The sequence below is a fragment of the Schistocerca piceifrons genome, chromosome 5 (genome assembly GCF_021461385.2).
Source record: "Schistocerca piceifrons isolate TAMUIC-IGC-003096 chromosome 5, iqSchPice1.1, whole genome shotgun sequence".
In the NCBI taxonomy this organism is placed as follows: Eukaryota; Metazoa; Arthropoda; class Insecta; order Orthoptera; family Acrididae; genus Schistocerca; species Schistocerca piceifrons.
In genome coordinates, this window is record NC_060142.1 from 44,548,553 (window position 1) to 44,692,731 (window position 144,179).

Consider the following 144,179-nt stretch of genomic DNA (forward strand, 5'->3'; position numbering starts at 1 on the left):
ACTCCATCAGGTGTTGGTAATGCTGCCTCACAGGAGTACGTGGCATCACTCAATATCTCACACAATTGAAGACGTTTATTATCCTACCAAACGTGGTAACAACACTAATACGCTCTGGTAGCCATTCTACCTGTCAAAGAGAACTCTGATTCTAATCATTTATATACCCATTTATATTTCTGTACATATACGAATTTAAAATAAGAGCCGATCATGTCTTCTGCGAGCTTCACTTCTATCGTCAGGTAGTATAGTTATTTGGAAGATTTTCTATATTCTCTAATGATTCCTTGTCTCTTCTTTTATCTACTGACAGTCTGGAGATGGCGGTAACGACATTGGGAAATACTCATGCATTGGCGACTGTTGTGTAAGAGCTTAAGAGCACGTGAACACCCTAACTTTTGACGCCTTTTGGAGTTATTGGTTACATTTCTTTGAATGCTGTTACACGTACTGTAGATGCGGTAATCTGAAATACATGGCGCTATACTTCATTGCTATTCCCCTAGACTCTGTGAAACTTGATATCAGGATCGGGAGCACACTTTCGTAGTGCACGTTTTAAAGAGCTTTTGCTCTTGCGCAATTGGTGTAACGTAGTTGTCTTATGGCCCAAATACGTATGGATTTGATAAACAAAATGCATGGTTCACGGCGTGCGCTGCTAGCCCTTACCACTCAACTACAGGTTTACGTCAATGCCACCAGGTGGTAGCACACTGCAGCGGTCTTTTATCCCCATTTGCTTCACATAAATCCCGCTAGACGGCAGCACACTCCGCAGATATTCCGATTAACTTACTACATAGTAAAATTGCATCGGACATCAATACATGTTATAGTTATACAAAAACCTATTTTGTAAGATTATGAATGAGATGATATACATCAAGTTTTGGAGATCATTGTACAGTAATCCATTGGAGGCGCTGAGAACCACAAAGTACACCACCGATTGTGAGACTGTAGCATTTATTCATGCTTCTGACAGCTGTTGATCATATCGTAGGTCAGGTTCATTGCGAGCGATGTGCTTTTGGTCCTACTGTTTCTCAGGGTCTCATTTCGAGTCTAGTCAAATGATCAGGTTGATGGACAGTACTACTTGAATTTAATCATTTCCACAAGCGGCAGTTTGTGTTTGGAGTTGGTTGTTTACTGTGCTGGAATCCGCTTTCACGTGTAGTATCAACGTGAACTCTGTTTTAAGTGCCAACTGGAAAGAAAATTATTAGTAAAAGTTAGCCACACCACCTCCACCAAAACCACCTCCTTCCTGACACCCAATGTGGCTTTCGATCTTTCTTCTCTGCCGATGATCAACTCCTACGCCTCACTCATCTCCTCTCCCTCCAGCTTAACTCCCGTTGCTCCACCATTTTTGTCTCCCTCGACCTAGAAAAAACCTACGACTGTGTCTGGCGTCCCGGTCTCCTGTTCAAACTCCAAACCTACGCCCTTCCTGTCAACTACATCCGTCTGATGGCCTCCTTCCTCTCCTGCCGCCCCTCCTATGTTACCATCCATAATGCCAATTCCCACACCTTCTACCCCTCTGTAGGTGTGCCCCAGGGCTCTGTCCTCTCCCCTCTCCTCTACCTCCTGTACACAGCAGATATGCCCCAACCCCCCCGCCTCCCCCTCCAGTACACCTCTTGCAGTATGTTGATGACACTGCATTCCTTGCCCTCACTCCTACACTGCAATGGCCCCAACGCCTTCTCCAGAAACACCTTGACCTTTTTGCCGCATGGTGTAACCAGCGACTCCTGAAAATCAATCCTTCCCAGACCCAAGCAATCATCGTAGGTCATACCACTCGCTCCTTCTGGCTCCTGGATTTCTCCCTTACCGTCTGCACCCAGCCTGTCCGCCTCACCCCCACCTTCACCTACCTTGGCCTCACCATTGACCGTCACCTCACCTGGATCACTCATCTCTGCTACATCCAATCCAAAGCCTACAACCACCTCCGACTCTTCAAACTCCTCTCTGGCCGGAAATGAGGGTTGCACCCCTCCACCATCCTCCACACCTACAAATCCTTAATCCGTCCTATCCTCTGTTATGCCAGTCCCTCCTGGATATCTGCCCCCCCCAAATTCTATAAGTCCCTCCAGATCCTTGAGCGCCATGCACTCCGCCTCGCCTTCCGTATACGCCTCCCATCCCCCAGGTGGATCCTCTATGACCTCATTCCTTTCCCCCATCTTCTCATATTCCTCGAACATATCCACATCCTCTACACCTCCCGCCGCCTCGACCCCCCTCACCCCCTGGTTGCTCCTCTCCTCTCCCATCCCCACCCCCTGCCACGCCTTCACTGTTGTGTCCCACCTACCCTCCATCTCTTCACCCTTCATCTCCTTTCCCTCATGGATGATGCCCTCTCTCCCTCCATCTATCCCTCCTATCAACTCTGATCCTCACCCCCGCTCCTTTCCTCCGTCCTTTCCCTGGGCTCCCTCTTCCCCGCTTCCATCCTGTTTTCTCCCCGCCTAACCTCTCCCTACCTCCCTTCACCCCCCCCCCCCCCCCGTCCTTTTGTATTTCCCCTGACCTGCCTTCCCTTCCCCACTCCCAGTCGCATCTGCCCACACCCCACACCTCTCTTATGGATCCTCATTCTCCATCAGCTCCTTTCCCCCTCCCCCCTTCTCTTTTCCTCTCCTTCCCCCTTTTTTATTTTCCCATCATCTGTCCAGTTTTCCACCATCTGCTCTCGGCTGTGGTATATTTGCCAACTTTTTAGGGCAGTGTTCCAGTGAATGTTCAGTGTTGTTCGTCTTTACAAAGTGTTGTGAACAGAAACCATGCTGTCGCTAGGTGTGAATTAAACCTTTTGCGAACAGAAACCAGACTGTCGCTGTGTTTTTTTAATTGTCTATTATTTTACCTGTCCGCTTCATATATATTTTATTAGCATCACCATGCCTTTGTTCTATGTTTTAAGTTCCACGATTTTTTTCGCCATGTTACGATTTAAGTCTCCGATTTTACCGTCTGTTTTTATTATTTATTATCTTCATCTTTTTGAAACAAAGTCTGTAGGCTGAAGAGCGGCGTACTAAGCTACTGGCAGCCCGCCCCCTTCGAGGGGAATCGAAATTCAATAAAGGAAAAAAAAGTTAGCCACAAAAGCATTCGGCCTACCAGATCAGATCCGTTGACTGAGAAAGTGACGAAGTCATATAAGTTTAGCTACAAGTGAACAAAGTAGTGTATAAGAAGAGTAAATTGTTGTATAGGTAACGTAAGAATATGTGATTTTCCGACCGCAAGTTAATTCGTTAACTAATACATGTGTTGCGGGTCTTGTACATTTGTCTGAAGTAATAAAAAAGCACGAAAACTCCCAGTTACACAAAAATGCGAAACTGAGGGTAACGAAAGCTTACACGTTATTTCGTTCTTGTCCTCAGCTGTACTTAATTATGTATAAAATAATAAAATTACCCAAAAACAATTCTTTATTTTTTCAGACAACCATGCACATTATTATTATTTTTCTTTCCTTTCTCAGGCGATATGTCTGCTTAAAAATGGAAAGTGACGCGGACTCTGATCAAGCGTGACTTCCTTTTAACTGTACGGTATATGTTACATTGCATTTCGGAACTTTCGGGTAATTGAACATGTATCAATAATTACAGATTTCTGTAGTTGTGTATATACGTTTGGATGTAGCTGTATTGCCTTGATGTACTGGTGGATATTGTGTGGTATGACTCCTGTAGTTGATAGTATAATTGGTATAATGTCACTTTATCCTGATGACACATGTCCTTGACTTCCTCAGCCAGTTGGAATTATTTTTCAATTTTTTCTCCTGTTTTCTTCTATATATTTGTTGTATTGGGTATGGATATTTCGATTATTTATGTTAATTTCTTCTTTTTATTGGTTAGTATGATGTCATGTTTGTTATTTGGTGTTGTTTTATCTGTTATAATGGTTCTGTTCCAATATAATTTGTATTCATCATTCTCCAGTACATTTTGTGGTGCATACGTGTATGTGGGAACGTGTTGTTTTATCAGTTTATGTTGTATGGCAAGTTATTGATGTATTATTTTTGCTACATTGTCATGTCTTCTGGGGTATTCTGTATTTGATAGTATTGTGCATCAGCTTGTGATGTGATCTACTGTTTCTATTTGTTGTCTGCAAAGTCTGCATTTATCTGTTGTGGTATTGGGATCTTTAATAATATGCTTGCTGTAATATCTGGTGTTTATTGTTTGATCCTGTATTGCAATCATGAATCCTTCCGTCTCACTGTATATATTGCCTTTTCTTAGCGATGTGTTGGATGCGTCTTGATCGATGTGTGGCTGTGTTAGATGATATGGGTGCTTGCCATGTAGTGTTTTCTTTTCCCAATTTACTTTCTTCATATCTGTTGGTGTTATGTGATCTAAAGGGTTGTAGAAGCGGTTATGAAATTGCAGTGGTGTAGCCGATGTATTTATATGAGTGATTGCTTTGTGTATTTTGCTAGTTTCTGCTCGTTCTATAAAGAATTTTCTTAAATTGTCTACCTGCCCATAATGTAGGTTTTGTATGTCGATTAATCCCCTACCTCCTTCCTTTCTGCTTAATGTGAATCTTTCTGTTGCTGAATGTATGTGATGCATTCTATATTTGTGGCATTGTGATCGTGTAAGTGTATTGAGTGCTTCTAGGTCTGTGTTACTCCATTTCACTACTCCAAATGAGTAGGTCAATATTGGTATAGCATAAGTATTTATAGCTTTTGTCTTGTTTCTTGCTGTCAATTCTGTTTTCAGTATTTTTGTTAGTCTTTGTCTTTATTTTTCTTTTAGATCTTCTTTAATATTTGTATTGTGTATTCCTATTTTTTGTCTGTATCCTAGATATTTATAGGCATCTGTTTTTTCCATTGCTTATTATTATTATTATTATTATTATTGTTATTATTATTATCCTTGACAGTGACTGTAGTTATGTAAATATGTTGATAAACATAACTGTTATACAGGAGATGCTATTAATTTCACACTCTCGTATTTATCTCGGTCTCAACATTTGTGAACACCGAGAATGTATGCTCACGAGCCGCCATCGTACTCATGTGATTTTGTCGTCAAAAATAGTGAACGTAAATTGTTACACGGTTTCGACAAACGTCGAAATCGTCGCGCTGACTGCGTTGTAAATTTCACATTGCGTAAATGTCTTATCCAAACATAAAAACGTTCTGATATACGCACTTACTTTAATTTACACCTGGAATCGGAGGTTGGACTAAAAAGTAATTCTCGTACTTGCAAAGTGCAGGTCTCTGCCTGCCTCCCGCAGTGAGGTCGGCGGTGGAAGGTCTGTACCACCGCGAAGTGAGTTATGAATGGCCACCGCTTCACGTCAGCCAACACGCTTGCTGCGAGGCTTCGGGAAGCACGGTTCTTCCCCGGAGCCTTTTCTGGCCGGCTCGTGAATATTTGGTGGCCTTTCAGGAGCCCCAGGGTCCGCTGGCACCGGCTAAAGGCTAACATACGACACGTGCGGCGGCTGCGACGCTGGGACCGAGCGCCTTGCCTTCTGCGAAGTTCACAAAGTGCTCGCTTCAAAGGAATCGGCCAACGGCTTGACCGCGTCCCCACCCAGTTACACCCACACGCCTGTTCCTCGGCCTTCTGTGGCTCCGTGAAACCGTGTCCTTTTATCTTGGTCGGTCGCTACACTAACAGGTACCGAAAGTATGGTGGGGTCAAGCTATAACATGGATTAAAACATCCATTGCGTGACGTCACAGACTAAAGCTCCGTAAATATGCTGCTATTGGAATTCGCATCTGCCACAGGAAAAAAACGTAATTTTAATCGACGAAGTCTTTCGCTACCGATTTGATGCAGTAAATATTTTCGGTGCAGTTGTCACTTAAAAGAAAATGTATACACGCCTATGCGCAGGGTGAGTGAACTGCCCCAACCCCTGGGTCTTATGCGACCCGCAATGCCTTCAAATACGATGTGCAAGACTTTCATACACTCTCACTCGCTACGCGCAAACTGTTAATCACACAGAAAAAATGAACAGGACCTTTATGCAGTAAATTTAATGTACTTAAATTTTGTACTGGGATACGTTATCGTTACGCAGGACTGGGCGCTAAACTGGTCGGCCGCACATCCAAATATGCGCGCTATTAGTTACGTCGCCGCGTTTCCTACGACCGCCACTGCGGCACGAGACCGCTACCAATGTGATGCAAGCATCCCCTCTCCGTGGCTCCAGCCGGGGGTATACTGAAGTTCGAACATTCATGGACTGACTCCATTTTGTGTGTTTGCCAGTTGAATAACATTTACAGATTATCATAGTGGCCAGGGCTCGACGTTAATCGAATAGACACTATACTGAAGAGTGATAGGCTTATAAATTGAACTGGTGCATTTCTGGCGCCAGTTTCCATCGATCGTCATTTTGATCTTTGAGTCGACTTCGATGCTTATTTGTCTTCTTCTCATTTTTTGGCGGCGCGTATTTAACGGCAGCGCGTGCGCTCTGCTGGGGAGTTGTGTCGGGATCGGCGGTGAGCGAGAGTCACGTGGGACTGTGTACGTAGGCAGGACGGAAGAGGACGAGCCGGACAACGGAGGAGCGGGGCCAGCGGCTACGACGTGTTGAGTCGCGAGGGCAGATCCACCGCCCACGGTGATTTGGTTTTCCTAGAGGTCGGAAGGACAGGCTCCTTCGAGTCTGTTATAAGCTACGCCTGCCGATTGAATTGGAGTCGGCGAGTTGCTTCGGTGGGTTGCGTGCGGCTTAATTGAATATGCTAAAGTATTAAAAATCCTTTGGAACTGTTTTAGTCGTGACTAACTATCTTGACGGCAGTTCTGGAAGTGTGGCTACTCCCAACCAACCGACATAAAGCGTGGTCAGAGACGTAGCTAGAAGTGCAACGAGTAGTAAGTCCGGCTCTAGCGTTTCAAGACCTGCCGAGATACGTCCTTTATTCTACCTTGTAGTTCATTTGGTAGTTCGGCGTGTGAATGTGCACCGAGATAATTCTTGTCATCTTAACTTTAGGGCATGATTTTTAGCTAACTTATTAATCAAAGTTTAAGGGCTGGTACTGGCCAAGTAACTCACGGAGGCTAATTTGTTTTTATTCAGTTGTATTGATCACCTGTTCCCTGGATAAGATTGTGTAGTTTATGTCTCAGAATATTGTCTGCCGTTGATGTGTGTTGTGTTACAGATAGCTGGCAGCGGTCGATGCGAACTTACTGGGAGCAGAGCACCAGGGTGGCAGAGAGATATTTAAGACCCTGCCCTCTCCTTTACATCTTGGGTTATGTTGTCACTGTTGTGTGATTCCATCTATCCGGTGGAGGATTATAGCATCTGAAGTTCAATTGCAGTGCAAAGTTGAGTACATTTCTATGTCATTTCCTGTATCGTGGATCTCTCGTATTGATTTGAATCCTTGGTCTGCTCCCGTCTATCGCTAATTCACACCCAATATTGATGCAATCTCATTTTAGGAGTATTGTCATATGGTCATGTCCTAGTTGTAATCATTCTAAGAATATTGTTGATTAATCAACTGAGTAAGTAAATTTGAAGATTGTTTTGGTGAAAATTAAAGCACCTCGTTAATTGGTTTAGTCATTTGTATATGGTTTTGTTTAGGAAAGTTGGCCAGCCAACCTTAAAAGATCTGTGTTCTTACCCTTTCTGTTCCTGATTGGAAGTAATGAGAGTTCTAATGGAAATTGTGTGGACATTTGTACTATTTATGTAAAGCTTTACCTGAGTATATTTACCTAATCGTATTCAAATTTCAAGTTGTATGGGTCTTGTTCCGGTTAAAGAAATTTGTCCAAGTGATCTGGCCTTGTAAGGCAGTCTCATGCATTATTGTGATTTTATAATGCTTATAATTGTAATAAAACATGTAGCAACTACACGGATTACTATTGTGATTTTGGTGTGTCACTACCATTAATACACTTCATAAATCTTTTTTGCACTGGTATACGCAGGGTGATTATAATTACAGTTAAACTTTCGAACCGCTGTAGAGATAACACCACTGGTAAGAATGATGTCAAATTGCAACGGAATACTATCGGAGAAGGGGAAAACGTATGGCAGAATAAAAATAAATAGAAACAAAATGTAGCAATAGACGACAATATAAGCATCATAATTTAATAGTGGTCGACTACAAATCACAAATGAATCGTACAACAATGCCTAAGGTGTACGTTTGACGCTAAACAAACTGTACTACTCATTGTGCATGGGTGTACAGGTGTGATAGTGTTCGTTATATAAGCTCATCCCCCACGGCAGGGTCATATCATAGCGGATGGGAAAAATCGGTTTTTAATTGTTCCGCGGCCAAAAAACCGCATAAAAAGCATCAATCACACGGGTTTTTAATTATCATGAACCCAAAATAGCATAAATCAAATCAGATGATTTTTTTCCGTGTGTCTGGCGCAAAACATGTTCAATATGCTGTCCACCGTTTTCTGCAACAAGCTGAGATCGAGAAACAGCATGTTTTACAACTGATCTAAATGTTTCCGGGGTCACGTTCAGAATGTGTTGCGCAATACGTGCCTTCAATTCAACTAAGTTTGCAGTCGGAACACTGAACACAACATCTTTCAGTTAACACCACAGTCAGAAGTCACACGGATTAGAATCGGGTGATCGGGACGGCCAGGCTGTAGGGAAATGGTGGCTGATAATTCTAGCATTTCCGAAATGGCGCTTCAGTAACTGCTTAACTGGATTTGAAATGTGCGGAGGTGCGCCATCTTGCATAAAAATGATCCCATCCACACATCCACGCTGTTGGAGAACTGGCTGCGCAAAACACACTCGTAGCGCTTACCAGTGACGGTACAAGTAATAGGACCGAAAGCACCTGTCTCTTCGAAAAAATATCGCTGTATGACAAATGATGCCGTAAACCCGCACCACATTGTCACCTTTTCAGGACGAAGTGGTACTGGTTGATTTGCGTGTGGATTTTCCGTTGCCCATATTCGACAATTCTGTGTATTGACATATCCTGTCAGATGGAAGTGGGCTTCGTCTGTCCACAAATACTTCCACCGCCAATCATTATCCAATTCCATGCGAGCAAGACATTCTAAAACAAAGGTCTCTCTCTTGCTGGCAGGTCAACAGGAAGCAACTCGTGCACATGGGTAATTTAGAATGGATAGCAAAGAAAGATAGATGTTTTGTAGGATTTTACGCACCGTGCTCACGGGTATGTCGAATGTTCGGGCAATTCTTCATGTACTACATGTTTGGACACCACCACTCGTCTCCTCCTGCGTTGCTGTAGCCACTGCCTCCACTGACGTCGAATCACTTCGTTTCCTGCCTCGACCAGGTTGTACACCAAAAGAACCCGTCTTTTGGAATTTCCGAATAATTTTCTCCAGACCCACAGCAGTCATCGGATCAACGGCTGTTTTCCAATGGTTCCAATGGCTCTAAGGACTGTGGGACTTAACATCTGAGGTCATCAGTCCCCTAGACTCATATCTACTTAAACCTAACTAACCTAAGCACATCACACACACACACACACATGCCCGAGGCAGGATTCGAACCTGCGACTGTAGCAGCAGCGCGGTTCCAGACTAAAGCGCCTAGAACTGCTCGGCCACAACGGCCGGCCGTCTATATTCAAACCCTTCAGTGTCCGGAACTTCTACAGAGCGACGTTTGCACAATCATTCTTGTAACACAAGCTTTACAAGCAGAGCGCGATCCCGCATGGAGACAGACGTGGCGGAAGTCGCAAACGCGAAAGGAGGAAAAGCCGTGTACCCGGCGTGTTTATAGCAACTTCAATTGGTCGTGTGCATGAGAGGTGTTTTCATTTACGTATTCTGACAAATAAAGATCACACTTTTTTCTTTCCCCCTTCTCCGATAATATTCCGTTGCAATTTGATGTCGTTCTGACCAGTGGTGTTATTTATTCAGCGTTTTGAAACTTTAATTATAATCACCCTGTATTTCTACATTCAAATCTACTATTCGAAAGTGACGCTGCAACTTCAGCAACAAAGTTATACATTAATTTTACTGTTTGATATCAGACGTAGAGACGTAGAATAAACTAATATCTGAATTCTGTGTTCATGAACAGCATGTGTTCCTGCTCCCGTATCCACTAAAGAACCACAAAGCATGGAAAGGAAGACATAACACGCTAGAGGCCGTAGTTTTCGAATTATTCAAGAAAAATGTACATAAGTGACCTCGAAACCCTTTTTTGTGAGTAACTCGTAAACTGTGGCCTCAAATGAAAATGTATACCAGTAAAAAATTTAACTAAATTAAATTTCATACAAAAAAGTCCTGTTTGTTTAATTTGTAGACTAATAGTTCGCGCTTAGTGAGCGAGAGGATATTAAAATTTCGTGTGTAGTTTTTGAAGGCGTTGCTTGTTGCATAAAACCTATCGGTAGGGGCAACTGAATCACCGTGTATAAAAGGGGAGTGTGTGTACGTAATGACACACTTTTGTCCACGACGATCTACTGCCACACACTCGCTGTTTCCGTGGTTGATAGTAAGGGAGTTTGGTTGTAGGCAGGTGAAAGTGGTAAGCGTGGAGGGCAAAAAGCGTTTACCCGCACATTGTGTTTATGAGTAGCGTCTAAAATGTTATGAGTGGCGTTTCATATGTCAATTAGGGACAGGGATGTGTCCGGAATTTTCTAGAAAGTTTGTTTTGAACAGCGTTTTTCCAGAAAGCTCCATAAGCTTTGAAGATCGATGTGGCTGATAGTTATAATAATGTTACTATCAACAATGTTCCCAAATTTATTTTCACAGAAAATCTATAATATTCAAAACGTTTTGTATATCAATTCTCGATGATGCATAGAGCCAAATTCTCACAACATTTCTTCAATTTCCAAATGGAATAGAACCGAATGTTATAGAATATCGAAATCGAATATATCAAAGTTCGGTCGTTGATGTAAATCGCAACTAAGCGCGTTTTTGTCAGTCACATTTTAACAACAATCAGGAGAGGATCAAACAGAAAAATACAAGTAAGTAAAACGTGAATATTCGAATGAAAGCGATTTCGAAAATAATTTTAAAAATTCAAATGGTAAAGTGAATCATTCGAAAAACATATTTAGTTGTTTTTTATCCTTTGTATTCAATAGGTTTTTTAAAATTTGTATCCAAGTACGTATAAAACCTTTTTAACTGTTATTAATTACTGCTAATCATTTACTTTTATTTATTAATTTCTTTTTCGTAGCTGTTGTTACAGACAAAATGCGAAATCATAAGACAGTATTTCCACAATATCAGACGAATTCGCAAAGAAGAAAAGCAGCACGTGGAAACGAAACAGAAGAACAAAGGGATAAGGCACCTAGCCAATAGACGAAAATTTTGGCCAAATCATACTGACAAATAAATTGTTTAATATCATTGAAACCTATGAACAGCTCATAAGCAAAAATACCCGGATATCGTCGAAAATTAGACCATTTCAGAATGGTTACGCTAGCGAGTTTTTCTAGCGATGAAAAATGGCAGTGTCAACGACATCAGCAGGGCCATCCAAGAGTTCATTCAAGGGGCAGAGTAAATATACGTGTCAGTCGGTACCACGACTGAAGAACATGAAACTGTAAATTCTCCTAGTTAATTTTTGAGTTCACTGAATGCCTGGATTCAAAGGTTGGTTCGCCAGCCATTTTACTACGGAATCTGTATTCGCCGGAACTGTGTAATGGTTCGTGGCCCTGCACCAGATAACTTCAGCATAGCGTCCACGCAGCCAGTACAATGACTAGCAAAGAAAAAGGGCAGACGGTATTTATACCGCTAATACTTTTAATGTCATCTGGTCCTCCCTTCACTTTTAAGGCGATTGCAATTTCCAGTAAGGCTACCTTACAGCATGACGATAAACAAACCAAAGGAATAAACAAATCGAAGGACCGAACATTCCGATATTGTGGCATTAATGTGAAGGATTCATACTTTCCACGCGGCCACTTGACCGCCGCATTTCCACAAAATTTGTTCGTTTATTATTAAAATTACAAATATGGTGTATAAGAATATAGTATGGAAAACTGAAAATATAAATATGTATTTACAATAAAAATTGAATTTCTTATTAAATTAATATCTTTTGATTTTAACTGTTTTCTTAAAATAGTAATATTTTATCGCGTCGTTGATTAATTAATTAATAATTACACACAATATACATCGCAAGTTTAATAGAGTATACATGTGTATACAAGGTGACTCAAAAGTAACAGTATTCACTTCATAGGTGTAATGTAGGTGCCGGCCGCGGTGGTCTCGCGGTTCCAGGCGCGCAATCCGGAACCGCGCGACCGCTACGGTCACAGGTTCGAATCCTGCCTCGGGCATGGATGTGTGTGATGTCCTTAGGTTAGTTAGGTTTAAGTAGTTCTAAGTTCTAGGGGACTGATGACCACAGCAGTTGAGTCCCATAGTGCTCAGAGCCATTTGAACCATTGTAATGTAGGCATCAAAATAAGCGTAAAATGTTCAATAAATTTTTGTATGAAATTGTTTGATTTCAGAGTTGTGCAGTAGAGTACGGATCTCAAGTGCAGCACAGAATTAACTCTTCTCAGAAAGCAATGGCGTGAAGGGACAAGAAATTCACAACAATTACGTGCTGTAACCCAGAACGCGTTCAAAGTTACATCCATGTACACGAAGGCAGTGACGTGCTCGATGTTTTACGGTTCTCTGAATGTTGCACGCTCCGTTCATCTTATTCTGCACAGCTGCAAAGCCATTTTCAGTTCGCTACTGTAGTTCGGCTACATTATCAGTTGCAGCACCATATACGAACTGCCTGACACAGCCCCAAAGGTAGAAGTCCAGGAGGTTAAGATCCGGAGATCTGGCGGGCCAGGCAACTGGTCCTGCACGACATATCCACTAATTGGGATAATCAACACTGAGATACTCTCTTGCCTCCCGGTTAAACGGTGCAAGGGCTACGTCGTGCAAAAACCATACGTTGGTTCGTGTAGCGAGTGGGACATCATGAAGCAGACAATCTAACTTATATTCCAAAAACTGTCGATACACTCTGCCAATCACGCGTTGTGGAACAGCGTGCAGTCTGAGTAACTGATTGTCCACTATACCACACTAACTGTTCAATACAAAAGGATGTTGATATCCTCGTACTGTAGATTCTCATAGGCCCAGTACCCGACGACCGAACAGTGTACCAGCAGCTCGGCGCTTCACTGGCAGACATTCTTACTTTTAGGGTAATCTAGAGCTGTCAGCTCCTGCACCATCTGCAGGTGAAATGGTTGTAGTTAATGTCTTCGAACAGCTGATTGAGAAAGCCTACAGTGGCACGTAGCGTCCGAGTACGCCATCGTACCGTACCCAATGACTGCACACTATGATCTACCTACAAAATCTAAGTACAATGGCTCTGAGTACTATGGGACTTAACATCTGAGGTCATCAGTCACACTAGACTTAGAACTACTTAAACCTAACTAACCTAAGGACATCACATACATCCATGCCCGAGGCAGGATTCGAACCTGCGACGGTAGCAACAGTGCGGTTCCAGACTGAAGCGCCTAGAACACCACGGCCACAACGGCCGGCAAAATGTAAGTACGTAATGCGTCTGGTGTCACTACACTGCGGCAGCACCATAATGTACAATTGACCACATCGAAGTCAAGTAAACAAAGGCATATTGTGCCAGAATCAACCGAGCTTTGTGGAGGGGTGTACAAAGCAACATCAGTCGATATGCAGGCGTAAACGACGCACCTAAAGCCTGTACTGGCCCATGATGTAATGTCTACCACAAGTGAATTATGCATCGTAACTCTGAAATGAAGCAGTTTCAAACAAAACTTTATTCAACAATTTGCTCTTATCTAACACCCACGAAGTGTGTACAGTCACTTTTGAATCACCCTGTATATCTGATAAGGAGAATGGTACCCATGTCATCAACAGCGTCACATATTCTGGCCCGAACAACGCGGGGTGTTGCAACTAGTTCTCTATAAAAACGTGAGCTTATGATAATACTCACCATTATCGTCACCAGGAAAGCAACTGACTATAAAACTGTGTAAAGTTTCTTTTCCTTATATATTCCTTCCATCTTCCCACATACCGTTAACTGGGTATACTTTGACCGATTTTCAGATTCAAACGTAATGATCATGATTGCTTTTTAACTTCTATGATATTTATGTTAGTGGAAATAGGGGCTTATATGAAAGGATTACATACTAATTAGTACAATATATTTTCTTAAATGCAGAGAAAGTAAGGGGAAAAATTGTAGATGGTCACAGTTAGCATGTATTTGGGGAGACATTGACCGGTCTATACTTCCACCACAACTGTCAATTATCATTCCGTATGTGGTCAAAATTTCAAAAACACAATAAAGTTTTGACCACCCAGAAATAAATACATTGATCTAAAGTTTTCTTAAGTGCATTATTAAACATCATAAAAAGAAAAGCTGGCGCGGTACATAAATCAAGCAGTGGCGAGCTATCACCAAAATTATAAATATAATGAAATGTGCTAGGTTGGAGTACCACACACACACATTGCTTCAAATTTCGTTCAATATAATATATCCAGTTTCATTCATCTTCAACCTAAATCCTCGTTTCAGAACATCAGATCTAAAGCTATTCGTTCTTCATTTATCGAGTCAATATCTGACACTTGTGACCAAACAAATTTCATTCGTTGTTTCCGGAGATATTTGATATTATATTTTGTACCTGAATCACTGCCTGAACCAGAACATCTTGCAATTTGAGCAATGTGTGATGACATTTGTTTTTTTTTTTTTTTTTTTTTTTTGTTTTTGTTTTTTTTTTTTTTTAGTTGTAGGCGCATTAACACCTACAAATGAGCCTTTGTCCATGTACCGATGGTTAACATATGTATTCCCCAGTTCCACATTATCACTGGCATCAACACTATTTAGTAAATTATGTACCTGTAATCATGGAGTAACAACGCCCATTAGTCAAAGTAACGTTGAAACAGAGAAATAATGCACATGACCTCAGAAACCGTAGTATACTTGTAGATATATACAAGGAACACCAAACAAATCAGTGGTCTGTTTTGAGAACTAATCAACTAATATATATGTTATAGTTTAAAACACCGATGGATTTGCATGTAAATGATATTTCCGGAGTTTGCGCAAACAGATTTTAGGAGTCTTTTACGTATACAACTATATGTCGCAGCATGTTCACAACTGTTTCACAAGAAAATCGGCACTACATGGCACCAATGATGGAACTTTACCACCAAATAGCATACACTAAACAACCAACTGAGAGCCAGCAGAGAGCTGTAAATCTTTTGGTGTATGAGCGGTCAAAGTAACCTCGCCAGTGAAAGTATGCCCACCCAACGGCACATTCTCTGCTTAGTACTGGCTTGTCATAATCACGGCTCTTGATGTTCATAGAGCTGCTTATCTTCTCTCCAAAAGGTTTCTTTAATTTACTGTACGCGGCTTGTCTCTTACCCGTAGTTCTGTGTGCTTGTACGAGTTTGCATCTATCCTTGAGTAATTCCTGCTTACCGATTTTTCACCTAGGTCGAATAAATGAACTTTTACTTGCTTCGCTGCATTCTGACATTTTTCTCCTTTGTCGGTTAAATTGAGTATGTCTCGTATTATTCAAGGATTTCTATTGGTCCTTGCCTTTTTGTCTAGTTGTCCCTTAGCGGCCCTGACTATTTCATCTCTACCTTATTATTTCCCCTGTTTCGGTTGGTCGTTGGCTAACGATCCCTTCCAAACCTCCAAATACCTTTTGTTGTTACCAGTTTATCCAGGTCCTACCTCTTTAGTTTGAATTTTCAGCTTCAGTCGGTATTTCATACCCAATTAAATTAAACTCAGTGTCTATATCTGGAACTGAAAAAGTTTCGCAATTTAAAATCTGGTTTAAAAACCTCTGTCTTGCTTTTACTTAATGTATCTGAAACTTTACAATGTTTTCAGGCCTCTTGCGCGTATATCTCCTTCTTTTTTGATTTCTGAACCATGTCTGGTATTGAGAAATTGTGTTCTGTTTCAAAGTCTACCAGGCATCTTCCGCTTTTAATTCTTTCCTCTTGATCATGTTCTATTACTACTTTTCCTTCCCTTCCTTTAATCTTATTGTCGAATTCCAGATCCACGACACAATCAAATTTTCGTCTTCCATAACGTACTGAATAATTTGTTATGTCGTAGAACATTGTTTCAGACTTTTTGTCATCTGCAGGGATACTAGGAATATGCAGGGTGTTTCCGTAAGACCGTGCAAAAGTTTAACAGGACATAGAGGATGCTCCAATGAACAATTTGAGGTAGGGAACCTGGTGTCCGAGAAGCCAGCTTAAGGAGATGATAGCAGTAAAATAACAGTACTTTGTACTTTTTTTATTTACATTAGTTACAGTTAACTGCAGATACCAACACTGACACAATGAAAGTACCATTTGTACTGTATCTTACGAAATGTGCTGAAACTGATTGCCGTCAACCTCAATGCAAGCATAACATCGACGAGCAAGATTCTGACGCACCCTGACAAATATCCCCGGCGTGTTTCGAATCACATCACAGGCAGCTACTATTGCGTCAACTAATTTCACCTCCGTATCTACTGCGGTCTCATGTGAATTTAGCTATCGCCATAGGAAATAATCAAGGTGATTCAGGTCAGCTGACCTCGCAGGCCATGGGATAGGACCTCCACTTTCAATCCAGAGACCAGGAAATACTTCCCAGTAATTAGGTTCGTCGTCCTCATTTCCTTGCACGAGTTAAAAACTGAACATGTAAGTAAACAGCACTGTACGTGTAAACGTGCACACATGTTAATTGTAAATAAGGTGGAAAACAGTAATGCTAGACAAAGCGGTAGACAGGTTTTCTTCCCTCTCTCCCTAAGCTGGGTTCTCTAACCCCAGGTTCCCTACCTCAAATTTTTCAGTGGAGCATTGTCTATGACCTGCCACATTTTTGGACGCTCTTAGGAAAACACCCTGTGTACGTGTACAACAGTGGTGAAACTTTACTCTGTATCTCTCTCGGCTATGATAATCCGTTCACTGTGCTGTTAATAACAGTTCATACGCGTTTCTGTATCCTTGTTCATTATTAGAACTACGACTGCGTTGTCCGTACTTATTCTGTGTTGATAACCCGGTACCGACCTGACCAGAAGTAGAGTTTTTTCTTCAAAAATTGCCACTATATGTAACTTGAACATATGATTTTATCTTTTTCAGTTATTTAACGAATATAGTAGACTAAAGGATATGACGCTCCACGTTCCGACCCGCACAACGCCAGATTTTTATCCCTGGTGTGAACTTACTCCAGAGTAGTCGCATCCGAGATTCGAATGGGGGACTATTTTTCGTCCACATTGTCTTAGCTATTTTCATACAACCGCACAACAGAATTTCAAGTCCTCAAGAAATATACGGCTGGTGTCTCACCTTCCTGAGCTGAAAAGTGAAATGCTGGCAGGGTAGAGTAAACTAGAAGCTGAAATTAAGCCAGAGGAAGACAAATTAGAGGCGGAATTGCGGTCAAATCAAATTCAGTTATACTATAAATAGACTGTTTGAGAAGGATTGGTTGGTTCGAATGGCTCTGAGCACTATGGGACGCAACTGCTGAGGTCATTGGTCCCCTAGAACTTAGAACTAGTTAAACCTAACTAACCTAAGGGCATCACAAACATCCATGCCCGAGGCAGGAATCGAACCTGCGACCGTAGCGGTCTTGCGGTTCCAGACTGCAGCGCCTTTAACCGCACGGCCACTTCGGCCGGCTTGAGGAGGATTGGTTTATTTATGCATGCTGATACGAGTTGAACATCGTCATCTGTTGGCAGCGTTTGTAATTACTGCTTCGAAACGTCTTCATAAAATGCTTACAGCTCTCACAAGAAAGACACTTTCGCGCATTGTTTTATCGATGTTTGATATTATTTACGAGGGGGTACCCAAGAAGAAAGGAGACGGAGCTTGTGTAGAATGCATTTCTGCCGCTAGGCGTGTATAGAGCAACTCATTGCCAGTTCAGTGCCACCTGTGTTATCGATCTAGCACCATCTGCGGTGATTGTTTTTGCTGGCGCTGTTTTGTTCCTGTTTCGTTTTTTATGATGGAAAGTTAAAGTGGACAACGTGCGGCTGTGAAATTTGGTTTTCTACTTGATAGAAAGGCTGCTGAAACTGTTTTAATGTTGAAAACAGCTTACCAAGATGGCGCTATGGGAAAAACTCACATGTACGAGTGGTTCGCTCGATTTAAAAATAGCGGCCAGCCGGTGTGGCCAAGCGGTTCTAGGCGCTTCAGTCTGGAACCGCGCGATCGCTACGGTCGCAGGTTCGAATCCTGCTTCGGACATGGATGTGTGTGATGTCCTTAGGTTAGCTAGGTTTAAGTTGTTCTACGTTCTAGGGGTCTGATGACCTCAGATGTTATGTTATGTTATGTTATCGTGGGACCTAGAAACAACTGAGAGGTTCCGTCCCTAACGCAGCCGCAGTGATCCGCAACCCCACGTGGACTACCATAGTCCACTTCACCCCTCCGCCGCCCCACACCGAAACCAGGGTTATTGTGCGGTTTGGCCCCCGGTGGACCCCCGAGGGAACATCTCACACCAGACGAGTGTAATCCCTATGTTTGCGTGGTAGAGTAATGGTGGTGTACGCGTACGTGGAGAACTTGTTTGCGCAGCAATCGTCGACATAGTGTAGCTGAGGTGGAATAAGGGGAACCAGCCCGCATTCGACGAGGCAGATGGAAAACCGCCTTAAAACCATCCACAGAATGGCCGGTTCACCGGACCTCGACGCAAATCCGCCGGGCGGATTCGTGCCGGGGACCAGGCGCTCCTTCCGGCTCGGAAAGCCGTGCGTTAGACCGCACGGCCAACCTGGCGGGCCCTGAGATGTTAAGTGCCATAGTGCTCAGAGCCATTTTTTTTAACCATGACCCCGACCAAAAGAATGTCGTCAAGTTAAATCAAGCTTCAAAACAATGCTGATTTGCTTTTCTGATGCCAAGAGCGTAGTTCATTCAAAGTTTGCTCCGTCGGGTCAGGTCGTCAATCAAACCTTTAGTTTGAAACTTTTAAGAAGACTGCGCAACAGTGTTCGCCAAAAAAGACCAGATTCGTGTCAGATACGAGACTCACTCTTCCACTACGACAACGCACGAGCACACACAGCCATGTCTGTTAGAGAGTTTTTGGTTAAAAATGGGATGGTTCCGCTCCCCCATGCACCTTACTCGCCTGACCTGGCTCCGTGCGAAGTTTTCTTATTTCCACTCACGAAAAGGATCACGAAAGGACACCGATTTGACAACACTGAAGAAGTCAAGAAAAAAAGGGAGGAACTGCGAGCCATTTATAAAGATGTCCACAAAAAATGTTTCGAACTGTGAGAGCTCCGGTGGGACAAATGTATTAGTTATAATAGAGAGTATTTTGGTGGGGATAAGGTTAGGGGTTGGGTTGTTTGGGGAAGGATACCAGACAGCGAGGTCATCGGTCTCATTGGATTAGGCAAAGAAGGGGAAGAAAGTCGGCCGTGCTCTTTTTAAAGGAACCATCCCAGCATTTGCCTGGAGTGATTTAGGGAAATCACGGAACACCAAAATCAGGATGGCCGGACGCTGGAGTGAACCGTCGTCCTCCCGAATGCGGAGAGGATAAGGTTGTCCTGTAAATAATTTCAAAGTATACAATTTTTAAAAATAATTCCAACTTTTTTCTGGGTACGCCCACGTAATTCTAAAATCAAGGAGTCCTTTGTTGTACATGATGTATCGTCTCCATTAGGTCCGTGCACAGTGACGCACAGTGATGTTAGAATTACGCGTGGGGTCGACGGCACCTGCCACTGAGGACACGCTGTCGGCGGCAGGTGTAGCTTGCTGTGAACGGGCTGGGCGCCCGAGTGTGGAGTGAGGGAGGGTGAAGTGGCGGCTGTCCGTATCGTGTTCTACAGGCGGCACGGCGCCGGGGCGTGAACGTGAACTTGGAGTGGAGCGCCCTCCCTGGACGTGGCCGGCATGCGGCGCGGCTTTGTCCAGTGTCGAGTGCAGACACGGCGGCGGCGGGGTGGCTCACAAAGCACGCAACAGGTGCTGCGCGCCGGCCTTATCTAGCCGCCACTAGCTCTAGGCGCCAACACCCCTCCTGGCATGATGGCCGCTCCAGGGCACTCAAATTACATTACTGGCTGTTAAGACTGCTACACCACGAAGACGAAGCGCTACAGACGCGATATTTAACCGGGAGGAAGAAGATGTTGTGATATGCAAATGATTAGCTTTTCAGAGCATTCACACAAGGCTGGCGCCGGTGGCGACACCTACAACTTGCTGCTAAGAGGAAAGTTTCCAACCGATTTCTCATACACAAACAGCAGTTGACCGGCGTTGCCTGGTGAAACGTTGTTCTGATGCCTCGTGTAAGGAGGAGAAATGCGTACCATCACGTTTCCGACTTTGATAAAGGTCGGATTGTAGCCTATCGCGATTGCAGTTTATCGTATCGCGACACTGCTGCTCGCGTTGGTCGAGATCCGATGAGTGTTAGCAGAATATGGAATCGGTGGGTTCAGGAGGGTAATACGGAACGCCGTGCTGGATCCCGACGGCCGCGTATCACTAGCAGTCGAGATGACAGGCAGCTTATCCGCATGGCTGTAACGGATCGTGCAGCCACGTCTCGATCCCTGAGGCAACAGATGGGGACGTTTGCAAGGCAAGAACCATCTGCACGAACAGTTCGACGACGTTTGCAGCAACATGGACTATCAGCTCGGAGACCATGGCTGCGATTACCCTTGACGCTGCATCAGAAACAGGAGCGCCGGCGATGGTGTACTCGACGACGAACCTGGGTGCACGAATGGCAAAACGTCATTTTTTCGGATGAATCCAGGTTCTGTTTACAGCATCATGATGGTCGCATGCGTGTTTCGCGACATCGTGGCGAACGCACATTGGAAGCGTGTATTCGTCATCACCATACTGGCGTATCACCCGGCGTGGTGGTATGGGGTGCCATTGGTTACACGTCTCGGTCACCTCTTGTTCGCATTGACGGCACTTTGAACAGTGGACGTTACATTTTATATTTGTTACGACCCGTGGCTCTACCCTTCATTCGATCCCTGCGAAACCCTACATTTCAGCAGGATAATGCACGACCGCATGTTGCAGGTCCTGTGCGGGCTTTTCTGGATACAGAAAATGTTCGACTGCTGCCCTGGCCAGCACATTCTCCAGATCTCTCACCAATTGAAAACATCTGGTCAATGGTGACCGAGGAACCGGCTCGTCACAATACGGCAGTCACTCCTCTTGATGAACTGTGGTATCGTGTGGAAGCTACATGGGCAGCTATACCTGTACACGCCATCTAAGTCTTGTGTGACTCAATGCCCAGGGGTATCAAGGCCGTTATTACGGCCAGAGGTGGTTGTTCTGGGTACTGATTTCTCAGGATCTATGCACCCGAATTGCGTGAAAATGTAATCACATGTCAGTTCTAGTATAATATATTTGTCGAATGAAAACTGGTTTATCATCTGCATTTCTTCTTGGTGTAGCAATTTTAATGGCAAGTAGCGTACTTCAGACAATGTATCACGGGTGGTACTTAGCTGTGAACCGCCGGAGTACGACACTATGCGAGAAGTTGTCCAATACACGAAAAGAGTTGCCACCAGCAAAATACACTGACGGAATAAAATCACAACGCCAGGAAGGAATTGTGCGACATGAACGAAAGTTAGTAGGTGCGTTTCTATATCTGGAAGATGTGTCTATTCAAATTTCGTGTCAGTGACATAAGAGTGGCGTTGATAGATATACTACGAAGATGAAAATCAAATTTCCTTCAAATACACGCTATTAACTTTAAGATTGGGCTTGATGAGTTGATGATAGTCAAAGAGTGCCTTTAAGGCGACAAAGACTCCATTGTCAACACCTCACGGTGTTTGAACGACCTCGTGTAATAGGGCTACGAGAAGCTGGATGTTCCTTCTGCGATATTGCAGAGAGGATTTGCAGGAATGTATCCACTGTACCACCACTACTGGCAGCGGAAGTCACGAGAACGTACGGTCGCCAGAGGACGGGGCTCTGGATGGCCATGTGGCGCTACCGAGAGGAAAAACCATCGTTTTCGTTGTATAGCTCCGGCGCATCGTACTGCATCTGCAACATCAATCTGAGCAGCAGTTCGCACCACAGTGACTCAACAAACGGCGGTTACTTGAAGTACGACTCCGAGCCAAACGACCCGTAGCGTCCTTTCCACTGATCCCAAACCAGCACCATTTGCGACTTCAGTGGTGTCAAGTGAGAGCTCATTGCGTTGTGTCCTCGCCAATGGACGCAACCCGAGCTGGCACGCTGAGACAGTTTCCGAACAGCGCCACGGGCGACCCTTTGAAGTTCGCCACCAACCACAAGCGCGGCCCAATCAGCGATCTCCGCGCCGCCGCCAATTAAATGGACTTCCGTGTTGTGGTAAGCGGCGGCCACAGGCAGCAACGGCTGGCTCATGTTTGGCGTTCTAGTACGTAGTTCCAGCGTTGCTGTTCGTAGCTACAGTTCATAGTGGAGATCAGCCTGCGAGACTACAAAATGATTCAAATGGCTCTGAGCACTATGGGACTTAACATCTGAGGTCATCAGTCCCCTAGAACTTAGAGCTACTTATACCTAACTAACCTAAGGACATCACACACATCCATGCCCGAGGTAGGATTCGAACCTGCGACGGCAGCGGCCACGCGGCTCCAGATTGAAGCCTAGAAGGAGGAGGAGGGGAGGAGATTAGTGTTTAACGTCCCGTCGACAACAAGGTCATTAGAGACGGAGCGCAAGGGAAGGGTTGGGGAAGGATAGGGAAGGAAATTGGCCGTGCCCTTTCAAAGGAACCATCCCGGCATTTGCCTGAAGCGATTTAGGGAAATCACGGAAAACCTAAATCAGGATGGCCGGAGAGGGGATTGAACCGCCGTCCTCCCGAATGCGAGTCCAGTGTGCTAACCACTGCGCCACCTCGCTCGGGCAAGCCTAGAAGCGTTCGGTCACACCGGCCGGTGCGAGACTACAAGTGGAGTCACTTACAGCCTCCGCATAGGGACAAGTGTCTACTACAGTGAATGACAATGTGGCACCCAAGACGGACGTAGCCTCGTTGACATTGCATTCAGTAACGCACACATTAAAATGCCACTGCTTAGTTGTTACTGTCCGCAAGCACATCCAACTAGTTGCTGTTCAACTTCAGTTAAACATGGCAGCGCAATAAAGTCTGTATTTGTTATTTATTTACACAAGTTCCGTGGGAGCAAATTAAGTAGCAAATCTCCAAGGCCATGGAACGTGTCAGTACATGAAATTATAACATAAAAGTAATAACGGATAAAAATAAATGTTTATGAACCCAAAAAAGTTAATCCATAAGTTTAAGTAAACGCAATCAACAATACAATAAGAGCCAGCATAATTTTTCAAGGAACTCCTCGACAGAATAGCAGTGACCCATGACGAAACTCTCCAGTTTCGATTTGAAAGCACGTGGTTTACTGCTAAGAGTTTTGAATTCGACTTGTAGCTTATTGAAAATGGATGCAGCAGCATACTACACACCTTTCTGCAGAAGAGTTAAGGAACTCCGATCTAAATGCGGGTTTGATTTCTGCTGAGTATTAACCGAGTGAAAGCTGTTTATTCTTGGGAATAAGCTAATATTGTTAACAACAAATGACAGTGAGGAATGCATATATATTGAGAGGCCAATGTCAAAATACCCAGACTCATGAACAGGTGTCAACAAGAGGTTCGTGAACTTACCCGTTTGGCTGGCTCTGAGCACTATGGACTTAACATCTGTGGTCATCAGTCCCCTAGAACTTAGAACAACTTAAACCTAACTAACCTAAGGACATCACACACATCCATGCCCGAGGCAGGATCGAACCTGCGACCGTAGCGGTCACGCGGTTCCAGACTGAAGCGCCTAGAACCGCACGGCCACACCGGCCGGCTTACCCGTTTCTGAGCCAAAAATATCCCTTTAGAATGGGAAGAGTTACCTCAAAATATAAGACCATACGACATAAGCGAATGAAAATAAGCGAAGTAGACTAATTTTCGTGTCGAACGATCACTCACTTCTGATACCGTTCGAATAGTAAAAATGGGAGTATTAAGTCTTTGAACAATATCCTGAACGTGGGCTTTCCACGAAAGTTTACTATCTATGTGAACACCTAGAAATTTGAACTGTTCAGTTTTACTAATCATATGCCAGTTCTGTGAAATTAAAACGTCAGGTTTTGTTGTATTGTGTGTTAGAAACTGTAAAAACTGATTCTCACTGTGATTTAGCGTTAGTTTATTTTCTACAAGCCATGAACTTAGGTCATGTACTGCCTTATTTGAAACCGAGCCGATGTTGCGCACAACATCCTTTACTACCAAGCTAGTTTTATCAGCAAACAGAAATATTTTAGTGTTACCCTTAATACTAGAGGGAATATCATTTATATAAATAAGGAACAGGAGTGGCCCCAACACTGATCCCTGGGGCAGCCTCCACTTGACTTGTCTGTCAATAATTTGTCTTCTGAGCAAGCCGTTATATCCAGAGGACCTGCACAAATCACTTTGGAGGGCAGGATGGAGTTCTGTTGAAAGATGGTTTTGCCACAGTGCCTGTGAGGCCAGGTGTTGGTTAGGAGGAGGCCAATTGAGGACCTGCAACCAACCTTTCTGCGTGCTATAAACACTGGACCTATACTTGGAGTTATGGTCGAGTGTGCTATTTTGTATGACAGCAGAAGCACTCTCGTGGTTATCCCAAGCACCCTGACTGCAAATCTGTACTTCAATCTGGTGATTCGACTTGTTGTGATGCCGTTCATAAATAGCATTCTAGGATGTGTTTTCCAACAGGATATCGCTCGCCCCCATACCGCTGTTTTAACCCAGTATGCTCTACAGAGTGTCGACATGTTGTTGTAGCCAGCTCGATCACCAGATCTGTCTCCAACTGAGCACATATGGGAAATCATTGAACGAGTACTCCAACTTCATCCACAGCGTTAACCGTAAATCCATCCCACAAACTGACATCTGCCTCTTGTACAACACGATGCATACACGTTTGCATGCTTGCGTTCAACATTCTGGCGGTTACACCAGTTTTTAACGTACCTGATGGCTTATCTCGTCCTTACATTAACCTGTGATATTGCAATGTTCATTAATTTCAGATATGTTACCTAGACAAAAGTATTCTCGAAATTTCATTACTTTACATTAATTATTTTTTGTTGTTGCGATTTTTTTCTGGCTGTGTGTATTGCTTTTGGTATGTGAAAATGTAATAACTCCAATAGTAGTTGCTGATAGGTTTGAATATTACCGAACCATCAGTTTAATACGCCACTATCGCAAAGTACTGGTAAGAAGTATTTACAGAAGTATGGAAAAAACTAGCGTGAGTTAACCCAAGGCATGAGCCATTTGTGTTAAGCAGGAATTGAGGAACGTGCCAGGCAATACTGACCACGCAAATTACCTACATCTACGAGTAACATTTACGTGACTCTTACTATTCTGCAATTCATACTTAAGTCCTTGCCTGAGGCCGAGCGGTTCTAGGAGCTACAGTCTGGAACCGCGCGACCGCTACAGTCGCAGGTTCGAATCCTGCCTCGGGCATGGATGTGTGTGATGTCCTTAGGTTAGATAGGTTTAAGTAGTTCTAGCTTCTAGGGGACTGATGACCTCAGAAGTTAAGTCCCATATTGCTCAGAGCCAATTGAACCATTTTTGAACTTGGGTGAGGGTTCGCCGAACCATCACCTCACTATTCTTCTACTGTTCTACTTTCGAAAAACGTGAGGGGAAAAGCTAAAACTTAAATCTCTGCGTGCGAACTCTGATTTCTCTTATTTTGTTACGATGATCATTTCTCGCTACGCAGATTGGCGTCAACAAAATATTTTTGCATTCGGAGGAGAAAGTTGGTGATTGAAATTTAGTAAAAAGATCTCGCCGCAATGAAAAACGCATTCATTTGAATGACTTCCACCACTGCTCGCGTATCATATCGGTGACACACTCTCCCCTATTTCGCGGTATTACAGAACGAGCTGCCTTTGAACTTTTTCGATGCCCTCCGTTATTGCTATCTGCTATTGCTCCCATAATGCACAGCAGCACTCCAGAAGAATGCTCTAACTTCCCTTGCAAGATTTGCGGTTGTTAGTAGATACAGGAGCGAGGAACAGGTGCTGTTCGTGGACAAAGAATTCAGATATTAATTTATTCTGTATCTACTATGAAAGAGTAAAATTGATAGACAACTCTGTTTTCCGTAGTCGCTGCGTCAGTTGCTAACAGTAGATTCGAATGTTGAAATATGTACAGATTCGAATGTGTACAATTCTGTCTTCAAATGGTTCAAATGGCGCTAAGCACTATGGGACTTAGCATATGAGGTCATCAGTCCCCTAGACTTACAACTACTTAAATCTAACTAACCTAAGGAAACCACGCACATCCATGCCCGAGGCAGAAATCGAACATGCGACCGTAGCAGCAGCGCGGTTCCGGACTGAAGCGCCTAAAACCGCTCGGCCACAGCGGCCGGCTGAAGAAGAGTTGGGCAAGGTATTACTTCGTCCGTCATGTGTCTCACGAAACGACTACGACGAAAAAAATCAGAGATGTGAAAGCTCATACGGAAATTTATCGATAGTATTTCTTCCCACGCAACTTTCGTGGTAGGAACAGATATGGGGGAAAATGATAGTCACAAACTATGAGATGCACACGGAATACACGCTTACTCTGAAGTGACAATGTGGTCATGTGAAAAGGTTTCCGTCATGGTTATGGCCACACAAGGGGAATTAACAGTCTTTGAATGCGGAGTGGTAGTTGAAGCTAGAGGCATGTGACATGCCATTTCGGCAATCGTTAGTGAACTCAGTATTCCGAGATCCACAGTGTGTGGAGAACAACACATTTCAGGTAACAGCACTGACCGCAGACAACGCAGTGAGCGACGGCCTTTTACTTAACTACCGAGAGCAGCGGCTCAGTGCTAACAGACAAGCAACCCTACGTGAAATAACTGCAGAAGTCAATGCAGGACATATGACGAACGTATCCATTGAGACAGTGCAACAAAATCTGGCGTTAATGGGCTATGGTATCAGAGGACCGCCGCCAGTGTCTTTGCTAACAGCTCTTCATCGTCTGCAGCGCATCTCTTGACCATATCGGTTGGACCCTAGGCTACTGGAAACTGTGGCGTTGTCAGGTAAGTCTCGATTTCAGTCGGCAAAAGTGTGCCGATTTTCGGGACGATTGTGTTCCGGCCGCGAGTGTTAAGATCGATATTGGCCTCGCCAGAGATACTGGGGCCCCGAGTTGGCGGCGGGTGGCCCTCTGGCGACGAAGAGTGGGAGTTAGAGAGTACCCAACGAGAAGGACAGAACGGCAGAGTGTTGGATCCGGATGGTCCAAATTGTGCATTAATAATTTTGGCACTCTGTGGTAATGAACTGATGGTGAAACCGTTGGGAATTCATCGCTGCTGTGGAACCATAAGCTGTGGGCTCGGCAATTGTATGGACGCAAGTTACAGTGAGCTGTGGCCGATGTCGTTTGTGGGTGTTGTGCCACGGCAGATAAACAAGGCAGCGTGGGCCCAACACGCTGTGCTGTAGCATGTTTGCCCACAATAAGGATGTCATTAGATTGGAGAAGAAAGCAGTGGAATACGTACGTGTATTAACCTTCAGTGACTTCTGCGGTGTTAGTTTACTTAACTGTTTGGAGATTGAGCAGTAACTGTCACTTTTCAACGGAATTTGCGATTGTGTAAGAGTGTGGCCAATGCCGGATGGGCGTTGTCATAAAGTTATTATATTTCTTATTTGTGAACATAGTTTTCTGTTATCAGGATTACTCATTGTACAGATCTGAAATTGTCAGTTCTGTGCTGTAGTTCAGCGGGTTATAAATACTGGAATTAGACAAATATGCTAACTGTGAGTTTTGGATATGTTTTTATATCTGCTTGTTAAATGTAAGTTTGTAAGGTACCTTTCTCCCATTACGATTCTGTAAATTTTTATTTGGAAGTGATGTTGTCTGCTACTGTTATTGGTTGAGAATTTATTACTCGATTCATCAGATTTAACAGTTATTTAACCAGCCTTTCCATGAAGTGTTTTAAGACTTGTTTTTCAGTGAACTATTATTAATAAATTACGTAAATCAGTAATGTTGTGTAAGCAGTTATTGAAGGCACCCATCTCCATTAGCCAATCAACCATGGCTAGCTGGGAACGGGGATTGATGTAACATTAGTGGACTAGAGGCTATTTGTTAAGTTGTGGCAATGCTAAACCTGTTGTTTGTTGTTCTTGTTGAAGTGTCTAGTCGCCCTAAATTAAATACTAATTCAGCACAAAGGTTATGGTTGGGTTAGACTGTGACGCAGATCCCATGAAGCCAGGGACGCAAGTTGTCGAAAAGGCACTGTGCAAGCCTGTAGTGGGTCCATAGTGGTTTAGGCTGTGTTTACATGGAATGGACTGGGTCTCTGGCCCAGCTGAATCCATCATTGACTGGAAATTATGTTCAGTTACAACAACTTGAGCGAATGATTTGGCCACCCAGGTGACCTGACATTAATTCCATCGAACATTTGTGGTACATAACCGAGAGGTCAGCTCGTGCACAAAATCCCCCAGCGTTAACACATTCGGAGTTATGGACTGCTGTAGAGGCAGCATGCCTCAATATTTCTGCAAGGGACTTCCGACGGCTTGCTGAGTCCATGCCATGACGAACTGCTGCACTACACCGGACAAAAGTACGTCCGACCGGTGTTAGGAAGTATCCCATGAATTTTGTCACCTCACTGCAGACGTATATGCAGACCAACTACAAAAAAATCAATAAATAAATAAATAAATAAATGAAGAAGTAAACCCCTCAACGGGACGAAATGAAATGAACACGTTAACAGGATAAGTAGGCAAAGATTACATTTCAAGGTCATAATGACATACATATCATTAAACGGCTAAAATACTCAACTGGTCACCTGATTCCAGTTACAGGGTGACTGTCTAGCTGTTTCCAGAGACATCAAAAGTTTGACTGTCAGTATTTCATGTAATTATTAACCAGATTGAAAAATTTAAAATGCAGCCGACCTATTCATTAAGAGCTATAATATTAATTTCAGACGTGGCACACAATACATGAACTCCATCCACAGGCCCTGGCGAGCCAATCGGTATCGACCGACCGCCATGTCATCTTCTGCCACTGGTGTCCGTGGGTGCGGACTGGACGGCTCTGGGGTCAGCACCCCGCTCTCCCGGCAGCTGTTAGTTTTCCTGACCTCGAGCCACTACTTATAAATGGTGTAGCTCCCCAGTTAGCCTTACGAGGCTCAGCATATGCCTACACTATTCCGCTCCTCCAGACCAGGGGAAAAATCCATGGCAGTACCGTGAATCGAATCTGGATCTTCCACATAGCAGTGAGCTGCGCTGCTCGTTCAACTACAGAGGCACACGTTTTACTCAGCCATTTCCCGAAAGTTTATCGGAGGGGCATATGTTCTGATAGCCAATCAGTGTAAGCGCAGCGTCTCGTACCGGCGCGGCTTCAGCTGAGGTATTGTTCATTCTGTACTTCTTGTTCCCCCCACTCCATCTCTCTCTCTTCCCGGTGCGTTTTATGATGTTTTCTCCCGTCCCATTTGTTCGTGAGTTCCAGTTCCGTGCCGCGTTTTTTAATCCATGGTTATCGGTCTTTGCGAAAGTTCCCAAAATTTCAAAGAAAGGCTTGGGAAAAGACTGTAAAAGTGGCATGAGCATTTAATGTAAGTATTCTGTCTTCCGGATACTTTTTGCCATGTCATACAATCTTTGCGTAAATTATTTACAGTTTTTCTTCTTTTTATTCAAATTTGTACCTGATGACGTAATTTAAAATTACTAAACCGGTCGTGCCTTTAATAAACGACTTACAACAGCCGCAACGATTTTTATTCAATATGTTTACCCAGTAAATTCAGTAGTACAGTGAGAAATGGCGTTTATGACTTGCGGCAATGTAACCCACGGTATACAATTTACACAGCCTAAATTCTTCCAGTGTTTGAGGATGAGTGCACTTAGTTACTTTCAGCGAACTTTCCACATAATTTCAGACCATTTCCAAATTTTTCTAGCTGGCACCACCACAAAATCGTAAAAGGAAAATACGAGGGCTCTCGCATTTTTTTCTCTCATCCGAAAACAATGCTTCGAATGCGAAACATCACGGCGAGTGGGCGCACCAAGATTCCGTCGCTTTCGACAGATAGCGCAGCTGCACGACAGTTTCAAAATAGCGTCTGTAGGTGATGGACGTTAAAAGCAACGTGCCGTCATTGAATGTCTCTCTGCAGAGAAGGAAACTGTGGGCAATATTCACTAACGCTTGCGCAAAGTCTATGGAGCATCTGCTGTCGACAGAAGTACAGTTAGTCGCTGGGCACGGAGGGCGAGGTCATCAGAAGGCCGTTAGGCGGAGCTCCACGACTTGCAGCGGTCGGTGAGATCATCCACGGCTGTCACACCTGATATGCTGCAGCGAGCTGATGTTGTCATTCGCGAGAGCAGACGCATTACGACATGGCAGCTGGAGCTGCATCTGTTAATCAGCAAAGGAAGTGTGGATGAAATTATCCGCAATCTTGGATATTCAAAAGGATGTGCGACATGGGTCCTGCGGTGTCTAGCACTGGATCACAAATCGCACAAAAAAATTGTCTTGATTTGTTGCAACGTTTTGAAGCTGTGGGGGAGGCCTTGTTGTCCCGGATTGTGAGAGGTGTTGATGCAATCTGTGTTCACCATTTCGAGTCCTAAACAAAACGACAGTCGATGGAATGGAACCATTCCCACTCCCCACAAAAGAAAAAAATTTTCAAAGCAACTGCTTCCGCCGTTAAGGTCATGAACACTGTGTTCTGGGGCTGTGAAAATGTGATACTCATCGATGTGTTGCCAAGGGGTGGTATCATTAATTCAGAAGCATATGTCAACAAATGGTTCAAATGGCTCTGAGCACTATGGGACTCAACATCTGAGGTCATCAGTCCCCTAGAACTTAGAATTACTTAAACCTAAGTAACCTAAGGACATCACACACATCCATGCCCGAGGCAGGATTCGAACCTGCGACCGTAGCGGTCGCGCGGTTCCAGTCTGATGCGGTTAGAACCGCTCGGCCCCAACGGCCGGCATATGTCAACACATTAACAAAACTCAAGACGCGCTTCCGGCGACTTCGGCGCCACAGCAACCCAGGAGACGTTTTGCTGCAACACGATAACGCTCGGCCCCACCCAAGTCTGAGGACAGCTGGACACACCGCAAAACAGTGTTGGACAGCGTTACCCCACCCACCCTACTGCCCTGACCTAGCCCCCTTGGATTTCCACTTGTATGGACCATTAGAAGATACCATTCACGGAAGACATTTTGAGGACGATGAGGAGGTGATTCACATAGTGAAACACTGGCTCCGCCACCAGGACAGGGATTGGTACCGACAGAGCATGCACGCCTCTGTTTCCCGCTGGAGGAAGGCCATAGGACAGGATGGAGATTACGTGGAAAAATAGGGTGTGTAGATAAGACACCATTCTTTCGTGTGTGTAATTCTCATTATGTTCAATAATGAATTATTGAAGAAAAAATTGCGGTGCATTACTTTCTGAGTAACCCTCGCAGTTGAGCGCCTACTACATTTTCGCTGTTCGTGCAACAGGACTGCCGCATCAGGCAGCGCGTTCTAATGCACACAGACGGAAAAAAAACCGTAACGACAAGGAGGAGTTGTGCGACATTAAAAAAGTTCGTAGGCATGTTCCTGCATCTGGTTCAAAATGGCTCGAATGCCTCTGAGCACTATGGGACTTAACATCTGAGGTCATCAGTCCCCTAGAACTTCTTCTTCTTGTGGTCTTCAGTCCTGAGACTGGTTTGATGCAACTCTCCATGCTACTCTATCCTGAGCAAGCCTCTTCATCTCCCAGTACCTACTGCAACCTACATCCTTCTGAATCTGCTTAGTGTATTCATCTCTTGGTCTCCCTCTACGATTTTTACCCTCCACTCTGCCCTCCAATACTAAATTGGTGATCCCTTGATGCCTCAGAACATGTCCTACCAACCGATCCCTTCTTCTGGTCAAGTTGTGCCACAAACTTCTCTTCTCCCCAATCCTATTCAATATTTGCTCATTAGTTATGTGGTCTACCCATCTAATCTTCAGCATTCTTCTGTAGCACCACATTTCGAAAGCTTCTATTCTCTTTTTGTCCAAACTTGTTATCGTCCATGTTTCATTTCCATACATGGCTACACTCCATACAAATACTTTCAGAAATGACTTCCTGACACTTAAATCTATACTCGATGTTAACAAATTTCTCTTCTTCAGAAACGCTTTCCTTGCCATTGCCAGTCTACATTTTATATCCTCTCTACTTCGACCATCATCAGTTATTTTTCTCCCCAAATAGCAAAACTCCTTTACTACTTTAAGTGTCTCATTTCCTAATCTAATTCCCTCAACATCACACACATCCATGACCGAGGCAGGATTCGAACCTGCGACCGTAGCAGTCTCGCGGTTCCGGACTGAAGCGCCTAGAACCGCACGGCCACCGCGGCCGGTCCTGCATCTGGGAGGTGATATCTGTCTGCGACTTCCGTGATGTCAAGCGAGAGCTCATTGGAGGGCAAAGTGGAGGTCTGTTGTGTTTTCTGATGAAAGCCGGTTCTGCCTCTGTGTAAGTGACGACCGTGTGTTGGTTATGAGGAGGCCATTTGAAGGTCTGCAACCAACTTGTCTGCGTGCCAAACTCACTGAACCTAATCCGAGAGTCATGGTCTGGGGTGCCAATTCGTATGACAGCACGAGCATCCTTGCGGTTATGACAAGCACCCTGACTGCAAAGTTTGTGCGACATTCTAGTAATTCGATCTGTTGTACTGCCGTTCATGAACGAAATTCCGCAGGATAACTCTCTCCCACACACTGCTGTAGCAACTCAACATGATCTAGAGAGAGTTGACATGTTGCCTTGGCCTGCACAAACACCTGATGTGTTTCCAATCGTAGACATGTGGTACATCATCGGACGACAACTCCAGCGTCATCCAAAACGAGCATTAATCGTACAGGTACGTTTGCATGATTGCATTTGGCATTGTGCTCAAATAACTGACGGCAATGCAGCAGAGTGAAGTCGTCGATAACGACCGATATATCGATAGGTGCACACCCAGTCATTTTCAAGGCAAAAGTGCAGCAAGTAAGCGCTGTCCAAGAGAATTTACAGAGCAATTCAGGAAATATAACACACACACACACACACACACACACACACACACACAGAGTCACGCTGTAAACACTAACGCCATCACGCAGCCAAAGATGAGCGACGTCAGAAATTATCGACAGTGTAAATAAATAACCAGCGGGCGATGTAGCATTAGCTCTGTCCCTCTGTGGTTTGACAAGGAGAGAGCAGGATTCCACTTAGAATTTAAGCAAAAATTTCCATCTCTATTTACAAGGTTACTCGCTAATTTAATTCCAACTGCTTCCCTAATAGAACTATCCCAGTAGGTGGAAGTACACGCGTGCGTCGTTCTAATGCATTACTGCTTTACTACTAACTCTATTTACAACACATTTTGTGGACAGTATCCACATATCATTCCACCTGCAAAATTATTTGTACCACACATCGTTCAGTAGACGTCACGTCATGAACATTGAGAGAAACGACCGTCATCCAGTGTTTGAAGCTGTTTTATACATGGGAATTCGATCGCTAAGAAAATCGCGGTGGGTGATGAGGGAGTTATTGATACAATAAGGTAGGAAAAAATCAAGAAAGAAAGGATAGCGCAACAGGAAAATGCCTAGCGCTTGATGTATAGAGGAGAAAGAAGAAACAGAAGAATAAGAGAAGAACAAATCATTGCTCGATCGGGCCCTTGGTTTTTTTACTCGATCGGCCCTTCGGTTTCCTTTTATGTGGCCGTGACGGTTACAAACTGCCTCTGCAGCAATAGTGGTGTAGCAGTTAGAGAGAGAGAGAGAGAGAGAGAGAGAGAGAGAGAGAGCGTGTATGTGTGTGTGTTTAGGTAGGGCTCAGGGCCCTGGTTCACCCGCCGACGTTCGCGCCGTGGGAGGGGTGAGTAATCACCGTAGCAGCTGCCTCGTCCATCGATCTGTGGCCTTAGGCCTAACCGAATACACGCCGCCCCCCTCCCTCCTCTCCACTACTACTAGCTGCATCCACGACGTCACGGGTGTCTGCGTCACACGGCCCCCCAAGTCCCTCCGTGTACTGCTGCAAGTACTAGATTTGTGCGGCAGTCTACATTACGTGGCTAACATAGCTTTCATGATTGCATTACACCAGTAACCACCCACCTCACCCCTGACTGTTTGAAGGATTGAACTTCCATGTGTAGTCAGGGATAAAGTTCTAGACATCACAATGAATGGAAGGAAAATAAACCGGAAGACAACTGTAATTGGTGATTTCGTTACTGTCACAGTCGGTTTCACTGCAGAAAACATCGTCCTCAGATGAGCTACAAAATAAGGAAAAGATCTCGTGTAGTAAGTACCATGTAAATGGTAAAAGGAACTTTTAAGAATTTTAAGACTTTTTAAAATATTTTTATAGATCCTAAGTAAAATCATTAAAAAGGCAGAAAAAATAAAAATTAAAACATATTTACAACGGTACCACATTAACGCACCAATACGGCCCCAACGTTCATAGTCGGAAGTAAAGTCCCTGCAGCGGGGAAGTCGTCAGATAAATGAAACAGGACTTTGGGGTGAACAGTGTGATGATGCACAACGAGAAAAAACCATGTATAAGTACAAAGAGTTAAAACGAAAGACATAAATTAGGAAAGATTAAAACTGGGACCTCCAGCGAGCTAAATAAACACCAATTCCCCCTCCCCGATACTTTCTCACACACTCCACCTTTCGCTTACCCTCACACCAATAGATGCCAGGAAGTAAAGCTGATTGAGAAACAAGCCGATAAACGTATCCATGTGAAATCCACGAAATCGAGGGTGCTAAATTAAAACCGCAGCATACTGGCGTAGTTAATGCTACGTTAAAATTTTTTTTATCAGGTAGGCTATATCAAGCGAAAGGGCATAACCATGACAGAAATTCAAGATAATAAGGTAGCAAACGACTAAGATAACTTGAAGAAACATAAAACGAGAAACTATTCATTCCCGTGGTGGTTGCAACGGTACAGCCCGGTAGGCGGTCAGCAGTGTACTAACACGGAAAGTTGACGTACGATGGGAGGTGCTAGTGAGCGACGGTAAGCGCGGAGGGATTTTTGAATACGGAAGGTCGGGGAGCGCTCTAACAGGAAAGAATGCACCCAAAGGTAGACTAGTAAAAAGTTAGAGAAAACATTTGCTCATTCAAGGAAAAGGTAAATATTATGAAGAAAAAATATATCTAAATATAAGTAGAGTCACAAATTAGTTTAAATTAAAATCCACTTTATAGGAAATATGAATTACTCATTCAAGGAAAGGTAAATATAAAGATAAAAAAAGTAACACACGTACAAAGTAGTTGACTTGAGGATGGTGTTTCAATACAGCGAAGCCGGTTGTGGCAGTAACTAAATGACCAGTTACATCTGTCTGGCGGCTCATGTACTTCCATTCATTATAAAGTTTAGCGGCTGTGGCTTCCCCTGTTACAAAGTTCTGTGTCGGAGACATGAGTTTCTCCCGGCGTACACAATGCTCAAAACGGGAATGAAGCAGGGTGAAGTCGTCGATAACCGCCGATGTATCGATAGGTGCACACCCAGTAATTTTCAAGACAAAACTGCTACAAGTAAGCGCTGTGCAAGAGAATTTACAGAGCATTTCTGGAAAGGTAACACAGACACACACACACACACACACACACACACACACACACACACGCACGCACGCGCACGCACGCACACACACACACAAACACACACACACACACACACACACACACACACACACACAAACAGAGTCACGCTGTAAACACTAGCGCCATTACGCAACTAAAGTTGAACGACGTCAGAAATTATCGACAGTGTAAGGAAATAACCAACGGGCGATGTAGCATTAACTCCGTCCCTCTGTGTTTGGACAAGGAGAGAGCAGGATTCCACGAAGAACTTAAGCAAAAATTTCCGTCTCTATTTATAAGGTTACTTGCTAATTTAATCACAATTGCTTCCTTAATAGAACTATCCCAATAGCTGGAAGTGCATGCGAGAATCTTCGTGCTGTAATATTCCACAGGGCGATCGGTGGTGCCAAGACAATGTTGTACAGCAGCAGACTTGCTCGTTTGTTTCAACATGTGTTGATTTGTACTTACTTTTTATTCAATGACCAGTACTACGAGTACACAGATGGAGTTGCGTTGGGAGGCTTCGTTGTCACCTATTAACGCAAATTTGTTTGTGGAAGACCTCAAGAAATGTGTTTTGTAGTCGGCGGATTTGAGACTTGAGTTCTTTTCAGACATGCGGATGATTTTTTGTTGTCTGGTCTCATGGCAGTGAGAATTTGAACGACTTTTTAGAACGCCTGAATTCAATCCACCCGAATATTTGTTTCATGATGAAGGTGGAGAGGATGGGTGTCTTCCCTTCCTCGACGCGTTAGTCACGAGTAAGGGTGATGGTACGTTGGGACACACCGTTTATAAGAAGCCTACTCACACTGACTTGTATTCTGCAGGACCTATATTCTGCAGGCTGATAGTTGTCACCATCTGGCTTAGCGTGAAGGGGTACTTCGTATCTCGGTTCACACGGCCCACACCATCTCGGACCGAGAGTGTTTGTGACCTGAGTTAGCACATCCTGAGGTCACCTTTTGTCAGACTGGTTATAGTGAAAAACATCTTAGACGTGTGTTGCAGTACTGACCAACCGTGCGCCAGGTGAGTGATCATAATATCGAAGTGGCGCCAAAGTCTTTGGCCTTTTCGCCTTACGCAGGGAGCAGTTTGTACAGGATTGGTCGTATTTTGCGGAAATATGATGTGACATGTATTTTTCGACCACCATCGAAGATAACGGTTCTATTAGGTTCCGTAAAGGGTTATCTTCGTTTGCGTAAGGTAGCACTTATCGTATTTCTTGCATTTGTGGCATATCGTATTTTGGTCAGACTATGAGAACTGTGGCGGACCAGTGTATTGAGCGAAACCGTCATACTCGCTTAGAACAGCCGGGAAAATCTGCTATTCCAGAACATTGTCATACTATTATAGTCTATGTATCAACATGGAGATTCTGGCACGAACGTCCAGCTATAGGGATAATGTTATTAACGAAGCAGTTGAAATTAAATTAGCAGGTAACCTTCTAAATGGGGATGGAGGTTTTTGCTTAAATTCTGCGTGGGCTCCTGTTGTCTCCCTTGTCAAAAAGCAGAGGAACAGCGATAATGCTACCTCACCCATTGGTTACTAACTTTCAGTGTCGATAATTTCTGACGTCGGTCATTTATGATTGCGCGATGGCGCTAGTATTTACAGTGTGTGTAGTTATCTTTCAGGAATTGCTCTGCAAACCGACGTTTTAAAGTCACTTTCTGCAATTTTGCCTTGAAAATTACAGGGTGTGCGCCGTCGAAATATCGATCGGCGATTGTCGACGTCAACCGGCTGCATTCCCGTAAGTTATTTGAATAAGGGATTAACTGATTTTCTTACATTACTTTGTGCGACTGTAAACAAGAAAGAGTTTAGAAAATGGTTCAAGTTATTTTTAGAGATTGTTGGAAGTCGGTAAGCGCTCTCATTAACAAACACTGGATGAGTGCAGTCTGGTTAATTCGCGCCCCATTTCAAGAAAAGCCATCTCAATGTTTATCATATTTCGTGCACTATTGTGGCATTTATGCCTCATGTCAGGACATATGTTGTTAGGTTTACAGTATAGAAAGACTCAAACTGCTTTAAGCCAGCAAGCAGTGAAGATCCGCAGCACTCCCCATTCCACGAAACATCATAAGCTTGAGAACGAAGATGTGAGAATTAGCCGCGTCATAATGGAGAATCTGTAAGTTGTCATCCCGCTTAGATTGTACCAAAAATCTTTATTGTTCATGTATCACGATTTCGGTTTTGACATTCTGTCATCAGGAGGTCTGGAAGCTATTAGCCACCCCCCCCCCCCCCCCCCAAACACACCGCCGATGAAAAAGGAAAAAGAGTTACTGGAGAATATTCACACTGCAAGGCTTGGTGGAAAATGTTTAACTTTGTTTAAAAATGTTTACTAAATGCTTATGTACGCCTCAAATAAGTTGATAGTTATGCTAGTCCTACTCATGCGCTTGTGCAACTACACTTGAAAACAATTAGAAACGACAATATTTTTACAGTCTTCCAGTTTTTAAACAAAATTTGTCTATGGAATACAAGCTTCTACAGAAGAAATAATTTTAGGTTAGATTTAACACTTAGTTTACTAGTGGCCAGACATTTTACATCATTTGACAAATGACTACAAATTTTTGTTGCTGCATGTTGAACTCTTTTCTGAGTCACTGAAAACTTTAACAATGGGTAATAAAGTAATTTTTTCCTCTACTGTCGTAGGTATGGAAATCATTTTTTCTCAAATGGTGATAGATTATTTATGACGAATTTTCCGTAGGGAATGTGATGGTGCAATTAATATTCCTAACTCCTTGAATATACGATGACTGCAGCTGAACACCACATATTATTCTTCACTTTTGTGCAATCAATACTTCCTTTCTATGTAATGAAGTACCCCTGAGAATCATTCCATAAAACTTTACTGTGTGGAAATGAGCAAATTATGTCAGGAGATTCATTCGTTTGTTTGCAAGACTGCAATTATACGAACAGCAAAAGTAGCATAACTTATTTGTTTGAGCAGCTTAATAATATGCTGCTGCACAGATTTCGACGTTCTGTTTGTTAAGTACGATTCAGAATGGGTGTGGGTAAAGCCACCTCTTCCATAAAACTAAGGTGTGTAGCCATGTATGGAAGTGAAACATGGACGATAAATAGTTTGGACAAGAAGAGAATAGTTGTTGTTGCTGTTGTTGTTGTTGTGGTCTTCAGTCCTGAGACTGGTTTGATGCAGCTCTCCATGCTACGCTATCCTGTGCAAACTTCTTCATCTCCCAGTACCTACTGCAACCTACATCCTTCTGAATCTGCTTAGTGTATTCATCTCTTGGTCTCCCTCTACGATTTTTACCCTCCACGCTGCCCTCCAATACTAAATTGGTGATCCCTTGATGTCTCAGAACATGTCCTACTAACCGATCCCTTCTTCTGGTCAAGTTGTGCCACAAACTTCTCTTCTCCCCAATCCTATTCAACACCTCCTCATTAGTTATGTGATCTACCCATCTAATCTTCAGCATTCTGCTGTAGCACCACATTTCGAAAGCTTCTGTTCTCTTCTTGTCCAAACTATTTATCGTCCATGTTTCACTTCCATACATGGCTACACTCCATACAAATACTTTCAGTAATGACTTCCTGACACTTAAATCTATACTCGATGTTAACAAATTTCTCTTCTTCAGAAACGCTTTCCTTGTCATTGCCAGTCTACATTTTATATCCTCTCTACTTCGACCATCATCAGTTATTTTGCTCCCCAAATAGCAAAACTCCTTTACCACTTTAAGTGTCTCATTTCCTAATCTAATTCCCTCAGTATCACCCGACTTAATTCGACTACATTCCATTATCCTCGTTTTGCTTTTGTTGATGTTCATCTTATATCCTCCTTTCAAGACGCTTTCCATTCCGTTCAACTGCTCTTCCAAGTCCTTTGCTGTCTCTGACAGAATTACAATGTCATCGGCGAAACTCAAAGTTTTTATTTCTTCTCCATGGATTTTAATTCCTACTCCGAATTTTTCTTTTGTTTCCTTTACTGTTTGCTCAATATACAGATTGAATAACATCGGGGAGAGGCTACAACCCTGTCTCACTCCCTTCCCAACCACTGCTTCCATTTGATGTCCATCGACTCTTATAACTGCCATCTGGTTTCTGTACAAATTGTAAATAGCCTTTCGCTCCCTGTATTTTACCCCTGCCACCTACAGAATTTGAAAGAGAGTATTCCAGTCAACATTGTCACAAGCTTTCTCTAAGTCTACAAATGCTAGACACGTAGGTTTGCCTTTCCTTAATCTTTCTTCTAAGATAAGTCGTAAGGTCAGTATTGTCTCACGTGTTCCAGTATTTCTGCGGAATCCAAACTGATCTTCCCCGAGGTCGGCTTCTACTAGTTTCTCCATTCGTCTGTAAAAAATTCGTGTTAGTATTTTGCAGCTGTGGCTTATTAATCTGACTGTACGGTAATTTTCACATCTGTCAACACCTGCTTTCTTTGGGATTGGAATTATTATATTCTTCTTGAAGTCTGAGGGTATTTCGCCTGTTTCATACATCTTGCTCACCAGATGGTAGAGTTTTGTCATGACTGGCTCTCCCGAGGCCATCAGTAGTTCTAATGGAATGTTGTCTACTCCCGGGGCCTTGTTTTGACTCAGGTCTTTCAGTGCTCTGTCAAACTCTTCACGCAGTATCGTATCTCCCATTTCATCTTCATCTACATCCTCTTCCATTTCGATAATATTGTCCTCAAGTACATCGCCCTTGTATAGACCCTCTATATACTCCTTCCACCTTTCTGCTTTCCCTTCTTTGCTTAGAACTGGGTTTCCATCTGAGCTCTTGATGTTCATACAAGTAGTTCTCTTATCTCCAAAGGTCTCTTTAATTTTCCTGTAGGCAGTATCTATCTTACCCCTAGTGAGATAAGCCTCTACATCCTTACATTTGTCCTCTAGCCATCCCTGCTTAGCCAATTTGCACTTCCTGTCGATCTCAGAATAGACGCTTTCGAAATGTAGTGCTACAGACGAATGCTGAAGATTAGATGGGTAGTTCACATAACTAATGAGGAGGGATTGAATAGATTTGGGGAGAAGAGGAGTTTGTGGCACAACTTGACAAGAAGAAGGGACCGGTTGGTAGGACATGTTCTGAGACATCAAGGGATCACAAATTTAACATTGGAGGGCAGCGTGGAGGGTAAAAATAGTAGAGGGATACGAAGAGATGAATACACTAAGCAGATTCAGAAGGATGTAGGTTGCAGTAAGTACGGGGGGATGAAGAAGCTTGCACAGGATAGAGTACCATGGAGAGCTGCATCAAACCAGTCTCAGTACCGGAGACTAGAACAACAAGGTTTTCTAGGAGAGTAATATCGCCGGCCAGTGTGGCCGAGCGGTTGTAGGCGCTTCAGTCTGGAACCCCGCGACTGCTACGGTAGCAGGTTCGAATCCTGCCTCGGGCATGGATGTGTGTGATGTCCTTAGGTTAGTTAGGTTGAAGTAGCTCTAAGTTCTAGGGGACTGATGAGCTCAGATGTTAAGTCCCACAGTGCTCAGAGCCATTTGAACCATTTTTTTAGAGTAATATCAGCTATGGAACAAAATACTTGGAAAGGTCACAAAAAATATCAACGGGTGATATTTCTTTATTTAAGACTTGTAATATTTGTTGCATTAATGTAGAAATACAATTCTCGGTTGAGCAAAGCTTCTGGCATCAAAAATGGTTCAAATGGCTCTGAGCACTATGGGACTTAACATCTGAGATCATCAGCCCCTTGGAACTTAAAACTACTTAAACCTAACTAACCTAAGGACATCACACACATCCATGCCCGAAGCAGGATTCGAACCTGCGACCGTAGCGGTCGTGCGGTTTCAGACTGAAGCGCCTAGAACCGCTCGGCTACATCGGCCGGCCTTCTGGAATCCAAACTATGAAATGCAAAGTGAATTGTTTCTACTTAAAGGTCAGACTACTATCGACAACATTACTTTTCTAATACTTTGCAGTAAGATGTCAGTAAAAATACATGGTGATAACAACTGAATTCTTTCTTCTCACCTTTCTTGTAAAAATGTTTAGCAATTGCATATTGTAATCGGCCTAAAAAAATTCCCTTTGCCAGTGTTGCATCCCATACATCACTAACGACATTACTTATTAATTACAACGTCACTTTATACTGTTTGAAATTTCATCAACGATATATGATCTTTTTTTAAAATTTATATAATTCTTTTAATTTCTGTTGGTGTGAGTTCTAGCTACTTAAAATTTGCAGAATGACATTTTTAATACACTCTCTTGCTTCTTCAATTCAACCATTTGACCCTATTTAGAAAGTTGTTGTTAAAGGTATTGACAGTTTTTTGAGTTATCAGTTAAAATATTGCAATTTAGTTTAACAGATATGGTATCCTGTCTTCGATTTCACAATATCCCACATTCACTGACGGAAAAAACGGGCAGCAACTATCGGAATAAAACTTCGGGAATATATTTTTCTAGGTAACATATTTAAGTGATTAACATCGTGAGGTCGCAGATTAATGAAAACGTGTCCGCAGCTCGTGGTCTAGTGGCTAGCGTTGCTGCCTCTGCATCACGGGGTCCAAGGTTCGATTCCCAGTTGGGTTGGGAATTTTCTCTGCCCAGTCCCAGGGACTGGGTGCCTGTGTTATCCTCATCATTTAATAATCATCAATCGTGACAGTGGCTAGACTAGACTGTGTAAAAAATTGGACTGTGAAAAACTTGGGACTTTGTGTGGGCGCTGAGCTCCCCACAGTTGAGAGCCCCACAAATCAAACACCATCAGCATTAACTCATGTGCGAGATAAGCCGTTGCAAATGTGAAAGGCTGGTACAGGGACGGTTAATGCCGTTTATGGATGACGCTGGAATTGTCATCCGATGATGTCCCATACTTGCATAATTGGAGACAGATCTGGTGACAGTGCTGGCCAAGGCGAATGTCGAAACTCTGTAAACAACAAAACACTCGTTCTACCTATACTTGAGTATTGCTCATCAGTGTGGGATCCGTACCAGATCGGGTTGACGGAGGAGATAGAGAAGATCCAAAGAAGAGCGGCGCGTTTCGTCACAGGGTTATTTGGTAACCGTGATAGCGTTACGGAGATGTTTAACAAACTCAAGTGGCGGACTCTGCAAGAGAGGCGCTCTGCATCGCGGTGTAGCTTGCTCGCCAGGTTTCGAGAGGGTGCGTTTCTGGATGAGGTAACGAATATATTGCTTCGCCCTACTTATACCTACCGAGGAGATCACGAATGTAAAATTAGAGAGATTAGAGCGCGCACGGAGGCTTTCAGACAGTCGTTCTTCCCGCGAACCATACGCGACTGGAACAGGAAAGGGAGGTAATGACAGTGGCACGTAAAGTGCCCTCCGCCACACACCGTTGGGTGGCTTGCGGAGTATAAATGTGGATGTGGAGTTACAATAGCGGTATTATGGACCAGTGTTATCCTGTTGGAATAAAAACCCTCTGGCATGCTGTTCATGAGTCGCAGTTCAACAGGTCGAATAACCAGACTGACGTACAATTTGGAATCAGGGTGCGTGGGACAACCACGAAAGCGCTCCTTGTCATACGAGATCGCACCCCCCACCGCAACTAACTTTATAGGTGCCGGCCGCGGTGGCAGTGCGGTTCTAGGCGCTGCAGTCCGGAACCGCGGGACTGCTACGGTCGCAGGTTCGAATCCTGCCGCGGGCATGGATGTGTGTGATGTCCTTAGGTTAGTTAGGTTTAAATAGTTCTAAGTTATAGGGGACTGATGACCACAGATGTTAAGTCCCATAGTGCTCAGAGCCATTTGAACCATTTTTTTAAACCTTTATAGGCTCTGAGCACTATGGGACTTAACAGCTGTGGTCATCAGTCCCCTTGAACTTAGAACTACTTAAACATAGCTAACCTAAGGACATCACACACATCCATGCCCGAGGCAGGATTCGAACCTGCGACCGTAGCAGTCGCGCGGTTCCGGACTGCGCGCCTAGAACCGCGAGACCACCGCGGCCGGCTGAACCTTTATAGATCCAGTGCGCCTAGCACGCAGACAAGTTGGTTGCAGGGCCTGAACCGCCTCCTTCTAACCAAAACACGGCCATTGGCACCGAGGCAGAACCAGCTTTTATCCTTCGATGAGCTCTCGCTTGATAAAATGCAAGTGGCGGAGGTTTGTCGTCAATGGAATGCAAGCTACAGGGCATCTTGTTCGGAACTGTCCTTGAAGTAACCGATTTATAATAGTTCGTTGTGTCACTGTGGTACCGACTGTTGCTCAAATTTCTGCTGCAGATGCAGTATGATGCGCCAGAGCCATACGCGAACACCATCGTTTTCCCGCTTGGCAAAACCACGTGGCCGTCCGGAACCCGGTCTTCTTTTCAGTGTTCATTCTCGTGACCACTGCTGCCAGCAGTCATGTATAGTGGCTACAATGCTGTCAAGTCTTTCTGTGATATCACAGAAGGAACATACGGGCTTTTCGTAACCCTATTACACGATCTCATTCAAACTCAGTGAGGTGTTGACAATGGCGTCTTTGTCGCCTTAAAGGCATTCTTGACTAAGATCAACTCACCACGTGTCTCAAATGTAACTAACGTTCACGATCGTTACATTGGGTATTTAAAGAAAACCTGATCAGCATTCTCATAGTGGCGCTACTAGCGCAAGTCTCATACGATTGAAGCTAAATCTGAAGAGACATCATCTTTCGGATGTAGAAATACGCCTACCAGCTTTCGTTTACACCGCAGAACTCCTTGGTGCGGCGTTTTTTTTTTTTTTTGTCTATGAAGTTTTGATATTATTATCTGCGTCACTAATCTCTGTCAGAACCTGCATATTTCTGGACATTTTAATGGCTTTCTTTAGTTACAGTACCGTTATTTGTTGAATGCAAGTAACATCAGATCCTGACTTATCTTGGCCTTCAGATAAATTTCAATTTCCTCTTAAATAAGATTTTAATTACCTTAGTTATCCATGGCTTACTTTTTTTATGAACTTTCTGTTTACCTTTTCAGGAAAGTTGCTATTAAATACTGACACAGATTTACTACGGTATATATTGAATTTCACATTAGCATCTCTTTCTAAATGTGCCTCATCCCTTTACTTCTCATTTAAATAATTTTTAATACATTGTATCCTGTTGTATCCCGTTCTCATTAACAAACCTTACTGCTTCGTTTAAACATACCTCCGAGTTGTAAAGTGCTAGGTTGTTTAATTCAATTAATTTTGCATCATGATAAGACACACATTTTTTGTTAAATTCTGAGCACTGTCTCTCACTGCTTCATCTGTAGGAATTGAGAAAACTTTGTAGAGTAGAATAGGATGTTTTTCAGTGCTCTAAGTTAAAAAATTTGCTACATTCCCTCCACATGTTTGACCTTTGAATGGTAATCATCCTGAAAGTTTCTCTGATTTTTATCGATCAGAGTTTTGCTATCTTGATGCATGCTGTTGGGAAATTTCACTGTTGAAATCAGAATGAAACAGCCAAGTAATGAATCCAGTAATAGTGCTGTTGGAATCTTTTAAGAAATCTACATTAAATCTGGAACTGAGAACTTTATTGAGTGGTGTGTTAGATTTTCCTGTGCACTCTGTTACAGAGTTTCCTGTATTCCCTCCACATGTTTGATCTTTGAATGGCAAAAGTACTGCTTCTTTTTGACCAGTGGCTGAAATAAATCGTACAAAAAGTGAAACATGCGCTGTCTCTTTCATGCCAAAAGACTCCATAACTGCTACTGACAAATCTGAAACTAATTTAAGATGTTCGACTTGCTGGTTGATTATATTCGAAGGCATTTTGTCTATACTGTCTTTCACGGTTGGAGCAGACAACAATAAGTCTTTAATTTTTTGTTAAAGTTCTGCTTTGTTCTTAAATTCCCAAAAGAATGGTTCGGATGCATTTACGAAACAACTTTTTATGCATTCGCCTTTTGCGTATGGTTTTCCTATCCTAACAATCTCTCGAACACAAAATGTGCATATTAAACTCGTTGGAAGACTGCATGCAGTAATTAAATACAGAGTCTGATGTTTCTCCACTCTTATGAAGTTCCTCGTCTGTTTTCTTCCTTGTATCAACAACAGGTTTTGTGGTACTAAATGAGACATGCTTAGCTGTGCAGCAATTCTCAGAATCTGATTTCTTGTTATGAGCCAGTTTTTCTTCTGACAAATAAGACTCGTCGTAAGTCCATTTAAGTCATGAACAAACACAATAGTTTCAGTCCATTCAACTTCCAATTCGCAATTTTCGTCTTCCGATTTTCATCGCTTCAAAAAATGATTCAAATGGCTCTGAGCACTATGGGACTTAACACCTGTGGTCATCAGTCCCCTAGAACTTAGAAATACTTAAGCCTAACTAACCTAAGGACATCACACACATCCATGCCCGAGGCAGGATTCGAACCTGCGACCGTAGCGGTCACGCGGTTCCAGACTGAAGCGCCTAGAACCACACGGCCACACCGGCCGGCTCTTCGCTTCTTCTTTGCAGCCGATAATAACCAGAGCACCTAAAGTGTTTCATTTTATGATAATAAAGCCACCAACACAAAAAATTACAATTCTTAAATTGATGACAAAATACTTGTAAGATTTGCAGTTTGTTGGAAATTGGAAATTTGTGGTAAGTTCTATGGACCAAACTGCTGAGGTCATCCGCCCATAGGCTTACGCACTACTTAATTTAACTTAAACAAACTTACGCTAAGGACAACATGTACAACTATGCACGAGAGAAGATTCGAACCTCCGACGGGGGCAGCCGCGTGAACCGTGACGAGGCGCCCGAGACCGCTCGGCTACCCCGCGCGGCAGTTGGTTCGAAAAAACACAGGAGGAGGAGGAGGAGATTACTGTTTAACGTCCCATCGACAACGAGGTCATTAGAGACGGAGCACAAGCTCGGGTTAGGGAAAGATGGGGAACGAAATCGGCCGTGCCCTTTCTAAGGAACCATCCCGGCATTTGCCTGAAGCGACTTAGGGAAATCACGGAAAACCTAAATCAGGATGGCCGGACGCGGGATTGAACCGTCGTCCTCCCGAATGCGAGTCCAGTGTGCTAACCACTGCGCCACTTCGCTCGGTGAAAAAAAAAAACAAAAAAAAAAAAAAAACGACACACGTAACTTCACGATTCGTCTACGCGTGAAATGCGGACGCGACCGGCACTAACCACTGCACAGTGCGACTGCTGACTGGCTCACTCAACTCGTAACTTGAATCATGAATCGCGCACACCTCCACCACGTGTACAGGCCGTGTGAAACTTTGTGCCCCTAAATCCGTAGAACTTCAGCAAGTAGAGGGGACAGCCACAGGTGGGGGAACCTTTGACGGGATGTAAACTGCTTAAGGCATAGGTAGGTGGAATTGCCAACCAAACCGTCGCGCATTTTGACTGCAGTTCCGCTCTCTCCTGCGAGAACACGCGCTCGTAAGTAAAGAACATGATGCGAAGATACAACATGATTATAAATGTTGGCATTTTATGTTCCTGGAAATGTTTTATCATTAAGTGGCGTCAGAGCATTCGCCAAAAGTTAAACACACGTAAACACAAACTAATTATATAAAAACGGAACTAAGAAAACAAGTCACATCGAAAAGCATTTTTATTTGTTATTACACAAGCTTACACACTGAAGCGCCAAAGAAACTGGTATATGCACGCGTATTCAAATACAGAGATACGTGAATAAGCAGAATACGGCGCTGCGGTCGGCAAGCGTCTGGCGCAGTTGTTAAGAACTATCACTGCTGCTACAACAGCAGGTTATCAAGGTCTAAGTGAATCTGAACGTGGTGTTATAGTCGGCGCACGGGCGATGGGACACAGCATCTCCGAAGTAGCAAATGAATTGGGGATTTTACGGGACGACCATTTCACGAGTGTACCGTGAATATGAGGAATCCGGTAAAACCTCAAATCTCCGACGTCACTGCGGTCGAAAAAAGATCCTGCAATGACGGTACCACCGACTACTGAAGAGAATTGTGCAGTGTGACAGAAGCGCAACCCTTCCGCAAATTGCTGCAGATTTCAGTGCTAGACCATCAAAAAGTGTCAGCGTGCGTACCGTTCAACGAAACATCATCGACACGGGCTTTAGAAACTGAAGGCCCGCTTGTTTACGCTTGATGACTACAATACAAAGCTTAACGCCTCGCCTGGGTCCGACAACACCTACATTGGACGGTTGATAACTGGAAACATGTTGCTTGGTCGGACAAGTCTCTTCTCAAATTATATCGAGCGGAAGGACGTGTACGGGTATGGAGACAACCTCATGAATCCATGGACCCTGCGTGTCATCAGGGGACTGTTCAGACTGATGGAGGCTCTGTAATAGCATGGGGTGTGTCCAGTTAGAGTGATGTGGGACCCCTGATACGTCTAGATACGAATCTGACAGGTGACACGTACATAAGCATCCTGTCTGATCACTGGCATCCATTCATGTCCATTGTGCTTTCCGACGTGCTTGTTCAACTGCAGTAGGACAATGCGACACGTCCAGAATTGCTACACAGTGCCTCCAGGAACACTCTTCTGATTTTAAACACATCCGCTGGCCATCAAACTCCCCAGACATGAACATTGTTGAGCATAGCTGGGATGCCTTGCAAGGTGATCTTCAGAAGAGACCTCCAATCCTTCGCACTCTTACGGATTTATGGACACCCCAACAGGATTCATGGTGTCAGTTCCCTCCAGCACTACTTCAGACATTAGTAGAGTCCATGTCACGTCGTGTTGCGGCACTTCTGCGTGCTGGCGGGGGCCCTACACGATATTAGGCAGGTGTACCAGGGGGTCCTACACGATATTAGACAGGTGTACCAGTTTCTTTGGCTCTTCAGTGTATTCTCATATCACTACCATCATCTGTTTCACTTATTTCCGACTCAGAAGTCCCGAGTTAACATAACAAATGCTTTTCAAATGATCCTTATTTAGTTCACTATTAACATATATTGACGTGACAAAAGTCGTTGGATAAATCTCAATATTGTACCTTACTTCCTTTCACCTGGCGCAGTGGAGGCTCTCGGCTGACATGTACTCTGCAAGTCGTTGGAAATCCCTTGAAGAAATAATAAGCCATGCTGCCTCTATAGCCGTCCATAAGTACGATAGTGTTACCGGTCCAGGATTTTGTGTACAAACTGACCTCTCGGCTATATCCCACAAATGTTCGATGGGCTTCATGTCGGGCGATGTGGGTGGACAAACGATTCGCTCGAACTGTCCAGAATGTTCTTCAAACCATTCTCTAAGAATTGTGGCCTGGTGACATGGCGCATTGTCGTTCATAAAAATTTCATCGTTGTTTGCAAATATGAAGCCTATGAATGGCTGCAAAGGGTCTCCTAGTAGCCGAACACAACTACTTCCAATCAATATTCGATTCAGTTTACCAGAGCACCCACTTCATTCCATGTAAACACAGCCCACACCATTGTGGCGCCACCACCAGCTTGCACAGTGCCTTTTTGACAACTTGGGTTAATGACTTCGTGGGGTCAGCCCCACTGTCATCAGCTCTTACCAACTGAAATTCGCACTCATCTGACCAGGCCATGGTTTTCCAGTCGTGTAGGGTCCAACCGATATGGTGACGAGCCCAAGAGATGCGCTGCAGGCTATGTCGTGTGGTTAGCAAAGGCAGTCGCGTCGCTCGACCGCTGCCGTAGCCCATTAACGCTACATGTCGATGCGCTGTCCTAACGGATCCCTCGTCGGACGTCCCACATTGATTTCTGCTGTTACTTCACGCAGAGCTTCTTGTCTGTTAGCACTGAAAACTAAGCAAACGCCGCTGCTCTCGGTCGTTGAGTGAAGGCTCTCGACCACAGCGTTGTCTATTGTGAGAGGTAATGCCTGAAATTTGGTACTCTCGGCACACTCTTGACACTGTGGATCTCAGAATACTGAATTCGCTAACGAGTTCCGAGATGGGAAGTGACAAAAAGCAGATTACAGAGTACCTGACGGCTCAACACAAAAGTTTTGTCTCAAGTACAGATGGTGTTGAGGATCAGTGGACAAAGTTCAAAACCATCGTACAATATGCGTTAGATGAGTATGTGCCAAGCAAGATCGTAAGAGATGGAAAAGAGCCACCGTGGTACAACAACCGAGTTAGAAAACTGTTGCGGAAGCAAAGGGAACTTCACAGCAAACATAAACTTAGCCAAAGCCTTGCAGACAAACAAAAATTACGCGAAGCGAAATGTAGTGTGAGGAGGGCTATGCGAGAGGTGTTCAATGAATTCGAAAGTAAAGTTCTATGTACTAATTTGGCAGAAAATCCTAAGAAATTTTGGTCTTATGTCAAAGCGGTAGGTGGATCAAAACAAAATGTCCAGACACTTTGTGACCAAAATGGTACTGAAACAGAGGATGACAGACTAAAGGCCGAAATACTAAATATCTTTTTCCAAAGCTGTTTCACAGAGGAAGACTGCACTGTAGTTCCTTCTCTAAATTGTCGCACAGATGACAAAATGGTAGATATCGAAATAGACGACAGAGGGATGAAGAAACAATTAAAATCGCTCAAAAGAGGAAAGGCCGCTGGACCTGATGGGATACCAGTTCGATTTTACACAGAGTGCGCGAAGGAGCTTGCCCCCCTTCTTGCAGCGGTGTACCGTAGGCCTCTAGAAGAGAGTAGCGTTCCAAAGGATTGGAAAAGGGCACAGGTCACCCCCGTTTTCAAGAAGGGACGTCGAACAGATGTGCAGAACTATAGACCTATATCTCTAACGTCTATCAGTTGTAGAATTTTGGATCACGTATTATGTTCGAGTATAATGACTTTTCTGGAGACTAGAAATCTACTCTGTAGGAATTAGCATGGGTTTCGAAAAAGACGGTCGTGTGAAACCCAGCTCGCGCTATTCGTCCACGAGACTCAGAGGGCCATAGACACCGGTTCACAGGTAGATGCCGTGTTTCTTGACTTCCGCAAGGCGTTCGATACAGTTCCCCACAGTCGTTTAATGAACAAAGTAAGAGCATGTGGACTATCAGACCAATTGTGTGATTGGATTGAAGAGTTCCTAGATAACAGAACGCAGCATGTCATTCTCAATGGAGAGATGTCTTCCGAAGTAAGAGTGATTTCAGGTGTGCCGCAGGGGAGTGTCATAGGACCGTTGCTATTCACAATATACATAAATGACTTGGTGGATGACATCGGAAGTTCACTGAGGCTTTTTGCAGATGATGCTGTGGTGTATCGAGAGGTTGTAACAATGGAAAATTGTACTGAAATGCAGGAGGATCTGCAGCGAATTGACGCATGATGCAGGGAATGGCAATTGAATCTCAATGTAGACAAGTGTAATGTGCTGCGAATACACAGAAAGATAGATCCCTTATCATTTAGCTACAAAATAGCAGGTCAGCAACTGGAAGCAGTTAATTCCATAAATTATCTGGGGTACGCATTAGGAGTGATTTAAAATGGAATGACCATACAAAGTTGATCGCCGGTAAAGCAGATGCCAGACTGAGATTCATTGGAAGAATCCTAAGGAAATGCAATCCGAAAACAAAGGAAGTAGGTTACAGTACGCTTGTTCGCCCACTGCTTGAATACTGCTCAGCAGTGTGGGATCCGTACCAGATACGGTTGATAGAAGAGATAGAGAAGATCCAACGGAGAGCAGCGCGCTTCGTTAGAGGATCATTTAGTAATCGCGAAAGCGTTACGGAGATGATAGATAAACTCCAGTGGAAGACTCTGCAGGAGAGACGCTCAGTAGCTCGGTGCGGGATTTTGTTAAAGTTTCGAGAACATACCTTCACCGAAGAGTCAAGCAGTATATTGGTCCCTCCTACGTATATCTCGCGAAGAGACCATGAGGATAAAATCAGAGAGATTAGAGCCCACACAGATGCATACCGACAATCCTTCTTTCCACGAACAATACGAGGCTGGAATAGAAGGGAGAACCGATAGAGGTACTCAGGGTACCCTCCGCCACACACCGTCAGGTGGCTTGCGGAGTATGGATGTAGATGTAGATGCGTCTAGGTGCAACTACGATTCCGCATTCAAAGTTTGTTAATTCTGGTCGTGCGGCCACAATCACGTCTGAAACCTTTTCACACGAAACACCGGAATACAAAGATAGCTCCGCCAATGCACTGCTCTTTTATGCCTCGAGTACGCGATACAACCGGCATTTGTATGTATATATATCGGTATCCCATGACTTTTATTACCTCTCTGTCACTTTTGTTCTTATTCTTTGACCGAATCACATGCTTTTTTTTCTAAACTTCACGAGAACCGGTTCCACTCTCCTCAACGGTATAGATATTCCTTCCATTGCTTCATTTTGCATGAACTTCATCACTTTAGCGTGCACCTGACATCGAAGTATTATGTACGACCGCTTCCGAAGCCACTGTCACAAGCAGCAAAAGCGGTGCAGGTGGCAGTGGAAGCACGTGGTCTGTGTGTTAAGAGAGACCTCAGATTTCACGTACACCCAAGTGTAACGCCACTACTTCAAACTGATTTTCCCAGGTCGAAATCCGACTACTGCTCATTGCTCACGAAGTTTCGTTCGTACAGTACGTGTGTGCCTGCAAGTGATGTTCTGTGGGAGAGCCACACTCAAGGGGCCAAAGAGCTGCAAGAGTCTTGTGACCTGTGGTTTTCCGACCGCTGAGCTAGAGGGATTCTTGGCCGTTATATGCATGGATACACAGTGGGGCACTTCTCAGAGCCATAAATGTTGGATCCAGTCTCTATATCGGTCAGCTACATACGGAAGACCTTAATAGGTCACAATGCGAACACATATCGAAAATCCTTCTACGTAACACGATTGACATGGGTACCCTTCAAGAGACATATATGGATAGAGAGGAGAAACTGAAGCCAAGGGAGAGTAGACCGCAATATGAAGTACTAGGACCCACATTTCACCACATTTTTGCTACTTACACTGATCAGCCAGAACATTACTACCCACTATAAACCCGTTCAGGCGATAGCAGCATCACCTGGCCAGGAATGACTGCTACTCAGACACACGCACGGTGCATGTAGTATCAGTGGACGTGCTGTTCATGTGTAGATTGGGGAAGGCGCGCGATCTGTCTGAGTTTGACCGACGGCAGATTGTGATGGCCCGGAGGCTCGGCACGAGCATTTCGGAAACTGCACAACTAGTCGGGTGTTGGAGTGCTGTCATGAGTGTCTTCTACACGTGGCGAAATCAAGGTGAAACATGTCCAGACGTCGTGGGGTTGGGCGGCCAACCCACTTTACAGATGTCTGACGTCGTAGGCTGGGCAGATTGGTGAAAGAGGGCGGACGATGATCTGTGGCGGAAGTAACATCAGACTTCACGCTGGCCAGAGTACAAGTGTGTTTGGACACACAGTGCACCTGGCCAGAGTACAAGTGTGTTTGAACACACAGTGCACCGAACACACTTAACGATGGGCCTCCGTAGACGACGACGCATGCAAGCGACAGTGTTAACACCACGACGTCGCCAACTACGACAGAAATGGGCACTTGAACATCGGCACTGGACGTTGGCGCAGTGGCAATGGGAGGGTGCGAATCCGTCGTCTTCCAGGGGAACAGCTCCTTCACACCTGTACAGTGGGAGAGAGACAAGCTGGAAGCGGCTCCATGACGCTCTGGGGAACATTCAGTTGGGAATACATGGGTCCAATGGAGTTCGCGCAAGACACCATGACGGCCAAGTAGTATCGTACACTGGTAGATCCCGTACACCCCTTCATGGCCATCGCGTTTTCTGAAGGCAGTGGCATTTTTCAACAAGATAATGCGCCCTGTCACAAGGCCAGGAGTATGATGGAGTGGTTCGAGGATCACAGCGGCGAGTTCCAATTGGTGTGCTGGCCCCCTACCTAGCCAGATCTAAACCCAATCTACCAAATCTGGGATGTGACTGAAAGTGGCGTCAGAGTTCATCGCCCCCTTCCTGGAATTTGCACGAATTTGGTGACGTGTGTGTGCAGATGTGGTGCCAACTCCCTCCAGCGATTTGCCAAGGACGCATTGCTTTTATGCGACGACGCGTCGCCGCTGTTAGCGTGCCAATGGTGGACATACTGCCTATTAGGTAGGTCATCATAGTGTTCTGGATGATCAGCGTATACTCCCAGCATCACAGAAATGCCCAGTTAGTGAATACCAGCAGAGGCAACAGTATCCATAGTATGACTGTAAAAGTTGAAGAAATGTCAGTAACAGATTTATGGAAACCTTCTCAAGTACCGTGTTCTGAAAATGCCCCGATCATTTTGCAATGGACATAAGCGATTTTAATAGCAATGTAGAAATATAATAAAAATGCTTGAAATAGAGACAGACATGCAAAATGGAAGGGAAGAGAGAAATCTAAATCTTTTATTAAATTCTAGATTCTGGAGAGTATTCAAATCAGCAGTATGGGATAGGGAATACAACCCCGACTTGTGTTCTGGAATACAAAATACTCTAAATCAACCTCACGACGTGACTTGAAATGTGCCAGAGACTTCCCATGTAGTTAACACCACTTATTCTATAGAAGAAGGCTGGCTCTGAGCACTGAGGGACTTAACTTCTGAGGTCATCAGTCCCCTAGAACTTAGAACTACTTAAACCTAACTAACCTAAGACATCACACACATCCGTGCCCGAGGCAGGATTCGAACCTGCGACCGTAGCGGTCGCGCGGTTCCAGACTGCAGCGCCTAGAACCGCTCGGCCACCCCGGACGGCATAGAAGAAGGAATACAATGGATGAAAATACACATTGAGAAAGCGAAGGAGAATTTCCGGAAAAGCAAACTGGAGTACCTTCTCACAAGATCTTGAAAAGATATGGATTATAGGTACCATGGACAATTATCACAGTACACAAATATTGTTTTGCTTTAATACTCAAACACGTTTCACCAGTTGTGGCATCATTAGTGGTTTTTTTCTTTTGTTTATCTGAAATACATATACACAGATTTCATCTCTGTTAGGAAATGTTTTACATCAAATTTTGTTGGTACAGCTTCCAAAATCTATACTCCGGTAAAATTGTGGAATATGCCCCTTTTCTAGACCTATCACAGCTGTGTCTGGTTTTTTCTGAGCTGTGGATGGTTTTCGAAAGTCTGGCAAAACTTGTTGTTTTTGTTTTTTGTTTGTGTAATGTAGACTAACCTGTGAACATCGATAAAATTTTGCTGGCTTTGGCATGTGGTGTAGTTACTGATTTACTGAACAAGTGCGGTATTTTAACAGCATCTACTCACGTTTTCTGCTGCCCATTGGTGAATTTAGGATCTTATTATGTTGCTGTGGTTTGGAAACACATTTAACTACACAATTTACGTTTTTGATGCGATATTGAAAGTCATTTGTTTCGCTGTTTTGTTTTCAATTGATTCCCACTGTATCTGAATATGTTCCGTCTGTTTTAACTCTGTGTATCTATTTTTGTTTGGTGTTATTTGATAGTTTGTTTAGACTGCTGAATAAAATTTCGTTGCAGAGTACCGTTTGGCCATCGATGACCTTTCTGCCCTGCGTGATGGCGTTTTGGATGTAGTAATTTTCTTCGGTTGTTCGAAAATGATTCAGATGATTGCTGTGTTATAAGATCTGGAGGTCTTTATCTATGCCACTAGGGTGGTGGTTGTTTTTAATGAGGTAGTCTGCTAATGTGGAATATGTGCTACCACTTTTCAGTGGTCTTAAATGTCCCAAGCATCTTATCCTGAAATTTCTACATGTCTGTCCGATTTATATTGGATCACAGTCTTTGCGTAGTAGCTGGTGTGTACCTCCTTTGTTGAATTTATCTGTGGTAGTGTTGGGTATTTTTAATCTCTTCTGAAGTCTATTGTTTGTTCTGCATACTCTGCTAAACCGAAACATTACGACCACCTGCTTAATAACTTGTTTGTCCGTCTTTGGGGCGAAATACATCACTGAGTCTGCTGCATATCAGGGATTCGACAGTTTGTTAGTAGTTTTGTGGAGGTGTGTGGCATTAGATGTCTACGCACAGGACATCTAATTCGCATAAATAATTGGCGGCTGATCTGCATACTCGATAGTGACCTAGAATGTGTCCCATACGATTTATATGAGGGGAATGTGGTCGCCGAGACATCAATGTGAGTTCGCTATGTTGCGGCCACATGTAGTAAGCGTTGCTTCACGCAGTAGAGAATGGCAAAACAGAGGCAGCCGGCGAAAGTGGCATTGCGAAGTAAGCGCGGCACAGATAGCCTTGCTGACAGTTGCAGTCTACCAACAAGCTGACGCAAGCGAAGCCTGGAGAGTGCTGAGTAAGGAGGAGGAGGCCAGCACGATAAGTTACGCTGCAATATACTGCGGGAGTAATAACAAGAAGCTGCCACCGAGGGTAAAAAACGTCCTCCTGCCGGATTTAAATAGTGGAGCGCAGGCAGCAACGGACAGAAGCCATTAGGCAGCAGTTCGGATCTGAGGACGGACGTGGACCGTGTCCGAATGTTCAATCTTCGTAGGTGACGATTCCGGAAGTCTGTTCCAGCTCGCAGGAGTCATCCGCTCGCCGCCAAATGACAACTTCAGCTCTGGAGGTCGGCCCGAGTTCTGTCGGCACCATGGCTGACTCACAAGTAGCGAGAAGTCGTAACAAGTGGCCATCTGTCATAACAGCTACAATGCTCCTAAAATCACTGTAGCACGGTTTTGGCTCCGACACACGGACAATAATTCTGCTGAAAGATGACATCGTCGTCGGCGAAGACATCAATCATGAAGGTTTGCAGGTGTCAGCGTGTCTTCGATTACCACCACAGGTCCCATGCGAGCGCATAATACTGCTCCCACCACCCTGCGTCGTGGCGCACTGCACGTTTCGAGCTGCCGTTCGACTCAATGACGGCGTCTGTGGAGACGAACGGCGACCTAGTGCAGCAAAAATGTGATTAACCCGAAGAGACGACACGTTTCCATTGATCTACTGTCGAATCCTGATGGTTCCTGCCCGCGGCAATCGTAATTGACGATGTCGTTGGGTCAATATATGAAGACGTAGGGGTAGTCTGCTGCGAGGCCGTGTGTTCAACAGTACACGGCGAACAGTGTGCTCCGAAATACTTGTGCGTGGACCAGCACTGCGCTCATTCTGCAGAGATGCCACAGTCCAGCATCTATCCTACTTTACAGAGCAGACAAGTCTCCGAACCTCACGTTCTGTGAAAAGTTGTGGACGTCCAATCATTTAGCGCCTAGTGGTAGTTTCAGTGTCCTTCTACCTCTTTCCTCAGATGACCACGGGAATAGCACGGGAACATTCGACAAGCTTCGCCGTTTTAGAGATGCTAGTTCACAGGCTATGCGTAATAGTAATCTGTCCTTTGTCAAGGACTCTGATCTCAACGAATTTCCCCATTTATAGCCCATATCTTCGCTAGGGTGATCCCCCGTCCGTGTCTGCTCCGCTTACATACTTTTGTTACCGGGTCACGTGCCCGCAACCCCACCAGGCCGTTTCCAGCATCGCAGTGGGCAGTGGTCATAATTTTTTGGTTGATCAGTCTATATGCCCCATGTATTCCTTGTTTTCTCGTAATGTTTGTTACTCTGTGTGTTATTTTGTTGTTAGATGCCAATGTGTGTTATGTTTTCCTGTTGTTTGTGGTTTCTTCATATTGTGTGGTTTGTGTGTGTTCCGTCCGGAACCGCTCTCCTGCTAGGGTCGCAGGTTTGAATCCTGCCTCGGGCATGGATGCGTGTGATGTCCTTCGGTTAGTTTGCTATAAGTAGTTCTAAGTCTATGGGACTGGTGACCTCAGATATTAAGTCCCATAGTGCTTAGAGCCATTTGAACCATTTGTTCTGTTTTCTGATTGTTGTTGGTGTGTTGTGTTATAATACTGTCGTATGTGTGTGGTGTCTATTGTATTTTTATTTTACGGTTCAGGTTACCTACTGCATTTATTTTGTAAACATTTTCTGTCCAGGCTCTCTAACCGCATTTTGTAATGAAAAGTATCCTGACACCCCCAAAAACATACGTTTTTCATATTAGGTGCATTGTGCTGCCACCTACTGCCAGGTACTCCATATCAGCGACCTCAGTAGTCGTTAGACATCGTGAGAGAGCAGAATGGGGCGCCCTGCGGAACCCACGGACTTCGAACGTGGTCAGGTGATAGGGTGTCACTTGTTCATACGCCTGTACGTGAGATTTCCACACTCCTAAACATCCCTATGACCACTGTTTCCGATGTGATAGTGGATTGGAAATGTTAAGGGACACGTACAGCACAAAAGCGTTGTCTGACAGAGACCGCCAACAGTTGAAGAAGGTCGTAATGTGTAATAGGCAGACATCTATCCAGACCATCACACAGGAATTCCAAACTGCATCAGAATCCACTGCAAGCACTACGACAGTTAGGCAGGAGATGAGAAAACTTGAATATTATGGTCGAGTTGCTGATCATAATCCACACATCACGCCGCTAAATGCCAAACGACGCCTCGCTTGGTGTAAGGAGCGTAAACAATGGACGATTGAACAGTGGAAAAACGTAGTGTGGAGTGACGAATCACAGTAAACAATGTGGCGTTCCGATGGCAGTGTGTGCGTATGGCGAATACCCGGTGAACGTCATCTGCCAGCGTGTGTGGTGCCAACAGTAAAATTCGGAGGCGGTGGTGTTTTTCATGGAGTGGGCTTGCACCGCTTGTTGTTTTGCGTGCTACTATCACAGCACAGGCCTACATTGATGTTTTATGCACCTTCTTGCGTCCCAGTGTTGAAGAGCAATTTGGAGATGGTGATTGCATCTTTCAACACAGTCGAGCACTTGTTCATAATGCACGGTCTGTGGCGGAGTGGTTACACGGCAGTAACATCCCTGTAATGGACTGGCCTGCACAGAGTCCTGACCTGAATCCTACAGAACACCTTGGGACGTTTTTGAACGCCGACTTCGTGCCAGGCCTCACCGACCGACATTGATACCTCTCCTCAGTGCAGCACTCCGTGAAGAATGGGCTGCCATTCCCCAAGAAACCTTCCAGCACCGCACTGAACGTATGCCTGTGAGAGTGGAAGCTGTCATCATGGCTAAGGGTGGGCCAACACCATATAGATTTTCATCATTACCGATGGAGGGCGCCACGATCTTGTTTAGTCATTTTCAGCCAAGTGTCCGGATACTTTTGATCACATTGTGTACGTTTAGTTCTTGTGCGTGGCAATCCTTCTAACTGGAATGCTGTTCAAGGTGTGTAGGTGGCGTCTGAGGCTGCTCTGTCTGTAGGTTGTCGATCGGTTTGACCTGTTGCGAATTATTATACTGGTTGAGGAAGGTTTTCTGCATATTGAGAACTAGTGTTTATGTTTTCATTTTCGTTATCTAGGAAATGTCTTTGACTTTTTCAGTTTCCAGGGTGATGTGGATTTGAGGCTGGTGTTAAAATTTTTGTATATAACAGCAATTTACAAATTTGCGATTTTAAGAGCACTCTTTCACGCTACTGCTTCCATATTTCCACCATGGGGAACGACTGGTGTGGTTGCTTATGTTGGACTCGCCTTCGGGATTTTGCCAATTCAGAGACCCGTTTGAATATCCAGATTTAGGTTTTCTGTTCTTTCACTAAATCGGTTTAGGCAAGTGCTATGGTGGTTCGTTTGATAAAGGAAAGGGTGAAGTAATTCCAAATATGAACTACACCAAAATATCTAACGCGTTAGTTAAAATCACTATAGCGATTTCTGTACAAAAGTAACGAGTACTTTTAAACAAAAACGATAATTACTCGTACAATTTCAGTTCATATAACGGTCGTACGTATGGATCGTAGCACGATTGAACCTATGGTGCGGTAGTCTGAAGTCCTGTATTTCGATTCCAATGCATATTCCATTCTATCCTCTTTTTTGTCGAAATTATTATAGATACAGATTTCCACGAATGTCTCCCAGTCTCTGTTACCTCACATTTATTAGAAGGTTACGAAAAATGTCTCAAAGTGTTCATCCGGCAAAGTATTTGGAATTTCTGCGCTAGGTTATTTTAAACGTCAGCGTTCGGTTATAACGGGAATATGACTAATCACAGTTGTTATTAAGTGCAATAAATTAATACCGCTTCCACAGGCGAAGAGATTATTTCGACTGTCGTATTTCATGCCTACCCGCCAAAACTTTATTCCTCCTGTGCTTGCGTGCTGCACCTAAACTTCTGGCCGGGTACTGTAATTAAAGTGCTTTTAAAGTGGAAACAAAGACCAATGTACAATAGGTTCTTTTCTTTAGCTTTCTTCGGAAGCAACAAATTCTTTTACCGTCTTGTAATACATTTAAGTCGACTTGTGATGAATGGTAGGTACATAAAATACATACATACACACACGAGCTCGCGCGCGCACACACACACACACACACACACACACACTTAATTGTCTCGTATAGACTGCACAGGCGATTATTTCTGAGTGCTTGTATTCCCTTCATAAGAGAATACGCGCGAAGTGTCTATTATGATCCGTGCCAACCGGCATCCTCTCCGTTTCCCCGAATATTCTTTGCATACAAATGGTTCAAATGGCTCTGAGCACTATGGGACTTAACTTCTGAGGTTATCAGTCCCCTAGAACTACTTAAACCTAACTAACCTAAGGACATCACACACATCCATCCCCGAGGCAGGATTCGAACCTGCGACCGTAGCCGTCTCGCGGTTCCAGACTGTAGCGCCTAGAACCGCTCGGCACTCCGGACGGCTTCTTTGCATACACTGAGGTGACAAAATTCAGGGATACCTCCTAATATCGTGTCGGACCCCCTATTTTATGCCGCCTGTATAGCCGTCCATAATTGTGAGAATGCTGCTGGTGAGGATTTTGTGCATAAACCGACCTCACGATTGTTGTTATTGTGGTCTTCAGTCCAGAGACTGGTTTGATGCAGCTCTCCATGCTACTCTATCCTGTGCAAACTTCTTCATCTCCCAGTACCTACTGCAACCTACATCCTTCTGAATCTGTTTAGTGTATTCATCTCTTGGTCTCCTTCTACGATTTTTATCTTCCACGCTGCCCTCCAATCCCAAATTGGTGACCCCTTGATGCTTCAGAATATGCCCTACCAACCGATCCCTTCTACTAGTCAAGTTCTGCAAAAAATATCTCTTCTCTCCAATTCTATTCAATACCTCCTCATTAGTTATGTGATCTACCCATCTACTCTTCAGCATTCTTCTGTAGCACCACATTTCGAAAGCTTCTATTCTCTTCTTGTCTAAACTATTTATCGTACACGTTTCACTTGCATACATGGTATAACACCATAGCTATAATACTCTATTGATTTATTTTGCCTTTTGTTTTATTAAATGTTACATCGTTGAGCTTCTGTAAATGTGGTTGACTGAATAGCTAACACAAAATTGTATACGCCTTTCTTTGTTAAAACTTTGATGTCATGGTTTGATTCTATGCAATGTAGTATATGTGTCATTTAAATTCTTTGTCTCATTTGGAGGAGACAAAACTTACTGTATACATTTGGAATTTGGGTGAATAATTTTTTTGTAGAGTTACTAATATAACGGAACTGTGCAGCGCGCGCAAATTGTGGTTGGCTAGGTATAAAAGGTGGAACAAGAGTCAGTCGGGGACGAGCTGCCAAACTGTGCACTGCCCATGTAAAAGTTGTATATTGTGCTGGTTCCGAGAGAGGCTTTTCCTACCGCTTACCAATGCCTCGGATGGATGGATAAATAGCTGGAACTATTCTGGAATAGGTATCTATCATTGCCACCAAAAAGGGACAGAGTCCATCAATTCTGCCTGCAAATCCACCTACCAACATGCAGTTGCCACCACATTGCGCAATCACTGTAACGGAATACTATAATAATGTACAGTGAAGGATCAGCTCATTGGACGTTTTAGTGTGCACAAATATAAGGTAACTTATAACTGAATTTATGTACCTACCTTGATTTTTTGCCCTATCACAACTCGTCTCAGGTTCCTCTACGTTTGAACTATGATTACCGAGTGTCATAGTTTGTGGGAAAAATGAAAGCCTCAAAGCCAAATAGTGAATTAAATGATAATGTTTGACCTTTGGTAAGAAGGGAGTATTCAAATTTACTGTGGATTTAGTGAAATTGTGGGAGGTAGTAAATGTAGTTATGTGAAAGCCTCCCAGTGATGGAAACAGTCCAATTTAAAGTTTTTTTTGGAGTTTCAAAGTCACCTATTTAATCATTTACTTGAAAGTAGAAGATTGTGGTAATAAAGACAATTTGCTGTTTCTTTTAAAAATTAAAATTCTTAAAACTGAGGTTTATAAAGTTTTGCTTATTTAATGATCATAGTGCTGCCTGTAGTAAATTTTAAAAGGTGAGTCAGTTTCTTGAAAATTTGTCAACATTGTGTCTCACTGCAGTAAAAGTCGCGAATTGCAGTTGTGGAAAGTTGGATGCTTGCTAAGCAGTTGTTTCGTTTGGGTATTGAAAGTGCATATTAATAGTGTGATAAGATCCACAGCTTATCCTTTACCACTATTTATGAAAACAATAATTCCTTTATTCAAAAGATAGTGAGAAGTAATCTGTTACTGAATTCCATTTAACTTTCATTCTAAATAGAATAGTATTTAGTTGAGAGATATTTAACCTGTGACCAGTTCATAATAATGCAGTGAACTACATTTATAATTTTATGTCAGCTAGGAAAATATTTGAACAATAATACTGAACCTATGTCCAATTAATGATTCTGCAGGGAATATTAATTGTAATGTTATGAAGACCATTTAGTTTGAATAGCCCTGAAAGTAATAGTGTGTACTGTTATCTGTTATATTTATGCAAATAGTTTGTTCTGCTCTGTTAGCTTCCTATCTTAACCGTGAACATATGCGGGTGTCAGAGTTCGTTGCATTCGCGTGTGGCAAAATATAGCTTGTGTTTGTCTGTTAAGGTTACTCATACTTAATTTCTTGAACAAGAATGTCAATCATCCTCTTGCCTAATTAGGCTGGCGACCGTTTTCCTTGTTCTTTGAACAGTGTAGATAGGTAAAATATTGTTTGTACTGTTCAAATATTTACGTAACTCTTTCATTTCCGATAAGCCACACCCGTTAGGTACAACACGGTCAACATAACAAAATTCCTCTCAGAAGGTAACACTGCTCTGTTGCTTTATACCATAATTATTTTAACGAGATAGTTTTATTTCATGAGCTGCCTCCAACTTTGAGGTTATGGTATAGCAGTAGCGGACAGAAGTGTTATACGTGGCTTTTCCGTGACAGGACTGATTTGTTCTGTAGGGGCACAGTACGTAATAAGCCAAACTTAGTATTTGATTGTATAAGCTACGTAAATACGCTGTTGAAGTGTTATAATGGCTACACTCCATACAAATACTTTCAGAAAAGACTTCCTGACACTTAATTCTATACTCGATGTTAGCACATTTCTTTTCTTCAGAAACGCTTTCCTTGCCATTACCAGTCTACATTTTATATCCTCTCTACTTCGACCATCATCAGTTATTATACTCCCCAAATAGCAAAGCTCCTTTGCTACTTTAAGCGTCTCATTTGCTAATGTAATTCCCGCAGCATCACCTGATTTAATTCGAGTACGTTCCATTATCCTCGTTTTGCTTTTGTTGATGTTCATCTTATATCCTCCTTTCAAGACACTGTCCATTCCGTTCAGCTGCTCTTCCAGGTCCTTTCCTGCCTCTGACGGAATTACAATGTCATAGGCGAACCTCAAAGGGCCCTGCGGTTCTAGGCGCTTCAATCTGGAACCGCGTGACCGCTACTGTCTCAGGTTCGAATCCTGCCTCCGGCATGGGTGTGTGTGATGTCCTTAGGTTAGTTAGGTTTAAGTAGTTCTAAGTTCTAGGGGACTGATGACCACAGATGTTAAGTCCCATAGTGCTCAGAGCCATTTGAACCATTTGAACGTCAAAGTTTTTTATTTCTTCGCCATGGATTTTAATTCCTACTCCGAATTTTTCTTTTGTTTCCTTTACTGCTTGCTCAATACACAGTTTGAATAACATCGGGGATAGGCTACGACCCTGTCTCACTCCTTTCCCAACCACTGCTTCCCTTTCATGCCCCTCGAGTCTTATAACAGCCTTCTGGTTTCTGAACAAATTGTAAATAGCCTTTCGCACCATGTATTTTACTCCTGCCACCTTTGAAAGAGAGTATTCCAGTCAACGTTGTCAAAGCCTTTCTTTAAGTCCAGAGACGTAGGTTTGCCTTTCCTTAATCTATCTCCTAAGATAAGTCGTAGGGTCAATATTGCTTCACGTGTTCCAACATTTATACGGAATCCAAACTGATATTCCCCGAGGTCGGCTTCTACCAGTTTTTCCATTCGTCTGTATAGAATTCGTGTTAGTATTTTGCAGCCGTGGCTTATTAAACTGATGGTTCAGTAATTTCACATCTGTCAACACCTGCTTTCTATGGGATTGGAGTTGTTATATTCTTCTTGAAGTCTGAGGGTATTTCGCCTGTCTCATACATCGTGCTCACCAGATGGTAGAGTTTTGTCATGACTGGCTCTCGCGAGGCCATCAGTAGTTCTAATGGAATGTTGTCTACTCCCGGGGCCTTGTTTCGACTTAGGTCATTCAGTGCTCTGTCAAACTCTTTACGCAGTATCATATCGCCTAATTCATTTCGTCTCTTCTATTTCCATAATATTGTCTTCAAGAACATCGGCCTTGTATAGAGCCTCTATATACTCCTTCCACCTTTCTGCTTTCCCTTCTTTGCTTAGAACTGGGTTTCCATCTGATGTCTTGATATTCATGCAAGTGGTTCTCTTTTCTCCAAAGGTCTCTTTAATTTTCCTGTACGCAGTATCTATCTTACCACTAGTGAAATATGTCTCTACAGCCTTACATTTGTCCTCTAGCCATCCCTGCTTAGCCGATTTGCACTTCCTGTCGTTCTCATTTTTGAGACGTTTGTATTCCTTTTTGCCTGCTTCATTTACTGCATTTTTGTATTTTCTCCTTTCATGAATTAAATTCAGTATATCGTCTGTTACCCAAGGATTTCTATTAGCCCTGGTCTTTTTACCTTCGTGATCCTCTGCTACCTTCACTGTTTCATCTCTCAAAGCTACCGATTCTTCTTCTACTGTATTTCTTTCTCCCATTCTTGTCAATCGTCCCCTAATGCTCTCCATGAAACTCTCTAGAACCTCTGGTTCTTTCAGTTTATCCAGGTCCCATCTCCTCAAATTCCCACCTTTTTTAGTTTCTTCAGTTTTAATCTACAGTTCATAACCAATAAATTGTGGTCAGAGTTCACGTCTGCCCCTGGAAATGTCCTACAATTTAAAACCTTGCTCCTGAATCTCTGTCTTTCCATTATATAATCTATCTGAAACCTTCTAGTATCTCACGATTACGTCCCATAAATGTTCGATAGGATGCATATCGGGCGATCTAGGTAGCCAAATCATTCGCTGGAACTCTCCAGAACGTCCTTCAAACCAGTCACAAACAACTGTCATCCCGTGACATGTCATAATGTCATACATAAAAATTCCGTCGTTGCTTGGAAAGATTAAGTCCATGAATGGCTGCAAATGCTCTCCAAATATCCGAACATAGCCAGGACCCAGTTCATTCCAAGTACACATAGCCCGCACCGTTACGGAGCCACCAGCAGATAGGACAGCGCCGTTGTTGACAGCCTGGCTCCGTGGCTTCGTGGGGTCTGCACCACACTCTTATAAACTGAAATCGAGACTCCATTTACCGGGCCACGGTTTTCCAATCGTCTGAGGTCCAACGGATATGGTCACGAGTCCTGGAGAGGAGCTGCAGGCGATGTCGTGATGTTAGCAAAGGCTCTCGCGTAGGTCGTCTGCTGCCGCACCCATTACCGCCATATTTCACAGCACTTTGCGAACAAATACATTCGTCGTACGTCCCCCATTGATTCCTGCAGTCGTTTCACGCAGTGTTGCTTGTCTGTTAGCACTGACAACTCTACGCGAACGCCGCTGCTCTCGGTGGTTAAGTGACGGCAGTCCACCACTGCTTTGTCCGTGGTAAGAGATAATGTCTGTAATTTAGGTTTCTCGAGACACCCTTAACATTGTGTGTCTAAGAATATGGAATACGTTAAGAATTTCCGAAATGGAATGTCTCATGTGTTTAGCTCCAACTACCATTCCGCGTTCAAAGTCTGTTTGTTACTTCCAGTCTTGTAGCCAAAATCACGTCGGAAGCTTTTTTCCATGAATCGCCTGAATACAAATGACAGTTTCGGCAATACTCTGCCCTTTTATACCTCGTACACGTCATACCACCGCCGTCTGTATATGTCCGTATCGCTATCCCATGACTTACACTATGTGATCAAATGTGTCCGGACACCTGGCTGAAAATGACTAAACAAGTTCGTGGCGCCCTCCATCGGTAATGCTGGAATTCAATACGGTGTTGGCCCACCCTTAGCCTTGATGACAGTTTCCACTCTCGCAGGCATACGTTCAGTCAGGTGCTGGAACGTTTCTTGGGGAATGGCAGCCCATTCTTCACGGAGTGCTGCACTGAGCAGAGCTATCGATGTCGGTCGGTGAGGCCTGGCACGAAGTCGACGTTCCAAAACATCCCACATGTGTTCTGTAAGATTAAGGTCAGGACTCTGTGCAGGCCAGTCCATTACAGGGATGTTACTGTTGTGTAACCACTCCGCCAAATGCCGTGCATTATGAATAGGTGCTCGATCGTGTTGAAAGATGCAATAACCATCCCCGAATTGCTCTTCAACAGTAGGAAGCAGGAAGGTGCTTAAAACATCAGTGTACGCCTGTGCTGTGATAATGCCACGGAAAACAACAAGGAGTGCAAGACCCTCCATGAAAAACACGACCACACCATAACACCTCGGCCTCCGAATTTTACTGTTAGCACTACACACGCTGGCAGATGACATTCACCGCGTATTCGCCATAGCCACAACCTGCCATTGGATCGCCACATTGTGTACAGTGATTCGTCACTCCACACAACGTTTTTACACTGTTCAGTCGTCCTATGTTTACGCTCCTTACACCAAGTGAGGCGTCGTTTGTCATTTACCGGCGTAATTTGTGATTTATGACCAGCCGCTCGACCATGAAATCGAAGTTTTCTCATCTCCCGCCTAGCTGTCATAGTGGATCCTGATGCAGTTTGGAATTCCTGTATGATGATCTGGATAGATGTCTGCCCATTACACATTGCTACCTTCTTCAACTATCGGCGGTCTCTGTCGGTCAACAGACGAGGTCGGCTTTTACGCTTTTGTGCTGTACATTTCGCTTCACGTTTCCACTTCACTATTACATCGGAAACAATGGACATAGGGATGTTTAGGAGTGTGGAAATCTCACGTGCAGACGTATGGCACACGTGTCATCAAGTCACCTGACCACGTTCGAAGTTCGTGAGTTACGCGGAGCGCCCCATTCTGGTCTCTCACGATGGCTAATGACTGCTGAGGTCGCTGATATGGAGTACCTGGCACAATGCATCTAATATGAAAAACGTACGTTCTGGAGGTGTCCGGGTACTTTTGATCGCATAGTGTATGTCACCTCAGTGTAGTATTACTTTTTGGGAGTGTATGAATTTGTCATTAAGGGAAACAGAGACTCTTGTATAGTAGTGCAGTCCCCACATTTCTAAGTTTGTCCATAGAGGTCCAGCAAAGCGCTAATTTCGAGTCATGTTCTCATGCAATTTTGGCATTGGGAACCAGCCCCATTCCCTTGGGGAAAGGATTGGTCGTCGTGCCAGCCTGCAGTTGGCTGGCTCTTTTTGGGCGAATGGCAATTTGATCTGTGTGAGCAGTTCCCGCCTTCTTTTGCCAAACATTACGAGGTGTCCCCAGAGGCGTAGCTAGTGTGGTGCAGTCCGCACCGGTTACCACCTCCGTGTCGATGACAAAACTTGCTTCGTTCTTTGACACGAGTTGTAAAGATACTTTTTTTCGTCGTTTGATTGCTGACAATTATGGAAGCGGTTGGGCAACTAAAGAGCTTAAGGGGTGGGCCTGACCCTTGGAATTCACACTCACGTTCTGTACTGAAAAGGTCGATCTTAGACCACATCGACATGTTTCTATAAGGAAAAGATACAAGTTGCAAAACCAAGGAGCATATATCAAATCGTTTTGCTGCTTTAGGGCCCAGAAATTTGATTAAAAATTCAGAAACTTAACTTCTCAGTAGTGAAAATAGTTTTGTTGAGAGTCATCACGAAATTTCTGTCCTCAGCTCGTGCGGTAGCGTTCTCGCTTCCCGCGCCCGGGATCCCGGGTTCGATTCCCGGCGGGGTCAGGGATGTTCTCTCGCTCGTGATGACTGGGTGTGTGTGTGCTGTCCTTAGGTTAGTTAGGTTTAAGTAGTTCTAAGTTCTAGGGGACTGATGACCATAGATGTTAAGTCCCATAGTGCTCAGAGCCATTTGAACGAAATTTCTGAAGATAGTAACCATGCAGAAATTCCGCGCCTATGAAGATTTTCGCGAACTGCTATAGTTATATTTCGTAGATGAAAATAAATTTTGCGAATCTGCACCCATTCTCATTTTGGAGTAAAGTTTAGAAAAAACTTTGTGCGTTTCGGTAGCTTCATATGAGAGGTGTGTTTCAGAACTCAGTTTAATCAAGAATCACCTTAGGTCCACTATGAGTTAAGCACATTATAGTTTGTAGCATAGTAGCTAACGGTATCGACTGTGATAATATAGTTTCTAAACCTGCGACGGAAAAAGAAGAGACTCTCACCTACTTGTTTAAGTCACCTATCACTTGTAAGAAGATTTTCGGTTATTTATACTCCTTCATTACTAATGAATTATGAATGAAATTGTGTTATTTATTAAAATGCGTTTTGATTGTTTTCTTTCATTCATAAAAACTATTGACAAAAATGTTAATTTAAGTTTTACTCACTGGTATTAAAAAATTGCTTCCGCAAAAAAATCTTTTGGTGTTTTTGTGGGGTTAGTGAGCGATGGGGGAAGGGGCGAGTGTGACAAGTTAAAACTCCTCACCGGGTCCAAGCTACAGGTTGTTCCACGTCCAGCAGCTTAAGAAACAAGGACAGCCAAAATAAACACCTCGGCTGGCTTTCTTTGAAATGACACTCGTGGATCTTGCCAGCCACCAACCTGGTAAGACTGTTCCTTGGAGCACATGTTAGCATTTGTTCCACTTAGTACAGATAGGTTTTTTTTGTTCGTTATGTGAGATCATTTAATTTATTTCACAGAATGTTCAGGAGTGCTTATTATTTCGTTTCGCACCAAACATTCGCACCTTACTGTCCCTGATGTTCAACATGCCTCAGCCATTGTGGATCCTCAGCGTACCAGTAATGAAAAATTCTTGCATTCGATTTTCCATGAACAGTAACGAAATGTTCATGAGTACAGTGGACTTTTTTCTTTAGAGAGAACCTTTTGTCCTGATGCCGCATGAGACTCAAGTGAATTTCATACATCTTCTGCAGTTCCGCTGGTTGATTTGCTGATATGGACGGGATCTGTGCCTGTGACTGAAGCACGTGGCGGTGCTACTCCGTTCTGAGTTTCCACACTCACAGTGCATCTTCACGTCTAAATAACGCTTATCATTTGGGTAGCGTCATGCCCCTAATCGGGGCAATAAATTTCATTGTGTTCACATCTCTCGGTGTTCGTGTTCCGCTTCCTCCAAACCGTAGTGTAATAATGGACGTACAGGATATGAGCGTGAGGTTGACGTATTACTAACTCACAATGCTTATATTTTTCGCGTACAATAACACGTGTTTTGAACATGATTTCAAAAGTATATTAGGAGATGTGTACACCAGCTGCCATCAGTTCCCTTGCCTTAAGCGAACCGCGAATTAGAGGGCTCCGGTTGTCACTCCATGGTACAGTATTTCGCACTTGACCATTAGGTGGCTGGAGTGTGACAGTGTGTGACACACAATGGGTGTGTGCGAAAGTTTAACAGCTGTTCTTTTAGATGGTCGTAGCTGCGTGCTACCAGAATTATGGCCCCGATTTTCGCGTGGGATCGATTGCAGGGGCTGATATCTTGCGTGTGGGCTATTATTTTCTCCTTAAAATATGAGGTCAAAGTTGGCGGCGTATCCTTGATAGAACGTTCCTAATAAAGAGTTGATTTTCTAACCGGTCGCATTATTTTTTTAGATGATGCGGTGAGCAGCATAATTGTGTGGTGGCAGAATACTTTCTCAATTCTTTTGGACACGATTAAATTACGTACAAAGAGAGTTAAATTTTTTTTCATTCTTTTGACGAATGTCAGATATGGCACTTGGAACGTTTTCCATTTCCTGTCTGCATTTTCATGTTATCAACTGCCGTTTTTCTCATACACCATATAACAAGGAAAAAAGCGCATGTTATTTCTCTACTGCAGTGACAATCGGAGGCGAGGCGAGTGCAAAAGCAGTGTCAAGTTCATATAATAAGATAACGGACACATATATTTCTACGTTACAGCTAACATTCGTTGCTAGTATTTAAAAAAAAATCAATCACTAAGCAGGGCATAATCAGTAGTTAATTCGGAGGAGTATTATAACACACAGATATTTTACAAATATAGATATTCTACAAACAGAGCCCATACAAAATGTAAAGTTGCCTTAAATGAAATTGCTATTTCTCCTCCCTCTTTTTGGAAATAACATTGAATCGATCTCTCTCTCTCTCACTCACACACACACACACACACACACACACACACACACACACAGAGAGAGAGAGAGAGAGAGAGAGAGAGAGAGAGAGACAGAGAGAGAGAGAGAGAGAGAGAGAGAGAGAGAGAGAGAGAGGTTATCAACAAGTCCATGTGTGTAGCCGCGTGGTCCGAGACGCCTTGCCACAGTTCGCGCGGTTCCCCCCATCGGAGTTTCGAGTCCTCCCTCGGGCATGGGGGTGTATGTTGTCCTTAGCTTAAGTTAGTTTAAGTTAGATTAACTAGTGTGTAATCCTAGGCACTGATGACCTCAGCAGTTTGGTGCCAAAGGAACTTACCACAAATTTCCAATTTCCATACGCAAATAAGGCAGCTGCCGACAGGTGAGCAAACAGTTCTCGTGGCAACAGTGTAAAATGGACAGTAAGCCAGATCTTCGGTGAACATAGAGTGACAAATGAAGAAAACGAACACAAGCGAATACGTCCAGAATGTTTACTCGCACTTTCTCCGTGCATCACACGGAGAGGAATCACTGTGGTTGTCCACACATTGAGGTATTTTTAAATTTTATGTAAAACAATTAGAACGTGACCTATTCAAAACCAGTAGTTAATACCGTGTAAAACTAGATCTATAATGTTTCAGAACAATCATTAAAATTCCCCTCCTACAGAAGATGAGTGCATGTGGCCTAAAAAGATGTCATCACTGTGCAACTCAAAGGGTGTTTTGTTTTGAAAAGGAATTACTAGAAAAAGCAGGCGGCTTACATTATTGCCCAAGAATATTCAGCGTATTATCACTGCGGCTGAAGATGTAATGAGTCTATCCATATCTCGACCAGAATTCCATGATTTAAAGATGTAGATAGAGGACAGTTAAATAAGCAGACAACCTTAATAAACACAGGTCCAAAAACCAATGGTTTCCCTGACACGACGTAGGGATAAGTGCAGTCACTCCAATGTTATAAGACTATTAATGTCTAAAGCCACGTTTATTTCGAAGTATCTCAAGTGAGGCGTGAATTGCAGAGTGATATAACGCCAGCGATTGATTTTACTATCATTTCAGACACGCAAGTATCGGTAAATAGCATTTCGGCAACGAGTGTATCGGTCATGGTTCGCCAATATCATGATCTCTCCGTGGGATTTTTTTGGTTTGGGAATATTTAAAGTTAAATGCTCTATACAACGTAACTTACATAAATAGATCCAGAAAAACTAAAGTGGCATACCACATAAAAAAGAACAGGTACAATAAAAAATCTTTATCTCTTAATACAAAATTGAGGCACTACAAAGCGGTGATTAATACCGGGTCTCATTATGCCTCAGAATGTTTCACAATAAACATAGGAAACAGGTAAATATTTTTGAAAAGAATGAAAAAAAGCAAATAATCCGAAAAATTTTCGGTTCGAAGTGTGAAAACGGGATTCTGAAATTTAGAAGCAACAAGGATATGTACGAAAATGTTAACTACATGAAATGTATTTGCAGTTGCGAATACGGACAACCATCAACCGTATTATGGAATGACGATGATGAAAATTTGTACTGGTCTGGGCCTTCATCCCAGATTTGCAGCTCTATGTGAATCGAAGAGAATCGAAGCATTTGAGATGTGGTGCTATAGACGAATGTTGAAAATTAGGTGGACTGATAAGGTAAGGAATGAGGAGGCTCTACGCAGAATCGGAGAGGAAAGGAGTATGTGGAAAACACTGATAAGGAGAAGGGACAGGATGATAGGACATCTGCTAAGACATGAGGAAATGACTTCCATGGTACTAGAGGGAGCTGTAGAGGGCAAAAACTGTAGAGGAAGACAGAGACTGGAATACGTCAAGCAAATAATTAAGGACGTAGGTTGCAAGTGCTACTCTGAGATGAAGAGGTTAGCACAGGAAAGGAATTCGTGGCGGGCCGCATCAAACCAGTCAGAGTAAACTGATGAAAAAAAAAAAAAAAAAAAGAAAAACGTGAATGATCGCCTTAATCGCATTGGCAGTCTGTGGACGATTAACGGCCAGTCCAAAACTTCTGAATGTCGTCGCTGACGCGTCACAAATAGGCTATTTTCCTATGTTAAATATGGTTCGGATTTTTATCATCCTGGTTGATTATAGCATATAAATAGCATTTACAGTCAATATTCTCACAGAATTTGTGTCTTTTTATGTAATTACCGCTTAAAAATAATTAAATATCAAGATCTGGTCACGTGATCGAAAACGTTCTGTTATTGGCTGATGATCTGGTGACGTCACAGGATAGGAGTAAGACGAAGCTATACGGATGTTAAGGAGCGTTAACCGAAGTTACGAGGTTTTTACGTACTTTTCCTGCAACCCGTTTGCTATTTAGTGATGGAAGAAGTAATTACAGCTTTTAAGTAACAGTAGAATTTTGATAGTGGAAGCCTTGCGAAAGTTGATGTGGTTATGTTCCATCCATTTACAGCGGCGATATGTGCAATGACGGACATTCTTTTCCCTCCTCTCTGCAGCATCACTGAACCCCCTCAAAACTAATGAGTTGTAGAATTTTTGCAAACGGGTCCGTGTATCGTAAGTAGATTGTCAACTGGCTCTGAGCACTATGGGACTTAACATCTGTGGTCATCAGTCCCCTAGAACGTAGAACTACTTAAACCTAACTAACCTAAGGACATCACACACATCCATGCCCGAGGCAGGATTCGAACCTGCGACCGTAGCGGTCTCGCGGATCCAGACTGAAGCGCCTAGAACCGCACGGCCACACCGGCCAATTGATTGTTAACTGTCAGTCATGAGCTTCGACACAAAGCGCAATACAATTATACTTGGCCTAACTTATTGTTGATTTCCTCTGTAGAAGATACTCAGGAGGTATTCGGTGGGGCAACGAATAGCGCACCTAACTCCAGGTAACAAGGTCAGATGTACGAATACTGAGAGGGTCATATGTTTTTCTAAGTTTTACACGAAATACGAAAATAGCATTAGCAAGAACTGATGTTGTTGTTCTCTCGATTGGGGTTTTTATTATATATATCTTCACATTCGTCTTGGTCTGAGAAATGAACAACAGAGGATAAATGTATTTACTTTGCGAACAAACAATTCACTGTTTTGGAAAGTATTACTGGTAGTGAAGATATCACCATACACCCCGAGTACACAACGAGGTGTAGGACGTTGAGATTGTACGGAGAGATACAAAGCATGTACAGCTAGCAGATAACATAAACGTAAGGGCTGTGTTGTTTGTGAGTGTAAACTAACGACAACGTCCGAAGCAGACTTACTTCATCTTTATGTAAGGCGATAAAACTTGAAAAGTTTATACAATAGGGGTCCTAGCTGGACAGTATGAACATAAAAAGAACATTGTTTCCAATGGAGTAAAAAGTGTGTGGTCACATTAATTGGAAAATATCTTTCTGAACGTTAGATGTGTGAACAGCAATTGCAAATGTAAGAGCATGTGGTGAAGTTTTGTAATTGTGATTTGGTTTTCATATGAGAGCACCGTAGAGTAGTTTTACAAATAAGTTAAAATGTTTTTTCGGGCTATATTCGGACCAGCGATCTACGGACATCGTCTTATGAAATTCGACGTTCTGCCGCTCTAACAACTGTAATACCGAATAACTGATGTGTAGTTGCATAAAATGACATTGTTTTCACTAGGTCTCTAACTTAGTTGAATGACGCAATCCTACGTTGTAACAGTGGGAGAGCGTATCTCGGAGGTAAGTCAATGTTAACTTCACAGTTAAGTTATTGAACTTGTGCGTCGACGCGAACACCAAAAAACAACTTTCCAGGAGTTTTTATAAATGTATTTGTACAGTATGGTATTACACACCACTTCCAATCCATTTTAAGAAACGTAAATTCCAAAACATCACTGTGAATTAGGATGTTAGGAAGTACCACTCCATGTTGCTCCGAAAACGCATACATGCAGGGATATAATTAGAATATGGCCGACTCATGACCACATGAAGCAGCTGCTTTATGACATCATATGGTTTTCCTTTTTTTCTTTTGGCTTCGCAGTCCCTCTTCATTTTTCGTGTCTGTTGTTGTCTTCTCCCTTCTGTCCATGTTCGTCCTTTCCTCTTTTGTGTTTTCTTCTGGAAGCACTTGAACTTTTGTACCTTTTCCCTGAATTCATGTCTGTTTTCAGTGGTGTCTGCTAGTCCCAACATTTCGATATTGCAGTGCCTGTGTTGGTAGGAAGCACGATGCATTGTTCTTTCGGACATGCATGCACTGCAATAGCAAAAAACCTAAGAATATAACAGATACAACGAAAAAGCGGAATATAACGCTGTAAGGTCACTTAAAAAGAGTGGATAACAAGTAACGGACAGAAAATATTCATATACTCCGAAAAGAATCCAGATTGATAGTTTATAGATTTTAAGAAAGATCTAAGGCAGTTGGGACTCACAGACGACATGAATACAGGGAAAGGTTACAAAAGGTGAAGGGATTCCAGAAGAAAACGCAAAGGAAGAGAGGACGGGCATGGACAGAACGAAGAAGAGAACAACACACAGCAAGAATCGAGAAGTATTGCGAAGTAAACAGAAAAAAGAGAAAGAATATGGTCATAAAACAGCTGCTTCACATGGTAACAAGTTGGCCACATTATAATTATATACACTCCTGGAAATTGAAATAAGAACACCGTGAATTCATTGTCCCAGGAAGGGGAAACTTTATTGACACATTCCTGGGGTCAGATACATCACATGATCACACTGACAGAACCACAGGCACATAGACACAGGCAACAGAGCATGCACAATGTCGGCACTAGTACAGTGTATATCCACCTTTCGCAGCAATGCAGGCTGCTATTCTCCCATGGAGACGATCGTAGAGATGCTGGATGTAGTCCTGTGGAACGGCTTGCCATGCCATTTCCACCTGGCGCCTCAGTTGCACCAGCGTTCGTGGTGGACGTGCAGACCGCGTGAGACGACGCTTCATCCAGTCCCAAACATGCTCAATGGGGGGACAGATCCGGAGATCTTGCTGGCCAGGGTAGTTGACTTACACCTTCTAGAGCACGTTGGGTGGCACGGGATACATGCGGACGTGCATTGTCCTGTTGGAACAGCAAGTTCTCTTGCCGGTCTAGGAATGGTAGAACGTTGGGTTCGATGACGGTTTGGTTGTACCGTGCACTATTCAGTGTCCTCTCGACGATCACCAGTGGTGTACGGCCAGTGTAGGAGATCGCTCCCCACACCATGATGCCGGGTGTTGGCCCTGTGTGCCTCGGTCGTATACAGTCCTGATTGTGGCGCTCACCTGCACGGCGCCAAACACGCATACGACCATCATTGGCACCAAGGCAGAAGCGACTCTCATCGCTGAAGACGACACGTCTCCATTCGTCCCTCCATTCACGCCTGTCGCGACACCACTGGAGGCGGGCTGCACGATGTTGGGGCGTGAGCGGAAGACGGCCTAACGGTGTGCGGGACCGTAGCCCAGCTTCATGGAGACGGTTGCGAATGGTCCTCGCCGATACCCCAGGAGCAACAGTGTCCCTAATTTGCTGGGAAGTGGCGGTGCGGTCCCCTACGGCACTGCGTAGGATCCTACGGTCTTGGCGTGCATCCGTGCGTCGCTGCGGTCCGGTCCCAGGTCGACGGGCACGTGCACCTTCCGCCGACCACTGGCGACAACATCGATGTACTGTGGAGACCTCACGCCCCACGTGTTGAGCAATTCGGCGGTACGTCCACCCGGCCTCCCGCATGCCCACTACACGCCCTCGCTCAAAGTCCGTCAACTGCACATACGGTTCACGTCCACGCTGTCGCGGCATGCTACCAGTGTTAAAGACTGCGATGGAGCTCCGTATGCCACGGCAAACTGGCTGACACTGACGGCGGCGGTGCACAAATGCTGCGCAGCTAGCGCCATTCGACGGCCAGCACCGCGGTTCCTGGTGTGTCCGCTGTGCCGTGCGTGTGATCATTGCTTGTACAGCCCTCTCGCAGTGTCCGGAGCAAGTATGGTGGGTCTGACACACCGGTGTCAATGTGTTCTTTTTTCCATTTCCAGGAGTGTATTTATCGAAACTACATGTGTTTTCTTTTCGTAATCTGAACCCATGGCAATTTCCAAGAATGATTGCCTATCGAAGTCGGTGGGTCCAAACGATACATATCGGACATGCTATGTAAATCGATCATGCGACTCTGGTGGCGGGCGTTATGAGTATGTTCACGCTAGTCGCTACAGCAATGACAAAAGAAGACCGTTACAAAAATACCTGTAATTGCAAAGAAGACGACTTACCTTACTGGTCGTCGGTGTTGACATCATTTGAAAGGCCATTACAGTAGTCTGGATGGATAATTTGGAAGAGTCGAACCATGTATTCTTCCTGATACTCGTTCGTTTTCCGCACTGTCCGCAATATTGTAAATGGTATTTCAGCATCGAACCTGTTCTTACGAAGTTTTGCACATTTCGCACCACCACAGTCTACACAGTCCCTTCTTTCCTCGTCCGGTAGTACTCCATATTTGCGACGAAAAGTCCAACAATTTTCTACACACGATAAACATGGAATTAGATTTTTCCACGTGGGAGAATCTGCCGAAGAAACGTCAAGAACACTTGACATTCCACTCACTAATGACATAAATCGTCTGGAGTTCCCTAGCAACTCACAAATAATTTGCGAAGGTACGTAATTTAGAGCAACTAAGGCGAGGACGGAAAACAGATAAAAATGACGATCACAAATAATTGATCACAACGCCCGCCACCAGAGTCGCATGATCGATTTACTATCGCACGTTCGATATGTATCGTTTGGAACCCGCGACTTCGATAGGCAATCATTCTTGGAAATTAACTCCATTTGAAACGTCTAATTAATCAGAAATTTACCGACGCGAAATATAGTGCGAATCACTGAAAAGTGAATGAACACATTTTCTCTCAGAATGAAGAGATGCGCTGCAACTAATCAGTAACGTGGCGCTGGAGATTCATACTCATGTCATTTTCGTTACATCGGATTTGTGGTACAAAGTCACTTACTTAGAAACCACTGTTGCTACACATAAAAAATATTAGATGCTACATATTATCTGCTACAACTTAGGTAAAATAGTCGCTAGACATGAAATGTATGCACGAAAATCGGTTTTTACCGACCTGTTAAGCAGAATGGAACGAAGTGCTCCTCTGGGTAGTCACTGGTACAGCCTACGATAGCGCAGCTGCTGTTGCTAGGAAACGGAGCTTAGCGCTACAACAACGAGTAACTCACCTGCAACACAAGAAGGAGAAAGTCAGTCACAAAAAGGAAGAAATTTCTGAACACAAGTGATGTTTCTATAGTTCGCTTTATGAAAGTTATTGTGATATTAAAGCAAAGGTACAACTATGAATGATACTAGTGTCAAACAATCATGAATAAAAATACGATCCTTCCAAAACAAATGAATAGTCAAATTAAGGCAACTTTTTGTAAATTGTGCTTAAACGCATGTTAGTGATTAAAACAAAGAAGATGAACCCAATAGTATACGATTACAAGTTCAGTATTTAGATGTAATATTAATAAAGGGTCTGAAATGGTACAGATATTGTAGAATATTGTTGGCCACGGCGTGCCAGACTGTATGCGTGTACGATATGTGGGTCACACGTTGGGCGAGTTTCAGCCTCTCTCGGCTTTACTCGGAACTTCTCGGAGGTATTCGGTACAGGGCGACGTTTCGTTTAGCATTACAATACGGCATTTTTCGATCGGCACGACTTTCTTCAGTTCGGCTGAATTGTGGTGTCTGAGATATTTGTCGTTTAAAGGAAGTTCACTGGTCCAGGAATTATTTGCACAAAAAGAGGCACTCTAGCGATCTATCATCGCAAGCCTTTCAAATGAATGGGAATGTCAGGAGAGAAGGATAAGATTTCTGAATATCTCTCAATTGATATACAGTCACATAATTAACAGGTACCATAAATTTGCTATGGAACGACATTGCAGCACCATACATGGAGTATTTTAATATTTAGTTGGCAATGAAGGAGCAAAAGATTGCAACAATTCGTTGTTTAGTACGTCAAGAAGCACTCTCTGCTAAATTTGCAGGCATGGAGCACGTTATGAAATTGGTGGTACGAATAGTACATTTCCTGAAGTGGTACGCATTATTCCACTGTCAATTGCAACACTTTTCGATGTAATCAAACGGCGGATATGGAAACTTGACACACTACCGCAAAGTACGTCAGTTACGTCAAGGCACACGACTGGAACGATTTTTCATTTTAAAATTCACTATTGTTGAATTTATGGAAAAAAGTGAGATCAGGAACGAAAATTAGAATATTCAGAATGGATTACAGATCTCGCATTTGAAATGGACATGACTGAAAACTGCCCACAGAAAGGTATGTGAGGCATTGCAGGATGAGAATTAACTTACTTCTGATTTGACGGGAACGCATTTAAAAAGAAAGTTGCATAATAGAAGGGACAACTTTTGACAAAACAACATCTTCCATTTTCATAAGCTCAGCGGCGTTAAAGAAAACGCGAAGTTTGAGGAGCTCATTGTAGACTTGGAAGACTCACAAGGATAGTGTCACAAACGTTTTGGAGACACTGCCAATCTTACGTCTGGTTTCGAGTTGTGTTCGAGACCGTTTGTCATTTCAGTTGAAACGCTGTGCATGTGCGTTTGAAACTGATTAATCTCCAGTGTAGTTCCCGTTTAAAAGATAAATTCTTTAACGTTAAACTCTCCAGGAAGCGTAAGTTGATTTCCGCAGGAAGAGTTTCCATGTCTTCATAATTAGTTAGTTACATGTCCCACGAATTAGTTTCCTTGAAATATTGTAATAACGTGGAACGAGTCATTTTACATTCACATCGCAAATTAATTTGTACACCCAGTAACATTCTGAACATTTCTGCAGTTTTTTATTTTTTATTTGATTTGATTAGATTTTTTTTTAAAAAAAGACAAAAGATATACAGATGTGAGTTAGTAATTCCTACCTACCACCTTTTACACTTTCATTAATACTAATCCTTCTGCGAAATAGGAGTTGTCAAGGAGAAACATTGCTAGTTTGTTATCAAATGTTACTTTGCTGTCTGGCACACATTCTATATCACTGGGTAAATAATCAAAAATTTCTATTGCAGCAGTGAGCACCCATTTTTCTGCTAAAGACAACCTTTATGTGGATAACGAATGCCATTTTTCTTTCTGGTATTGTAATTAGTACCTCATTGTTCCTTTTGGAGTGTGGTGGATTATTTACGCCACACTTCATCAGGGAATAAATATACTGCTAAGCAGTAGCCAGCATCCCCGACTTCTTAAACAGATTTCTACAAGATAATCGTCCGTGAGCACCACATACTATTCTGATGAACGTTTGTGCGCAACGTCGGCTTTCTTTCTCAAAGATGAGTTACTTCAGAACAGTATTCCACACGACATTACTGAATGAAAATATGCGAAGCAGTCACGTAAAAGTGGCGCTAGTAGCGCCAATATGAGGATGCAAATCATGTTTGCTATAAATACGCGCTGTAACGGACGTTAACGCTAGTCATCTCTGAGATGGGATGTGGTGAACTGACGTTACTCAAGAATGCCTTTACGGCGACAAAAATGCCATTATCAACAACTCACTGAGTTTGAATGAGGTCGTGTAATACGGCTACGAGCAGCTGGAGGTTCCTTGTGCGATACTGCAGAAAAACTTGGCAGGAATGTAGCCACTGTTCATGACCGCATGCAGCGGTGGTGACGAGAATGTACTGTCGGAAGACGACCTGGCTCCGGACGGCCGCTTAGCCATATCGAGAGGGAAGATCATCACGTTCGGCATATGGCTCTGGCGTATCGTATTGCATCTGAAGCAGCAATCTGACCAGCAATTGTCACCACAGTAACACAACGCACTGTTACAAATCGGTTACTTCGAGGAAAGCTCCAGGTCAAACGCGCCGAAGCGTGCACTCCACTGATCCCAAACCACGGTCACCAGCGACTTCAGTGATGTCAAGCAAGAACTCTGTTGATGATAGGGTGGAGGTCTGTTGCGTTTTCTGATAAAGGCTAGTTCTGTGCTAGACACACTGGCCTCACCTACATCTGAAGTTATGATCTGGGGTGAGATTTCGTATTACAGCAGGAGAACCTCGTGGTTATCCCACGCACCCTGACTACAAAATTATACGCCAATATGGTGATTCCAACTGTCGTGCTGCCATTCATGAACAACATTCCAGGTGGTGTTTCCCAACAGGATAACGCTAGCCCACATACCGCTGTTGTCACACAACATGCTCTACAGAGTGTCGACATTTTGCCTTGGCCTGCTCGATCACCAGATCTGTCCCCAATCGAGCAGTTATGGAACACCGTTGGACGACAACCCCAGCATCATCCACAACCGGTGTTAACTGTCCCTGTACTGACGGACCAAGTGCAAAAGGGGTGGAACTCCATCCCACAAACTGACACCCAACATCTGTACGACACAATGGATGCACGTTTGAACCTTTGCTTTCAACATTCTGGTGGTTACTCCGTTTATTAATGTATCAGCATTTCACATTTGCAATGGCTTAATGCACATTAACCTGTGATCTTGCAATGTTAATCACTTCAGTATATTACGTTGGCCAATATATTCCCGGATTTTCGTTACTCTACATTAATAATTTTTTAACGTTGCGATTTTTTCCGTCAGTGTACATGACTCTCAACTGGTGCAAAAATTTAATGAGGCAGAATTCAACCAAGTATAACTTTCCGTCAACATATGTTAGGGCAAAGATTCTCAGTTATCATAAGAGTCATGACTGCGATTATGAAAACTTTCACGAAGTACAACACAGACATCAACAGAGTTTTAACCCAAAGTTTGGGCTGGACTCACTGCAACAGGAGAAGCAGCTCGTGGATAAAAGTTGGTGACGTTGGTGACTTTATGCCATTAAAGCAGTTTTACTAAACACGCATTTCCAAAATTCCTTCACAAAAGGATAGAAGTAAATATTTCAGAATTCTAATCAAGAACAACTGAGAACATGAGTAACTTAAAGGTACATATCCTCGGTGCAGCGAAGCCGCTTAAAGCACTTAAGAAAGGCAAGGCCTCCAGTTGTGGTTGTATACCAGTCAGGCTCCTCTCTGTGAATGCTGATACAAAAGCTCCATTCTTAGCAAACATATACAACCGGTCGCTCTTACAAACTCCCTTACTGAAAGACTGGAAATTTGCACGAGTCACACCAATGCCGAAGAAAGGAAATAAGAGTAATCCGCTGAATTACAGGCCCATATCACTAACGTCGATTTCCAGTAGGATAATGGAAATGAGCGTACGTCACTGTGGGGCGCGAGTCCCCCATTCGGGGAAGTTCGGCCGCCGAGAACAAGTACTTATTGCATTCGACGCCACATTGGGCCACTTGCGCATCGGAGGTGGGGATGAAATGATCATGAGGACAACACAACACCCAATTCCTGAGCGGAGAAGATCTCCTGCCCTAGCCGGGAATCGAACCCGGGCTCCTTGGCGTGGCATTCCGCCTTGCTGACCACTCAGATGATGGGGACGGACTTACAGTTGTAGTTTCGAGCATATACTGTGATCGAACATTATGAATAATCTCGAAGACACTGATTTATTGACAGTGAGGCAATACGGATTCAAAAAATATCGTACTTGTGAAACATCACTAGTTCTTTAGAATAGATTTTTCCCTCTGCATCGGAGTGTGCGCTGATATGAAACTTCCTGGTAGATTAAAACTGTGTGTCGGACCGAGACTCGAACTCGGGACCTTTGTCCACGAAAAGCAAAGGTCCCGGCTTCGAGTCTCGGTCCGGCACACAGTTTTAATCTGCCAGGAAGTTTCATCACTAGTTCTTCATTCTCACTAAGTAATGAGTGCTATTGACACGAGACGTCAAATTGACTCCAAATGTCTAGGTTTCCAGAAGGCTTATGACATCGTTCCTTACAAGCGAATTTTAATTAAATTACGTACCTATGGAGTATCGTCTCAGTTGTATGATCAGATTCGTAATTTCCTGTCAGAAAGGTCACAGTTCATAATAACTGAGGGGAAATCATCAAGTGAAACAGAATTAATATCTGGCGTTCCACAAGGAAGTGTTATAGGCGTTATTATTTAGTAGACAATCTTGTGAACCGTCTTAGTAGGGGATGATGTCATTTTCCTTCTTGTAAAGTCTACACATGATAATAACAAATTGCAGAATGAATTAAAGAAGATATTTGTATGATGCAAAAAAGGCTACTGACTCTAAATAATGAAAAGTGTGAAGTCATCCGCATGAGTACTAAAAGGAATCCACTAAATTTCGGTTGTACGATAAATGTCAGAAATCTAAAAGCTGTATCTCAGCTAAATGCTTAGGGATTGCAATTACGAAAAACAAAAACTTGAACGTTCACACAGATAATGTTGTGGGGAAAGCAAACCAAAGACTGCGATTTATCGGCAGAACACTTAGAAAAAGTAACAGGTCTACTAGAGAGACTGCTTACTCTACGCTTCTCCACCCTGTTCTGGAGTATTGTTGTGCGGTGTGGAATACGCATCATACAGTATTGACGGAGGACATCGAAAAAGCTGGAAGAAGAGCAGCTCGTTTTGTATTATCGAGAAATGAGGGAGAATGTGCGACGGATATGATGCAAGAACTGTGGTGCCAGTCGTTAAATCAAAGGCATTTTCCGCTGAGGCAGGACATTCCCAAGGAATTGTAATCACCAATTTTGTCCTCAGAGTGTGAAAATATTTTATTGGCGCCCACCTACTTCGGAAGAAATGGTAATCATAATAAAATAAGAAAAATCAGTGCTCGCACGGAAAGATCGAAGCATTCGTTTTCCCGGCGCGCTTTTCGAGAATGGAACTATAGAGAAGTAGCGTAAAGGTGCTTCGATGAACACTCTGCCAGGCACTTAATAGTGAAATGCAGGGTAATCACGTAGACGCCGATGTAGACATAGATGAACTCTTTATCTGTGTTTATTTACATTCATCAGCGTTCGAAGTTGCTAGTGTCGAGCCCTGGAAAGCGTGTCAAGCACATAGAGACGATGTCTGTCGGTTTGTTGACCTCCCATCATCGTCCCTTGTCACCGGTAGCGAGTGCCCAGCGTTACTGCGTAAGTGCACGTCTCGGGTGACCAAGCCCTCAGCAGGACTGCCGGCATCGGCTGCTGTCACCGCGAATACGGCGAACTGCGTTTCGCCCCTGTGCTACAGGGTGAGAGAGTGCCCTGTAGAACCTACTCCGGCGGTGTAGTCCCACAAAAGCAGCAGAGTGCTGAGCCACTGAGGCACCCTGAAGGTCACGCGACATATAGAGGTTCGAGGCCCGGTGACGGTAGTGACGGCAGCGCCATCGGTACTACACTGACCGACGCAGACTGGAGTTTATACTTCTGTCCAGCTGTTCCAAGATGGGGGTCTGATCCCGGATGAGACTGGTTATACAGATGAGGTCATATTTCTGTGTCACTCGGAAATGTATCGATCAGGGGCCAATGACCAAGGCCCTCTGTCGTCACTAGTGGGTCAAACCGCAGAAACTTACTCGATGTTAGTCATTGTCCTAGGCCGTTGACTCAAGGAAGTTCTGTGTGGAGACATCTCATTTCCGCCAATACAGCTGGTCTTTGTATGCTTCAGATCACTTTACAAAGATGGTGCGCTAGAATCTCGGTAACCAGTTTCTGATCGGATGCGTTAATTGAGGAGGGACTGTTTCCATTGCGCGGCTGCCACATCGTCAGATTTGTATCGAATGGATTTTTTCCTTTGGTGAAATTTAAAATCCTTGGTGCGCACAACTCTCATACGCAATGCCGATATTCTGAGGAAGCATATCGAAAATGGTTGTGACCAGATACGGAGCACACAAGGGCTTTTCCACCGTATATGGCAAAATATGAAGTGCAGGACCAAAGTATTCATGGAAGCAATAGGCGGTCGCCTTGATCAATTTTTGTAATTGTAAATGTGATTGATAGACGTTTTATTTTCGTGTCATGAATAATAATTCTGTCATATCTCCTTAACAAAGGTTTTTCTCAGCCATCTTCATACGAACTTTTAGTAATGTTTTGATATCAATAATAAATTCCTAAAGCTTCTGTTTTTTTACACCCTATTTATAGCGTGAAAAGCAATAACCACGTAGAACTCCCCGAAAAGTTATGACCCTGTAACACTCGCTTGGTGAATGCCCTAAGTTAGCGCACTGGACTCGCATTCGGGAAGACGACGGTTCAATCCCGCCTCCGGCCATTGCTTAGAAAATATCTCTATATACTGGACACCTGACGAAGTTCCTGTCAGCAGTCAATGTCGTTACCGCGGTCACGCAATAGTAATAATATGAGTTGGTTTCTCAGTGCCTATCGCCTTTGCCTGATTTCAGATGTTTTTCCCAGACTACTTCACTACTGGAGGCGGGCCGCGATAATTCGCTCTCAAAAGACAAACAGTGGAACACTTGGAAAGTAACAGTGCTTATGTTTCCCAGCAGTAGCTCCGACTGAAGTGACTCAATTCGTTTTTCAGTGGGTTTTCGCGTTTCAGTTTATTTGTGCGGATATACGCTGCGCCTTCAGTGCTAAATGGGTCCGATGGTTTTAGTTACTTGCAGTGTGGTTCTTATGCCAATGTGTGTGGGTGTCAATAAATTCAAAATTTAATTACACTTCTCTTCCCATTATGTGTGACAATAATGCACGGTACAAACCACTATAGGCGATCCACTGTCCAATTACTTTGAATTTCTGCCTGTCTCAAAGCCTACCGCCGGCCAGTGTGGCCGAGCGGTTCTAGGCGCTTCAGTCTGGAACCGCGCGACCGCTATGGTCGCAGGTTCGAAGCCTGCCTCGGGCATGGATGTGTATGATTTCGTTAAGTTAGTTAGGTTTAAATAGTTCTAAGTTATAGGGGAGAGATGACCTCAGATGTTAAGTCCCATAGTGCTAAGTGCCATTTGAACCATTTTCAAAGCCCACGACTTGGATTAACCCACTGTACACTGCGTAATCCTGTACTTTTTCTCTCTCAGTGCGGGTTTGATGAGAGGGTAGGCTTTCAGGGTTAATGGAAAAGGGGTAAACGTATCAGTCCGAGGTAGGAGACCCTTGGTTTGGAAACAACAGAGTCGAAATGGAGAAGCTAAAATCGTTCCGATACTTCTGACAGTGGAATAGATAATGTCGTTGCTTGGACTGTAGAGTAGATAGGTTTCAAAGGTTGTAGGATGGATCAAAGCAACAAAACAATTGTTTAGTAAATGTGGGCTCTAAAATGCCAACCTTATCTGCGATACTGTGAAACTCATTTCTTTTATTTAAAACTCTTTGGCTTCCATGCAGTAACTATCAAAGCACGAAAAAAAAGCCAACAATGAAGACCTCTGAAATGCATACCTTAAGAGCTATGAGCATTTATTCTTCTTCGTTACCGTGAAACACAACTCTTCTACTGATAAAAAGTGCACATAGCTATTAATGTACGCATTTTGGAGCCATATTTACTAGACATTTTTTTCTTGTTTTGGTTCTTTTGCCACTCAGAGTTTCGTACCCTAAAGTCTTACCAGTAACAGTCCCGTTACCTGCGTTCTATTGTCAGAGGTACCAGAACGCTTCTCGCTTATGTTTCGCCTCGGTCGTTTTCGCACAAGGTTCCCTTACACAAATTGATAAATTTACCATTCGCCATCATTGCTGAAAGTTTGTAATATCATCACTGAATCATTCTGTATGCACTGAGGTGGTAAAAGTCATGGGATTCCTCCTAATATCGTGTCGGATCTTCTTTTGCTCGGCGTAGTGCAGGAACGCGACGTGGCGTGGACTCAAAAAGTCGTTGGAGGTCCCTTGCAGAAATAATGAGCCCTGCACCTCCTATAGCGCTACACTTCAGTCTTACCATGAGCTTTTACCATTTGAAATCACGGGCCATCTGAGCAAGCCACTGCTTTATAGTCGTCTAGGATCCAACTGATATGGTCAACAGCCCAGGCGAGGCGCTGCAGGCGATGTCGTGCTGTTAGCAAAAGCACCCGCGTCGGTCGTCTGCTGCCGTAGCCCATTAACGCCAGATTTCGACGCACTGTCCTAACCGATACGTGCGCACCACATTGATTTCTGCGGTTACTTCAAGCAGTACTGCTTGTCTATCAGCACTGACAACACTACGCAAACGCCGCTGCCCTCGGTGGCCAAGTGAAGGCTGTCGGCCAGTGCGTTGACTGTATTGAGAGGAACTGTCTGAAATTTGGTATTCTCAGCACACTTTTGACGCTGTGGATCTCCAGATATTTTATTCCGTAACGATTTAGGAAATGAGATGTTCCATGCGTCTGGCTCCAGCTGCCATTCCGCGTTCAAAGCCTATTGATTCCCGTCCTGTGGTCATGAACACGTCAGAAACATTTTCACATGAATCAGATGAGTACAAATGACTGATCCGCCAATGCAACTGTCCATTTATACCTTTTGTACATGATACTACTTCCATCTATATCTCTACATATCGCTATCCCACGACTTTTTCCATCTTAGTAAACTCTGGTAATGCAGAAATTCTCTAATTTTCACAATTAAGATTGGCAGACTGAACAGAGTTTATCGTTGTTGAGAACACCTGGTTTCTACAGAACACTAAACGTTAGAAACCCTCCGAATTTAGTCCACATCGAAACAGACGACCAAGGGTCGTTAGCGTCGTAAGAAAAACATTATTAAAGACGAAGAACGTGCCACTGCATGAAATGTGTCTTTCGTTAGGTTGGGAACTTGTACTGCTCTAATCTTGATGGTCATGGAATTTTTACTAGTTGATTACCTAACAAGGTCGGGTTAGGTATTTGTTCAATTTAATCAGTAAATAAAGGTCTGTGACATTGGAGCCCACAGAAATTTATGCAAGATGAGGCAAGATTGTAAAACTGTCCTTTTTGATGTAACAGATTTGTGAATTTGATGAGGTATTGTCTCCAAAGAACATTTATCCTAGCGAAAACATTTCTGCGACTCCAACGAAGAGCTTCATGTTTCAGAGGAGGAGATATTGCTGCTACATCAGTTTTGAATAAATGGGTCGTACTTGAAAGAAAGTTGATAAGTAAGTATCTCATCGATGGCGAGGTTGTTAAGAATGGATCGATAGACCAGGTGAACAATGGCTGCAAACATTTTTTTCAGTTTTTTTTGTTTTGGTACTTTTCATCCCACTTTTACAAGAAGTAGAGCGGACTGTTTTAAACACTATGCGTTAAGGGAATGCAGTTCTTTTCAACTTTTATCCTCGCAGTCTAGATGCAAGTAGAGGGAATCTGTGGTATCATAGATCGATACCACCCCAGTGACATTCCACAGTTGTAAAGGTAGATTTCTGTCAGACGCCGATAGCAGTCGTGTGGGATCTGGCGGATCCAATGGCGCACACCCGCTGAGCCATTGCTCCAGTGGCTCCATACCACAAGCGCAATCTGCCACCACTAAGTAGGATGGACAGCAGCTGCCACGTCGCGTATAAGCAACGAGGTGCGGCCTAGTCGCAGTGGAGCTGCCTCCGTGACGCAGCCCAGTCACGGCCCTCGCTATTGCTCGTGCACTAGTTAAGAGAGCCCCACCCTACGATGCTGTTGTTGTTTCAATGCATTAGCAATAATAGACAACCAGTTGCAAAATGCGGGTTTATTACCTTGACCATGTTTCTGACGGTTTTAAAACCATCTTTTTAAGAAGAGGCAGTGCGTAAAACCACATTATCTGTGGTCAATGGAGTCATGGCTAACTCTGTCAGGTAGATGCCATTCACTTAATCACCATTCATGTACATTATATAAAAGTAGTAGCTGTCTGCTGTAGAAATTTGTCACTAAACGTTATTTTTAAAAAATATAATATCACATATATGAGGCAGGATACAACAACATACAGTAGGCCACTTGAAAGATTTATATAAAACTGACATTACAAGTAGAAAACGTGGCATCAGGTTCTGTAGAGCGTTATCTCATGCCATATTTTATATTTAAATGTCAGTTTCAGACAAACTGGCATAGTATGTGTTTTTGTATCCTGCGTCATATATGTGATACTAACAATTTTTTTAAAAAAGTTTTAAGACAAATCCCTACAGCAGACGGCTACTACTTTTATTTAATGTATTTAAATGGTGATTACGTGGATGAATTGTACTACACAGAGCCAACGACTCCCACATTGACTATAGATAACGTGATTTTACATCCTAAATTCTAGGACGAAGGTGGTTTTAAAACCGTGGAAACTATGGTCAGAGTTTAATAAACCTGTATTCTGCAATTGGTTGGCTGTTATTTCTAACGCGATGAAGCTCTTGCATGACAGCCACGTTCAAAATTTTAGCTCTCATCGTTATTACACTAGTGGCCATTAAAATTGCTACACAAAGAAGAAATGCTGATGATAAACGGATATTCATTGGACAAATTTATTATACTAGAACTGACATGTGATTACATTTTCACGCAATTTGGGTGCATAGATCCTGAGAAATCAGTACCCAGAACAACCACCACTGGCCATAATAACGGCCTTGATACGCCTGGGCATTGAGTCAAACAGAGCTTTCACGACGTGTACAGGTACAGCTGCCCATGCACCTTCAACACGATACACACGATACCACAGTTCATCAAGAATAGTGACTGGAGTATTGTGACGAGCTAGCTGCTCGGCCACCATTGACCAGGCGTTTCCAGTTGGTGAGACATCAGGAGAACGTGCTGGCCAGGACAGCAGTCGAACATTTTCTGTATCCAGAAAGGCCCGTACACGACTTCCAACATACGGTCGTGCATTATCGTGCTGAAATGTAGGGTTTCGCAGGGATCGAATGAAGGGTAGAGTCACGGGTCGTAATACATCTGAAATGTAACGTCCACTGTTTAAAGTGCCGTCAATACGAACAAGAGGTGATAGAGACGTGTAACCAGTGGCACCCCATACCATCACGCCGGGTGATACGCCAGTATGGCGATGACGAATACACGCTTCCAATGTGCGTTCACCGCGATGTCGCCGAACATTGATGCGACCATCATGATGCTGTAAACAGAATCTCGACTCATCCGAAAAAATGGCGTTTTGCCATTCCTGCACCCAGGTTCGTCGTTGAGTACACCATCACAGGCGCTCCTGTCTGTGATGCAGCTTCAAGGGTAACTGCAGCCATGGTCTCCGAGTTTGATAGTCCATGCTGCTGCAAACATCGTCGAACTGTTCGTGCAGATGGTTGTTGTCTTGCAAACGTCCCCATCTGTTGACTCAGGGATCGAGACATGGTTGCACGAGCCGTTACAGCCATGCGGATAAGATGCCTGTCATCTCGACTGCTGGTGATACGAGGCCGTCGGGATCCAGCACGGCGTTCCTTGTTACCCTTCTGAACCCACCGATTCCATATTCTGCTAACAGTCACTGGATCTCGACCAACGCGAGCAGCAATGTGGTGATACGATAAACTGCAATCGCGATAGGCTACAATCCGAACTTTATCAAAGTCTGAAACGTGATGGTATGTATTTCTTCCCCTTACACGAGGCATCACAACAACGTTTCACCAGTCAACGCCTGTCAACCGCTGTTTGTGAATGAGAAATCGGTTGAACACTTTCCTCATGTTAGCACGTTGTAGATGTCGCCACCGCCACCAACCTTGTGTGAATGCACTGAAAAGCTGATAATTTGCATATCACAGCATCTTCTTCGTGTCGGTTAAATTTCGCGTCTGTAGCACATCTTCGTGGTGTAGCAATTTTAATGGCCAATAGTGTATATTAAGTGGACTTTACTGCAGTATGTTCATTTGTAAAGAATCTTTGTACTCTTGGGGAAAGCTACAAGTTAAACAAAACTTCTGTTTACTGTATTTACTTGTTCGCTAATAATTTCTACTCTTGTCCAGCTTTCCTACGACGAGATCTGCTGCACCACAGTGCAACCCATCTCTTCTTACAGCTGTGTACAAAGTAATTCGAAACAGAATCCTTTCTTCCAGGAGTGCTAGCCACGCAATTTTCGCAGGAGAACTTCTGTGAAGTTTCCAGAGTAGGAGATGAGGTACTGCCGGAAGTACAGCTGTGAGGCTGGGGGTCCTGAGTTGCGCTCGGATAGCTCAGTTGGCGTCGGCACGGTAGCTCAGCGAGTTCGGCCACCCTCTGTAATTAAAACCACTGACTGAACGCATCAAGGAACAACCTGAACGGATGTCATCGGACGTCCGCCGCGAACAGATTCAACGAACAATATTGAACGAAGTGAGATTAACAAAAAAAGTTGGTAGAGCACATGCGCTTAAAAGACAGATGTTCCTGGTTCGAGTCCTGGTCTGGCACACAGTTTTAGTCTGTCAGGAAGTTTCACATCAGCTCAGACTTGGCTGGAGGGTAAAAATTGATTCTGGAGACGGAATCGAGACTGGGAATATTTAGTAAGGGACTTGCAGTTCCAGCATTCGCCTGACACGGAGGGAAACTACTCAAAAACGTTCACCGGGTCTGGGGGACCAGAACTGATTTTGTTTGTTTCTGGGACAACGTTATCCTTCTTCCTAGACAAAAATTAAAATTTAGTGTTTACCAATAACCCCTCCCACCCCGATTCTTTAGAATTAAAATCCCACATATAAAACAGGATCAGAGGTCTTATTACTTTACAAATGAGTTACTCAGTCAAATATTTCGTGCTGAACATATGAAGACAAAAAACCCTTATTATGTTGGTAAACGTAATATCTTGGGTCGTTTTGAATTTTCATCACTCCGACAGTGTTGAATTACAAAGTGGTTATAATTAAAGTGTAGCTTCTCTCAGGAGTCCTCTGTAATTACCGTATGACAGTGAAACTTGGTAAATATGCTGATGTGTTAAGATGGAACTGACTTACACTGGGAAAAAAAAAATTAGTTCCAACTTTGTCCACTAGGTACAAATCTGGTGCTGTGAACACAAGAAAGACATACACAGATTTTTCCATGTGTAATGGATTAGGAACAGGACATGGGCAGAGAATGTCAAACAATTGAGAAAGGCACAATGTTGATTTCATTATTAATTGTCTCTTACACATTTGGTTCGATATGAGCACCGGAGTTATCGACGAGATGCTGCATCTATAAAACGACGTGACCAACAGTTGCTCTCAGCAGTTACGGTGGAATCTGAGCAACGTGTTTCTGTATACTGGCCTTCAGATGAGGAACAGATCGAACGCATCCCATGTAAAAGCGTTCTTTGAGCTATCGTCAGAGCCAAAAGTCACTGGGATTCAGATCAGGTGATCTTGCAGATGATGTATCTGGAAAAGCTCTGGAAATAACACGTTCATGGAAGGTTGCATTAAGCAGATCTTTCACTCGGCGAGCTCCATGACGTGTTGCTCCATTTTACATGAAAACAGTGGTTTCCTCACTGTTGCGTTCTTCTAAAGCACGAACCAAGGAAGTCTCGATAACGTGCAGACGTCACGGTATCCCTGACAAGCACTTAAATTGTAACTATCCAGTATATAATAATAGTAGATATTAGTAACGACAGAAGAGTGGAGTAGTTTCTATTTCTTTGTGGTGGAAACATTTTTCTACGTTTTTGGATTGCATCAAGGGAGAAAGAGATCTCCTGCAAGATGTGATAGTTTGGGCATTCCAGTTTAAATGCTCATGCAAAAGTGTGCTGAGATCATTTACTGTTCTATTATAGAGAACTGGATACAGTCAAGGACTTTTAAGAGAGGTGTCTCAAATAAAACTTTCCTGATTAACTTTCGCTGTGATATTAAGATGACCTGTGACTCTTTAGCATTAAGTTTAAGGCCAAGTTTTTGCACCTAACTTGATACGGAACAGCGGCCATCATTCATACCTAAAAAGGCAGCAGCAATGTTCTTACAGATGACGCTGAAAGGTGGCTACACTGAGCCACTGCGCCAGAGATTGCGCCAAAGAGTATTATTAAGCCGCCTCCACAGTGCGTGGGCAGAGCTCGTAGAAGACAGTTGGTGTTGAGATGTGCGAGTGGGCAAGGCTTGTCGAGATGTTGTAGTAAGGAGTGGTTGTTCCATGTTTTATCCAGTTATTTGATGGGAGAGATAGCAGATGTTATTCTAATGAAGATATTGTAATGATCAGAGTGCATTTCGTCAATATATATGAAGGTAAAAACCACTATGTTCTTTTATTATTTGTGTGTCTCAAATAATGCATCATTACAGGTTCAGTCAACAAAGCATCTGGCTTGTGTTCTTGTATTAGAGTGTAATTCTGGTTTTCTTGCGTAATTATAGTTTTTCTAATTTTCTTTTATCACGTCAGTATAATTGGTATTGAAATTCTTGTCTTGTTGAAGAAGAACCGTGCCAGATGTGTACGTTGAGTCACACTCCCACACACAGAACAGTTACATTTGTGCTTTGGTTTTGTAGGTTTTATAGTTTCTGGGGACTTAATTAATTAACTGTGTTTACGAAAATTTTCTTTCATTGTTTGTTGCAGTCAGATTGCGTAATAATTCTAGTCAGGGCCAACCGTTTACGAGACTTGCGTGATCGGACCTACAGCTACTAAAAAAAAAAAAAAACTAAAAACTAAAAATAATTTCAATCAAATTTAATTTAAGCCCCCATGCAACGCTTAAATTCAAAGAAGTATCTTCACAATAAGTGATAATTACAAGAAAGAAGCACAGATTAAATATCATTTACGTACTGCGAGAAAAGCAGTGGATCAAGGACTGAAGGGTGTTACTGGTCAGACTACTCCAATTAGTTCCACATTACGAAACTTTTGATTATGCGACAATGAAACAGATGAAAGAAATATTCTGTGTCACAATTTTTTATTTCGTTGAATATACACTGCTGGCCACCGTAAATGCAACACCATGAAGGAAGCATCCGAATCGAGTGAAATTTACACCATGAGTTTGCAGCGATGAGATATGCAACTGATTAGAATTTCAACGCAGACGCACATCACGCGCGCCTGTGGCGCCACCTCATAGCGCCATTTAAGGCTTGGCGATTTCGACGAGTGTACGTTCGGCACGTGTGTTTACCTTGTGGTTGTTTCACAAGACGATCAGTTATGCCTCGTAGACAACAGCGAACATCTTTTGATGAAGTATCCGAGTTCGACAGAGGAAGGATAGTGGCTTACCGAGAATGTGGATTATCATACAGAGAAATCGCTAGTCGTGTTGGACGAAACCAAACAACTGTAATGCGGATATGTGACCGTTGGATGCAGGGGGGTACGACGGACCGACGTGGCCGATCGCATTCACCTCGGTGCACCACTGCACGTGCTGATAGGCAAATTGTGCACATGGCAGTGACGGATCGCTCAGTGACATCCCGAACCATAGCACAGCACATTGCGTCTGTAACGCATCATCCAGTGTCTGCGCGTACCATTCGACGCCGTTTACAGCGGAGTGGTCTGGCCGCAAGACGTCCATTCCTTCGTCTACCATTGACGCAGAACCACAGACGTCTCCGTCGCCAATGGTGTGATGACAGACGGATGTGGCCGGCAGAATGGAATGACGTTGTCTTTACTGACGAGGCACGCTTCTGTCTGCAGCACCACGATGGTCGGATTCGAGTGTGGAGACACCGTGGAGAGAGGATGCTGGACAGCTGCATTATGCACCGCCACACTGGTCTTGCACCGGGTATTATGGTATGGGGCGGTATTGGATATTACTCTGGCACGCCTCTAGTACGCATTGCCGGTACTTTAAATAGCCGGTGCTACATATCCGAGGTGCTGGAGCCAGTTGTCCTTCCTTACCTTCAGGGCTCGGCCACAGCCATATTTCAACAGGATAATGCGCGACCACACGTGGCACGCATTGTCCAAAGGTTCTTCGTCAATAACCAGATTGAATTGCTTCCCTGGCCGGCTCGCTCTCCGGATCTTTCGCCGATAGAAAACATGTGGTCCATGGTTGCTCAACGAGTGACCCAGATTACATCCCCAGCTGCCACACCAGATGATCTTTGGCAACGTGTGGAAGCTGCTTGGGCTGCTGTACCCCAGGAGCACATCCAACGTCTCTTTGACTCAATGCCGAGACGTGTGGCAGCGGTGATCTCCAACAATGGCGGCTACTCTGCCTACTGATTCTGGCAGGAACCACATGTCACAGACGTCTGTAAGCGTAATCATTTGATACTTGGTCAACATGTTATCTACAAAATAAATTTTGTTGTGCTACCTCTTGTCTTTCTTGGTGTTGCATTTACGGTGGCCAGCAGTGTATTTTAGAATTTCTTCGACTGATGTAATTTGTCTACATCAGTATCGTTGGCATCGCAGTCCTTTTACTACTGACGGCGGGTCAATACAGCGTGGATATAGTTATACAAAAGTAACCTTTAACTGTTAAAAGAGTGAATAGCTTACAGAAATGTTTTATACAGCACTGAATGTAGTATATCTTCAAGTTTAATTCCTGCCTATCACCTAACACTGTTAGTTCCCAAAGATCTCACTAGGTAGCATGTGTGACTGGGTTATTGCAGCAGTCATCATGGAGTCACAGACCGGTGCAGAGCGCATGCAGGGTTGTCGTTCATGGTTTCATGAATCCCAATCCGCTGCTATAGTTCAGACACAATTCTGGACTAAATATCGCAATCCACTACCTCAAGGACAAACTGATGTTAATTGGTACAATCATTTCACCGGGTCTGTCTGTGTATCACATAGGATGCCTGATAGTGTCAGCAGCCTTTGATGCAGCAATTGAACCAATTAGGCGCTCTTATATTCGTGGTTCGGGTAAATCAACGAGACGTGTGAAGCCGGCCGCGGTGGCCGAGCGGTTCTAGGCGCTTCAGTCCGGAACCGCGCGACTGCCACTGTCGCAGGTTCGAATCCTGCCTCGGGCATGGATGTGTGTGATGTCCTTAGGTTAGTTAGGTTTAAATAGTTCTAAGTTCTAGGAGACTGATGACCTCAGATGTTGAGTCCCATAGTGCTCAGAGCCATTTTTAAGAGTGTGAAGGGTATTACAGAAAACCTGTCGTTCAAATATTACAAAATGGAACTGCTGCAAGCGTGAAGAGAACATGACACACAAGAACGAGCTCAGTTTTGTGCAGAAATGCTTAACAAAATACAGGCGGAAAATGATTTTCTTAATAAAATTGTATTCAGTAATGAAGTCGCCTGCATACAAGGTTAAGTGAATAGTTGGATACGCGCAGAAACCATATCTTGTAATCGTATATGTACAGGTCTCACCTATGGTAAATGTTTTTGGGCTGTAAGAAGTAACAAGATTGATGGCACTTTCTTTATTACCGAGTCAACTGTAACTGGCATGTTATGTCTGGACATACTTGAACATAATCTAATGCCTCAGTTACAACTGGTTATGGGCACAGAATTTATTTTCCAGCAAGATGGCGCCCCACCACAATATTATAGTTACGTTGTCGCGTATCTGTGTAGGAATGTGCTGACTTCGATTGAACGTGGTGGAACAATATTTTGACCACCACTATCATCTGATTTAATGAAGGCACTCTTGTGCATGGGGTTACATTGCCTCTGCTCCCGGGCGACGTCGACAGCTGTGACAACGGATAACACAAGCAGAAGCCACTGTACATCAAAACTTGCTTGATAGGATTTGGCAGTAAACTGATTACGAAAGGGACATTTGTTTTCCAAAAGGCAGCCGCATTGAACAATTGTAAATAAAACTTGGCGATCTACTGTATTCAGTGCTGCATCAGCCACTTTAGTGAGTTATTCACTTTGTTCACAACTAATCTGTAAACACTCTGTAGCATCCGAGCGCTGTCATCTCTGAGCTGTGATACAGTGGAAACATGGCTGTGAAAATACACGGCTGGAGAAAAATTAGTACAACATACTCAAGATTTATTGTTATAGCAGTGCATATGAAGTACCTGAAATTTACAGATCAACAGCACAATCAGTTCTGAGGTACCAGGTATAGATCCATGCTGATGCTTCCCTATTAGTACATGGTGGAGCCCCATGGGCAGCAATGCAGGCATCCAATCCGTGGAATCGATAGCTACCATGCCACGGCTTAGGTTGGCACTACGACAGACACCGACGACAGCGCCCTCTAGCCGGCACTGGAGAGCTCTACGAGCCTCGCTATAGATTCTCCCCATTTCATCAGGTGCAGACAGCCAGGAAACATCGCTTCAGCTTTGCTCTACATACGGCGGGTCTAAGACTTCGTATCTGTACAAAGTTATGTATTCTTCTTGCTCCAGTGAACCATTTTTACTCACTGCAGTGCCGACTTAATTTTCCTGCTACTGCTCCTACCCACGCGCCGCCTTCCAGGCGGGATAGAAAACAATCGATCGTACAGATGGCGAATACTGCGTAGGATACGTTATGCCATGCTGCTAGACATCTTCAAGTAGTTCTGAAAATGTTATAGGCTGACGAGTCGCACGAATCAGTCCCACCATATCCCATACGAGCTCGATTGGAGGGAAGTCTGGAGATCGTGCTGGCCACGGAAGTCGCTGCACGTTCTTGCAGAGTACGTTCAGCTTCATGGGCAGTGTGTGGGCGAGCATTATCCTATTGGAATAAGACATCATCTACCTGTTTCAAAAACGGCAAAAGGATGAGTCTAACAACATTCTGCACGGACCGAGCGCTGGTTTGCTTCCTCTCCAGAAATACCAAAGGTGTGCGGGAGTGATATCTTATCGCACCCAGACCATAAGGACTGAGGTGGGGACGGAGTATCTTGCACTAATGCACTCTACAAGGCAACGCTCACTAGGTCTGCGTCTTACCCTCAAAAGAGCATCAATTGCGTGCAGGCAGATTGTGCTTTCATCACTGAAGACCACAGCGCACCAATCCATCTTCCAAGTGATCCTCTGACAGCACCAGTCGAGCGGTGCACATCGATGCTGTGCCGTCAGTGGAAGACTGGATAGAGGTGTGCGTGCCCATAGTCCCATTGCTAATAACCGGTTCGGAACAGTTCTTGTTGACACGTCTGGGCTCACAAGCACTCTTACCCTCTCTGTGGTAGCTGTACGATCCGCCACTGCTGCCCTTACAATACGACGATCTTGGCGGGTGTCTGTGCTGCGTGGACGTCCAGAACCTCGTGTACGGGTGTGAGAATGCTCACGCGACCACTGATACCAGCATCGTTGTACAAATGATGCAGCTCGTCCAGCTTGTGAGGCGGTTCTGCGAAAGGACCATCCAGCCAGTTGGAAGACCACAATTTGACTCCTTTCAGTGTGCGCCTCTGTGGTGTGGTTGCTTGCTTGCTTCACATGTCTGCACAATTCTGAGCCTTCTGGCTGTGAGAATTTCCTGTTAAAGGTTAGATACAGATGGCGGTCTGATAGCTGTGCCACTGTGTTACCCCTTGGCGGACGACATTGACATCATTGTCAGCGCATCTACTATCTACCACGTGGCATATGCCGTCATCGGATCAAATATCTTCTTTCCAGGTGTATTAATTTTTCTCCGCCAGTGTATGATAAGAGATGTACTGATTTATTATGCTTCTATTTTTTAAATAAAATGCCTTGTTGATGACTTGTCAAGCAACATCCCTTTTAGTTCTTTATCAGCTTTCAATGCTGGCAAAAACTATTTGTTTGGTTTAATTGTACCATAGTCCTCCCCGATAGCTGAGTGGTCAGCGTGACGGATTGCCGTCCTATGGGTACGGGTTCGATTCCCGGCTGGGGCGGGGATTTTCTCCGCTCAGGGACTTGGTGTTGTGTTGTCTTCATCAACATCTCATCCCCATGCGGCGCGGAGGTCGCCCAATGTGGCGTCGAATGTAATAAGACCTGCACCAAGGCGGCCGTACCTGCCCCTTAAGGGGCCTCCTGGCCAATGACGCCAAACGCTCATTTACATTTCCATTGTACCATATACCTTGATACTAGTAAGTAATGTACTTATAGTAGCTGAAATAGTTTCAGAGCACAGATGATAACCATTACCATCAAGTTCAGCAGGAGTATTGAAAACTATGGACTCTTTAAGGCCGTTTTGGAGTGTGCCACCTATCGTTTTAGAACAAATTTCAAATTTTAAGTTGAAGAACGTTTCCCACGAAGTATTCGCACTTTATTCCCATGTTCTTTGCGTTTATGTCTCATGTACTGTTTCACATAAAATCTCTATTTTTAGGTGCAGACTAGGGTGATATCCTTTTACGGAGGTTAAACAAAGGATTCTGAGCATTCGAAACGTTCTTGTAGATCTGCTGTATTCCAATCGTGAAACTCAGAGGCACTGAAGCAGTAAGTTTCAATAAAACGTCTGACCTTTTATTTCCATCATCAGGTTGATTCCCAGGTAATTTAGCATTTCCGTTCTGGTTGTCGGAGGAAGACGCTTTCCAGTTTGAGTAGCATACAACATGCTATAGTAACGATCGAATCTACTGATTAGTCATAAAATATCTACTAGAATACGATATCATTCATATCATTCATATAGTTACTTGGTTCCAAGTACTCACAAAAATGAAAAAGGACAAAAAAAACCTCTCACACCAATGTTTACGGGATATCTTTCAGTTTCTGAAGAAGATTTATGCAAAACTTACCTACCTGCGTAGTGGAAAAATTAAATAAGTCATCTGAAGTCATGAGTCAGCACCCTGTGTAATATCAATGAATGCACAACAAGTGGTACATGCCTTGGTGATATTTCTCACAAGCATTACACAACCAGGGAGCTCAGTGCGGTATACTACAATTCAACATAGTCTGACGGCAAAAAAAAAAAAAAAAAAAAAAGGACAGCATCATGGAGGAGTTGTGCGACATAAATGAAAGTTAGAAGGCGTGTTTCTACATCTTGAAGATGATGCCTTTCAGATTTCGCACCAGTCGCATAAGAGTAACGCTAGTTTGCTTTACATACTCATTGTAACGGCTGGGAACGCCAGTTAAATTTGAGACTGGACGTTGTGAGCTCTTATTAGTCAATGGTGCCTGCAAGGTGACCAAGACGCCGTTGTCAACATCTCATCGAATTTGAACAAGGTCGTGTATCAGGGGTACGAGAAGATGTTCCTTCTGCCTAGTTGGCAGGAATGTAGCCACTGTACATGACTGCTGGCAGCGCTGGTCAGAAGAAAGCACGGCTGCAAGAAGACCGGACCCCGAACGGCCACGTGGTACTACCGAGAGGGAAGAGCATCGTGTTCGGCGTAAGGCTCTGGCGCATCGCACTGTATCTGCAGCAGCAAGCTGAGCATCAGTTGGCACCACAGTGACGCAACGAACTGTTGCAAATCGGTTACTTCGAGGACAGCTCCGAGCCAGATGGCCTGTAGCGTGCATTCGACTGACCCAAAATCAACGCCATCCGTTACTTCAGTGGTGTCAAGCGAGAGCTCATTGGAGGGAAGGGTGGAAACCTGTTATGTTTTCTGATGAAAGCCGGTTCCGCCTCGATGCCAGTGATGGGCCTGTGTTGCCTAGGAGGGGCCCAGTTGAGGGCCTCTAACCAGCCAGTCTGCATGCTAGACACACTGGGCCTACACCTAGAGCTGTGGTCAGATGTGCGATTTCGTATGACAGCAGTCGTCCGCCGCTCGTGGTCTCGCGGTAGCGTTCCCGCTTCCCGAGCACGGGGTCCCGGGTTCGATTCCCGGCGGGGTCAGGGATTTTCACCTGTCTCGAGGTGACTGGGTGTTTGTGTTGTCCTCATCATTTCATCATCATCCAGGAAAGTGGCGAAATTGGACTGAGCAAAGATTGGGTAATTGTACGGGCGCTGATAACCACGCAGTTGAGCGCCCCGCAAACCAAACATCATCATCATCGTATGACAGTAAGAGCACTCTCGTGGTCATCGCACGCACTCTGACCACGTCAGTCAGGTTATTCGACCTGTTCTGCTGCCATTCATGAACAGCATTCGAGGGGATGTTTTCCAACATGCTTTGCGTAGTGTCGACATGTTACCTGGGTCTGCTCAATCATCATCTCTGTGACCAATCGAGAACATATGGGGCCATCATCAGATGACAACTCCAGCGTCATCAACAAACAGCATTAACCGTCCCCGTATTGACCGACCAAAGCATGGAATTTCGTCCCTCACATAGACAAAACAATGGACGCACGTTTACATGCTTCCATTAAAGAGTGTGGTGGTTAGACCAGCTATTAATGTACAAGCATTTTACATTTGCAGTGGCATATTTCGCGCATGCATTAACCGGTGATTTTGCAATGTTAGTCAGTTAAATATGTTATCTAGACAAATTTCATTTCTCTTCATTCATTAATTTTTGGCGTCGAGACTTTTTCTGTTAGCGTATATGGAAAACAAATCCACATAAAATGTGGGATGCAAACCCGGCTTCTAGAGGTGATTCCTCAGCTTCTTGTGACACGATGCGCACAATGTACTAACACTATGCGGTAAAATGGCGACCATCAAGATGTACGACTACACCTCTTCCTGTGAAAATACTGAAAATGTGGTACGATGTGAATACTCTCATGATTGAAAGAGTTTACCACTTTGTCGGACAGTTCGATATGGACTCTACCGCTAGGAAAAAGGCAGATACCGGTTGACGCAGTTACGATATGCTAGGAAAGATTATAAATGAGAAGCACAATATTTGAATGTTCGACAGTATTATTTCTTTAACCAGTTTTCAATTTACAAGGCCATCATCTGATTCCAACAGACAACGCCACACCATCATCGGAGAGGGTACATAATTGAAGAAGGTGTTGTATACCGAAGACAGGCAAGGACACAGACAAATGTCATGTTGATAGTCCAGTGGTAAAGTAATTGAAAGTAAATATAAGGGGAATAAACAAGGTGGACATAAACACCCAACACTGAAAAATGTGTGTGTGTGTGTGTGTGTGTGTGTGTGTGTGTGTGTGTGCATGCGCGAAAATGTGGAAGGAAGGAGCAATGGGTTAACTGAACATAGGAAAAAATTTACATGTGATAAAACAACTCAGTAGCCGATAACAACGGTTTCAATTAAATTAACGATCAAAATAACATAAAATTAATACAAGATAAATTTACTGGAAAATTGCTTTAAGAGATATAGCATATGAAAGGTGATGCAGAAAAAGAGTAACAGATAGAATTGCCAACTGCAACGAGAAATATACAAACAACGTTATGTATCCGTGGTATAAGAATTTGCTGTACTGTACGAAAGAGGTATACATTATAAAACAGTAGGATATACGTCGCACATAGTAACAATAATAAACACAGGAAAAGTAGCGGCACAGAATCGGAACACACAGTATGAGGGATAAGAGGATTAAGTGAGAAGAGAGGAAGCATTGGGCTGAGTTTTGTCATTTAATATGAAAGCAGGACTATCGGCCATACGTTTATTGATTTCCATGGCTTCCAAGCGACTGAATTTTGGGGCCTTGTTTGCTAAGTGAAGGACATGGGACTGTTTGGTAGTTATGGCGCTCACTAAGTACACGCTCAACGACTGTGGAGTCATGATGCGGCTACTTCAAGCTGTGTTTACGTTCAGTTAAACGTTCAGTTAAACTAGTTCCTACGTCTCTGGCTGACTGGCCAATATAAAACATACCACAGTCACGACAATTAATTGTTTATTTCACAGCCGTAGACCAAGGGCAGTGTAGATTGTTTTGTGTCCTTTGCTAATGGTAAAAATTGTTGATTAAGAAAGGGCACTTTAGAGGTGAAAAACAATGTTTAACATTAGCAAGAAACGCAAAATAACCTACACTGCCCTTGGTCTGCGACTATGAAAAGGTGTCTGTACTCTTCACCAACACCGGTCATTTAAATAAGCAGTTCTTCACGTGAAGATCATGGTGTGAACCACCGAAACGCGTAGTGGCAAAATAAACAAGTGACTGCCGCAGAGACTCTTACTTGTATTCAACAGTCGCAGCCGCCATAATGCCGTCCCTTATGGACGAAATATTCACCATGGTTATGAAGATGTTCTACCAAGAAGCGCCGAAAGAATCAGTTAACATCATGCTAGGAAAGGTATTCTGCTGCAGCAGCATCTGATTTAAGGAATAAGGGCAGAGCGACTTACGTCAGAGTCAGCAGTCGCAAAAGAAGCGCGCAGCCTTGCAAATCGCGCGAATGAGTTTAATGGTCTGGAATAGTATCGGCGTGTTGCAGCCAGCACGTACGAGTACTCCCGGTAGACACTTCATTCGGCGAACATCGCTCGCGCAGCCGATCAAAGCATATTGCCCATCGATCACGCACAAATACAGCCCCATTGTCACTGTAGCCATTTGTAATGCACGGCGACCCTCGACCAGAAACTCAATTGAATGAGCAACAGCGTCGTCCAGTCCGCAAAACCGACAGCGGTTCCATATGTGCTCACGTGCAAAACTATCGAACGAACGATTAGTTGTCACACACAGTCCATCGGATGCTTTCCCTGCTCTGTTAGCACTGCCAAGCTGTTTTAATCACTTTTCGCATCACAGGAAAGTACTCATACCAGCGTTCCTGCGAAAGGGCCACTGTAAATGGTTCAAAATGGCTCTGAGCACTATGGGACTTAACATCTGAGGTCATCAGTCCCGTAGAACTTAGAACTACTTAAACCTAACTAACCTATGGACCTCACACACATCCAGGCCCGAGGCAGCATTCGAACCTACGACCATAGCAACAGCGCAGTTCCGGACTGAAGCGCCTAGAACCGCTCGGCCACCTAGCCCGGCAGAAAGGGCCACTGTAGATAACTCCTACACAGGGCTCTGAAATATTCCTGAATTTTCCAGAAAAAGAAGTGAAGTCATATAGAGATGAAAAATGTTCTGAAATATCGAAAAATATCAGGTTACATGGCACGTGCCCAGAGAACTGAGAGCGCTAAAGCGCACGCTTCAGGGCACTGGAGAGGCGATCCAACTCCGGACTAAATTCGCCTCGGTGGTTAACGACAAAGGCTGGTGAGAGGGTCAGCTTGGATGTGGTTTTTAGGAGGTTTTTCACATCCTACTGGATAAATACCATGCTGGTACCCACGACCCGCCTCAGACACACACTATAAAAACACGTCGAAACGGTTTCTCAGTTGAACATGTGATGTACACTGGACGCAGACTGATGAGGTACACAGATTCCTTTCCTGGGGCAGTGGTTGTGTCAGCAGGAGCATCCAGCCACCAAATGCGAGTAATCCTACCAAATCCGTATAGAAACCGGAAAAGACAGAAAGGGAAAGTACAGAGGAAGCTAGATACATGGCATCGCCTGCTTCATCAGTTACACTACATCTCGTCCCCCGAAATGTCTAACCTCCGTATATAAATTACAATCTTAGTACGGGGGCTCTACACGAAAAGGTCTGTTGGGGAAATAACAGACCTACACAAAGTTGCTTGATAGCTTCTCGGGAATTACGCCGGATAATATTGTAGAAACCGCACAATATTTCAGCGAGACAACTGCCCGCCATCTACAGGTGCTACTGTCGCGTCGCTGAGAAGCTCGCCAATTTATATGTTGGCTTTCCAGGACAGCGCAGGCGCCAGCGCGGGCATAACGCCATCGAAGACCAATCGTGGACGGCGTCGAATATGAGTTGCTAATTTTCTGGTACAAATTACTTTTCCGCATGGTCACAATTGTTACCTCAGCATTTGTTGCATCGGTAAACCAATCTTCTAAACCAAACATAAAATACACTGACGGACAAGAAACCCTAACACCAAAAAATAATTAATGTGGAGTAATCAGAGTTCGAGATAACATTTGTCTGGATAAAATATTTAAGTGATTATCATCGCAAGATCACAGATTAATATAAGCGTGAGGTAGGCCATTGCAAACGAGGAATGCTGGTCCATTAATAACCGGTGTAAACTCGACAATTTTGAATGCAAGCATGCATTGAGTTGCATAAGTGCCGGATATCAGTTTGTGGGGTGGAGTTCCTCGCCTCTTGCACTTGGTCGGTCAAAACCGGGCCGGTTAATGCTGGGTGTGGATGACGCTGGAGTTGTCGTCCGATGAAGTTCCATATGTGATCTATTGGAGACAGATCTGGTGTTCGAGGGGGCCAAGACTACACGATGATACTCTGTAGAGCATGTTTACAACGGCGATATGTGGGTAAGCGTTATCCTGTTGGAAAACAATCCTCTGGAAATCTGTACATGAATGACAGCACAACAGGTCGAATCACCAGCGACGTACAATTTCGCAGTCAGTGTACGTAGGACAACGACGAGAGTGGTCTTTCTGTCATACGAAATCGTACCGCAGACCATAACTCCAAATGTAGGCCTAGTGTATCCAGCACGCATGGGGGTTGATTGCAGGCCCTCAGCAGGCTTCCTGCTAACCAACATACGGCCATCAGAGGCACCGAGGCAGAACCACCTTTTATCAGAAAACACAACAGACCTCCACGCTGCCCTCCAATCGGCTCTCGTTTGACGCCACTGAAGTCGTTAATGGTGGCGGTTTCGAGTCAGTGGAATGCACGCTACATGGGGTTTGGCTCGAAGCTGTACTTGAGGTAACCGATTTGTAACAGCTTTCGGTGCCGACTGCTGCTTAAAACTGCTGCTGCATATGCAGTAAGATGCGCCAAACGCTGAACGCGCTGGTCTTTCCTCTCGGTAATGCCACGTGACAGTCCAGAGTCAGGTCTTTTGGCGGCCGTACTTTCTAGTGATCACCACAGTCAGTAATCACGTACAGTGACTACATTCCTGCCATGTCTTTCAGCAACATCGAAGGTGGATATCCAATTTCTCCTAGCCCTATAACACAATTTCTTTCAAACTCATTGCGGTGTTTATAATATCAGCCTTGTTGCCTTAAAGGCATTCTTGACAAATATCTAATCACTACGTCCATCTCAGAGACAACTAACGCTCACGACCGTTATAGTGTTTCTTTAAAGCAGAACTACAATACAGGCCACTAAAATTGCTACACCACGAAGATGACGTGCTACAGACGCGAAATTTAACCGTCAGGAAGAAGTTGCTGTGATATGCAAATGATTAGCTTTTCAGAAAATTTACACATGGTTGCCGCCGGTGTTGACACCTACAACGTGCTGACATGAGGAAAGTTTCCAACCGATTTCCCATACACAAACAGCAGTTGCCCGGCGTTGTCTGGTGAAACGCTATTGTGATGCCTCGCGTAAGGAGGAGAAATACGTGCCATCAAGTTTCCGACTTTGATAAAGGTCGGATTGTAGCCTACAGCGATTGCGGTTTATCGTATCGCGACATTGCTGCTCGCGTTGGTCGAGATACAATGACTGTTAGCAGAATATGGAATCGGTGGGTTCAGGAGGGTAATACGGAACGCCGTGCTGGATCCCAACGGCCTCGTATCACTAGCAGTCGAGATGACAGGCATCTTATCCGTTTGGCTGTAACGGATCGTGCAGCCACGTCTAGATCCCTGAGTCAACAGATGGGGACGTTTGCAAGACGACAACCATCTGCACGAACAGTTTGACGACGTTTGCAGCAGCATGGACCATCAACTCGGAGACCACGGCCGCGGTTACCCTTGACGCTGCGTCACAGACAGGAGCGCCTGCTATGGTGTACTCAACGACGAACCTGGGTGCACGAATGGCAAAAGTTATTTTTTCGGATGAATCCAGGTTCTGTTTACAACATCATGATGCTCGCATCCGTGTTTGGCGACATCGCGGTGAACGCACATTGGAGGCGTGTATTCGTCATCGCCGTACTGGCGTATCACCCTGCGTGATGGTATGAGGCGCCCTTGGTTACACGTCTCGGTCACCTCTTGTTCGCATTGAGGGCACTTTGGACAGTGGACGTTACATTTCAGATGTGTTACGAACCGTGGTTCAAAATGGTTCAAATCGCTCTGAGCAATATGGGACTTAACATCCGAGGTCATCAGTCCCCTAGACGTAGAACTACTTCAACCTAACTAACCTAAGGACATCACACACATCCATGCCCGAGGCAGGATTCGAACCTGCGACCGTAGCGGTCGCGCGGTTCCGGACTGAAGCGCCTAGAACCGCTCGGCCACTCCGACCGGCTTTACGACCCGTGGCTCTACCCTTCATTCGATCCCTGCGAAACTACTCATTTCAGCAGGATAATGCACTGCCGCATGTTGCAGGTCCTGTACGGGCCTTTCTGGATACATAAAATGTTCGAATGCTGCCCTGGTCAGCACATTCTCCATATCTCTCACCAATTGAAAACGTCTGGTCAATGGTGGCCGAGCAACTGGCTCGTCACAATACGCCAGTCACTACTCTTGATCAAATGTGGTATCGTGTTGAAGCTGCATGGCAGCTGTTCCTGTACACACCATCCAAGCTCTGTTTGACTCAATGCCCAGCCGTATCAAGGCCGTTATTACGGCAAGAGGTGGTTGTTCTGGGTACTGATTTCTCAGGATCTATGCACCCAAATTGCGTGAAAATGTAATCACAAGTCAGTACTAGTATAGTGTACAGGGTGTTACAAAAAGGTACGGCCAAACTTTCAGGAAACATTCCTCACACACAAAGAAAGAAAATATGTTATGTGGACATGTGTCCGGACACGCTTACTTTCCATGTTAGAGCTCATTTTATTACTTCTCTTCAAATCACATTAATCATGGAATGGCAACACACCGCAACAGAACGTACCAGTGTGACTTCAAACACTTTGTTACAGGAAATGTTCAAAATGTCCTCCGATAGCGAGGATACATGCATCCACCCTCCGTCGCATGGAATCCCTGATGCGCTGATGCAGCCCTGGAGAATGGCGTATTGTATCACAGCCATCCACAATACGAGCACGAAGAGTCTCTATATTTGGTACCGCGGTTGCGGAGACAAGAGCTTTCAAATGCCCCCATAAATGAAAGTCAAGAGGGTTGAGGTCAGGAGAGCGTGAAGGCCACGGAATTGGTCCGCCTCTACCAATCCATCGGTCACCGAATCTGTTGTTGAGAAGCGTACGAACACTTCGACTGAAATGTGCAGGAGCTCCATCGTGCATGAACGACATGTTGTGTCGTACTTGTAAAGGCACATGTTCTAGCAGCACAGGTAGAGTATTCCGTATGAAATCATGATAACGTGCTCCATTGAGCGTAGGTGGAAGAACATGGGGCCCTATCAAGACATCACCAACAATGCCTGCCAAAACGTTCACAGAAAATCTGTGTTGATGACGTGATTGCACAATTGCGTGCGGATTCTCGTCAACACACACATGTTGATAGTGAAAATTTACAATTTGATCACGTTGGAATGAAGCCTCATCCGTAAAGAGAACATTTGCACTGAAGTGAGGATTGACATATTGTTGGATCAACCATTCGCAGAAGCACCGAAGTCAACATTACCTTGCTTCAATTGGGCCAACTGGCGGTGAATCGGGGAAGTACAGTACATACTGACTAAACTAAAATGAGCTCTAATATGGAAATTAAGCGTTTAGGGACACATGTCCACATAACATCTTTTCTTTACTTGTGTGTGAGGAATGTTTCCTGAAAGTTTGGCCGTTCCTTTTTGTAACACCCTGTATATGTCCAATGAATACCCGTTCATCATCCGGCTTTTTTCTTGGTGTAGCAATTTTAATGGCCAGCAGTGTAATTTGCATTCCCATAACGGCGCTATTAGCACCATTCTTATTAGGCTGGTGCGAAATCTGAGTAGAAATCACCTTACAGATGTAAAAGCTGGCCTACCAAATTTCGTTTATATCACACAGCTTCTTATTAGTGCTAAGATTTTTTGATTGTAATTCAGAATCGAGGCCTAAAAGCTACATAGCAACACCTAGCTGGACGTCGGCATCGCTTCTGAAGCGTCGACCAGCAACGTGCCACTGTAACGATCGGAAGAGCTGGTAAGCGTTTGGGAGCGACATCCGGGCTGTTCCAATACAGGTGATCGGAAACGCTGCACCAAATAACACGTAACCGAATCTGGATGCTGTCGGGCGTTTCCGTCCAACAACTTTAAGAGAGCAGTTCCATTGGTTTTCCTCTCAGTCGTCTTCTGCAGTTGTTCCAGCGATCCATCGTGGCACACCCCTAGCTGCCAGCATTAATGGTGTCCCCATAGGCGCGGTAATCAACCAGAAGCATAATATGCATGCTGCAAACAACTGCGGCCACAATTTTTGGAGAGAGTTGGTTCTTGTGCAAAAAGTAGTTTTCAGGATTGTTCATGCAGGCTTCTGCTAGGACTGAACTGATGAAGATCCCAAAACTGACAATCAATCCATTTGTACATTGAGGTGACAGAAGTCATGGGACAGCGATATGCGCATGTACATATGGCGTTAGTATCGCGTACACAAGGAATAAAAGGGTGGTGCATTGGCGCAGCTGTTATTTGTACTCAGCTGACTCACGTCAAAAGGTTCCCGACGTGTTTGTAGCCTCACTTGACTTAGAACGTGGAATGGTAGTTGAGGATCCAAAGTGTCATGAAAGTGACGAGAATACTAAATTTCATGTATCACCTCTCCGCATGGACAATGCAGTGGCCGATGGCCTTTTTTTTATCGACCGAGAGCAGCGGCGTCTGCTATTGGACAAGCAACACTGCGTGAAATAACTGTGGAAATCAATGTGGGACGTACGACAACATATCCGTTGGAACAGCGCAGCGAAATCTGGTATTGATGTGCTACTGCAGCAGACGACCGACGCGAGAGCCTTTGCTAACAGCACGACATCACCTGCAACGCCTCTCCTGGACTTGTGAGCATGTTAATTGGACCGTACACGACTGAAAAAACGTAGCCTGGTCAGACGAACCCCGGCATCAGCCGGTAAGTGCTGCTGTGTTGGAGTGTGGGGCAGACCCCACGAAGGCGTGGACACAGTTTGTCAACAAGGCACTGTGCAAGCTAGTCGTGCTTGCATGACGGTGTGGGTTGTGTTTAAATGGAGTGGACTGGGTCCTCTGGTCCAAATGAACCGGTCATTGACTGGAAATGGTTATGTTCGGTTACTTGAAGACCATTTGCAGCCATTCATGGACGTTATGTGTCCAAACAACGATGGACTTTTTATGGTTGACAATGGGTCATGTCAACGGACCACAAAGTCTCGCGATTTGTTTGAAGAACAATCTGGACAATGCGAGCGGATGGATCTCCCGACATGAATACCATCAAACTTTTATGGGACGTAATTGAGAGGTCAGTTCTTCACCGTTGTAATTATGGATTGCTGTAGAGACAGCATCCCTTATTATCTGCCGGCCGGAGTGGCAGTGCGGTTCTAGGCGCTACAGTCTGGAACCGAGCGACCGCTGCGGTCGCAAGTTCGAATCCTGCCTCGGGCATGGATGTGTGTGATGTCCTTAGGTTAGTTAGGTTTAATGAGTTCTAACTTTAAGGCGACTGATGACCTTAGAAGTTAAGTCGCATAGTGCTCAGATCCATTTGAACCATTTGAACCTCATTATCTCTGTAGTGGGTTTCCAGTGAGTTGTTGAGCTCACGCCAAGCTGGGAAAAAGGAAACCCAGCACGATATTAGGAAATATCCCGTGACTTTTGTCACTTCAGAGTATATGTTACCATTGGAAAAGTTCGGCCGTTTATAGTAGACAGATGTATGTATGTATGTGTGTGTGTGTGTGTGTGTGTGTGTGTGTGTGTGTGTGTGTGTGTGCGTGTGTGTATGTTTTCTAGATTGCTAACTACCCTTCACCTTTGTTCCTCTTCAGCTCTGCTGCAGACGGGTTTAACGATGTGTTAGGATGTCTGTGGATGTTGGACACTGGCATCTGGAGGGACGTCAGTGTTCTGACTCATCCAAAAGATTTTCCACTGGGTTCAGGTAAAGGACTCTGAGCAGGCCAGTCCGTTTAAGGAATGTTACTGCCGACAAACCATTGTTTTATCATAATGCTTTGTGTCATGGTTCATTGTCATGCTGATACAGTCGCCAGCTCTCAAGTGTTCCTCACCTGTACGCAGGACACAATGCTGTCAAATGTATGTACTCGTATATCCCTCCGCAGTCAGATTTTTGTTCAGCGCAACAAGGAGATCACATGCTAACCACGAAAAATACCTCCATATCGTAACACAATCTCGTCAATACCTGGTTCTTGGCACTATACTGGATGCCAGCTGACGCTCTTCAGGCATTCACCAAACGCACAACTCTTCCGCTGGATTGCGACAACGGATAGTGCGATTCATCTCTCCAAGGTACGCGTTTACAGTCAGCCGCTGTAGTGTTCGCGTCGCTTGGCACTGACCACAGGGTTTGTGGCTTACGAGGTGCTGCTGGACTGTTTTATCCCATTCACAACACTCTCTACGATGCTCGATGGTCCCCGACCGTCGGTACATGAGGTCTCCCTGGTCTTTGCTTAGCTGTCTTCGGTTCTTGTCGTTTCCATTGCACAATATCATCGCCAGTAGACGATTTTGGTAGCTTTAAAATGTCCCTAATGGATTTATTACTCACATGACATTCAGTGCCTAGTCCATGTACAGAGCCAATGATCTCTCCTGGTGGATCAATTCTGCATTTCCTGCATCTCTGCTGACAACACAATACTCACTGCCTACATTTCTACTAACGGGTGTGCGTCTCGTGACTTCGAGTGGTTTCTTCTGCATCACACAGGTGTGTCTGTATACTTTTGATCAGATAGTGTTCAAAAATGGTTCAAATGGCTCTGAGCACTATGGGAATTAACTTCTGTGGTCATCAGTCCCCTAGAACTTAGAACTACTTAAACCTAACTAACCTAAGGACATCACACACATCCATGCCCGAGGCAGGATTCGAACCTGCGACCGTAGGAGTCGCGCGGTTCCGGACTGAAGCGCCTTAACCGCGAGACGATCAGATAGTGTGTTGTGGGAATATTACATAAGTGTCATGTCCTTTCCATTCATAACGTACCGAATATTTTACCAAGAACGAAAGGAACTGTCAAAGCTGGGGGTCGTTTGTGGTTTTTATGTAAATCATGGATTGATACTCCAGGTTAGGGAACTGAATTCTGTGGAGCATTAATTATATATGCGAGGTTAATCTTCAAAATAATGAATGGGGAAACTTACGACTATGAACTGGAACAAAAATTACAATTATTTAGATTTATTCCAATAAAAAGCTTGTAAAACAAACGACAACCAGTGGCAATATTAATCTAATAAAATCCTGGCATATCTGACATAGGTGTTGAGAGGAAAGATACTAGTAATAGCGCAAAAAATTAAGTATAATCGCGAAGTGCCCATGATTGTCACAACATTAACTGGAAATAGATAGAAACTTCCTGGCAAATTAAAACTGTGTGCTGGACCGAGATTCGAGTTCGAGACCTCTACCCTTTGCTGGGAGGTGCTCAACCAACTGTTCTTTTTTTTTTTTTAATCTCATGTCATTCGTTATTGGTCGTTATTTGGGGCAGACGTCTCATGATGCTTGTTCAAGTTCATCGTTGATTTATTCACTCAGTTCTTTTATTACAGAGGGCAGCTAGCCCTGTGACCAAATACGCTGCTGAGCTACCGTGCCGGCAGCCAACTGTGCTACCCAAGCACGACTCACGACCCGTCCTCACAGCCTTACTTCCGCCAGTACCTCGTTTTCTAAACTTCGAAGCATCACAGAAACTCTCGTGCGAGAGCTCTGCCGGGAAGTTTCATATCAGCTCACGCTTACTCAACTGCAGACTGAAAATTTCATTCTAGTACACATATGGGCCGGCCGGTGTGGCCGAGCGGTTCTAGGCGCTTTAGTCTGGAACCGCGCGACCACTACGGTTGCAGGTTCGAATCCTGCCTCGGGCATGGATGTGTGTGATCTGCTTAGGGTAGTTATGTTTAAGTAGTTCTAAGTTCTAGAGGACTGATGACCTCAGATGTTAAGTCCGATAGTGCTCAGAGCCATTTGAACCAGTACAGATATGATTCTAGTTGAAAGCAACTTTCATGGTTATAAAATGCAAGTCTTCGGAGTGAAGAGAGAAATAATTTGCTTACTTAGCAATGACTTTAATGGCTCTACACATCCTCTCACGGTTGTGGCTTGACCTCGCTATAGTACTGAAGGGGGCCGCCGAAACGGCTGCGGAACTGATGACTGGTGGAAACAATGACCCTCATCCTCGTCTAGATTGAGAATAGCTCGAAATTTTTCTAAGTCTCCAATGCACGAGCTCATGTGACGTGGCAGCCGGCGGCAGCTCACAGTGCAGAAGTTTGGCGGGGAGGCTCCCAAAGGTCATCATAAAGGTTGGGGCTGGAGTCGAAGTCTGATTTCTGATCGACTTGTAACTAAAAGAAAACCTCGCATTGCCGCATCCTGCATCACTCATTGACTTCTGATTCGTTCACCTCTGGATCTTCCGAGCACCAACCGATCAAGTTGCTTCTAACTAAACCCCTTACCGCAGCCGGTAACCAATGGATTTTGCCCTACCGCCCTCTACAGAAAAAACATCACTCTGTCATTGTCTCTTTCTTTGGCCAATGAGGTTCTCTGCATCATCACCATCCAGTGTCACTTTCTAAATTATAATTTACTTAAGTGAGCTGATGCGACTGCTGGTTACATTGTCTAAACATTTGCATTTTGCGGAGTCAAAACGTTCGGCAGTGTCTCGCGTTTGCAGAGACGCAGGACTGGGGGTCGCCTATCGATCTTACAGATGTTACTCTCTAGCTTTCAGTGCTGTGCGGGGAAACGGACAGCTCTCTGAATTTCAAGTACAATGGCACCTTCTGGTAAAATGGGCGATCCTCCTCACACTACTTCCAATCTTTGCATGTTTATGCCAGGCGCTCGCTCCAAGGGAGTTGCTATCTGTGTTTCTATACAAAGCCTGACATGCTGACATCCATTTGCTAGTGGGCCCCTGGCCTTCGACCCTTTCCCTGTGGCCTTCCAAGTACTTTCAGGTGGAGGGGGTAGGGGCTGGGGGGCTGACTTCGTTGCCCCTGGCGAATCGTGTGGCTTTTCACAGTTTGGTTGCTTCCGACATTGTCTCAGTTCTATAGGGCACAACTCAAGACTCGTCCTCACAGCCTTACTTCCGCCAGTACCTAGTCTCCTACCTTCGAAGCATCACAGAAGCTCTTGTGCGAGAGCTCTGCCGGGAAGTTTCATATCAGCGCACAATCACTCAACTGCAGACTGAAAATTTCATTCTAGTACACATATGATTCTAGTTGAAAGCAACTTCCATGGTTATGATGTGCAAGTCGTCTGAATGAGAATTAAGAATACGAGAATAGTAAAAATGTATTTGTTATTTATTGAAAATCATTAGTAGTGCTGTTTATTATATTCTTCGGTGTCAGTTAAGTATTCTGATAAAATAGGATTCTCTTTATGGAACCGCATACGTCTCAAGATTATTCCAGAACTGTCCCGTAACAACAATTACCAAACTGCCTTACATATCAGTTAATAATGCAGTAGACACAGCAGTAAAAGACCTCCACAGATTCGATAATAATACACCCTAGTTGAAATTTGGTGTGCTGAAGAGCAGTGAACGGCATGTAACTGTAGAAATCATACCAACACATTTTCCATTTATTCAAAAATGAACTATTTCTACTGCACATAACACATCTTGTCAGGGCATAGTGTCAGTCGCATTAAACCTAATTTGTTCTAAATAATTAATGCATCTGCAATTATAAGCCGGCCGCTGTGACCGAGCTGTTCTAGGTACTTCAGTCCGGAGCCGCGCTGCTGCTGCGGTCGCAGGTTCGAATCCTGGATGTGTGTGACGTCCTTAGGTTAGTTAGGTTTAAGTAGTTCTAAGTCTTAGGGGACTGATAACCTCAGATGTTAAGTCCCATAGTGCTTAGAGCCATTTGAACCATTTTTGCAATTATATTATTTTCCTGAACATTCCTTCTAAACAAGCACAAGACGGAACGTTTCAATTCTGTAGTGTGTCCAGGACACTCATCCTCCAGAGATGATCAACCACCCTTAAATTCAGCTTAGAACTTATCAATTATTCCAAACTAAGGGGAATATTGATTTGTGGCAGATATTAATATTAAATGCGATTTAACTTTTCAAAACTAACTACGCATCTGGCCACAAACAGTATAACACCAGGGAGAAGTTTTACTTACAGTGCTGTCATGGTCCAGTAAGAAGAAAAAATGGGTAAATCAGTTCATTACAGGGTATACAGCGTGCGAAATGTAGTACATCAGCTCTAAGCAGGCTCTAGCCAGGCTAAAGATCGAGTCCATCTGAGCTTGGATGAGGGGTAACGGTGTATCAATCCGTGCTCATCCAACATAACGCGCAGTGTGTGGTGGTGTTCAAGTCCTTCGACAACCGATGACCAAATGTTTCCCTTGGGAGAGAAATCTGGAGATTATGCTGGCCACAGCAGCAGTCCAACACAATCCGTATCGAGGTAGATCAGGAGAGCAAGTGCAACATATGGTCTTGCGTTATCATGTTGAAAGATAATGTGACAGGCACCTTAGAGCAAGGGGCACAGCCACTGGACTTAACACGTCAGAAAGTAGCGGCTGCTGTCCAAATTTCCAGCTATCGACAGCGAATGTGACGGTGTTGCACACCGGTGGCACTCCATACCATCACGCGAGTTTCTGCGTTCGTTTGTTGATGATGAACGCTGGCAAATTTCGATCCCTTCGGGACTTCCACACACGGATACACCCATCGTAATGTTGTACGCAGAACTTGGGATAGTCTGGAAAGATGTTGTGCTGCTACTGCAGTGCTGTCGTTGGAAGCATCACTGCCAGAACGGCTCCCTCGTTCCCAAGGTCACAGAATAACAACGGCTGCCTTTCTGATAGTCTGTGGCGATACAGGTGCCATCGCAATGTCCATGCGGGTGTTTCTCTCTCTGCAAACAAGCCCTAGGTACGTGACATGCTTATACGATCCTGCGTGGCCGAGAGAACAATACATGTATCCTCTCTGGCATAATCACTTGGGGAAGTTGAGGTCCTGCAAGGCCCTGAACATGGCTCTCTTGAACTGACAGATCCCATGATCACTTGACAGTCGTGGCGTTAGTAGTAGTAGTAGTAGTAGTAGAAGAAGAAGAAGAAGAAGAAGAAGAGGAAGAATCTCCTGCTTACACGAGACTTAACAGAATCTTCACAGAAAAAAACAGATATCGTTATGCGGTTTCCGAATGAGAAATCGGCTGCGTCATATTTCCATACATGCTGAATGTAGACGACGTTACTGATATGTGCAATGCGCGGTTGCGCTGATATGCAAATCTGCAAATCTGACTTCTGGTGACTGGGTGGGTGGATAAGTTCGTAGCGTTTTTCTTCTCCATGCTGATATTCCGGTTGCTATGGGATTATTTATCGATCGTCTTTGTTTTATTTTTAGTTCATTGCTGCTATTTGAGTTTACAAATGGTTCAAATGGCTCTGAGCACATAGGGACTTAACATCGGAGGTCATCAGTCCCCTATAACTTAAAACTACTTAAATCTAACTAACCTAAGGACATCACACACATCCATACCCGAGGCAGAATTCGAACTTGCGACCGTAGCGGTCGCGCGGTTCCAGATGTAGCGCCTAGAACCGCTCGGTCACCCCGGCCGGCCATTTGAGTTTACATATTATCATTTTGTCATTTGGATCTATTACATGAAGCTATGGATGCTAGAAAATGGAGTGCCAAGTGGAGAAATCGGAATCTTCCCGACATATTCTTCTGTTTGGGTTCAGCAGAGAGTGTGGCAGCAGCGGAGCAGCTAAAAACACTTGCGCCGTGTATGGGGAGAACGTTATTGGGCAGAGCACGGCAACGAAATTATTTTCTTGTTTCAAGGAGGATCGTTTTGACATTAATGACTCTCCACTTTCATGGAAACATTTCGTGTTTGATGACGATCCTTTAAATGCATTAATCAACAATGATCCAGGTCAGGGTACTCGAGAGCAAATATGATGAACTGTGATATTCCACAATCGTGCCACATTGGACAGAGCACGGCAACGAAATGGTTTTCCTGTTTCAAGGAGGATCGTTTTGACATTAATGACTCTCCACGTTCATGGAGACCTTTCGTGTTTGATGAGGATCGGTTAAATGCATTAATAATCAATGATCCAGGTCAGGGTACCAGAGAGCTAGCAAATATGATGAACTGTGATATTACACAATCGTGCGACATTTGCGTGCAATGCGGAAGGTTCAAATATCGGGTGTATGTGTACCGCATTCTCTAAGGCAAAATCACAAAAATCAGCGGATGGCCATACGCGCATTTCTGCTTGCTCGTTATCATTTGGCTCGTGGACGACACCGACAATTCCTGTCCTATATCATTACTGGGGCCTAGAAATGGAGTCTTTATGATAAATTAAGTAAAAGAATGGAACGTTTGAGCCCAAAAAATGCAGCAACTCCCTTACAAAGACCTGAGCGCATCCACTAAATATAATGGTATGCATCTGGTGGAACAGCGACGGTGTGGTGTACTACGAATCGCTCCTGGAAGTGAACCATCACTGCTGACATTAACTGTTAACAACTGAAACGTTGTGCCACCGATCAACGCAGTCCAAGAACAACGACCAGGAAGACTGTGTAAAATGGTGCTACACCACGCTACCGCTGGCCCGCATTCTGCTAGACTCACAAAAAATGATATACAGGGGTTGGGTTGGGAAGTTATTCCGCAACCATCTTATTCACCTGATCTTCCGCCCTCAGATTTCCACGTTGTCCGCTCTCTATCGAGCAACCTTCCCTGAAATTCCTTTCCGGATGAGAATGCCTCCGAACACACTTTGACGAATTCTTCACCCCAAAACCCCATGACTGTTACAGTCCAGCGTTAGCAGCAGAATGTTGTACGTAGTGAAGGAGAATATAGTATTTATGACTAAAGTCTGTGTATCTATTGTGTTTATTAAACTTACAGAAGAACGCTACGAACTTATGCACCAACACAACACTTGCATCAAACTCTTAATTCTGTAGTTTCAGTTTTTATCTCGAAATTTTAATACTAGAATATTTACATGTTCAGCAGAAACGAGCAACAAAATGTAGTCTTTGGTACGTTATAGCGTACCATGTAAATAGCCGTACTTTTCAAAAATCATAGTGGTTTGGCGCTATTTTTTTCTTCTTACATCGATAACTTTAAGAACCCGCCAGGGTAGCCGAGATCGCTAATGCGCTGCTTCGTGGACTCGGGTAGGTGCGCCGGCCCCGGATCGAATCCGCCCGGCGAATTAACGACAAGGGCTGGTATGCAGGCCAGTCTGGATGTGGGTTTTAGGCCGTTTTACACATCCCGCTAAGTGAATACTGGGCTTGTCGGCCCGTTCCGCCTCCGTCACACAACTCGCAGATATTTGAAAACGTTTGCGCTATTTCATGGCTTACACTAGACGCAAACAGCTGGGGTTTGGGTGGCGACAGGAAGGGCATACGGTCACCCTCTGACGTAATGATGATGACATCGATAACTTTAAGAATGCCCCTTGTGAATTGAGCCTTTCAGTTCAACGGCGCTTAAAACGCCGCAAGGATTCCAGCCCAATAGTGTCAACTGCCTATCTCTGAAGTTAGTAAAATGCCAATCTCGGAAGTTATGATCAGGTTGTGGTAAGGCGGTGGTGCTGCGATGAACGGATGACGGTAGCTTCGAGGTCCTCTGAGATAGGGTATAGTCCTCTGAGGGATGTTATAGTGTATGAGGAATTCACACGCAACGAGTACGATTACGTAATTTAGGCTCTGCACAAATAATTCGAACTTCTTTTCATACTTGCAAGGGAGGTTCGTGTCCCGTAATTCTGGCTATACTGTGAATTTCCTGTTGACGGTAACTTTCAAGGGATAAGTATCCTTTTCCTATGGTGTTTACTGAAAAGTCATAAGGGAAAAACAAATAAATGTAATTTACTGATGCGTTTAGCAGTGACAGATAAAATTGGTCTGTCAGAACCATGATCTTTTTGTATAGCGTGCCCGTAAAGTAAGTATCCATTTTGCGGAAAACGGAACATGTGGTTTATTTCTGTTACAGGTACCGTGAAGAGACATTACAATGCTAAGAACTGCCGAAAGAATCACAATTCTGGAATACCTTTTACGTGGCGAAACCGATGCTGAGGTCCAGAGGCAGTTTGAGAGAAAGTATCGGAAGGATGCCCGCACAAGACTTGCTATTCGGACGCTCGTAAACAAATTTCGGCGTACAGGGTCTGTAGCTGATGAGAGAGGCGCTAGGCGACCACCGGTCAGCGCACAATCTGTTCAGCGTGTGAGGGAAGGTATCGAAAGAAGTCCAACGGCATCTACCCGCTGGCTGAGTCGTGAGCTATTCATGCCAAAATCCACAGTGAGGAAAGTGCTTCACTACACCCTTAAAAGAAGACATATCATATCCAGGTGCTTCACCAGCTAGAGGATGAAGACCATGCGGCACGAGCAGCCACGTGTCATGATCTGTTAGAGGCTGTAGCCGAGCAGGATCTGATGAATCATGTTATGTTCGGCGACGAGGCGACATCTCATGTCTGCGGCGTCCTCAACAAACACAGTTGCACAGAGGAGCAACCCGATGAATGCACTAAGTGGCAAAGGGACTCTCCCAAAGCCAATGTGTGGCTTGGTTTCATGACAGATAGGCTCTATGGGCCGTTTGTTTGCTGAAAAGACAATTACCAGAGCGACCTGCCTGGACATGCTGCAGTTGTTCTTGGAGCCACAGCTGCAACAGGATGGTATCCTTGCGTCTGTTCTTTGTCAACAAGATGGGGCATTACTCCACTATGCAAACAATGGCCCGGACTACCTGAACGAGATCTTTCCTAACAGGTCGCATGTGGGCTGCTCGCTTCCCGGACCTCACTCCCCTGGACTCTTCTGCGTGGGTTTTCATCAAGAGCCGAGTTTATGCTACCAGGGTGCCACATTTGAATGAACTGAAGCGGCGAATACGAGAGGCATGCTTGCTATTAACCCCTCAAATGTTACAGCACGTGTGCCACGCAACCACAAGACGATGGGAACAGTGTGTTGCCAATGAGGGTGGACGTGTTGAACAGTATTAGGTACTCTCTCTAAATATAATGTTTGTTTAGTTGTAGGACATCCGGAATATGAAAATGGATACTTACAGAACCTAGATGTGGGCAAAGGTTGGTTGATTCATTTGGGGGAGGGGACCAAACAGTAAGGTCATTTGTCCCATCGGATTAGGGAAGGACACGGAAGGAAGTCAGCCGTGCCCTTTCAAAGGCATTTGCCTGAAACGGTGTAGGGAAATCACGAAAAACCTTAATCAGGATGGCCTGACGCGGTTTTGAACCGTCGTCCTCCCAAATGCGAGCCCAGTGCGCTAACCACTGAGCCACCTCGCTCGGTGTGGGCAAAGGGTGCCTTAAAATTAAACGGAACAGTTGGAACAATGGAATACTGAAGCCCACACGCACACACGCACGTACGCCACACACACACACACACACACACACACACACACACACACACGCGCGCACACGCGCACGCGCACACTTCCACAGCATGTCTCCCCAGGACTACTCTATCAACAGCCTAGGAGGAGTCGAAAAAAACAGAGAACTCGGCACGTACAGGTAATAATGAGAAGGGCTCACCTCGTCGAAAAACTGCTCACATGTTGGATGGCGGCGCCGACAGTGATGGACTGAGAGCAACGGCGTCATTGATCTGTTAACAACGAGACACCTGGGCTTTATAACTTTGCTGAGTTGCTCCTCCATTTCCCGACTCAGGGAACCATCTCAGGCAGGGTCGACCTGAAGAAACCACATTCGACTTGCCCAAGCTGAGAGCAAGTACCTCACAACAATGGCAAGGCGTAGTCACAAAGTGCCGAAAAGCAGCGCACGCGCCTTGATTGCTGCATCCATGGGGACAGGCTGTCTGTAAACCAGGTGTCCCTCCGCCTAACGGCGATAAATTGGAGCCCTTTTTACCGCACTAAGGCTTTCGAAACAGGTTTCCTGCAACGATTTGCTACACAGCTGTTGACGTAACTAAAAGTGCCATTCATCTCGTTCTTAATGAGATGCAAATAAACGTGGGGGACTGTTTCGTGAGGTGACTAGCTGTTCTGGCAGTTAACAAAAAATGGTTTAAATGGCTTTAAGCACTATGGGACTTAACAGCTGATGTCATCAGTCCCCTAGACTTAGAACTACTTTAAACCTAACTAATCTAAGGACATCACACACATCCATGCCCGAGGCAGGATTCGAGCCTGCAACCGTAGCAGCAGCGCGGTTCCAGACTGAAGCGCCTAGAACCGCCCAATCACAGCGGCCTGCGGCAATTAACAATTATGACGTTTAATGTTTAATATTCGATATTTAACTAATTATTTCACGTGAACAAGTTCACTATACACCTCCATTCCAACTGGTTATATAGTACTAAAAGTTAGTAAAATAGTGAATGGCCTTTCAGACCGTGATGTACAAATTTTAACACTAAAACAATTTTTACTCAAACAAATGTCACATACAATTACAAACTATGTAGGAAAGTTAATCCAACAACGACAGAGAGTTTTTTAAGCCTCGTCGAGGAACAACAGTAACAGGATGTTTACGGTGTCGATAAAATAGATGAGAAACATATTCTTTCCTTAACAAACAAATTTCTCATGCTCTTTGAGACTTACTTTCTATTAGAACGTTTTAAACTGGGTACTAGCACTAATAGGTAGCCCGGGTGGCTGACTAGTGGGTAAGGATATCATGTAGGACTAAGCGGGAATTATATCAAAATATTAGAAGTAATCACAACCAAGCAACAGTAGCCCATTACAAACAGTATTGTAAGGTGCTTAAAATGTTATTAGGAAGGCAAAGAGTATGTTGTATGCAAATAGAATAGCTAATTCACAGGATAAAATTAAAACCATATGGCCAGTTGTGAAGGAAGTGCCTGGTCACCAGCACTAGGTCGACGATGTAAAGTCAGTTCGTAGTAAAAATTTTTCCGTTACTGACAAATCAGATGCATGTACAGTATTTAACAATCATTTTCTGAGCATTTCTGGTGAATTGAATAAAAATGTAGTTTCTACAGGGAATCATATATCTTTCCTGGCAAATGTCTTTCCGAGATTAATGTCTGAAATACTCCTCTGTGAAAGAGACAAGGGGGAGTTTGGGTCAATAACTAAATCAGTGAAGACTATGGACTCTCATCGCTATCATGGAGTGCCTAGCACAATATTAAAGTACTGTGCTGCACATGTCAGTCCTGTATTTAGCCGTATCTGTAATTTTTCCTCCAGGAATGGTCAGTTACCTGACTGAGTTAAATACTCACTAGTAAAGTCGCTTTGTAAAAAGGTAGAAAGGGATAATGTAGACAATTTTAGACCTATTTCTACGCCGTCAGTGTTTGCTAAGGTTATTGAAAAGGCTGTGTATGTAAGGATAATTGATCATTTTATATCACACGATATGCTATCAAATGCACAGTTCGGCTTTAGAAGTCGTTGAACAACTGAAAATACTATATTCTCTTTTCTCTGTGAAGTACTGGTTGGGTTAAACAAACGGTTTCGAACGCTAGGCATATTTTTTTTATTTAACTAACACGGTTGATTGTGTTGATCACAAAATATTGCTCCAGAAGGTGGACCATTACAGGATATGGGGAGTAGTTGACAATTGGTTCACCTCTTATTTAGCAACAGGCATCAAAAGGTCATTATTAACAGTGTTGAGAATGGCTAAGATGTGGGGTCTGTGTGGGTTACAGTCAAGTGGGGGTGGGGGGTGCCCCAGGGATCAGTGTTGGGGCCGCTCCTGTTCCTTATGTATATAAATGACTTCCCCTAGTATTACAGGTAAGCTTAAAATACTTCTGTTTGCTGATGACACTAGGTTGGTAGTAAAGGATGTTTTGTGCAACATTGAATCGGTTTAGAATACTGCAGTTCATGACCTAAGTTCATGGCTTGTAGAAAATAAACTAATGCTAAATCACAGTAAGACTCAGTTTTTACAGTTTCTAACACACAATTCTACAAAACTCGACGCTTTAATCTCACAGAATAGGCATATGATTAATGAAACTGAACAGTTCAGACTTCTAGGTATTCAGATAGATAGTAAACTGTCCCGTAGAGTCCAAGTTCATGATCTTGTTCAAAGACTTAATGCTGCCATTTTTACTACTCGAACGGTATCTGAAGTGAGTTATCGTTCGACAAGAAAATTACTCAACTGTGCTTATTTTCATTCGCTTATGTAGTATGGTATTATACTTTGGGATAACTCTTCCCATTCTAAAAGGATATTTTTGGCTCAGAAACGGGCGGTTCTGGCAGTAAGTGCTGTAAGTTCACGAAATTCTTGTCTACCCCCGTTCAAGAGTCTGGGTATTTTACACTGGCCTCTCAATGTATATATTCCTTACTGTAATTTCATCACTGTTAACTTATTCCCAAGAATAAGCAGCTTTCACTCAGTTAATACTCGGCAGAAATCAAACCTGCATTTGGATCGGACTTCCTTAACCCGTGTGCAGAAAGGTGTGCAACATACTGCTGCATCCGTTTTCGATAAGCTACCACTCGAATTCAAGAATCTTAGCAGTAATACACGCGCTTTCAATTCTAAACTGAAGAGTTTCCTCATGGGTCACTCCTATTCTGTCGAGGAGTTACTTGAAAAATTAAGCTGATTCTTATTGTATTGTTGATTGCGTTTACTTAAACTTATGCATTGCCTTTTTTCGGTTTCAGAAACATTTTATTTTTATCTGTTATTACTTTTATGTAGTAATTTCATGTACTCACGTGTTACATGACTTTGGAGATTTGCTCCTCAATTTGGCCCTACGGAGCTTGATGTGTAAATAAAGTAAGAAAAAAATTGTACATTAACCTTACGTCTTTTTTTTTATATAGAGGGGAACGAAATTACAGTCTCTGGCACATGTTTTAGAAAAGAAGCGTTACCATGTGAGTGAAGGCATAACTAACATTAGCTAAATAAATAAAAACTATAAATGCTCATTTGCTCAAAGTTTTAAGCTTTCGAATACGCGCGTTGTACCTGCTAGAGCACACTAGTATAAAAATATATAAATTTTCGTTTGTTCCTAATCTTAGATCTCCGAAAGTTCTTCACTGATTGCTTCCAAATTTTAACACAACGTTGCAGTCGAATACGCGAGTATATAAGGCGTAACGTTATTCAAAAATGTTTCCAATAGTTCTTTAATTCTTGACTGATTTACTTCAAATTTTTACACAATACGTTAATGAAAATCCGGGCAGACAAGGGCTATATTACAATACACTGAAGCGCCAAAGAAACTGGTACAGTCCAGCGTATTTAAATATAGAGGGGCGAATATAACGCTGCGGTCGGTAACGCCTGTATAAGGCAACAAGTGTCTGGCGCACTTGTTAGATCGGCTACTGCTGCTACAGTGGCATGATATCAAGATTTAAGTGAGTTTGAACGTGTTGTTACAGTCGGCGCTCGAGCGATGGGACACAGCATCTCAGAGGTTGCGATGAAGTGGCGATTTTCCCGTACGACCATTTCACTAATGCACCGTGAATTTCAGGAATCCGGTAAAACATCAAATCTCCGACACCGCTGCGGCCGGAAAAAGATCGTGCAAAAACGGGACCAACGATGACTGAAGAGAATCGTTCAACGTGACAGAAGTGCAACCCTTCCGCAAATTGCTGCATATTTCAACGCAGGGTCATCAACAAGCGTCAGTGTGCGGACCATTCGATATGGGCTTTCCGAGCAGAAGGCCCACTCGTATACCCTTGATGACTGCACGACACAGAGCTTTACTATATATATATATATATATATATATATATATATATATATATATATATATATATATGTACACGAGGTGTGGCTAGAAAAAAACCGGACTAGTACTGGTGAAACAATAAAACGAATGCAATAAGGCTGAAAGTGGCGTGGCCTGTCACGTGACTCTCGCTCCGCCTACTGCTCGAGTTTCATCTGCCTCCTGCACTCAGTCTGCCCGTGGCGTCTGTTTTAAGTAGTTGACGTTTTGTCTGTGCGTCGGAAAATGTTGAGTGTACAGAAAGAACAGCGTGTTAACATCAAATTTTGTTTCAAACTAGGAAAATCTGCAAGTGAAACGTTTGTAATGTTACAACAAGTGTACGGCGATGATTGTTTATCGCGAACACAAGTGTTTGAGTGGTTTTAACGATTTAAAGATGGCCACGAAGACACCAGTGATGACACTCGCACTGGCAGACCATTGTCAGCAAAAACTGATGCAAACATTGAAAAAATCGGTAAACTTGTTCGACAAGATCGCCGTTTAACAATCAGAGCAGTGTCTGAGTTAACAGGAGTTGCCCTGTCCCAACACCAGAGAGAGATTAAAAATCTTAAAAACTGAGAATAAAAACCACTTTCCCGGAGGAAACCGAGAACCATAGAGACCATCCGGGAAAATTTGGGAGAAAAAGGAACGGAACACCATCGGGGGGATGGAATCTTTCGGACCTCGGCGGAGATCCATCCGAATTCGAGGCCGAGGAACTAACCAAGGGGGGGGGGTGGAGGGGAGGGAGCGAGGAAGACAGGACAAAGAACAAAGAAGGAAGCTGAAAATCACGGCAAAGAGACGCAAGGCGGAGCCCAACCGCTAAACCCGCCCGAGGGCGGGAATCGGGTGGGCGACGTCCATGGTCTGGGAACAGGATAGAATAGGAAGGATGAGTAGGAGAGGAACGGATAGCGAGTGCATAAGACACCAGAAGCTGGGACCGCCGAACAGAAAGGGGGGGGGGGGCCGATCCCAGCTTCAACCAGGAGACTATCAACAGGGCTAGTAGGGAAGGTACCAGTGGCCAAACGGATACCATGATGGTGGACTGGATCCAGCACGTGCAGTGTGGAAGGAGCAGCTGAACCATAAACTTGACAACATAGTCCAAGCGAGACAGAACTAGAGCACGATAAAGACGGAGAAGGAGGGAGTGGTCCGCACCCCCAAGAGGAGTGGGCAAGGAAGCGAAGGACATTGAGTTTACGGAAACATCCTACCTTCAGAAGTCTGATATGCGACAGCCAAGTGAGCTTGTTGTCGAAAAGGAGACCCAGGAAAAGAAACTGTGGGACCACAGGCAATCGTTGTGCATCCAGATAGAGCTCTGGATCAGGTGGATCGTACTACAGCGACAGAAGTGGACCACCCGCGATTTTAGAGGAGAGAATTGAAACCTGTGGGAGAGGGTCCATGCAGAGGCACGCCGTATAGCTCGCTGGAGCTGCCACTCTGCAGATGCCATCGAAGAGGAACTAACCCAAATGCAGAAATCATCCACATACAGGGCAGGGGCGACCAAAGGACCGACAGAGGCCACAAGTCCATCGATAGCAATGGGGAAAAGAAGGACACTCAAGACAGAACCCTGTGGATGCCCATCTCCTGGCTCTCTGGAGAACTAAAAACAGTACCAACTCGAACCCTGAATGACCGATGGAACAGGAACTGGCGGATAAAAATCGGGAGTGGGCCCCGAAGACCCCACTGATGAAGGGTAAGTAAGAAGTGATGGCGCCAGGATGTGTCATAGGCCTTGCGAAGGTCAAAAAACACTGTAACCAAATAGCGGCGCTGGGAAAAAGCCTGCCGAACTGCGGATTCCAAGCGAAGTGAATGATTCATTGGAGACGGTCCCTCTCGGAAGCCACACTGGTAAGGGGACAACAGATCCCGAGATTCGAGGACCCAATTGAGCCGACGGGCTACCATCCGTTCAAGTAACTTACAAACAACATTGGTCAGACTAATTGGCCGATAGCTGTCAACAGATAGGTGGTTCTTACCAGGCTTAAGGACAGGGACCACGATGCTATCCCTCCACTCAGAAGGGAAGTCATCCTGGAGCCAGATACGTTTAAACACCCAAAGAAGATGTTGCCGTTGTGGAGCACTGAGATGTTGAAGCAGTTGGTTATGAATGGAATCTGGGCCAGGGGCCGTATCATGAGAAGAAGATAGAGCAGAAAGAAATTCCCATTCAGTAAAAGGGTCGTTGTAAGGGGTAAAACGTAAGGTGGAAGCTTCAGCCCGCTGTTTCTGGTGAAGGAAAGCAGCTGGATAGGAGGCTGATGCTGATGCCACTGCAAAATGGGTCGCAAGATGTTCTGCAGGAACTAATGGGTCCGTACAAAAGCCGTCTGGGAGGTGAAGGCCTGAGAGGGTGGACTGCCGATGGCAACCTTGGAGAGAGCAAAGTGTAGCCCATACCCGTGACAGAGGGACAGTAGAACTGAGGGAAGAAACAAATCGTTCCCAACATAACCGCTTGCTCTGTTTGATTGAATAACGGGGTTTAGCGCGGAGGCGTTTAAAGGTAGTACGGTTGGCTACGGATGGGTGCCTCTTAAAGTGTTGCAAAGCTAGACGGCGATCATGGATGGCAATGGCAATGGCCGTACTGCACCACGGGACTTCCCGGCGACGAAATGGTCCAGATGAGCGCGGGACAGCAAGGCTAGCATCGCGAACAATCGCGTCAGACACGTCACGTAGGACGTCATCAATACAACCCGACAAAGAGGGAGAAAACACGACTTGTGCAGTGTATAGAGGCCAATCGGCGCGTTGGAAAGACCAATGAGGTAACCTGTCCATCGGGGAGCGGGAAGGGAGCGTGATAATCAACGGGAAATGGTCACTATCACAAAGGTCGTCGTGTGGCGACCAGTGTAATGAAGGGAGGAGAGAGGGAGAAGAGAGAGAAAGATCAATGGCAGAAAAGGTACCATGACCGGAACTGAAATGAGTAGGGGAGCCATCATTAAGAAGGCACAAGTCGTGGTCTGCAATAAATTGGTCTACAAGAAGACCTCGTCTAGATGGAAAGGCACTGCCCCACAAGGGATGATGAGCATTAAAATCCCCAAGGAGGGGGAAGGGAGGAGGAAGTTGCTGAAGAAGGGCAGTTAAGGCTGCAGGTGTAAGAGTCCTGTCAGGAGGGAGATAAAGATTGCAAACCGTGACCTCACAGTCCAGGTGGACCCTAACTGCAATGTAGTTTGAAGAGGAATCCGTGTGCTAGAAATGTCTGTACGGATCAACGTACAAACGCCACCAGAAGCCCACAGGGCTCCGACCCGATTTCGAAAGAAAACATGGAACCCACGGAGGGTCGGTGAGTGAGCATCAGTAAAATGAGATTCCTGTAGAACCACACAAGCTGCAGAGTAAGACGAAAGAAGAGATTTCAATTCCGGAAGGTGACGATAGTATCCATTACAGTTCCATTGGAGAACCACAGAACGATGATTTAAATGGGGGCTGACCACGCCAAAGCCAGTCATACAGCCGGGTCCCCACCCGTCACCGACAAGGAGGAGGTGACATCCATGAACGACAGGTCAGAATCCGGTTGTTAAGTTGGGGATAGGACATCTGGTGACACCAGAGGCTCTTTGTCCCAGGACTTATGTTTCTTCTTCTTTTCAGCTGAGATCGAGGAGGGCTGTGTGGCATAAAGGAGCCAGCTGCAGCAAGGTCGGGAACAGAAAGAGACTGGGCGACCTGGGGGCCGACAGACCGCGGCTCTTGCGGTCGGCGCGTGGCAGCAGACCTTTGGCCTGGAGGGTGCCGGGAAGGGGCATCCCGGGAGAGGCGCCCTGGATCGGCAGACGCCGAAGGAGTGGGACATTTGTCCGGTTCTGGAGGGGGAGCAGCGCCCAGAGGAGAAGGTGAGGGACCTGCAGGGGAGGGGTGGAGGAGAAGGGTCCAGGATGGGGGTACGGAAGGGGAAGGAAGGGGTGAAGATGTAACCAAAGCGTAACTAGATGACATGGACACAGGGTGAAGATGTGTATGCTTCTTACAAGCCTCTGTGTAGGTTAAATGATCGAGTGACTTATACTCCTGTATCTTCTTTTCCTTCTTATATACTGGGCAACCTGGTGAACGTGAAGAATGACTGCCATGACAATTTACACAAGCAGGAGGGGGAACACAGGGACTCCCCTCATGGAGTGGATGTCCACAGTCACCACAGAGAGGGGTCTGTCAACAGCGGGAAGACGTGTCCAAAACGCAAGCACTTGAAACACCTTATAGGAGGTGGGATGTACGGCTTCACATCACATCGATAAACCATAATCTTAACTTTCTCAGGGAAGGTATCCCCTTCAAAGGCCAGGATAAAGGCACCAGTATCAATACGACTATCTTTAGGACCCTTCTGAACACGCCGAACAAAGTGAACACCCCGCCGTCCGAGATTGTCCCGAAGTTCCTCATCAGTTTGAAGGATGAGGTCCCTGTGAAAAATCACACCTTGTACCATATTTAGAGACTGGTGGGGGATAATGGACACTGGAATTGTGCCAAGATGGGTACAGGCATGAAGGGCCGCAGATTGGGCAACTGAAGCAGTTTTGATTAGCAACGAACCCAACCGCATCTTGCTCAGGGAGTACACTTCGCCAAACTTGTCTTCAATGTGTTCCACAAAGAATAAAGCTTTGGTATTGGTGAAAGTATCCCCACCAGTCCTGGTGCAAACTAGATAACGGAGGAAAGGTTTCGCCCCTAGCCGACGGGCCTGACCCTCTTTCCAGGGGGTAGCCATGGAAGGGAAGGCTGAAGGGGCAAGAGAAGCAGCACTTGAAGAATCAGTTCCACGCAGAGAGACGGCCGCAGAAGAACAGCCAGAGTTCTGGACCCGTATGCGTTTCATTTGCATAGCGTCCGCCCTGATACCACCCACTCCAATCAGAAGCTCTCCTCACGGGCGCCACCCAGCCACAGCAAGGGCCATCTGGCACGGCGGCCATTGCCGGGAGTTCCGATTCTCCAGGATGACAAGCAACCACTCCAAGGCATGCATGAGGAGGTCTCAGCTCAGGATCAGAAGTGTGATCCCTGTGTGTTGAGGGGGCTCAACCAAAAGGGTACATAGCGGCCCCACCACACGGGCTGGCTACCGTGCTGGCTATGCACCCTAGCATCAGACAACGACGTGAAAGAAAAGGTGGAATGTACTAGGAGGGCGCACGTCGGAGACACTAGGTAAGGTGCTCTTGCCCAAATGGCTTACACCACAGAGGAGAAATTTTGTAATGGAGGTCAAAACCCAGAGGGGGACCAGGGAATGCCAAAAGGAGGAGGTGATTACGCAACAAAGCCAAATTGTAAAACCAACAGAACCAAGAGGATAGGGGGGGGCCAACATAAGCAAGGACACCAAGATAGGGAGAGGAGAGGGCGAGGGGAAGGAGTAAGGAGGGGAAAGGAGGGGAAGGGGAATGAAATGCACCCCTGGAGAGAAAGCAGGCTGCAATAGCTCAGGGCCCCATGCTCACCACGCACATATCCACAAACGGGTTGTGGACCCCCTGGGGGTTACAGGAAAGGGTGATGGAGGAGGAGACGAAGAAAGAGAGGAGGAGGAGAAGATGGACAAAGAGGGAGAAGGAGATTAGAACGTATATCCAGTTCCCACACACAATGGAATTTAGTGCTTTCTGTTCTCTTTCTTCTCCACTTCAGCAGATTCAACCACAGCAACGAGTGGCCGGGAAGAGCTAGTATCTGAATGCAATAAGGTTTCCATAGCGTCGCCGAGTGTCGTTGCCCGTCGCTCTAGCATCTGAATTATTTGACATTTGGCAGTTCTGTGGCCTCCTTTTGACTTGACGCGTCTGTGAAGGTAGCTAAGAACTGCGATGGAGCCGGTTTATAAAGCGACTGCTGCGCCTCTCCTTATGTTGGCAACCACGGAGGTGTGTGTGTGTGTGTGTGTGTGTGTGTGTGTGTGTGTTTGTGTGTGAGTCGAGTCGAGAATGAGTAATGAGGTGGGCGGCGACAGCCCGGGGCTTCCCCGGCGGCTGTCCTGCATAAATAAGCCGCAGCCGGAGCTGTGGACGCGAGGTCGGCGCGGCCCGGCCGCTCTCATAAAGAAATTCCACCGTTACGTGATCCGCTTCTGCAGCCTCCTCTTTGCCTCTGAATGTGGCCGGGGGCGCGGGATTTGTGAGGCGGCCACATGCAGGGGACGGCGTACCGGTATATCTGAAAAAGGACAGCGACGTTAGAGTTCAGCCTCCTGTCGGCGCCGAGGTCGTTACAGACGCAGGCCAAACTCGGAATTCGTAAGGATGGGGAACTAATTAGCCATTTTCCGTTTCCGCTGTGACATACCTTGTCATAAAAAAAATGGCTCTGAGCACTATTGGACTTAACTGCTGTGGTCATCACTCCCCTAGAACTTAGAACTACTTAAACCTAAGTAACCTGAGGACATCACACACATCCATGCCCGAGGAAGGATTCGAACCTGCGACCGTAGCGGTCACGCGGTTCCAGACTGTAGCGCCTAGAACCGCACGTCCACTCCCGTCGGCACCTTGTCATAGGTGGGCTCTTTAACTGTCGTTTGTTACGCTGAAGCACAAAAAATCTCAACACCAAGAAGGACTTGTGCGATGTAAACGAAAGTAAGTAGGTGTGTTTCTACATCTGAGAGATGATGTCTATTCACGTTTCGGGCCAATAGCTTAAGAGTGGCGCTAGTAGCTCCACTATGACGATGAAAATCAGGTTTGCTTTAAATACACGCTTTAACGGTTCTCGGCGTTAGTTACCTCTGAGATTGGACGTAGTGAACTGATATTAGTCAAGAATTCCTTTAAGGGGCTCCGGAACGCCCTATACTTGCAATGTTAAAATAATGCTTATAAATTACATCTTTCCTCACAAAGTATTTGAGGTAGGAAGTTGAACTTTTTACAGATTATTTATTGGAATATGGGCTACAACTTAACACAGGGATTTTACAAAATTTTAGTTCAGTTATTAAAGATGATTTTTTTTCAATCGTAATGAAAATTCACAAAATTTTTTTGCAATTTTTTATTTATATATTCAAAAATATACAGTTTTTTGGAAAAAGGCTGTGTTAAATTATGCAGAAGGTACTGTGTAACATTTACTGAAAGTTTGAAACAAATATGTTTGGAAGATCCTTAGAAAACATGTAATTAGTATGAGAAAACAAAAGTTTTGGGAATCGAGCGACAAAGATTGGATTAACTTTTTAGTGCATTCCAGGTCCATAGGATGGATTATCTTCATCCTCTGCAAACTCCTCCTCCAGCTTCCTCTTGTTCCTCCTCCTGTTTACTCTTGCTTGTATATCTAGACTCTTTACAGCCCTGTCTGCAGCCCGAAGGCGTTCCTTGTCTAAAGCAAGCATCGCTCGTTGTTGTGTTCGTAGATTTTGCTACCATTTTCTTCAGTTGCAGTTACTGCAACACTGTTCCAAAAGGTGGTCATGTATGAACACTTATCACATTTCAGTTGTATTTCACTAGCAAGTCCTACGTGCTTTATTATGGAGAGTTACAGACCAACTTCGCTACAATGAATACATCTTACACAGTTTGAAAAAATTCCTTTGAGAACCGACATATCAAATATTTCATTCACATCCGATTCGCCCATAAAACATTCATAGTTTTCACTCATTGAACCAAGCTTCTTCTGTGAAGTATTTTCTTTCCCACTTTGACTGCTATGGGCAGCTGTACTTGAGAGGTTAGGTTCACTCACTTGGTTATCGTCTTTATTGTTTACAGTAATAACACATCCTTTGGCTTTCCAACATTTCTCCTTTTCTTAAAAGCCTTCAGAGAATTTCTAATAACTTTACTTTTACTCATTATTATACTTCAACAAAACAGAGACTCAAGAAACAGAATTAATTACGAATATTTTCGAGATAACGAAGAGTAAATAAACATGAAACAATCGACAATCACACCAGTGATATACACTCCTGGAAATTGAAATAAGAACACCGTGAATTCATTGTTCCAGAAAGGGGAAACTTTATTGACACATTCCTGGGGTCAGATACATCACATGATCACACTGACAGAACCACAGGCACATAGACACAGGCAACAGAGCATGCACAATGTCGGCACTAGTACAGTGTATATCCACCTTTCGCAGCAATGCAGGCTGCTATTGTTCCATGGAGACGATCGTAGAGATGCTGGATGTAGTCCTGTGGAACGGCTTGCCATGCCATTTCCACCTGGCGCCTCAGTTGGACCAGCGTTCGTGCTGGACGTGCAGACCGCGTGAGACGACGCTTCATCCAGTCCCAAACATGCTCAATGGGAGACAGATCCGGAGATCTTGCTGGCCAGGGTAGTTGACTTACACCTTCTAGAGCACGTTGGGTGGCACGGGATACATGCGGACGTGCATTGTCCTGTTGGAACAGCAAGTTCCCTTGCCGGTCTAGGAATGGTAGAACGATGGGTTCGATGACGGTTTGGATGTACCGTGCACTATTCAGTGTCCCCTCGACGATCACCAGTGGTGTACGGCCAGTGTAGGAGATCGCTCCCCACACCATGATGCCGGGTGTTGGCCCTGTGTGCCTCGGTCGTATGCAGTCCTGATTGTGGCGCTCACCTGCACGGCGCCAAACACGCATACGACCATCATTGGCACCAAGGCAGAAGCGACTCTCATCGCTGAAGACGACACGTCTCCATTCGTCCCTCCATTCACGCCTGTCGCGACACCACTGGAGGCGGGCTGCACGATGTTGGGGCGTGAGCGGAAGACGGCCTAACGGTGTGCGGGACCGTAGCCCAGCTTCATGGAGACGCTTGCGAATGGTCCTCGCCGATACCCCAGGAGCAACAGTGTCCCCAATTTGCTGGGAAGTGGCGGTGCGGTCCCCTACGGCACTGCGTAGGATCCTACGGTCTTGGCGTGCATCCGTGCGTCGCTGCGGTCCGGTCCCAGGTCGACGGGCACGTGCACCTTCCGCCGACCACTGGCGACAACATCGATGTACTGTGGAGACCTCACGCCCCACGTGTTGAGCAATTCGGCGGTACGTCCACCCGGCCTCCCGCATGCCCACTATACGCCCTCGCTCAAAGTCCGTCAACTGCACATACGGTTCACGTCCACGCTGTCGCGGCATGCTACCAGTGTTAAAGACTGCGATGGAGCTCCGTATGCCACGGCAAACTGGCTGACACTGACGGCGGTGGTGCACAAATGCTGCGCAGCTAGCGCCATTCGACGGCCAACACCGCGGTTCCTGGTGTGTCCGCTGTGCCGTGCGTGTGATCATTGCTTGTACAGCCCTCTCGCAGTGTCCGGAGCAAGTATGGTGGGTCTGACACACCGGTGTCAATGTGTTCTTTTTTCCATTTCCAGGAGTGTATATTGAACCATCACAGGTTAGCCACAACACATACTTTATCTCACATCACTAAAATGTACCTGATGAACACGGACGTTAATAATAACACCATTTGACAGCAGTTTAACAGCGCCACAGTGGATCACACCCATGTAGAACACATTTAAAAAAAAAATTAAAAATAGTTGTAGTCTTCGGAATTGAATAAATTATATATCTATTAAAAGGTAATAGCCTGCAGATTCAGAAAACGCAAAAAAGTAAAAATTGAACTTTTCATGATTTTGAGGCTTTCCGGAGCCCCTTAAGGCGACAAAGAAGCCATTATCAACACCTCACTGTGCTTGAAGGAGGTCGTGTAATAGGGCGACTAGCGGCTGGATGTTCCATCTAAGATATTGCAGAAAGTCCGCAATATAGCCATTGTCCATGATTGCTGGCATCGGTGGTCACGAGAATGTATGGTCGCAAGAACACTGGGCTCTGGACGGCCACGTGGGTCTACTGAATGGGAAGACCATCGTGTTCGGCGTGTGGTTCTGGCGCACCGTAGTGCAGCTACAGCAGTAATCTGAGTAGCAGTTGGCACCACAGAGGAACAAACAACTGTTACGAACTGGTTACTGCAAGGACAGCTCTGAGCCAGATGTCCTGCAGTGTGCATTTCACTGACCCCAAACCACCTCCATTTGCGACTTCAGTGGTGTCAAGCGGAAACTGGTGGAGGGCATGGTGGAGGCCCACTGTGTTTGCTTACGAAGCTAGTTCTGCCTCGGTGCCAGTGATGGCCATGTGTTGATTAGGAGGAGGCTAGTTGAGGGCCTGTAACCAACCCGTCTGCTTGCTACGCATACTGCACCTACACCTGCAGGTGCTATTCCATATGACAGCAAGAGTACTCTCGTTGTTATCCCATACACCCCAACTGCAATCTTGTATGTCCATCGAGTGATGCCACCTGTTGTGTTGCCATTCATGAACAGCATACTAGGAATTGTGTTCAAATGGTTCAAATGGCTCTGAGCACTATGGGACTTGAGGTCATCAGTCCTCTAGAACTTAGAATTACTTAAACCTAACTAACCTAAGTACATCACACACATCCATGCCTGAGGCAGGATTCGAACCTCTGACCGTAGCGGTCGCGCGGTTCCAGACTGAAGCGCCTAGAACCGCTCGACCACCCCAAGAATTGTGTTCCAACAGGATAACGCTCGCGTGCATACCGTTGTTGTAACCTAACACTCTTTACGGAGTTTCCTTATGTTTCCTTGGCCTGCTCGATCATTATACCTGTCTACAGTCGAGCACATGTGGGACGTCATCGGACGATAACTCAAGCATCATCCACAGCCACCAATAAACGACCCTGTGTTGACCAGTCAAGCGCAACAGGTGTAGAACTCCATTCCACAAACTGACAACCGGCGCCTCTGCAACGTAATGCAAGCACGTTTGCATGCTTGCATTCAGCAGTCTGGCGTTGAAGCTGTTGCGCTACAGTCTGGAACCGCGCGACCGCTACGGTCGCAGGTTCGAATCCTGCCGCAGGCATGGATCTGTGTGGTGTCCTTAGGTTAGTTAGGTTTAATTAGTTCTAGGTTCTAGGGGACTGATGACCTCAGAAGTTAAGTCCCATAGTGCTCAGAGCCATTTGAACCATTTCAAACTGTTGCGCAGAAATTCAGGCGGTCCAACGGAGACTGTGTACCCAAACGTGTTCTTCGTTTAGTTTCCTTAAAGGGACCAAGAGAGTGATGCAAAAATCTTACATCGGACGGCAGTACGGACTGAACCAGAGCCAAAGGCTGAACAGTTTCGTGTGCTATCATCTGCTCTATGCGAACAAATGACGTTAACTGTATCTGGGGAGTCGGTTGAATTTTCTTGTGCAAAGGCCTCGTTAGCTACCTTCAATGCTAACAACTTTGTAGCCTGTTTTTGACCACCCTGTAGGTTCATTCCGATGGTAAACAGGAACATGGTGATGGACTGTGGTAAGAAACTGGTTGTTCGATAAAGAAATTCTATCAGCAACTCTTGGCAGTAAACTATGATGTTCTTCAAAACGTACAACACACAACACAGAGCAATGCAATAGCTATGTGACACCACAAGTACACTTCTTTGTCACAGCGTCTTCAGTTTGTTCTGCCAGAGTGTAGTAAAGCACGTAACAAGTACAGAACGGTTCCCCTACAGGCACTGCTCAACATTTTTGATCACGGTAATGACGGCAGAGTTTACCCAGACGCACCACCGACTGGATTTCGCATGCAAGAATTCGACGAGTTTGTACGGTAACTTTCGCGGCTGTGATAATCTTAGCAAACAGTTGCGTGGGAGTACTGACTGGAGTCTGGTAAGCTAGGCTCTTCACATGTCCCTAGAAGAAGAAATCCAATGGTTTCAGGTCTGATGACCAAACTGTGCCTCACTGTCGTTCCTAGCATAGAGTGCAAAGTGTGTCAGTGGCCCGTTATGTCGAAATAGCTGTCATAAGCTGACGTATCCTCAGCGCACGTTTTCTAGGCACAGTGGAACGATTTGTCGGAGAACGCTATACAAGCGAATCCGTTGAGTGTGTCAGGAAGTAGATATGGTCCAGTCGCAAAATGGTTGACAATAAAAGCCCATAGATTCACAGCAGACTTCTGTTGGTAGGGTCGACACACGTGTGTGGTTGGATTTTTCTCATCCCTTACATGAACAATGAGGCTATTAAAGTAATGGGATACCTTCTAATACAGCGTAGGGCAGCTGCACGACGTGGCATGGACTCAACAAGTCGTTGGATGACGCGTTTAGAAGTACTGAGCCATGGTGCCTCTATAGCTGTCCATAATTTCAAAAGTGTTGACAGTGCAGGATGTTGTACACGAACTGACTTCCCGATTATGTCCCACGAATGTTCAATGGGATTGATGTCGGTCGATCTGAGTGGCCAAACCATATGCTCAAACCAATCGCGAACAATTGTGGCCTGATAACATGGTGCATTGTCATCCATAAAAATTCCATCGCTGTTTGGGAACACACTCAAACACTACCATTAGCTCTTACCAACTAAATCAGGACTCATCATACCAAGCACGATATTCCAGTCGTCTAGTGTCCTATCGATGTGATCGCGAGATCAGGAGAGCAGCTGCAGCCATGTCGTGCTGTCAGAAGAGGCACTAGCGTCAGTCATCTGCTATCACAGCCATTAACGCCCAGTTTCGCTAACTGTTCTAACGGGTACGTTCGTCGTACATCCCACATTCATTTCTGCTGTTATTTCATGCATTGCTGCTTGTCTGTTAGCACTGACAACTTTACGCCCCGCCTACGCCTACGCCCCGATAGCTGAGTGGTCACCGTGACGGACTGCCGTCCTACAGGAACGGGTTCGATTCCCGGCTGGGTCGGGGATTTTCTCCGCTCAGGGTCTGGGTGAAGTGCTGTCTTCATAATTTCATCCCAATCCGGCGCGCAGGTCCCCCAATGTGGCGTCGAATGTAATAAGACCTGCACCAAGGCGGCCGGACCTGCCCCGCAAGGGGCCTCCCGGTCAAAGACGTATATGGGTCCCCTTCTGTTCTTGATATATGTGGACGACCTCCCTTCCTATCTGAAACAGGAAGCTGAACTGACACTGTTTGTTGTTGATACAAGCGTCATTATTCAGTAAAAGATACTCCACTTGAAAATGATAAAAATAAGGCCTTTGGAAAAGTCATTAATTGGTTTTCTGCAAATGGAATTGCTCTAAACTTTGAAAAAACACAGTAGATCCAATTTTCTGCTGCAAAATGTACAGTTCCTTCAATAAATATAACACATCAACAGAAGTCAGTAGGCAGGGTAGGGCACACAAAGTTTTTGTGTGTACATATAGATGCGTATCGTAATTGGAAAATTCATATTTTCGATCTTTTAAAGCGACTAGGTTCAGCAACTTTTGCAATCAGAGTAACTGCCAAATTTTGAGGATATAGAAATTAGTAAGCTAACATACTTAGCATACGTTCAATCACTGATGTCAGACGGAATAATAATTTGGGGTAACTCAACATTTAGGCAAAAAGTATTCAATGCTCAAAAGAAAGTGGTTAAAATAATGTGTGGGGTTCATAGTCGCACATCTTGTAGGCATCTTTTTGAAAGATTGGGAATTCTTACAACATCCTCACAGTACATTTACTCACTAATGAAATTTGTTCTCAACAACATGGACCAGTTTAAAAACAACAATGACATTCATGATAATAACACCAGAGAAAAGAAAGACTTACACTATCCTTTACTCAACCTATCTTTGGCACAGAAAGGGGTAAAATATATGCTACAAAAATTTTCGACAAATTAGCAGATGAAATAAAATGTCTGACAGACAGCAGTAATAGCTCCAAAAATAAATTGAAATCATATCCCCTTGACAACTCCTTCTATACCATAGATGAATTGTTGAATAGGAATAAATAATTCTATTAATATAGCATATGCATTTTGTGCCACTTTAGGGAATAGGGTAAATCATAGATACATTAATCTGTATTGTAATATAGATATATTTAAAAATCTTGTTTCTTATGTGCATTTCTTGTGCACCTGACACGTTCCACATCATAACTGCTACCGTATCGTGCGATTGATCAATGGAACATGCAACTAACTAACTAACTACGCCGCTGCTCTCGGTGGTTAACTGAAGGCCGTCGGCCAGTGGATTGTCCATGGTGAGAGGTAATGCCGGAAATTTGCTCTCGGTACACACTTGACACTGTGGACCTCTAAATACTGAATTATCTAACGATATCCGGAATGAATTTTCCGTACGTCTCGCTTCAACTACCATTTCGCGTTCAAAGTCCGTTATTTCCCGTCGTGCGGCCATAATAAGGTCGGAAACCTTTTCACGTGAATCACCAGAGCACAGATGGCGGCTCCGCCAATGCACACCGCCCTTTTGTACATCGTGTACACGATACTACCGCCGTCTGTATGTGCGCATATCACTATCCCATGACTTTTGTTAAAAAATGGTTCAAATGGCTCTAAGCACTGTGGGACTTAACACCTGAGATCATCAGTCCCCTAGACTCAAAATTACTTAAACGTAACTAACCTAAGGACATCACACAATCCATGCCCGAGGCAGGATTCGAACCTGCGACCGTAGCAGCCTTGTGGTTCCGGACTGAAGCGCCTAGAACCGCTCGGCCATGACTTTTGTTACCTTAGTGTATATTTCTACTGTTGAGCATACTCTCTCTTCTAAACATGTCCGCAGCTCGTGGTCGTGCGGTAGCGTTCTCGCTTCCCGCACCCGGGTTCCCGGGTTCGATTCCCGGCGGGGTCAGGTATTTTCTCTGCCTCGTGGTGACTGGGTATTGTGTGATGTCCTTAGGTTAGTTAGGTTTAAGTAGTTCTAAGTTCTAGGGGACTGATGACCATAGATGCTAAGTCCCATAGTGCTCAGAACCATTTTGAATCTTCTAAACATGGCATCTTCTGCAAACAACACGAAAGCAGATAACTAGGGTTTTCTGTACACCGCTATAGGAAGCAAATTTCAAGCGCCACTCACCAGCTCATTGGCTTGTGTTCGGAGCTCGTCTAACATACCTATCACTGGAGGCAGGACTGTCACATTCTCTTTCGTATCAACTGTGCCGGCATTCCTCACACAGCCAGTATCTTCCATTGCGCCACAGAAGAAGCCAGTTTCCCATAGGCGCCTGTGTACAGAGGAGTGCAGTGATCCTGATTGCAGTTGATGTGGGAGCAGCTCAGCACACGATTGTTGTGCCACTCTTCCGTTCCATATACGAGGTCCATACCGCCCACCTTGTAATCAGTAAACCTATACAGGGTACTGCTGTGTGTTACTAATAATGCACTAATAACACCCGAGGCATAACCGTGCAGTAATGAAAGCAAGATTGATGGTAACGTCGCAAGGAGGTCATTACTGTCGTCAATAGCAGGTACCGGGAGCGAATGAAAAAAAAAAAAAAATACAACACAGCGCTTACCGTTTTTATTTACACTGTTGTCCATTATTTTCAGTGAAATATGGATACAAAGCAATACAGGGCAGGAAACGAAACGAAATGCAATAACCTTGTAACGAGCCACCAGAGACAATGCGTCCCTTACACCAATACACTCACAGGGTATCCCTGAACAACCTCTTAATTTCCTCAGTGGAGTTCTGATTCAACATGCAGAACTACAGAACTGTAGCGGGAGACAGTTCCCGTGGCTGGAGACGGCTTGAGCAGCACATACGATGCCTTAAAGAACTGAGATGAGTCATGTACAGAAGAATGAAAAGACTGATGGAAGCTGACGACAGGGAAGATCAGTTTGGACTCTGGAGAAAAGTTGGAACATGCAGGGCCACTCTGACCATGAGACTCACCTTAGAAGACAGACTAAAGAAACGCAAACCTACATTTATAGCACTGACAGATTTAGAGAATGCTTTTGACAATATTTCCTGCATAACTTCATATTCTGAAGGTAGCAACGGCAAAGAAAAGGAAGTAAAAAATTACCTGTAACTAGTACAGAAATAAGACTGCAGCTATGAGCTGAAAGGTGTAGAAAGGGAGCAGTTGTTGTGAAGGGAATGAGACGGAGTTGAAGCCTCGATTACATGTCAGGTTGTCCCCAAACTATGAGGAGGAAGAGGAGGAGGAGATTAGCGTTAAACGGCACGTCGACAACGAGGTTATTAGAGACTGAGCACCAGCTCGGGTAAGGGAAGGATGGGGATGGAAATCGCCCGTGCCCTTTCAAAGGAACCATCCCGGCATTTGCCCGAAGCTATTTAGGGAAGTTACGGAAAACCTAAATCTAGATGGCCACTTGCGGGTTTGAACCGTCGTCCTCCCGAATCCGAGTCCAGTGTGCTAACCACTGCGCCACCTCGCTCGGTCCAAACTACGAGACAACATGGTTCATAATGTTATATGTCCCCCCCCCCCCCCCCCAACCCCTCCCTGCCACATCCAATGTAGTTGAACGTTTAACGCAGATGGTATTCAATACTACCTATGAACAGCCAGCTAATTTACTTCTTCTCTTCCATCAGGGGCAAGTCATTTTCGATAGCCTTGGAGAGGCTTTTCTAGCTGACTCGAAACATGGGAGTTTACTTAAAAGCACCAGGGAGAGTTATAAATGTGTTCAGAACTGAAAGCCATCCTTGAGAGCAGGTAGGTGAAGCAGAATTCGGTTAGTCCCATTTACACCACTCGGAGGCCTGGAGTGTCCCGATAAAATCTAAGCCAGGCGTAGCCTTCAGAAACGATAGAGCACGAGATGTGCAGTTTTTCTCGGCCGCCACACCTTAGAAGAGTGTTCGTTTAAAATCCTTGCAACGGAATTCCTGACTGGCCCATAATAATCACTTCTAGTGAACGTGCTCTCTTCCATGTGCGTCTACATGTAAGCCCTTGGATTTGTCATATTCAGAATCCTGTCATGCAGTGGGTTGAGTGTTTCCGACTTTCTTCCCCACACCACAACTTCATTGGTAAATCATGACACAATCTGTTTAATTCGTTTACAAAATTGTTAATGATGTGAGCTCACAAGGCTTGCTGGAGTTGGCCGGCGAGATTCCTCTAATGGCAGAAGCAGCCTGGTTTCAGGGGTTAAATTGCAAAGCACGTGCTACTGGGAGATGGCAGAGTAAAGACTTGCTGTGAGACGACCGATGAGATGAGACTTGGCGTCATACAGAAGGATTTATCCACTTTACTACTTAGTAGAGAGGACGGGCTGGTCTCAGTCTTGCCAGCTGTTACTGGTGCTGTCTCCCACGTTCAGTCTGGATAAGAATGGTACAAATGAGTTGACTGTGTAGCCAACAAATCGACGTGGACTTTCATCAGGGGCTAACTTCACAATTTCATCGTTCAAAGCCAGCTAATTAATTAAGTCATACATTTAGGCGATTATACTGATGTTTGTACTTATTTTCTGGGGTCTTTCGTTACAACACTAACCACTCTTGAAGACTCTCCCTATATCTACGATTTATTCTCATGACTATAATTTCATGGTGCTCACCATGTTGTTTTCCACTTCGTGCACAACGGTAAGCAGAGGTAGGTTGCAGAGCAGTGCAGCAGCTGTTGTCGTAAGGAAGACGGACAGGATCAGAAACGATTAGCGATCGAGGTAACACAACACACAGGAGAATTACTTAACTTGTATTCCTTGAAACGAACGAAGACTCATTACAGACAATGCAGCGAGAAATAGTCCAGCTAATGCAACAACAACGATTATGACACTCCCTGAACTAAAGTACAAACGATAATGTGGGAGCCATGACTAGGTGCATATGTGTACAGGCTAGTAGCAAAGAGGCTCTGAGTGTGATTTGGCTGTATGGCTACTGCGAGCCGTCCTATATCCCAGCAGCTGAGGGCGCTCATGGTACAGAGTAGTAGAAGGCATGCTTCAGTTGGCTTGCTTCATTGGGGCTGCCGGATCCGGCATGATCACTGTCAGCGCCTGTCGGAAACTCTGAGGCCGATGCCACACATCCACCAGTGTCAAAGAGTTCACAATTACAATCCCTTGTTTATTCATTAAATGTTCACTTGCTTATATCAGTGAGTAATTCATATGTTGACGCTTTATAGTAATAAACATAATTGTTTCAGTGACTGCTTGCTTCTGTTGTAGATAGATACAACCCTTCATTAATATATTCATGTATGGTATGGTACCCATATTGTGATGCTATACTGGGCCACCCCCATTAGTTATAATTCATTGTGCGACATTCAGTACTTCATTAAAATTTGCATATTCTTATGGCGATCTTCCCACCTATCTATAGGTCACTGGAAATCGGCGTTATAGCAGTACGGTAAACAGCTCAATCGCCACTTCACAACTCCCATCGACATTATTCAATCCGTACATTAAGAAAGCAGCAAAGGACACCAAGGAGAAATTTGGAGAGGGAATTAAAGTTCAGGAGGAGAAAATAAAAACTTTTCAGTTTTCCAATAACGTTACAATTCTGTCAGAAGGAAAGTAGTTGTAGGGAATGGATAGGCCTACGGTCTTGAAAAGAGGTTTTAAGACGAAAATTAACAAAAGTAAAAAAAAAGGTAATGGAACTTAGTCATATGTAATCAGTCAACGCCAGTGAAAATACAGAGCGAATCATCTAAAAATTCTATCGCGAATATTGCGGTATGGGCAGATATCCGCGGTGGTACAATATTTGGCGCGTTGATACTGGAGGATAGAATGCGGGGCGTTGATTGCCTCCATTGTTTAAAAGGTGTGGTTATAACAGTTTTCGATAATGTGCTCCTACAGATAGAACAACGCCTATGATATCAACTAGCTGGAGCTCAAGCACATTTCTGATTGTGAGGACTACAACGGTTGGACGATAATTTTCCAGCTGCATTGATTGGGACGGTCGGTCCCGTTTTTAGCTCAGCATGTGCCCCCGATCTGACACAAGTGGACTTCTATATCTGGTATTTCCTCAAAGAGAAAGTCCAAAGATCGCAGATAACAGGCCAACAAGGGCTCATTGGAAAGATTCTCACGGTGGCAGTGGCGAAACGTCAGTCAGGATTTGGTAACTTGCAGGGAGAGATAAGGTGGCGTGATGAGATGGGGACATTACGAACAACTCCGCCGATAGGACTAAAAGAAACAAAGAAAAATGACACGTTTTAATGTATTTATTAAAGGAATTAGATGAATAAAGTAACAGTAATACGAAGGCTGTTCGGAAAGTAAGGAATGGTAG